Source organism: Psittacula echo, assembly GCF_963264785.1.
Source record: "Psittacula echo genome assembly, chromosome: 15".
In the NCBI taxonomy this organism is placed as follows: domain Eukaryota; kingdom Metazoa; phylum Chordata; class Aves; order Psittaciformes; family Psittacidae; genus Psittacula; species Psittacula echo.
This window is the reverse complement of record NC_137751.1, coordinates 2,371,329-2,478,930: the sequence shown is the minus strand read 5'-3', so window position 1 is coordinate 2,478,930 and position 107,602 is coordinate 2,371,329. Positions and strand designations below refer to the sequence as shown.

General features: G+C 44.3%; 7 protein-coding genes and 1 long non-coding RNA gene across 14 annotated transcripts in view; 4 read left to right on the top strand and 4 right to left on the bottom strand.

Annotated features, from left to right (window-relative positions):
• Positions 1-22,406: 22,406 nt before the first annotated feature.
• TPST1 (tyrosylprotein sulfotransferase 1) lies at positions 22,407-45,226 on the top strand (the record flags this gene model as incomplete). Its single annotated transcript, XM_080629913.1, has 6 exons — positions 22,407-23,251; positions 30,225-30,423; positions 40,911-40,961; positions 42,796-42,871; positions 43,902-43,949; positions 45,181-45,226. The coding sequence occupies 4 exons, from the start codon at positions 22,407-22,409 to the stop codon at positions 42,838-42,840; spliced, it is 1,140 nt and encodes a 379-aa protein (XP_080486039.1). The 3' UTR covers positions 42,841-42,871; positions 43,902-43,949; positions 45,181-45,226.
• Positions 45,227-47,272: 2,046 nt separating this feature from the next.
• On the bottom strand, positions 47,273-66,472 carry GGNBP2 (gametogenetin binding protein 2). Of its 6 annotated transcripts, none has more exons than XM_080630001.1 (14): positions 66,379-66,472; positions 65,400-65,533; positions 61,304-61,384; positions 59,012-59,265; positions 58,000-58,098; positions 54,767-54,880; positions 52,890-53,099; positions 51,715-51,889; positions 50,057-50,251; positions 49,317-49,467; positions 49,022-49,147; positions 48,788-48,939; positions 48,140-48,388; positions 47,273-47,508 (listed from the first exon to the last, which is right to left on the bottom strand). In XM_080630001.1, the coding sequence occupies exons 2-14, from the start codon at positions 65,490-65,492 to the stop codon at positions 47,305-47,307; spliced, it is 2,103 nt and encodes a 700-aa protein (XP_080486127.1). In that variant the 5' UTR covers positions 65,493-65,533; positions 66,379-66,472; the 3' UTR covers positions 47,273-47,304. The 6 variants fall into 6 exon arrangements, with proteins under 6 accessions (XP_080486127.1, XP_080486130.1, XP_080486129.1 ...); XM_080630004.1 differs by having other exon boundaries at positions 50,072-50,251; XM_080630003.1 differs by having other exon boundaries at positions 52,896-53,099.
• Positions 65,446-68,089, top strand: LOC308227431. The gene is made up of 2 exons (XR_013958067.1): positions 65,446-65,558; positions 66,916-68,089. It is a non-coding gene; the product is annotated as an uncharacterized lncRNA (long non-coding RNA).
• A 2,400-nt stretch (positions 68,090-70,489) lies between these two features.
• On the bottom strand, positions 70,490-72,846 carry PIGW (phosphatidylinositol glycan anchor biosynthesis class W; the record flags this gene model as incomplete). Of its 2 annotated transcripts, none has more annotated exons than XM_080630008.1 (2): positions 72,743-72,846; positions 70,490-72,018 (listed from the first exon to the last, which is right to left on the bottom strand). In XM_080630008.1, the coding sequence occupies exon 2, from the start codon at positions 72,002-72,004 to the stop codon at positions 70,490-70,492; it is 1,515 nt and encodes a 504-aa protein (XP_080486134.1). In that variant the 5' UTR covers positions 72,005-72,018; positions 72,743-72,846. The 2 variants fall into 2 exon arrangements, with proteins under 2 accessions (XP_080486134.1, XP_080486133.1); XM_080630007.1 differs by lacking the exon at positions 72,743-72,846 and adding an exon at positions 72,285-72,408.
• On the top strand, positions 72,843-93,656 carry MYO19 (myosin XIX). The gene is made up of 25 exons (XM_080630009.1): positions 72,843-72,929; positions 74,037-74,127; positions 75,935-76,079; positions 76,827-76,975; positions 77,213-77,326; positions 78,093-78,225; positions 78,412-78,481; positions 79,148-79,250; positions 79,443-79,539; positions 80,025-80,101; positions 80,460-80,550; positions 81,534-81,705; positions 82,037-82,110; positions 82,204-82,325; positions 84,005-84,118; positions 84,480-84,656; positions 85,530-85,676; positions 86,145-86,252; positions 87,066-87,136; positions 88,076-88,185; positions 90,067-90,227; positions 90,911-91,040; positions 91,221-91,306; positions 91,658-91,963; positions 92,904-93,656. Exons 2-25 carry the CDS (start codon positions 74,116-74,118, stop codon positions 93,030-93,032), a joined length of 2,898 nt encoding a protein of 965 aa, XP_080486135.1. The 5' UTR covers positions 72,843-72,929; positions 74,037-74,115; the 3' UTR covers positions 93,033-93,656.
• Positions 93,657-93,751: 95 nt separating this feature from the next.
• On the bottom strand, positions 93,752-94,948 carry ZNHIT3 (zinc finger HIT-type containing 3; the record flags this gene model as incomplete). Its single annotated transcript, XM_080629775.1, has 4 exons — positions 93,752-94,224; positions 94,486-94,632; positions 94,702-94,733; positions 94,869-94,948. 4 exons carry the CDS (start codon positions 94,946-94,948, stop codon positions 94,034-94,036), a joined length of 450 nt encoding a protein of 149 aa, XP_080485901.1. The 3' UTR covers positions 93,752-94,033.
• Positions 94,949-97,144: 2,196 nt separating this feature from the next.
• LOC308227566 (lysophosphatidic acid receptor 1-like) lies at positions 97,145-98,113 on the bottom strand (the record flags this gene model as incomplete). The annotated part of the gene is made up of 1 exon (XM_080630253.1): positions 97,145-98,113. One exon carries the CDS (start codon positions 98,111-98,113, stop codon positions 97,145-97,147), a length of 969 nt encoding a protein of 322 aa, XP_080486379.1.
• An 8,321-nt stretch (positions 98,114-106,434) lies between these two features.
• The window catches only part of CA4 (carbonic anhydrase 4), a gene marked incomplete at both ends in the record, with an annotated part of 17,176 nt that continues 16,008 nt past the window's right edge, over positions 106,435-107,602 (top strand). Inside the window, one exon of the mRNA XM_080630222.1 lies at positions 106,435-106,492. Within this exon, the coding sequence (XP_080486348.1) occupies positions 106,435-106,492 (58 nt within the window). The remainder of the gene's footprint in view (positions 106,493-107,602) is intronic.

Genomic DNA, 107,602 nt, shown 5'->3' with positions numbered 1-107,602 from the left:
CCTTTGAAACCATGATATTTTATAACCTTCCCAGAGAGAGGAAGGTCACGTTAGCCCCCTTTCCAAAGGGCTGCTCTATAGAGGTGCAGATTGGGATCCGGCCAGCATCCTGGAGGGAGGCGATGGCAGCGTTGTTTAGGTTGGAGCTGCTGAAGATGTTGACAGAGAAAATGTTTTGCGTTCCCACAGAAAGAATCCCACTGCAAAGCTTTTATTGAGCAAAAAGAAAGGCTTGTGCTGGAAAAGAGACAGAGCTGCAGCCAAAGCACAACTGAAATGCAGCGAGCAGTTAGGAAACAGTTCAAGGCCCAAGAACTTTTGCTTGCCACAGGCAGGAGTCTCCATGCACATATTGCTTGAATTCATTTCCCTCTGCATTAAGGATCTTTATTTTATTAACTTTAATGTTTATAGAAACAACCATCAAAGGTAGTGGAGAGGCTGTGCAACTTTAAAGATAATTAGGATAAAGCTGGCCTGAGAACCAGCCAAGTGGGGTGAGAGAATGTCTGAGAAGAGATGGGGAAGCCAGAAGTCATGGGGACGGATCTGATGCACGTAGTAAAGCTGGGGAGGGAGCTGCGGGGAGCGCTCAGGGATGCTGCAAACAGTCCTAACAGGACCAGGTGCTAGTGAGAGCTGTGACTGGTGTTAAGGAGCATCCTCTGGCCAGCTCTTCGCCAGCATCTCTGCCGCATCCAGCCTGTGGAGGCAGAGGGGTGATGCTTCACAGGAGCACGGGAGAGTGGCAGAGGTGGCACCGGTGCCCTTGGTCCGCTCAGATGAGCTTCAGCACCGAGCACAAAGTCTCGCTGTGGTTTAAAGCACTTGTTCGTGTATCCCACCCCTTGTCCTCCTCCTAAGGGGCAGCTTCACTGCCCGACTGCTGCTTGCAATTAGTGCTCGGCCCTGCAGGGCTTCTGCTCCGTGCCTGCAGGGCTGCGAGAGAGGAGCTGGCAGGAACCACCCAGCCTCTACTTTATGGGGCCAGGCAGAAACTACGTTGCTCATTTACAACAAAACAACCCCCAACAACTGCACTCAAATCCCCCTCAAACCCGAGCCCTCCACCTCTCGCCCCTAAATGGATGCCCCATGGCTTCCCAGCTGCAGGGTGGTGATGTTTAACATGAGCTGGGGCAGCCGTGGGGCCATGGAGCAGGGCTTTAACCTGCAATATCAGTGCAGGAGGAAGGGGATGAGCTCAAACCGTCAGTCCCAGCTGGAAACGAGTAACCAAGCATCTTCACTCTGCCCCCATCGAAGTCGCACCTTGCCCCGTGTTGGTCCCTGCAGGCTCCTGTGTCGCTGGATGTCAGTTCGAGGAAGCAAATCCCTTTTACTACAGACCAGATGCTGCCAAGTAAAAGGCATCCCAAAATAGAAGGGCTGAGCAGTTGAAATTACCCAGCTCAGTGGTGAGCATGGGGGGGTCTGGGGGTCTGCTTCCCTGCCTCTTCCCACGCTTTATACATGCATGTATTTTTATATCTAGTGGAAGTTAACCCCTGGGACTGTGCCAAAGGCTTTGCAAATGCGCTCTGTTGGACTAGAGGGATTTTTGCCTGGTCTAAAAGGACCTTCAAGGGCTTTGCCACAGCAAAAACTGTGCTGCCTGTCAAAAGGGAGAGCATCAGCTGAGGTGAACCCGGGGTCTTTTACCAGCAGCAGGGCTGAGAGGGTTCATCGCCTGATTCAAATTGGCGTTTCTTTGTTACTTAGATGTGTTCAGCTATCTGACGGGCTCAGGATGGACAGGGATACACAGCAGGACATGGTGAGCTCCGAAATGCCGCGGGTGGGCAGAAAGCAGGTGGGGTCTGGGGGACACCTGCAGCACAAACACCTTGGTGCCTCCCCAAGCAGCATCCCACTGCCCATCTTGATGTGCTGGGCACCTGGTGTCCCTTTTGTCCCATGGGGAAAGTGGTTGGGACCACCACGGTGGGGCTCCCATCCCCGGGCGCTTGGCTGACCCCCTGTTCCTCCATCCCAGGCCAGCTCCATCCCAGCCCCTTACCGGCCTCACTGGCTGCAGCATTGTATGTCCATCCGATACTTATCATCTCAAGAGGGGTTTTATACTCTTCAGCTTCATCTGCAAAGACTTTATTTTCCCCTTTTGTACTGTTGATAGGTTTCCTTAGAAAAGGCTGTGGCCAAAGGCTTCCAGGGATGCAGCAGCCGGAGGGCAGCTGTGAGGGAGGGAAAAGGAAGCACTGAAAACTCCCACTCGAAACCTATCTGGATCCAAGTGCTTCCTCCCAGCAGGTTTGCTCCTTCATTGCCCAGCAAAGCCCATAGAACCCCCCAGACGCTGCTGCTCTGAGCTGCCCACACCTCAGTATCCGTGAGTGGGAAATGGGCTGTTTCAGGCCAATTTAAACATTGAGGCCAATTTAAACATCTTCCTTTTCCTGTGCAATGTCCTGTCCCCAGGTGTGGGCTCAGCACAAAGTTGCCTCTTTCCCCAGCCCTGTGGGGCTGCTCTGAGTGGGGCAGGACACCCTGCCCATGTGTCACCACCTCACCAGAATGCTGCACTGTTGCACTGGAAATGGCCCTAAGATGTTCCTTGTGCATCCACATGGAGCTCATCCCCGCGTGGGGCAGTCCCATCCACGCTGGGTGCCCGCAGTGTGGTGGTTGCTGCCCATCTTGGAAGCCAGCATTGGTGGGATGAGATGGGGTGAGAAGCATATGAGTGGTCACTGTTACACTGGTAGAATACAGCTGATCCTGTTTGGGGTTGTTGCATGGGATTGATGTGCTTTGGGTTGCTCGGGAAAGGGGTCTTGGGTGATGAGGACCACTGGGATGGTGAGGACGAGCGATTGCTGCTGGTTTACACACTTTCCTTGTGCACAGATGCCGGGAGTGGCTCCAAAGGTGAATCCAGCCCTGGATTGTGCTGCTGCTGGACTGGGAAGGGGGAATGTGTGCGAAGAAATGCCCAGGGCAAGGAATACACTAACCCTGACTTCTGTCCCAGGTAACTTCACCACCTGCAGCATCTCGCTGGGATTCATCAGGGCAATGGAGAGCGAGGTCAGACCCATGGGTCCGCGCCCATCTCTAGCACTCAGTGTACCGAGAGCCTGCGATTCAGCCCTAAAACCTACAGTTTATTCTACAAATGCTGCTTCTTCATGATTTAACCTCCCAAAGCTGCTGCTGCTGCTCTGGGCGCTGGGTTTTGGGCTTTTCCCAGCCTTTTTCCCAGCCTTTTGCAGCTCCGGGAGCTGGAGACTCCCCTCCAGTGCCAGCTGAGCTGGTTGTATCAGGACAGGAGCGGAGGCTCTGAGGAAAGCCATAAATATTGTGGGGCTGGTGATGAAGCAGGGAGCTGGCAGGAGCGGAAGGACAGGCAGAGGGAGGCTGCGGATCCTGCACATTTGCTGGGGCCTCAGCAGAGCCCAATAGTTAATCATTAAAATATGCTTATATGTAACTAATCTCTGCAGGACAATGAACTGAGGAATTATTTAATGCAATTTAAATGGGTCATAGTAGTCACTATAATAAGTGTGCCTCGAGCCAATGGGAGCTATCAGGCTCCTATAAAAGCGGGTGGGGAAGAAATAGCAGCTGGTAGGAAGAGATCGCGGAAGATCCCATGCGTGTCCTGAGCTGCCTTTCGGAGCCCTCCCGACCTGCCTGAAACCAGACTCCAGGCTGAGCCCTTCTTCAAACACTGCTGATCCCACTGGGGTCAGTGGCTGCAGTGGGAAGGACTGGGTCTGCCCGGAGCCAGCACTTGCTGCCACTCAGCGTGGCCCATGGGGACCAGCATCGTCTATTTAAGGCTAAAAAGGTGAACTTCAGCAGTGCTGTGAGTTGGGGGTTGCATCGCTGGGGCAGGGGTGAGAGGGATGCTCTTCCATGGGGCTGGTTTTGGTGAAACCCCATTTGGGTTTGCACGTTTGGAGATGTGGTGGTGTTAGCAGCATTATCGAGGTGTTATCCTGTGAGGACAGAGACATGCAGGAGGCGGGGGGTGCTGCTGCCAGGGTTTTGCAGTAGCTTTGTAAAGGGAATAGGGTGGGGGGAATGAATGGAAATGGGTTTTAGTGGGCTTTGATCGGCTTGTGAGAAGGATTATATCAGCAGGGTGCTCTGTGAGCTGATCCCAATTGCTTCTCAAGTCCTGTTCTGCAAGCACAGCGCTTGACTCCCAGCATTCCCACTGGGATTTTTGGCTTTATTCCTGGTATCGTTCTCAGCCCCCCAGGACCAATGCATCAGGTGCTGTTGGTGAGTGCAGCTCAGACCTTCCAGCATAGCACTGACCATGGCTGGGTGAGGATGTGTCTGTGCAGGGAGAACTGACACTGAGCTTTCTGCAGCCCTGTTGCCTGCCTTGCAATACCCAGAGAGATGTGAGGTGCAGTGATTTGTAGCCCCACAGTACAGGCATTTACCCCTGTGGTGATGCACGCCGCTGCCCTGGCTGCCAGCCCTTGGATAAGCAGTAAATCCCAGCATCTCCAGACATCATTTTCATCAGTTTGAGGGCTGGATCAGGTGACCTTTGAAGGTCCCTTCCAACCCAAACTATTCTCTGGTTCTATGATACTTGGTTTTTCTCCCTTCTTTTAGTTTCATCATATTTCATCTGCCTCTTTCAGAGAATTTTCTGTCCTTTGTCCAATTTTAAGTCATGTACAGTTGATTTACACCAAACCCCACATTACACGAAACCAGCTTTCAGCTCCCTTTTTCCTGCTCGTAAGTAACCAAATGGGTGCAAAGAGTTTCAGAGGTAATCGTGGCTGCTCCAGCTGCTCTCCCATCCAGAAAATAAAGAGCACAGCCTGTTTCCTGTTAAATTTTGCTGGTCACATTGATTTACATTGTTTGTCTCGTGTTTTATGGCTTCCAAACTGATGTTGTGTTAAGCTGGCTGGAGTTCAGGCAAGAAATCAAATGCAGGCACTGGCAGGCTTCCCCACGTGCATTCATGAGGGTTGATCACATCATAGTCACATTTTCTTAGTCACTGAAGGACAAACAGCAGCGCTGCCTTGCTTGTGTCCCGGCTGGTTTGCATCGGGGCAGTGCTGGTAAAAGGAGCTTGGTATTCAAACTGTGAGGCAATGCAGGCTGCCAAGGGGCTGCATCCCCCTGTGCCATGGCTGGGTGCTCCTCCAGTGGTGGTTTGGTGCCATGGGGTATCCCCTGCCTTTATCTTAGCCCATGAGCTTTATCTTTTATCTTATATTCTTCCTGTTGAGGAGGGGAGTGAGAGCAGCTGATGGGCACCCAACAGCCAGCCAAGTCCATCACACCAAAACCATGGTTTGGGGCAGGAATTCATATATATATATATATATATACATATACATGTGTGTGTGTAGGATAATAGAATACCTCAAGTTGGAAGGGACCCATAGAATCATCAAGTCCAGCTCCTTGCTCCTCACAGGGCTACCTAAAACTAAACCATATGACTAAGAGCATCATCCAGATGCTCCTTGAACTCTGACAGGCTTGGTGCCACTAGTTCCAGCGTACGTATGTGCATTCTATGCATATATGCAAATGCGTTTTAAGCAAAGCAGGACGAGTTTCTCCTTGCACAGGGCATGCTGTTAGGACTCTGTGCACGTGAATGGGACTGCGTATTGCTGCTGCTGGTGGCGCAGGTCAGTGCCTGGATGGCTTTCACCCCAGGCTGGCATGTTCATACAGACACAGCTGATTAGAGGGGATCTGGATCCCCAGTGGGTTGCTAGCATCGCCCTTGCTGCCTCTCAGCAAGTCTGTGCAATGGGCTGTGGATGTGTACGCAAGGAACCCCAACAAAACCAACTGCTCCATCCGCCGTGGGTCAGTCAGAGGCTGTCTGCAGGGCAAGGCAGGGATTTCTGCCCAGAGGAGCCTGAAGTGTTTGAAATCCAAAGGACTGGATCTAAGGGAAAAAGCTTCTCACTGTTCACATGAGCGAGGAAAGGTTCTTGTTTCGATTCACAAGTGTCAGCAGCACGTTGGATTGGGAATTGTGCCCTTTCTGCACCATTTCTGGCAGAGAAAGTCTCACTCTTTTCCTTATGAAAACAAGAAATAGAATATTCCTGTAGGATCGAATGTGAGAGAATGTGCAGGAGTTAAGATTAGGGAATGCAGGTTCCTGTGGCAATAGGTCGAACAGCATTTAGCATTAACTTAGAAATCATCTATTGATGGGTGTGTATTTGGGAATAGCAGAGGAACCACATGGGGGGTGTTGGAGCTGGATGGGTTGAGCAAGTCCTGATTTTGCCATTTCTATTCCCTATCTCTCCATTGCAGTTGGAAAACTGGTGTATTGATGCCGCTCTCTGATTGATTTACAAGTGCTGCTGCAGGGACACAGGTACATTATTTCCCTTTGCTGGTGCAAATTTGGGTTTCATAAGGGAAACCAAAGGGATTGTTTCTTCCTGTGCCCTGGGTTTTTCACACCAAGGGGCAGAGGTTCAGGAGATCATTTCTTTGGTGCACTTCATTCTTCTCTGTGCTGCTTTTTGAATGTAACATCTGGTTTATGGTTGAGGGGGATGTTATCCGGTGGCTTGAGCTGGGAATAGGGAGAAAGGAGGTTTCGGTTTCGTAGCTTGTCTACAATGAATTTACAGTCCCATGCAGTGGGTGAAGGTTTCAGATGTCTTCAACCCTCAGGTTCTCCTGGCTCCCATCACCTCTCTGACGAAGGTGCCACCTCTGTTTTCTATGGGGGCTATTTCCCTCCGCGTAGCAAACTCAGCAGCATCTCAGCGAGCGCAGAGAGAGCATTAAATGCTGAGTTCCCCTTTTGAAAGGCCACCATAAAAATCAATGATTGATGGAAACCAAACAAGACGAGTGAGCTCCGCACAAGGTCCTCCCTCCCTATTGACTGCTCTCCCAGACTTTGGCCTGGGGGCTCCATTTCACAACGTGCCTCAGGATACAGCCTTGGGAATGAAAAATGGGGCTAAACCAGGATGTTTTCAAGCAACATCACGGTTCTGAGCTGTTCAGCCGCTGCAAACAGGGGAGTGCACGGCCAGGGTAGGGTGCTGGATCCAGCAGATGAGCCTGTCCCCAAGCACAAAGGGGTTTTATTTATCCTATTTTTAGGGTATTGCGTTTCCTTCCTCGTGTGCCCCCAGGAAAGGAGCCAAACTGGGGTCACTGGACTGATGCTGGCTGGTGATAAGCCTGAGAGCAGCCCTTGTGGAGGGAGAATTGGGGTTTAATTCAGTTTCTTTTAGCTGACAAATCCAGCTCACCCATAGAGGGGTGATGGAAACAACTGCACGTCCGGAACAACCAACCACGGTGGAGATGGAATTTACACTGTGCTTTATCTCATCTTTAATAGTCTCACCTTTAAAAGAAAAAGGCTACACCATGCCTGGTTTCATTGGCAGCATTAACAGTGTTCTTTATGCAGCTTTAAAGCTGCTTACACTTCCACATCCCATTGCAAGCTGTCCAGATAGCGAAGGGACGAGTGACAGACCCACTGCGCTCCCCTCAAGCACTGACTGCTCTCAAAAGGCCCGTGCCTTGTGTGGGATGGAGATGCCAATGTATTTAGGTTATGGGATGGTTTTGCTTCCAGAGCTAGTGGCTGCAAGAGCCAAGTCCTGCAAGAGCAGCCAAGCTGGCTGTGCTGCACCAGGGAAACTCATTGCAGACTGCAGCCAATGGCCCGGGCACAGTGTGTGCGGCCAGGGTGAATTCACTGATGTCTCACTGCCACCATCGCAACCAGAGGATGTGAAGAGCTTTGAGCGGATGCAAGCAGATCTCTGTGTCTGTGGCAGTGAGGTTTTAGGGGGTTTTAGGGCCTTTTTGGGTTGTTTTTGTTGAGATGTTGGGGTTTGTGAGCTGCTCTTTCACTTCCTTGTGCTGTTTTTGAGACACAGATGGGATAATTTCTTGTATCACTGGCATTATAAATAAGCTAATGGGTATTTAGCCTATTAAGTCATCACCACATTTGCTACTGCTTTACAAACTCAGGACTTAAGCCTGCAAACTGCTGAGCATCTCAGCCATTCAGACTTCATGGGACAAGAAATAGCTTATCCCTCTTCTGTTAAGGGCTGCTGTGCTGCTAGCAGTGCTTTCCCAGGCAGACACCAGTGGATGAGATGGATGAATGTGCTGTGCTGAGGATGGGCTGTGCAGGCACAATGGGGCTGTGAGGAGCATCACTCCTCTCTAGCAGATGAAAGCCCAGCACTTTGCTTCCTACCTCCATGTCCAGCCATGCAGAGCAGCTCGATGAAAGCCACCAAGAGCGTTGCTCATCACTCAAAGCAAACACCTTCAGCAGCGTGGTAGGGCTCATGTGAGACTCTAAGAGCTCCAGCTTACAGAGTCCCTGTGATGCTGGATTTTTCCCCCTTTTTTTTTAGGGAAACCTAAAGAAAGGGAAGGAATTGGGCAGTGGCTTGTCTCGGGTGTTCCCGTGCCGGAGACAAGCGCTCTGCCTGTGCACGTCCATCGTGCCACATAGGCAGCTGTCTGCAAGCCAAGGACTGGGGGAGATGCCTATAAATGTACGAGAGGAGAGCATTCACTGCTGCTCTGTGAGTGGAAAACCAGCTCCTTCTGTATTTACTGGATAGCAAGGACTGCCTGGAAAAACCCGGGAACTCTGCACCTCCAGAGGCTCCTGCAGCTGGGGAAAAACAGTCTCCCCATGAAATAATACATCTGATGCCTAAACCGCCTGTGAGAGCAGGGGTGAGGGCTGCGTGGAGGTGTTCCCAGCTCCGTAATTGTTTCTCCAGGCACACGGAAAGATCAGTTCTCAGCTGTCACATTTAGAAAGCAGCAGACATGAGATCAGACAAAGGTGGGGGAATATGGAGCTATTCATCACAAAGCGCTGCTTTACGAGGTCAGAGCAGAAACCACCTTTTTCTTCTCTGAGCCACAAGCGGGTTACAATTGGGTCGCAGCTACTTGATAGGAAGTCCCTGTTCTTCTGGCTTTGATAATCGCAGTTTAAATCCTCCTGAACTGGTGCTTGCAGCAGAAAAGCCAGCCCTGCTTGGCGATGAGTGTGGCCCTGCTGAGGTTATGCACAAGGATGATGCTGCGTGTGCAGGTTAATGGATCCCTGCGCTGATCCAGAGGCTTTTTGCGGGTGAACACTGAGAATGGCACCTTGCAGGTCCTGCAGTGATTCCCATGGCTTGGTTTTGCTGGGTTTGGCTGTGAAACAAAATTGTATGGCTATCAAAAGTGCCCCAGCCCATGAGTGCATACTCCATGTGTGCTCCTTCATCCCCCAGGGCAAACCTTGCACTGCCAACATGATCGATACGGGAGGCAGGCAGGCCAGGAAAAAAATATCAGTAGCAGAGAAAAGCAATAAAGATGAGTGTGCCTCTGGGAACCACAGACAGACAGCAGCATCCCTCCAAGTTAAACTGCATCCTCACTGGGCTCGCAGCTGACAGCTCTGCTCTGCTCCTAAGACAGACTGTGGTAGGGGCAAGGCATGATTCTAGGTGCAGAAACATCTATTCAGCAGAAACATCTTATTCTCCTGCTGTGAGAGGATGCAGAGGAATCTCATCAGCTTAACGGCTTGTGGGGCCTGTTTTCCCTGTGCTTGTAAACACAGTCCTTGGATGCTCTCCTCCTCCAGGGATCGTAAGTCTTCCCTGACTGGGTCATTTTGGCTCAATCTGCAGTTATAGACACTGCTGTGATCCATCTGCAGTGGTGGGTGCCAGCTGCCCCCATTGCTCCCCATCCTGCCATGGTGTGCTGTCAGGAGTGGGGTATTCCCATCCCTTGCCCCTGCTTCTGGGGTCTGGAGTGTAACCCTCAGCCCAAGATCAATTTAGGGCATCACAGAGGCTGGGATGTGAAGAGGGATGCAGCCCCATCGTCCTCTCCTGGCCAAGGAGCCCACTGAGGGCTTGAAGGCTGTGCTGATTTAAGAGCTGGCAGTTTACTTTGTCAGTGAGGTGTTACATCCATCCTTTCCCCCCTACCAGAGGGCAGTTTGTTCATATTCAGAAAGACAGAGATAACAGAATTGACTTAAGCATGTCTTTGACACAGAGCCAGCTAAGCACTTACGCAGGGAAGAATGGATGCTCAGTCATGCTCTGGGCTGTGAGACAGCACAGGCACATGTGGGGCTTGGGAGTTCTGAACTACCTCTACCTAAAGGCCAGATGAATTGCCCAGAGGCACAGGAGGAGCTGAAATCCAACCCAGTTGCTTTGTGCTGCATCATATCAGCATCCTCCTCCGTATTTCTCTTTCCCCTCAGTTCACTCTATAATGGATCTATCCATGTAAAACCTTCTTATAACAGAGGTAACAGAGATGTTTTGAGGCAGAAGCAACAGCTGAGCTTCTCTCCTGGTTTTCCAAACTGCCTTTAGTGAGTGTGGGGCTGAAAGCCATGATCCTGCTCAATCTGCCTCTCACCATAACAGCCAGCCAGCAAAGAGCCAGGTTGTGCAATCCCTGCTGAGGCATTCAAGGAAAAGGAATAATATTTAACAGTCCTGGCAGGAACATGCCCAAGGCAGCAAGTACAGCTGGGCAGGGCCAGGGGGAAATTCTTTGCCTTCTTAAGATTGGGAAGGTGGAATTAAGGTAAAATACTCTTGGATGTGGTCCAAGATACTGGAATGGGCAAACTTTCTCTTGCTTTTAAACATCACACCTGAGCTGAATTCAGGAATACTCTTGGGATGGAATTGGTGTGAGGAAAAGCATTGGAAGTCCAGGCAGGGAAAAGGGAAAGAGACCTGGTTTTGACTCTGAATGTGCCAGACCTCCAGCTAGCAGAGGTCAGGGCAGTGCTGCTGGGGACTGCGCTCACTCATGTACTGGCCCAGCAGTGGCTTGGATGCTGTGTTAGGAAAGATGCTGCTCATCAGGCAGCCCTTGGTACCAGTGTACCTTGGGACCAGCAGCACAGTCTGTCGCTGCTGCTGGAGCTGTGACAGTCTGCATTGCCCAAGGCTCTGCCACCAGGCACTGCACCCCTGTGTGTCCTGGACCCAGCAAGTGGAGGGAGCAGGGATGCAGCCACCAGGCCCGGTCCCTCCAGCGGTGATGTCCAGCTGGTCTCTGATTTGAAGTTGTGGCTCACGTTTGGAACTAACATGAAAAAAAGGCTTAATGGGAAGCTCCTAAACGGCTCCAGCTTTCAGGACTCGGGACTGCTCTTCATTCCTCCTCCTCCCACCAGCAGCCCCAGACCCGCTGGGTAGCACTGCTTTAAAGCATGGGAACAATGGGAAACCGTGCCACTGCTGCGGGAAAACTGGACACAAAGCAGGAGCAGCCACCAGGACCCATTCCTGTTCCTGTTTTAGAGCCCAGCAGAGCCTGAGCGTGGCCCTGCAGCACCAGCCAAGCTCCCCCTGAGCTGCAGCTTCAGTCCGGGGCTCATCCTTCATCCCGTGCATGCAGCTGAGCCCCAGCAAGGAGGAATTATTCCCGAGCTTCAAGGAACAAACCAGGAGCAAGGCAACAAGGAGCAGCCAATGGAAGTGTCAAACAAACCATGAGCCATTAAGTGCTATAGCTCCTTGTTTATCCACCTGCAACAGCAGCTTCATGGCTGAGACTTCAGCTCTGTCTCTAGTGAGACTCCACATGATGCAGTATTTGATGGCTTATTTGATCCATGGCTCCCGTGTGAGTGATGATTAAAGAAGGGCCCAACATGGGGCACCCTCTGCTTACAGTAGCTCTGTCTGCCTTGTGCAGCCTTTCCCTTGGAGAATGGCATTTTTTCCTCCCTGGAGACCCTGTTCAATTGCCACAGATTGGAAGCCTTTAAAAGGGACTGTCTGTGTGAGTCACAGTTAAAGCCACAAAAGAAAAACCAATAAAGCAATCTGAAAAGTGCTGTTTAATGGATTGAGGCAAACTGACTGGAAACAGGATACAGACTTTCATCTTTAAATGGTTAGTTCAAATCCAGCTGCATTCGGGAGCAAATGACATTTATTCCTCATCAACAGCTCAGAGAAAAGACATTTGAAAGGAATTTTACCACCTGAAAGGAGCTGTTGCTTTCTCTGTGCTCCCAGCAGCTCCCTGAGCACATCTGAAAGCCTTATGGGTGTTAGGTAAAACTCAGTCTTTACAGGGCAGAGCTTTTCCCACCATGAAAATACACTGTCCTGAATGTAGGTATCTGCTCATACGGCTGCCTTTGCTTCATTTTCTTAGCAAATAAAACATGCATGAGCCTCACTGCATTCACCCCTCTCAATAGTGATGCTTCTCCATCACCTCAGTGAAACAGGAGACACGGAATAAGTGCTCATCCATATCAGCTCTCCAGGCAGCACTGGCAGTGAGTGTTGGCTCATCAGTATCAGTGAAAACCATGTCTTGACAGGCTCATAAAAGCCTTATGACACTGCAAGGGCTGTGAGACACGGGGTAATGGGCTGTGATTAATTCTCTCATCCTGCTGGCACCGCTGTCAGCTCGGGCCCCGTCGCTCTGCATCTCGTGGGGCTGGGATGACAGCAAAGCCCAGCTGGTTATCTCCCCGGCTGCGCAGGATCTGTTCCGTCTCCCCAGGAGATGGGTCAATGAGTCAGACCTGATCCTAGAGCTTTCGGGATGAAAAGGGATATCTTCCTATACAGTGGTTTCCACCAAGGCCTCACTGCTGGTGCTGTCTCCCAGCCCTGGTGTCCCCAGCCAGCCAAGCCCTCACTGAGTCTAGAGGCTCCCATGCTGCACTGTCCTGCTGCAGTGACACAGAGATGGCTTTTCCCAGACTGAACTTTGGGCTGGCATCATGTTAAATCCCTTTGGCTGACTTTCTTCCCCCTATTTGGCAAGCAGCACGGATCTGGGGAATATCCCATGGGATTGTTCCCTCTGATTGACCCTGCAGCTGCCCTGACTTCTCTGCAGGGTGTTTGTCTGCATGCAGTGATGGCAGCTGGGCCGGGGCTCCTGCGTGTAGAGAAGAAATATGTTTCCTGTTTAATTCAGCCTTTACGTATCACTGTGTTAATGTTAACAAGTCAAATTCAACCTATTTTCCCACTTTTTAGGGGAAAAAAGGAATAAAAGGTATCTTTCTGCATAGAGCACTGAGAAGGAAGCAGTTAGGCTGACCTAAGGCCAGCGTTTGTTAGAGGTGAGTTAATCTGTAGATGTGAGTCACCTCATATGGCTGCACCTCCAGGGGCAAAGTGCTGGTGCGAATCATCCCCCCCTTGCCTGGCTGCTCACCCAGCTGTGGGGCAGGGGAGTTGTGAGATGTGCTGCAGCTGGCTCAAGCTTGTGCTCCAGCCTGATGCTTTTCCAGATGTGTGCGCAGCTGCACACGTGGTGGGGGCATGGCTGGCGCTTCCTCACTGCTGCAGAACAGGAGTGTGACAGCAGAGGAGACCTGATCTGTGGGCCAGGCGGTACTCCCTGCTGTCCTGCAGGGAGTCGTGCCTGTTAAAATGTGTAACTGTGGCTTTTCTCCACTTACTGGACATTTGTAGTGCTGCACTTAACACTCCGGACAAAGGGACCATAGCGTTTGGATGGTTTCCAGGCAGCCAAGAAAGCAGATGGCATCCTGCCCTGTATCAGCAGCAGTGTGACCAGCAGGGCCAGGGCAGTGATCATCCCCCTGTACTGAGCACCTGTGAGGGTGCACCTTGAATACTGTGTTCTGGGCCCCTCACTGCAAGAGTGCATTGAGGTGCTGGAGTGGGGCCAGAGAAGGGCACGGAGCTGGTGCAGGGCCTGGAGCACAGTGTGATGGGGAAGGGCTGAGGGACCTGGGGGGTTCAGTGTGGAGAAGGCTCAGGATCTGATCGCTCCCTACAACTGCCTGACAGGAGGAGGTAGTGAGGTGGGGTTGGTCTCTTTTCCCAAGTAACAAGTGATAGAATAGGAAGAAACAGCCTCAAGCTGCACCAGGGCAGGTTTAGATGGAGCTGAGGAACAATTCCTGCCCCAGAGGGTGCTCAGGCATTGGAACAGGCTGCCCAGGGCAGGGCTGCAGGCACCGTCCCTGCAAGGGTTCACACACTGTGGAGACGAGGCCTCAGTGCCACGGGTTCGTGGTGGCCTTGGCAGTGCTGGGAACGGTTGGACTGGATGAGCTTAAAGGGCTTTTCCAACCTGGTTGATTCCATGATTCCAGGCCGGCCTCTGCAGCCTGTGCCCGCGGGCAGCGCTGGGGGAGGCGTTCTCCTCTCTCAACGCTCTGACGTTCAAACCTTCGCCGTTCCCCTCCGGCAGCGGTGGCGCGAGCTGCGGCCCCCCCCCCCCCCCAGCTGTTCCCGGCTGTGCACATCTGTCCGGCCCCGCTCTGCGGCCGCCGCTGCGCGCGGGGCTCCTCCAGATGCTCACGTGGCGCCGCCGCCCAGATGTGCGCCCCGCCCGCCCCAGCTGTGCGGCACAGCTGTTTCCCGCCGCGCCCGCGGGGGGGGGGGGGACACGGCCCCGCCCCCTCAGCTGTCAATCTTCTGCTCGGGCCCAACCGCGTCCCGCGACATATCGAGGCCCTCGACCAATCAGGGCGTGGTTGTGATTTCCATGGCAGCCGCAGCCGCGCGGCTCAGGGCAGGCGGCGGCGCGGCCGGTCCCGATCCCGTGTTCCGGGTTCCCGTCCCCCGTCCCCTGCGATGGTGCCCGAGCGGAGCCGCGGCAGAGGACGGGCGGCAGCGCTGCTGCTGCTGCGCGGCTCTATCCCGGCCCTGGCAGCGCGGGGCCGGCGGCAGCGCAGGTGAGGAGCCGCTGCCCGCCGCGCACCTGAGGCGCGAGGCTCCGGCGGGGCGGGCACGGGCACGGGCACGGCAGTTCCCTCCTCGCAGCCCCAACGGCAGCCGCCGTGCTCCGCCCTGCCCCGCCCGGCGCTGGGGCGGCCCCGGTGCCGCCGGAGCCGTTGCCTTTGTCGGCCGGGGTTGTCGGGGGAGCGGCCGCGGCCTCAGGCGGCGGCTGGGAGCGGTCAGTGCTGTGGCCGCGTCCCTCCGCGCCGCTGCCGGCCGGGCTGGGGGGGACCGGACCGGGGCGCTCTGCTGTGCGAGCATCGCAGCCGGGAGCGCCCGAGGATGCGCGGCGGGGCCGGGGAGCTGCTTCCCGCCGGTGCCTTTGCGGGGTTCCGTGCGGATCCGAGCTGGGTGAAGGGGAAAGTTTCCGTGCGGGCGGGAGAACCGGCTGGGGGAGCTGCCAGCGCGGCTCACGGCTTTGTTCGGCAGCGGGGATGTGCCTGGGGACGCTGTAGACACCGCGGCGGAGCAGGGGGGCTCCTGCGCTCGGAAATAGACCCACAGCGCTGCGTTTGTGTCTGCAAACAACGTAGAGGAGTCGTGGTGTGTGAGCGGCTCGGCAGTAGTTTCATAGCAGTAGACCTAACGTCTCAGCTGGAAGGGGTTTTCCTGGTGCTGTCGCTGGAAGAAGCCATTTGCATGTGATGGTGTGAGCGTGGTTTTGTAGGTCTGTATCTTTACCATTAAGCAGTTTGATTCCGCGAAGTACCTTGTATAATAGTAGAGTGCTGGAATCCGTCTGAGGAAGCACAGTACAGGTGAAAGTGCACAGAAGAGGAGCTCATTTATTCTAATCAGGGTGTGCTACTGTCTGTTTTTCCCCAATTTTAGTTAAAAACCAAAACATCCATTTAAAGAGCTAGAAGCCTGTGTGTTGCCAATAAAATTCCTTTTGTTGAATTGTTCTCCAGTAGTAACTGTAGTGCTTAACGGATACTGTGTATTCTTGTATAACCGGGAGCATGTTGGTAACTCTCTTTTGACCATTCAGTGTGCAAATCCAGATCGTTTACTGGCTGTATTATGTATGTGGCTACAGCAGAATGTTCTTTGCTTTCATCGTTTTATTTAGCTGTACTTTTAAACTCATTTTAGATGACTTGAATGTTGAAACACCTGAAAGTGCTGAATTTTGCGTCAGCTTGGTATCAGTTTTGGACCTGGTATGGTTTGCTGCTCTGGAAAGCTTGTGAGTGTTAGTAGATACAGAGAAAGGACAAGTGCTTCTGACTTTCTTTACACACACACATACGTATATACAAGTGTATATCTATATATCTAGTGGATGATTATGCAGAAAGCTCTCTTTTGGGGGGTGTCACTGGTAAATGGAAGGGTTACAGCTTGCTGCATCTTTTACTATTGATTATATGAGAGAAATGCATAAATGTGAGCGCTTCTTTTTTTACTCCTTGTAATATGATTGCACTAGAAACTGTGGGATTATTACACAGTTGTATGGTCTCACCCATTATGGAAACTTGGGATTCATCGAGCTTTAGGTTAAAAAACAACCCCAAATAACCCCACAACGTAGGTTCAAGGGGAATGCAAATCTGTGAACAACATTCCTACAGGATGAACAATAAGGGAATGTTGTTCACACATCTGCATTCCCCTACACTAATTCTGACCGACTTTGTCCTATCTACTTGTCAAACTGCTCTGCGTGAAGACACGCTTCCCGAGGTTGAGTTGGCTCTTTCATCTCAGCTGCTTTCTGGCAGATGACTTACTGCTTAGTTCTTAGTGGAAATAAGTAAAAGCTGCTTGTTCTATTTTATCAGCCTTTTCTGCTGTATAATGGGAGAAGAAACCTAGAGAAAACAGATGCAGGGCTTGATAGCCATGATGGTTTAAAAGCTAAAGATGGACTTGGTACTCACGGCTGCTTGATTTTTACTTCTGGCTTTGCCATTCTGCTCGGGGTTTGCTTTCTTGTGCTGTAATCCGACATTCCTCTCTGACTCTGTTATGTGACTGGTAGTAACATATGATATCCGGTCTTTGGGGAAGTCATTAAGGTGATTGTGCAAACGCCACTTTAAAGGCATGAAAATGCTTTCTGGATACTTAAATTACTTTTGGAACAATGTTCTAAATAAGCCTTTAACGGCTTGGATAGGTTCTTGAAGTGGTATACAGTGGATATTTCAGTCGTGTTCCTTGGTGGTGTGCTATACCATTATCATGTAACTGTCAGCTTTCCTATGCAATCTTCTTTGTGGTGAACAAACACCAACGACCAGAAACAAACCAGTTCAGTGAAGGAAAGGCTTTATGGAATTCCTTGCTTTCAGTTTTATTTAGGAATGCTGGAAGAATGATGTTGTATGCAAGGGCTTCTTACTGGGACTATTTAATACGGAACTTTCTCTAAGAAATATATTGTCTCCACTTTTCTTTATGTATATTGTTTTGAAGATGATTCCTGAGAATTCTCAGTACCTGCTGCCTTTACAGTTATTCAGGTTTATAGAGGGAAAGTGAAGGTGCAAGGAGAGGCAAGGAAGGTACTGACGTGATTGACAGTTGCTTCTTTTAAGTCCTGGTAGCATTTTAATTTCCCTTTCAACTTTCAAGAGCAGAGAACAGAGTGACAATAGAGAACAACAGGCTGGGGTGTTTTTCCATTCACTTTAGCAATCTTGCCACTGTAAAATCAATATCCTCTGCAGATTTATACCATGAGCCTTGGGTGGAGTAGTCAGGCTGTGGCTGTGCATCTGAAAGCGTTTCTGACCTGTGAGAATCTTCTGTTTCTAAAGTCTGTATAAAGCCACTTGGGGGGAATCATAGCCCCAGAGACTAAGGGATTGAATAGACCTCCTAAGTAGGAAAAGAAAATCATACGAACTTGATAGGAAGACAAGGGTAAACTGTAGAGAGAATGTGAGGGGGAACGCAACTTTCCAGCAGTGTGAACTCCAGCATTCCTGCTCCTGCTTTCCAGCAGAGGTGGGAGGGCACAGCATTTTGAGAAGGATGCCTATGAGGCATGATAGCCCACTGACACATAGCTGAGTGTGATCTTTCCTCCAGCAAAGTTCTCCAGGTGTGTTGAGGTCAGACATGGTGGTGAATACTTGGGCAGATGCAGGAGCTAGATAGGCTCACAAAAATCTAAGCAGTACTTCTGTATTTGCTCTTCCTAGAAAGAGGTCTGGTTGTCAGAGTCTGAGCCAGAAGTTCAAGAGGTGGAAGAAGAGCACAAGGACAAGCTAATCACTGAGAAATGCTTTTGTTGGCGGGGTTGGCAGGGGTTTGGTTGGTTTTTTTGCTGTTGATATTGATAGTGCCAGTGTTGCTGTGCTGTTGATTTGGCCTTGAAAGAAGCTGCCTGCTTGGACATGAGAAGTGAGGTGGTCATCCCTCTTTCCAGCCTCGAAAGTGCAAGTCTGAGCTCTAGAGCTTATGAGGCTTGTTTATTACTGGGTGGTAGTGGATCATCTTTTTTCCTGCTGGCAGGGAATGCTTTAAACAACAACAGACCCCAAATTGTTCTAACAGCACACACCAATGAATGATTTGCCTCTTGACTATGCTAAAAATCTGCAACGGTTTTTGGATGAACTTGAGCAAAAAGGTCTTGACCTGCTGCATGCAGGGAGAGGGAAGGAGGCAGAGAGGATTAGTGTGTGCAGGAGGAAACAAAGCAGGCGTTTTTGCTTTGCTAACATCATCTTGTGGCTGACTCATAGGCCTGACTTTTCTGGGAGTAAAATTCAGCTACATACGCTTCTGCTCAGCTGCACTTCTCATAGTGAAACGTGGAGATGTTTTTTTCTTGGAGTTACACTTATTTACCTAGGAATTGGGTTTTGTCTCTCATTTGAAACTGTTGCTGCTAAAGGCCTTCCCTACCACTGTAGTCATCTTCAGCTTCCTCGATTTGTGACTGTGTTGGGTGTGTTGTTTTGGGTGGTTTGTTTCTCTCAGTTGTTTTGGGGTATCTTTATTAACATGTGCTTTTAGGTGGAGTTTCACTTGGCTTTCCTCAGCTCACAGTGGGTAGAAATGCTGCAGCTTTTCAAAGCTCTGCTTTAATGCTGACAAGGGATTGGTTTTGCCTCCTTGTGATTTTTTTAACTGCTCTCAGTTTAGTTTCTGTTAGCAGCAGGACATTGAAGACTTGTAATAATCCTTCAGGCTGGCAGATGTGATCCAGAGCACTTCCTCATGTAGAGGAGGGAGAAGGTGGGGTTTATTTGCAAGCTGCTAGCAGGGCAGTAACTTCCATACGTCACACTTGTCCCTGAGAGCCTTCTGTGTAACTTCAGGCCCAGAAGGGAGTTTGCTAACCTTGAAGGATAGCTTAGATTGCTGAGAGGTGCTGTTTCTGACTGCTCTTCTGTTGGTTTCCTGACATACAAAGTCCTGGTCTTGCCGCAGTTCACAGCAGTTGCATGCTGCAGGTATTGCTTCCAGGCAAAACAACCCGTTTGTACAGTAGCTCTTTATGGTCTTCCAGCCTTTGGCATCTTTGAACTTAGCAAGAAAAGTTCCTGCATCAAATGAAAGTATTTGTGGTTGACTGGTACGGGGGTTCTTTGTCATGTGGATGGGGTTTTGTTTTGCAGTTGAGTGGGCAATACTTGGAGCAGTTTAGGAAACCTACTGGCAGACTGTAAGGCTTATTTGCCTTCAGAGCTGGAATTATGCTGAGAGTCATCATTCTGCTTTCCCCAACCTGTGAGTTGAGGATTTCAGCCTTCAGTCAAAAGGCTTCTGCTTGTTGGTTCTGAAAGCTGGTGCTGGTTTTCTGTTGTTGTTTAAGTGATATATATCCTCTTATAAATGGGCAGAGGAAAACAGTTGATGCACTCAGTCTTGACACGTTTTTCTCTAGTAATCGGCTACCTAACTTCTGCATTTAGGGAATGTTTGTGTCATCTTCTTTTTTCTTTGAGGAAATGAGGTTTATGGGATTTATTCAAACTTGAATAATGCCGGGGATTGTGTGAAGTACAAACATTTGCAGGTCTGGTGTGCTCTGTGGCAAATAGTGTTTCTGTTGCGGTAACTCTTCTCTCAGATGAGTACTGACTTTGAACTAAATCTTTACTGTATCTAACGCAGTTAAAGATACTCTAGGTACTGCTCGCTAGTTTTAAGCAAAACAGTTTCCCCTTCCCTAATTGAAAGTTATGTGTGCCTACTGAACCTGTTCTGATTTGTCTTTCTTTCTTTCTGAGTACTGTTCAGCTGACCTCCACTTAAATTCCTGGGAATGTATTTCTTTTCATGACCACATTTTTAAGGTACAGTTGAAGCCAGCTCTTCAGCAAGGAGAGGTATGTAAAGGAGAATTAAACCTCTAATGGAGGATGAATTGATTATGAGAGTGATGTTCTGGCAAGAGAGTGTGGGAGAGCTCCATGGCCATTTCATACAGAAAGAAGTGAGTTAATCTGTAAGTTATGATTCCAGTTTAATTTTGGTAAGAAAGACTAAAAGCTGAACTTTGAGTGTAGTCATAATGGTTGATTGGAACAAGCTTTGTTAACAAGTGTGAAGAAGCAAGACATTCTCTCACAGTTTGGCAAATGGCTCTCTTGGATGCATTGCAAAAGAAAAATATACTGTGACAGATGCCTGCATGAGGAATTCCCTTCCTTCCTCCCTTCTGCCCCTGCACTGCTCTGGTGTGAAGTGGGAGTTCTGTCCTCTGCCTGTTACCATCTGGTTGCACAGCCTCATAGAGCAGGGGCTGCAGAGTGCAAGGCGCTTACCTGTTAACAGCTGCAGCAGGATCTGCAAGGCTGCTTGCCTGCTACCGCTGACCATAAGGGCAGTGGTGTGGTGAGGGGCAGCTCTCCAGAGTCTTGCTCAGATGGTGACTTCAGAATCTCTGAGTTAATGGATTGGTATGGATGAAAAGGTGTCGTGGGTGATGTTTTGGAGAGAGGGCAGAGTAGGCATACAGATGTTCTTCATTCAGGGCTGTGTCGTGCCTTGCTGACAGAGATGGAAAAGCCTTGAGGAAGCCAGTCATTTAAAATGTTGGCGGTACCTCAGTACTTGGAGGTTCTCACAATTAAGAGCATCTGTGATTCATACTGTGCAGCGAGTTATTTTGAGTACTGATTTCATTTGGGTTTTGAGAGGAAGAGTCAGTTTTCAGCCTACCTTATCTGAAAATCCAAAGCTGATGACCTACAGAATACAGGTAAAACAACTGTCTGTGTATTAGCTGCTATGAATAGAAAAAGCAGAGATGCAGTGTACAGATTGGCATGAACAGATCTAGTCATCCAGGCAGTAGAGTACCAGATTTGTCTAAGCTAGTTGGATATAATCCTCTGCTATTCATTGTAAGACATAGAATAATCTTAGTCCTTCTTGTGTCTACACTGGAATTCAGCAGACAGATCTTTTTTAGAGTCTTTTGTTTCTATCTAAAAGCTTTGTTCAGACTCGTATGCATGCCCAGACATCATCTCTCACAGCCTTTGTTTTCATCTCATCTGTAAAAATGAAAATTGTTTTAAATAATGCAGTATTAAAAATCCTACATGAAAAAAGGAAAACCTTGGGTTTATTTTGTGTCTCTTGGGATTTCAGACTTAATCTTGGAAAAATAACTTTTAGAATTTAAAAAGGGGGCTATGTAGTACATTTAGTAATAGATGTGCTGGCTGTGCAAACCCTGAATTCCAAAGCATGTCTGAGTTGTTTTCGAATACTGAGCTCTACTGTCACTGTAGAGAACAGTACCATTCCTATGTGAAGAAAACTTGCAGGAGAAAAGCAGTGGCTTTTGGTGTGGTAAAATTGACTTGATTCTAACAATAGTCATATTGAGAAATGGCTCTGTCCCAGACAGAGCTGTTCTTAATTGCCTAAAGGCCTCCATCAAAAATTGGACACTGTCAGTGTTGATACGTAGCTGTGAAATGGCTTTTACTATCTTCTTGTGTCCTGTGAAGGAAATAGAGTATTTCTAGCAAAACAGGAGATCACGTAGTTATGTGAAAATGTCATGATGAGCAGTATACTGCTACCATCCATGCAGCAAGCCAGAGGTATCCTAACACATTTGTCTGTCATTTCTAACGTGATTTGTGTGGGGTATCTTGTTCTTTTTGGTTATATCTTGGTGACTGGCTTCTTTAATGTGTAGAGTCCCATATAAATGATGTCTTTGCTTGACTGTTAAGTTGCTATCCAGTAGAAGAATCCTTTCAGGTATGTTAAGATGTGCCAGAGAGCTTACGTGTAAATGGTAACTGTAGTCATGAATGCTCTGTTTTGTGTTCTGTCTATGGGTAAACAAAAAGGTTTTTTATTAGGGGATGGTCGTGTTTAGACTTTGCATTTACCGGTCTTAATGCAGCACCAGGAAGTAATAGACTTATTGGACAGAGCCTTGGGTGGCATGGTTTAGTGTGAGGTGTCCCTGCCCATGGCAGGGGGGTTGGAACTGGATGATCTTAAGGCCCTTTCCAACCCGAACTATTCTGTGATTCTATAATTTCTGTTGTTGATTCGTCACAGTAGATCTTAACAAAGTTCTAAATAAATATTTTCTTTTTTCCCTCTACCAGACCTTAATTTATTTCGGATTAGGATTCCCATGGCATGTGAACTAGAAGATAATTTGAAATAGAAGGTTTCTTTCTTTTGAAGTGACAGTCTTTTATCAAAATGGTTGGAAAACTCAAACAGAACTTGCTGCTGGCATGTCTGGTGATCAGTTCAGTGACGGTGTTTTACTTGGGCCAACATGCTATGGAGTGTCACCATCGAATAGAAGAACGCAGCCAGCCTGTGAGGATGGAAAGTGTGAGAAGCACAGTAAGAACTGCTTCCAATGTGAATGCAAACAAAACCTTTGCTTACAACAAAGACATGCCTTTAATATTTATTGGAGGAGTACCTCGAAGTGGCACTACCTTAATGCGCGCTATGCTTGATGCCCATCCGGATATTCGATGCGGAGAAGAGACAAGGGTAATCCCAAGAATTCTGGCAGTTAAGCAGATGTGGGCTAGGTCAAGCAAAGAGAAGATCCGACTGGATGAAGCTGGAGTCACAGATGAGGTTCTGGACTCAGCCATGCAAGCGTTTTTGTTGGAAATCATTGTGAAACATGGGGAGCCTGCTCCGTATTTGTGTAACAAAGATCCCTTTGCTTTAAAATCCTTAACTTATCTTGCTAGAATTTTCCCCAATGCCAAATTTCTTCTGATGGTACGGGATGGTCGTGCATCTGTGCATTCCATGATATCTAGAAAAGTCACAATAGCTGGATTTGACCTTAACAGCTACAGGGACTGCTTGACCAAGTGGAATCGTGCTATAGAAACTATGTATAACCAGTGTATGGAGGTTGGTTTTGAAAGGTGTATGCTTGTACATTATGAACAGCTTGTATTGCATCCTGAAAGATGGATGAGAACTCTCTTAAAGTTTCTTCGCATCCCATGGAACCAAGCTGTGCTGCACCATGAAGAAATGATTGGAAAAGCAGGGGGTGTTTCTCTTTCAAAGTGAGTATGAACGTTCCTCCTTTACCTTGTGTTGTTCTAAGAGCTAAAATAGTACATTTTGCATATAAAAAACTAGTCATAACTTGGATTCAGTTTTTAAGTAGCTAATGATGTTTCGGGAAACTGATTTATGATGCATGTTAGCTGGGAAATAAGAATCATTGTTAACTAATGATTTGCAGTCTCTGATTGCTCCCATTAAACAACTGTCCCACTAACGTGTATGGAGCGTGCGAGTGAATTTTTAACTAATGATCAGTCTAACTTGAATTTAGATGTCTTGTGTCAGCCTTACCTCCAGTATAACTTTGCTGTTCTCCATGCCCCAAAATGAAGCTGGTTTGTTTTATCTAGACTGGTGTTACTTATCCTGGCGAGATCGCCCCTTTGATACCAGGAACTTAAGTACTGTCAGTGCAAGAATGGCTGTTGAGTTATATTTGCCAAGAACATACTCTTCCAGGAAACTTGAGAAAGTGTTCCAACAAAATAGAAAGCAGAATTGGCGTGCTGTTCTGTTGGCATGTGCTCCGAAAAGAACAAGCATTTTGAATAAAATTAACCTTGTTGTAAGGAGATCTCTCAGTATTCTGCCGTGCCATCTGTGCACCTGATTTAGCCTCTTTCAGAAACCAAACTCCAGCTCTGCTGAGAAAACCTAGATAGGTATTGTGAAAAGGAAAAAGTGTGGGTAATTCTCCAGTTAAACTACTCTGGTTTCTTTGCCACTATTTACAGCTGAACATCTGAAATGCTGGCTAGGCTTTACGTTGAAGGGGGAGGATGTGAATGTTTGAATCTCTCTTCCTATTTTTGCAATGGCAGATGCATCTACCAGGTTGTCTCAAGTTCTAAGTTTCTAAAATATTGATTAAGAAGCCCTATTCATCAGCAAGGCATGCCCAGTTTGATTCCTTGGCTTCTGGTAATTGAATATTCATCACTGGCCAAATGCTTCTGAGTAACAGAGGCCTTGCACGGCCAGGAATGTGGGCTGAGTAGGGACATGTCAAGCTGTTGGATACAGAGTGATTCCAATGTCTGTAAAAACTGCAGGCTTGAGAAATAAATATTGGGAGATTTGGTTTATTTAATGCCTGGGGAAGGGACTGCGTGGGTTTTCCAATACATTGTAGGGGAATAAGATTTAAAGCAAATCATAGGATTATTAGGCAGTGGGTACAAAGAGAGCTTAAAACTCGGATAATGGTCATATATTTACAGCCTCGAGGTTTTGCATGGCTGTTCCCACCGAAGAAACACAGCCACCACCACTGTTCACTGTTCATTCTGAGGGCATCTCAATCCCCTTTTTTTGCTGTATTGTTTGTTAACAGATTGAAGACATCTGATAATGTTAACCTGAAGCAGGGCACTGTTGTATGTCTCTGCAGGCTGGATCTGCGTGTGAACTCCTCTTCAGTTACCTGTGTCATGTTACTGCTTCGCAGTGGCAGCTGAGGGGGGAGTAAACTTAGTGATATAAATAGACGGTTGCCAAATTCTGTTAAGTGTCCTGTAAAAATAACTATGCAAAATGTCATTTCTTCTAAAATAGTACTACCTTATGGCTTCCAGATCAGCATTTTTGGAAGTTAATGGACCTCTATACTATAGAACTGTAGTAGTCGCACTGAATTCGTACAGATTCAAGTAATATTTCTGGCTAAATCTGGTGGAATGGGACGTGAGGAGCTGAGAACACTTGTTCATGTCTCTAAAAATTAAGGAATTGGATTGTTGAAAGTAGAATGCTTGCTTTCATGTTTATTTTTCACTCAAACTTTCAAATTCAAGATAGGCAATGTTGAGCATGTTCTTTTGACCTTCAGTTCAATCTGTTAGTGGACTTCTGTGTGGTTTTATTATCTCTCATCTGATATGTGAAAGTGATCTATTATTTCAGAAGGCTCTGGCAGTAGTGGAAAAAGAAAGGGTTTTATTAATGTTATGTCTGATGTTTTTCATCTAATCAATTGCCCCTGAAATAGGTGATGAAATTTGTTTTTCAGTTGCAAGAGACCTCTATAATCTGATAATGATTATATTACTATATATTATTAATTAGATAATATGATAATCTATTATTAATTAAGATATTCTTATATATCATTATATATGTGACTCAGGCTTTTGAAGGCTGCAAGAAAAACAGTGACTATGAAATTCTCTTTGATGTCTGTTTTGTGTATTTAAATGATACTAATTGAAATTATGGAGGGGGAGCGTGACATTCCCCAGTTTGATTTCTTTGTACCAGTTAAAACTGCCTGCTTTTAGCATCCCAGCTTCTCACTGCCAGCTTGTGTGCGGCCAAGTGCTGTGGACAGGGACTGCTGCCTGTGTAGGAGCTCCTTGCCCAGAGCAGGGGTTGAGTGTCCAGAAGAAATTACCCTTTGAAGAGCGGCTTGCCAGGTATTTCACTCCAAACTTTAGAGTCTGCCACAGCTGAACAAACTTTGACAGCTGAACAAAACACACCTTGCATTAGACTTAGTTTTCCTTCTATCAAGTTGCATTTAGCTTGTTCTCAGCTGCAGCAGAGTTCTTAATGGCCTTGGGTGTGCATGGTTCTGGGTCAAGTTTTAAGCAGCATTGTTCTCTTATGACTTTGACTTCCTCTCTGAGCTTACTTGGGGAGTGCTCTTTGCTTCAGTGTGAATACTGTAATCTTTCAGCTGAAAGAATCTGGACCAGCAGAGCTCTGTATTCTGATGGCTTTCTCCCACCTGATTTTTCCAAAGGGATGATGCTGAAGATCATTTCAGACTGATCTAAGGAAATTTGAAACACTACTGCCTATTGCAACTCTGTCTTCTACTGTGTTTTCTTACAGAGCTTTAATTTACCACAGGCCTGCTACCAAGTGCTTCAGGCTGGTTCATAATAGTATATTAAAATTGGAACACTCAAATTATATTACAGTTTTTACTGGCAGAAGGAGGATATCACAAGTACCAAATCATCTGTGTTTAAATGTTCATTTGAAAGATCCCACTGCATAAGCCTAGCCTGCCTAGTGTGGTAGGGACAGTATGAAGATAAAATCAGTTCCCTGGTTGTCAGCAAGGTAGAAAACCTCGAAAGAGAGAGAATGAACTACTATTATAATCTGCAAAGACTGTCATACTGTGTAAAGAAAATAAGGCAGGCTCCTTGCTCAATCACCTTCCACTCACTATAAAGGCTTTCAGACCTTTCACACAGGCTCAGCATCCTCACAGATGCCTGGGGGTGGTTTAACTGTTGGAGGGTTTTTGAAAAGGAATCTGACAAGAATTTGTTGTCTTGAAATGTTAAAAAAGAAAAAGATAGCAGTGGTTTTAAAAGCCCTTTATAATGGTGACAATCCCTGGTGACAGAACGTACATGTCTGAGAATATGGTTTTCACTCATCCAAAATCCAGTGCTGTCAAATGAAATCTGTATCAGATGGAATGAGGCTCTATGGGCAGTGTAAGATGTTTTATGTGCAGCTGTGTGTAGAATCAAATTGTGCATGCAGGTTGTTTCTGTGCCAGGGATGAGCCAGCCACCTGGCTTGTGGAATCCTTCAGGCACTCTGTTCTTCTCTTGTTGCAAACACAAACTCTTATGCAACAGTCTGTTAATAGCAATATTAGATACCAGACAGCCTGTGTTTAAGATTCTGACTTCATCTATTCCCCTGGCTGTTTGGTTTGAGAAAACTCTTGGCTGCCTTACTCTCTTTTCCTGCATTTGCTTAGTAATCCCTGTTACTGATGGAGCCCTAGTCTCACTGTTCTATTTTACTTAATGTTTTTGCTTCTTGTTTTGTTTTTATCCAGCTGCAATGAGAAACACTGCAAGGGTTTTAAGGATGTGCACTGCAGCATTTGTAGTAGTGGGAAGCCTTCTGTGGTTTGAAGTAATTGCCAACGTGGCTGTTGAAGGAATGTACTATGGCTGGACTACATGCTATAACTAGTATTGTTAATATAGCTCTGGCATTTGCCTCCTAACTGAAACCAGCTGTGGTGACCACGGACGCAGAGAAATGTCAACCCTTTTATAGCGATTTTTATTAGGCTTGTTATGAAAATGGCTGTCTAAGCAAAATTACTTCAGAATATACTATTTTTAATACATACCTTTCATTTGATTCTAGTACAGATGTAGAAGTGTTTGGGGTTAGTCCTGTCTTCCATGCTACCAGCTGCTTTCAAAGCTGAAACTGTGCCTGTGTTTTTGCAGTGGAGCCTGGCAGCGCTGACCAGGCAGCATTTGCCATATGCATGCATAATCAAATTTGTCAAGACCTGCTATGTTTCCTTGTTTTGATCTGTTTAATGTATTTTTTTGGGGGTGGGATGTTTCTTTCCTCCTGTCCCCAATCTGTCCTCTCCCATGCTCCTCAGATGTTCTTTGCTCTGAAGAATCTTTCCCACAAACTGTTTTACTTTTCTTCCCACCTTAACTAAAAGGACAGAAAAGGATTTATGCTGAAGACCAAATGTGGCATAGTGTATTTTTGAATCGATGCCTCGGAGCAGCTAAATGTAGTTCCCTGCTTATCTCTTGCCAGTGATTAATCATCAGGAAGTGTTTCATGCTGAGCTTATTTTTACCAAAGACTAAAATGAGCGTGGGGCAAAACATACACGTTTTAAATGTGCCTTTACTTCAGGATGAGTTAGCCACATGTGTACTAATTTAGGTCCTAACTGATGTATAACACCCATTGGTTTGGGGTTCCAGGAAGCTCTTAGCCAAGGTTATTGCCTGGTTCTCACAGTATCACCCTTGTTTTAAATGGCCCAATCGATCTGCAGCTTTGGTGAAGGGATTGGCTGGCTCTGAGAAGGAAAGGACTGTAAATCATGGCCTTTTCACAGACCTAGTGATATATTTTTCTTGACAGTCCCAACCAGCATGGTTCTGAGGACTCCTGACTTGTGGTGCTGTGTCCTCTGCCTTGCCACTTTGACCTTCAGAAACTCAACTCTTAACAGCTATTTTCTTGTGAATTTGATGTGAAGTTAGAAGCTCATCTTCTAATTAGAAGGATCAAAAAGGCAATGCCCAGGCTTTTTGCTTTGCTCTACAGGCTTGTGATCTCAGGGCAAGAGCCTTCAGGAGGGCTGAAATTAGGTTGTGACTCCCTGGTCCCAAAATCGCATTCTGACTTCCTGCCTTTGGTTTGAGCTACTGAAAATGGTTGAAGAGAGCAAGGCTGAATATTCTGGGAGCTGTCTTACACCGTTTTGGTCATCAGATGCTTACTCACCAGCTTTCATTAAACACCTTTTACAGCCATCTGTGAAGGCTTAGCTTGCCAAGATGATTTCCCCATGCATGACCATTTCCCTGTCTGGTTTATTCTTTGTTGATTGTGTTTAAAGTACATCAGGTGCTGACCTTCCAGCATTGTATGATTAACTTCCTTCCTCTGTCCTGGAAACATTCTAGCTATGATGACAAGTAAAAAAGAGCAACAAGATAAAGACTGATGACTGGAAGATGTGCATGCGTGGTTTATAATTTAAGGCTTTCGTTGCGCAGTCCAGGGTGCATCTAAGTGAGATGCTTCTTGCTATTGATTTAATGTTTGCTCTGCAACAATTCTTTAGCCTCTTCTTGGACTCATGAGGTTAATTAGGTAACTGTAATCAAACTTGTTCCTCTTGCAAGTTGAGTGATGTCAGTCTTGAGAGCAATCTGACTTTAGCTCAGGCTTCTGGATTCTGACACTATCGGGAGTATTTCTGGAAATTCCATTTGTTTTTTGTAGAAGATGCTTTCTCATCTCCTGCCTGCTGTAGAACTGGAGCATTTGCTGCTTGAGAAGTAGCTTGATCTCAGTTTTCTCATTCTTTATCATGAGCAGAAAAGCCATTGCTGTTATACTTCATACTGTTACTTTCACGTATATCACTTTCATTTCTGAGTGGTAGAGCTTTTTGAGGTGGAAAACTCCTTATGGTGTAAATAAGGCAGGGAAAGAATGATAGTTGCAAGTGGATGTGACAGATATATGCTTAGCATCGGGTTTGAGGCAGGTATAGCCATCCAGCAGGAATTACTGATACTGTGGCATACCTAGGGTATTACTTGCAATGCAGATGCAAATATTCCTTTAGGCAACTTATATATACAGACCTGATTTTTACTCTGCCTTAGGAAAAATAAACCTTGACCTCCAAAACGCTTGTGCACTGTTACTCCTCAGCCTGTTCTGAGCCCTGCTGGCCTGTTTCAGAAGTAACACGGTAAAGGCACGTTTTCTAACCTAAAAAAAGCAAGGATTGTGGGAAAACAAAGTGATGACAGATTTCTTCCCTTGGCAAAAAACCAACCCAACAAGCACACAGCAAAACTAGGGTGCAAGAACAAACATGGGGGTTTAGGACTGTTGATTAAATGAGCAACAAGTCAACTCTTTTCTAAACACAGTACATATGACACTGCTATGGTTATTCACTTGCCTTGAAGAACTGTGTAATGGCCAAACAATCAGTAAAAGGAATGGTTATGAATAATATTATTGAAGTCTATGGATTTCTGTCATTCCCATAGAGGCATCCTACTGGAAAAAGTCACAGTATGTAGGGGGAAGAAATGGCACCTGGACTTTTAAGTTTCAAATACAACTTTCAAGAGCATTTAAGACCATGAAAGAGCAAGTGTGGGAATATGCCAGTGGGAAAACAGCTTTATATGTAGGTGTGTGCATACTTTTCACTTAACAGCTCTTTGGCTTTAACTGCTGTCTTTAGGCAAGGAACTTGCCTCAGGGTGTTCTGTATGAAAGCCTAAACCATGAATGTTGTGCTTGTTATTCTCATTTTAGCCTCCTGTAGTAAAACTTCACTTCCCATCAGCTCTGTAGAAACATCAAATTTGGAAAGAGAAAGATGAAAACCCAAACAAAACAAGCTAAAGATCTTAATGCCGGTGAAGAAGCAGGTATTGGTTGGAATGCAAAATGTAATCTGTCTTTCTCCCTCCACAGGGTTGAAAGATCTACTGACCAAGTAATCAAGCCAGTCAATGTGGAAGCACTGTCAAAGTGGGTTGGGAAGATACCTGCTGATGTTCTTCAAGATATGCCTGTGATTGCACCCATGCTAGCAAAACTGGGCTATGATCCATATGCCAATCCACCAAATTATGGAAAGCCAGATCAAAAAGTTGTGGAAAACACAAGGAGGGTAAGGTGTTTTTGTGTGTTTAATGGCTGACTAAATGGATGTGAGCTACAGAGCAGAAGTCCTGTGTTTTGTTTGTTTGGGGATTTCAAAGTCTGTTTCTAATACCTTTTGAAAGTTAGCAGTACAGTTTCCTTGCCATGGGGATGAAAAGGAAGAATTCTGTGGGACCTTGAGCACTGAAAGTCTTTCTCCTGCTGTTTGTCTTCAATTCGGTTTGTCTTCCTTTACCCCAGCGCCAGGTTTGAGCGGTGTTCTTTGGTGTATGTAGCTAAACCTCTTGAGAGTTGTCCAGATAGTTGGGGAACTAGTTAGTAGTGGAAAAAGCAGCTTTCTCACCCGAGCATCAAACTTGCCTGATGAGCTCAGCTTTTTATACATGAGGGCTGGCAGAAGCTCTGTTGCAGAATTACACCCCAAATACCTGGTAGGATTTGAAAAGTGACCCATGGAAAATGGCTCAAGATCAAAATGACACATTTTTCCAATTCTTTGCTGTCTTTTGTAGAAACAGACAAAAGATGGAGGAAAGTCTGGTGCTGATTAACCTAAACTTAAGGATTTGAGTCTGAACTTAATGTTGGAATGTGAGTAGTTAGGCTATAGAGCTGTTTATCCCTGGAGGTATCCATTGGAAAGCTCATTACCATTGTTTGAAATAAGAGTAATTAATTCCTATGTTCTTTGGAGAATGTATACTTGATTAAAAGAAGGTGCCTTTTGCTGCTGCGGCAAAGTAATCAGTGGAAAAATTGAATTAAACCATTAAAAAGGACTGTCTTCCACTAGCCTTCAGTACTAAAACCCCCTGGTTTGTATGCTGCTGAGCTAAATACTGATGGAGGGGGGAAAACATGGCTTTTTGGGAAGTCTCCAAACACTTTTGCATTCTTTCTTTTTAGAAACTTGAACACCTGATTGTGTGTATTAAAGAAAGACAGATCGGCTGTTTTAATAGTTGTTAGCTCAGCATGGAAAAGGTAACCCACCTTTTCTGGTAGGGGTAGTGGTTAGCCTTGTATGGGTTTCCTGGTACTACTTCCTTTAAAGAAGCTCACCAACTAACTTTTCTGTACCCAATTCAACCCCCTTAAAACAAAAAAAGAAGTGTTCAATGCTACGTCGTAGAGCCTTGAAAATAAAATCCTTGTGCATCTACCCATATGTAGTATAGGACAGTGACAGGTTCCAGATTTGTACTCTATTGCAGTGGTTTAAGGTTGGTTATCTCCTCCTGGCACAATTAAAGTACATTTCTGCAGTAGGGTGACCTTTCTTATGCCTCTAATGCCATGCCTTCTATGCATGGCAAGCTCAGTCTGAGGTGTAAAAGTCTGGATCTCAGTTGCTTACTGTTGGGTGGCTTCTTGAAATCTATTTCAGTTCAAAAATGCAAGAGAGAAATTCAGGTAATAAGGCCACGAGCATACCTTTAAACAAGTTGAAACCTAATTTAGAAGGCTGAAGTGCATTGTTTGCTTTGAAGCATGATCAGTTTATTTACTGATGTTAAAACCAGCTGTGAAAGACTGGAGGTTACTGTTACAATAGCTGATCGAAATGGTGCGAGGGTATGGAATGCTTATTTGACTGATATTTTAATTCAATAGTTTTGCTTATGGCCCAAGATAGCATTTTAATTTTGTTATTTCTCTTTACCCGGTAGGTATTTTCCTAGTCACTTGTTTCTTTACAAAATTCCTTTTGCATATATGGCTTGTATAGCTAAAGTGAGGGTGATGTCCTGAATTAAGACTAAACCCCAACCCCCCCAAAGGATTAAGGACGGCTGACCTTCAAAACTAGCACTCTTCCTTTTGAAAATGGAGAAACATGAGGCTCTCAAAATGTCATGTGCCCCAAGGAGCCTGTGATGGCTTGAATTAGTGTTGGAGCTTTCATTTGGATGGCTTGAATTCCCCCCCCCAGTCACTTTGCTTTGTTTCCTCCCAGCTGGTTCCCAGCAAATCCCTGCTCAGGCCATCCTCTTTCGATGTGACTACAGAAACGGCCTCACTTCCTAGGGTTTCAAGATTTAAGGCTTCCCAACTCCCAGAGCAGTTTGTTGCTTAGGTTACTTAATTCTTAGGGCAGCAGGCTCATCACCCTCTCTACAAGTGCCAGGCTGCCTGGCCAGCAGGCAGCTCACATAGTCAATGGCCAAAATGATGGCTGCTGAGCTTGGTCTCAAACCAAGTGCATTTTGGCATAACTGATCCTCTGGTTGGTGATAAGCGGGGGCTGACTCGTGTCTCAAAAACGCTTTGGTTTGTTTTCCCCACAGCTTTATTTGGTTTTATCTGCCCCCATTCCCAAATATTTCAAAACACTTTAAGGTGTTTGGGGAAAAGGGGGGAGAGAGGGAGCTGTGACGTGTTGGTTTTGCCCATCAGGGATAGCATGTGCTGCCTCCTGTGGATTTGCCCTTTTCTTCCATGAATCTATACTGATTCATTTATTGCTGCTGCCTCTTGATGAAGAGGGCATTTACTTTAAGGTTTTTAAACATTTATTGGTCTGGATTTTTCCAGCCTTTATGAAGTGGCACTTGGCAAGCGTGTTACTGCATGCTCTGAGCTGGTGACTTTGTGCATTAAAGTAGCCCTACTTTTGTTCTTGCTTTCTTCTTACATTTCTTCGCCTTGGATAGTCTTGCACAGGGTTTTGTGCAGAGTTTGTGGGTATGTTGTTGGAGATAAAGCTATCCAAATAAAATCTTTCCAAAGTTACTCTTCAGTGCATACTAAGTACATAGAAATCTTGCTTGTAACCATTTCTTGCTTCGTTTTATGTTTGGAAGCTGTCCTGTTATATTTTTATTTGTGGTCTTGGAGAACTTTTAAATTTAACACAGAACTTGAATTTTATGCATTGAAAACAGAGAAAGTTTTGACTTCTGAAGCTGAACTGTATTGTGGTAGCACACTAACCCTTTCAGTGACTAACTGGGAATAATGTTATCTGACACTTGCTACACTGATACCATCGTAGTTTCTTAGTCCCTTTCAGATGGCATGAGCTAGCACTTCAGATGATCAGGGGACTGGAGCACCTCCCGTATGGAGAGAGGCTGAGAAAGTTGGGGCTGTTCAGCCTGGAGAAGAGAAGCTGCGTGGAGACCTCAGAGCAGCTTCCAGTGTCTGAAGGGGGCCTACAAGGATGCTGGGGATGGACTCTTCATCAGGGACTGCAGTGACAGGACAAGGGGTAACGGGTTCAAACTGAAACAGGGGAAGTTTAGATTGAATGTAAGGAGGAAGTTTTTTACTGTGAGGGTGGTGAGGCACTGGAATGGGTTGCCCAGGGAGGTTGTGAATGCTCCATCCCTGGCGGTGTTCAAGGCCAGGTTGGATGAGGCCTTGGGTGGCATGGTTTAGTGTGGGGTGTCCCTGCCCACGGCAGGGGGGTTGGAACTGGATGATCTTAAGGTCCTTTCCAACCCAAACTATTCTATGATTCTGTGAAGGGAATTACTTTTGTCTGGCACACAAAGCAGCATTAAGGGGGGAGAACTGATGGGGGTTGGTTTGGTGTGGTTTGGTGGGGGGGAGGGTGTTCAGTTTTGTGGGGGTTACGTAAATGCTGGCTTAAATTGATTGTGGAAGTTGCAACAACAGGGTGGAAGGCCAGCACCACTGAAATTACTGGCAAGGAAGATTCCGGCTCCACCTAAAGATGGAACAATGCTGTGTCATCTAGTGCATTGCATAAAGATAAGGAGAATGAAAATATGAAATCCATTTTCAGGCTGCAAAATAGCTTCTGTTGAGTGCAGAGGGGTCAGTATTTTATGGCCAGAAGCCTGTGCATTGCTCAGTTGTAGAAGATAACTTAAGAAAGTTATGAGCTGTAAACTGCCCCGTGTCTGTTCTGAAATGTGCTTAAATGCTGTGTCTAGAACTGCACTGAGCAAAATCTATGGCTTCTTGGTAAAGACTATAAATCAGACTTAACAGTGAAAATAGCGCTCAGCAATGACAAGATGCTGCTGTTAGTCCTGAAGTTAGGAACTGACAATGTAAAGGTGCCTAAACCAAGGGCTAATAATGGAGAAAACCAGAAAGGAATGGCTACTGTGGTGCAAAATACTAGCTTCCCCTAACCTTTCCAAGCAATTAAGTTGTGTTCTTATTTCTTCTTCTTTTCTCCTTTGCTGTCCTTCTGCTGGTGACTGTACAGGTTAATGTACAGGTTACGTACAGGCTAAACAATCCTTTTTGTTCGGTCTGGAAGCAAGATGATGATCCTCACCAGCTCCAGTACAGTGCTTGAGTTAGAATTCCTATGTGCTCCTATGTAATGCAATGAAAACAATGCTCTCTGCTAAGCTTGTTTTTTTCACTTGAATGCTACCTCCCTAGGACACCAGAATGATTAGGTTGAGTTTCCATGCCACTGTAGCACAGCACAGCAAAAGATGCAACCACTCTGTGTGTTTTTGTCACCTTAGTTCTGCTTTTGTTTCAGGAAATGCCAGTGTTTGAAGCTAACATCATCTCTTACACTGGTCTCCAAGTGCTATGTGGTGTTATGAAATAAGACTCTGGCAGTATCTGCACTGGTGGAGTACAAATCCAACATGAGTGTAGCAGAATTTCCTGATGTTTTCAATAACAAAGCCATTAACTTCTTGTTTATCTGCTTTATGTTAACCCTGACAATATCCTCTTTTATGACATGTAACTTTATCTTGTCTTGGTTTAAGAAACGCAGAGCAGAGAGAACAAGGTCCGAATAGTATTGCACTATTCAGCAGATCTCTGCATGCAACCTCCTCAAGAGGCAACTTTTAGTTATTCAGTGACTGCAGAATTGGGCCATCTTGTGTTTTCCTTCTAAGCCTGTTGCTGGTCTGTTCATTGTGTTACAGTGATTGCAAGAGTCCCTTCTTTACAGATACACTTTTCTTCCTCCCCTAGAGTTCTAACCTATTCTACATCCTGCACATAAAGGAAAACACTGTCCTGTAACTAAAAGGAGTTTTCGCCTGCAAGTGGTGCAGAAAATTATTAAGCTTTCTGCACTGGTCGCCCCATCACTGAATGATGAATTACAAAGTAGAATCACTCCATGTTAGAAGTGCCCGATATGTCCTTATCAATATTGTGAGTCTGTAAAAGCGTTTGTCAGCAGTTTAACAGCATGTACCAAAAGTGGAGAACAGAGCATAACTGGAAGACTCTGACTTATGCCCAGTAGAATCTGGCTTATTGTTATGTTATGATTGGCTAAGTGGTTTCCTCTCACATCTGTAACATATTACATCAGATTTTCTTTGGCACATACTTCCCCCACTAAATGAATTTGTATGCCTGGAATACGTATTCTAGTCATTTCTTTTAACTTCTTCATGAAGTTAATGTTCCTTGCCCTGGAGAGGTTGAGGGACGGAAGCGTACAGAACCGTGTAGAAAAAGCTATGGTTTTCATCATGACTGTTTAAATATGTGTGGCTGCTTCTAATCACATCCAAAAGCTGCTCTTTGTCTCTGGTTATAGTCTGTTGATGGTATTTTCTGCAGTAACATCCAGAGGAATAAACCAGCTCTACTGACTCCTGTTCCATGCCTGTTTTAAATTGTGAGGAAATGTCTCCTGCTGTTAAGACTAGAGACATCCATGACAATCATGATGTCAGGATTTTATATTTGAGGTTTTAGAGACAGAAACAATCTATGGTAAAGAGTGTGAAGTATATTTATACCAATGCATGAGAATCATTACTTGCACTGTCAAAGATGTGTAATTGAGGTATGCTATAATGACAGCCTGCTCGAGGCCGTGCATCTCTGCTTACACTGGATAACCTAAGCATAAAAGCATTGGGCTTCATGGGCTGTTTCTGATACTTAAAACAAAAATTGCAGGGTTTATTTCATCTGTGTCGTTTCCACCAACAGCACAGACTTCTTCAGTGTCCTTTAGATTTGTTTAACACCCTCTTCAGTGGGCTTTTCCAGCATGTAGATTCCCAATTGCACTGGTTTTCTCCAGAGGTGCTGATTCCTTTGGTTTTTAAACCAATTATGTGTGTATATATATATATATATATGTGATCAATGTGGCAAGTAGCATTATTAACAAACAAAATACAAAGTTAGGTATGGGTGCAAGCTGCCTTTTGGCGAGCATTCATAGCTCAGTTTAAAATCTTGCTGTCTGTGTTAGATTTACATCTCAGAAGTCCCCTTAGTTGGCAGTTACAACAAAGAGGTGAGGAGTTGTAAGCCTTGTGGGCTGCCTTAAAAGCTAAGGGAAGTCTGAAAGAGCAGGGTGTACCTGCATGTACTGTGCGGTAAAGGGCTGTTTCTAGAAAGGGCTCTGCTCTCTTTTTGCCAGTGTTCCCTTTTTTTCCTTTAACAATTAAACATTTCTGGCCTTGTACTCTGCAATTTGATGTTTTGAAAGTCTACCAAGCCCAAGTACCTGCAAGAAAACTTACAGACAAGAAGACCCATTATCTCTACGTACTGGAACTGATGCAGTATAATGTGACCCTACCTAAACCAGGCTTGAAAGTGGGTGAAAAGGAGTGCTTTAATCTTCTATGAAGAGGAATTCTAGGTTACACTTCTGAGTTACACTTTTGCTCCAAAGTTTTCCTTGAGAAACTCCTTTAGAAGGGTTTTCTCAGCCAGCTGGATGTGGAACTTGTTTTCTGATCTCTTTCTGCAAATATTATGCATTTAGTTTGGCTTATAAGAATGTGCTTTGTTTTTTGAATAGAACACTGCCAACCCTGAACAACAAACTGACACAGGCTTGAGATTCCTCCTCCCTCTAGAAATCCATTTGGACTCACAAAATAATTCCCTTAGCAATAGTAAACACCATTTCTGCTCTATTTTAATGAATTTTTGCTTAGGCTGGAAATCATTCCAATGTCCTGCTTCTGCCTCTGCTCCTGCTCTCTGGATAACAGGGTTTCGACTTAGAAATTGGTCAGGAAAGAATTCTGAATCTGAAACCTCTCAATTCCTTTGGCTGCAGATGGAGTCATTGTTTTTGGAATTTCTGGATTGCAGTTGATCCCTGGGTTTTGATTCCAAAGGACCACTTGCTGGGTTTGGAACCACTTTAAGCCAGTTTGCATGCAGGCTCGATCTTGACAAAACCAGTGTTCTAGGTAATGTCAGTTCTGAACCAAAATTAGGCGCTCTTGTGTGTTCAACCTGATCTTGGTGGGCCTGCCACTGGTTAGGTTTGCCTTTGTAAACTGTGGTGTGTAAATTGTGATATTTCATGTGAATATAATAGCAAATGCCTCTGAAACATTTTCTTTCCAGGCTATGACATTAGCATTGCTGATGGATGAATACCCTTGACCAACCACTCTTAGGTAGATGCCTATTAGGAGTAAATGCTGTTCCTACAGAGGGCATCACCATGGTAAAGCTTCTAGAGCAGACACACATATAGGTCTGAATGTATGTGTGTGAAAATTAGACCAAGTCGTAGTTGCAGGAGAAGGAAAGGAGTAGGCTTCCAGAGAGACAACCATAGGTTTTGTCACTCTGGTTCTGAATCAGTCACGATGCACCACCATCATAGAATCATAGAATGGTTTGGGTTGGAAAGGACCTTAAGATCATCCAGTTCCAACCCCCCTGCCATGGGCACGGACACCCCACACTAAACCATGGCACCCAAGGCCTCATCCAACCTGGCCTTGAACACCGCCAAGGATGGAGCATTCACAACCTCCCTGGGCAACCCATTCCAGTGCCTCAGCACCCTCTCAGTAAAGAATTTCTTCCTTAGATCCAATCTAAACTTCCCCTGTTTCAGTTTGAACCCGTTACCCCTTGTCCTGTCACTGCAGTCCCTGATGAAGAGTCCATCCCCAGCATCCTTGTAGGCCCCCTTCAGATACTGGAAGCTGCTCTGAGGTCTCCACGCAGCTTCTCTTCTCCAGGCTGAACAGCCCCAATTTTCTCAGCCTGTCTCCATACGGGAGGTGCTCCAGTCCCCTGATCATCCTCGTGGCCTCCTCTGGACTTGTTCCAACAGTTCCATGTCCTTTTTATGTTGAGGACACCAGAACTGCACACAATGCTCCAAGTGAGGTCTCATCATCATTCTCCTTTGGAGAATTCCCAGATACTGACTGTAGTGGTTTGCTAGGAATGGTGAAGAAGGCTGTCTCTTTCTTCCAATGTCAGCACCAGTCTCGTAAAGATAATAAAATAGTGGTGTTTTTTCTGGTGAGCCTTGCCTAAGTTGTTCTGCTGCATTTGTTTAGGTGCTAATATTGTTGATTTGTAAGCTCCATTTCTGCTCTCTACAACACAGCCTGCATTTGAATGGCTTGGTTAAGAGCTGAAAACATGAAATACTTGCCTTCATGTAAATATTTATGGTATATCCAGGCTCCAGTGAGCCACACACTGACTGGTGGGGCTTTCATTAAGGTTTCCATGGGAATGACAGTCCCCTCTGGCTAAATATAAATGAGAGCTGTGCCTATCAGTTTGAATCAGCCTTCCTCTTTTATCTAAACCACAGCATATGAGAAGGAGCAGGGGTCTGTGCTGTATGTGTGTAGTAATTCCCACTCTGATGTTGGGACTTAGTGAAGCTTTGTTGTTTGGATGTGTTTAGCCTAGTGATGAAGAGCGGTGAGACCTGCCAGCTCCGCAGCGCACTGCACATGAGTCACAGGTTTAATGCTGCAGCCTGTTGTGGGGTGAGACAGGAAATGTGGAGCTGACTCAGCTGCAGGCCAAGGCCATGGCTGTAGATGGACACAATGTCTTCATGTTCTGGGCATCTCTTCATGGGGAAGAGGAGAAAATGGGTATTGCTAATCAGCATCCCTTGGCTTCCTGAATCATCTTCTTTTGGTGCAGTTTGCAAGCCAGGGAGTGCAACTCTGAACGAGGCTTTCGAGTAGCCCCATTTCCATTGTATGTACTTGTTTTCCCCCTGTTTGGAATGTCTTCCAGTTTGATCTGGGAAGCAAACAGCTCTTAAGAAGTATCCTCTAGAGAGAAAACAACAGCTTGCCAATTTGTTGCCTAATTGGCCAGATAGTGGGAAGCTTGCTGTGCCTGGTGGGATGTTTGAGGGTTTTTATCACTTGCTCTGTCTCCAAACAGCGTTGGTTCAGGATTAATGTTATGCTGTAAAAGGCTGGAAGTTGTGGAGTGACAAACTCTGAGGTCAGGCAGTAAGGAGGATACAGTCATTGCAGAAATTCACAATCATCACGGTAACTTCGTGACAGCCCTGCTGATCAGTGGAGCTCTTCTGTACACATATATGAAGCCATTAAGTCATATACATATGTATATTAGTATAGAATAGTCCCTTCCACTTGGAAGGGACCTACACCAATCATCAAATCCAAATAGGAAAGGATTATCCCACTGATTTTATTTATTTATATATATTTTTTTCCCCATTGCAATAGATGAAAAGCGAATTAATGGCTAAATGGTATGAAAATAATAGAGAAACCTTGAGGCTTATCCATCCCTGTGTTCTTCCTCCAGGAGCTGGGGATTTTGGATGTGTGGGAAGCATTTGGGTGCCTGATCTCACATAGTGTCTGTGCTGAGTGACTCAAGGTCTGACCCAGAGTGCTTGGGGGAAAATTGCTAGTAATACATCTGTACTGTTACAATATATATATACATCTGATATAATATATAATACATCTGATACCGTTACAATGGCATGTATGTGTCTTTAAGATTAAAGCAAATGTCTGAAATTTCCTGTTACCTGAAAATTACACCAAATTATATGTAGAATAAAGGGACCGACATGTGTAAAACAGGGTAAGAAGGAGATGCTGATGCTCCTGAGTGGCCATTTTAGCAACACCAAAGGTAAGTTGTTAACATTTTCACACCGATTGTAGTCATATTGTCTTGATGAACTGTATCAAGTCTAACAGAGCTTTCCTTTGACAGCACAGTAACAGGGATCAGTTGTTCAAGTGGGATACTTCTGTTTGTGTGGTTGATACATGTCTTGTATATAATGAATACGGTAACGGGCCAGAAAAATTATATTATGGGACATTTGTTGAGTTGTAATTCAAGGGATTTTATATAATATATATGATATAAGTGAGGGTGCTAAAATGTGAAACAGATTTATTACGTGTAAGCCTCAAGTTTGATATGGTAGCAAGTGACTCCTAGTGTAGTTCATCATCCTGTTTTTCTAAAAGCATAGTGAATGGATTACACAGGACTTAATAATTCAAGCAAGCTTGAAATGTATGAGTTACATAGTTTTACCATTTTAATGCAAACAAGGTGGGAGTGTTGAGTACAGAGCAAGCCTGGTACTGATCATACAGCTTCAGCCAACCAAGCCTTGTGAATCAAATCAGCTTTTAGAACTAGATTGTGCTCAGTTCAGGTAGATCTGGTTTAGCATTACTAGATCCTAATGACCCAAAAGAATCTTCCCCCCTTTATCATTTCAAACAGCAGTGAATGCTGGCTTTAAGTTACCTATTGTTTCCTGTTTTCCAGGTCTTTAAAGGTGAATTTCAGCTCCCTGACTTTCTTAAAGAAGTGCCACAGGTACAGTATTGGGTTAATTTGCTTTTTGCAGGTGTAGTGGCAAGTTAGTGTGCGATCAGTCTGTATAAACCACTCCTTCATAAATGTGATTGTGTTTGATCATGGAATAGCCCACCCATGCGATTGAATCTGCAGTGCTCTTGCACTAGCGGTCCCAACCCTGTTGTGAGTGCAAGTGTAACTCCCATGTTAATAGTATGGTGCTTGTAAACCGAGCTGGATAAATTTTGCTGTGAAACTCAAGGACTCTGTTTTGTATAGACCAACCACAACTTTTATTCTTTCTAGAGAACCTTTATCTTTTGTTGCTTTGCATGGAAAGGCTTAAAGCAAATATAGAGCAGGGAGCAGTCTTTAAAGAAGGAAATGCTACTGTAGGAGACAAACCAAGCAAAACCAGTTCAGCCACGGCTAGTGATGGTATGTGGATGCAATAATCAAGTGAGCTATTTAACTTCGGATTCCAGGGATGCCCTTCTCGGGCAGTGTTCAAGGCCAGGCTGGATGGGGCTTGGAGCAACCTGCTCTAGTGGAAGGTGCCCCTGCCTATGGTAGGGGTTTGCAACCGGATGAGCTTTAACGTGCCTTCCAACCCAAACCATTCTGCGAATGTATTTACAATTCCTAATCTGGCACCTTTCAAATGCTCTGAATTGTCATCAGCTCCCTAACGGACCTTTGCAACAGTGGTTGAAAAAGCAGAATCCTTACCATGGAGCTCTCAACCTGCAGGATCCCTTGATGCCTTCCCCAGCTGTGTGAGTGCGGGAGGCGTGCTTCCAGCCTCATGCCCTTTCCTCATGTAGACGTCATGGAGGGGTTTTGGGGCTGTAATCACGAACCCATTTACAAGCAGAGGAATTCGGTTTGGAAGGTGGCATCACTTGCTGCTGGGCAGCTCTTCTGTGTCTCCTGAAGGTACTGGAGCACATGAGATGGACTTGTTCTGTGGAGCTGCCTGTTGGAGTGCTCCCCTTCAGTGTATTGAAGGGTTTCTCTGCGTGCGTGTTCCATTTTAGTCCATTCTTCAATGTGTAATGACATCAATTCTCCCTCCCTTGCAGATGTAAACTCCACTAATCCAGCCATGAAAAATCAGAGCAGATGATCCAGACAAGGAGCAAATCCTTTAACTTCCCTTGTCAGAGAAATAACAAGATATTTGTATTCTATTGCTTAAATGAACTATTTCATATGAATAAGAAACAATTCATTTTGTTTTCTTGGGTAAGAGCTGCTCAACGAGCCTCATAAAAATACCAGTTCTTGTAGGCTGTATAATTGATGGTAAATGTCTAAATGCCATCTAAAGTGCTCTCCACATTGCACTTGGATAGAAAAAGCAGGAAGTGGTTCATCTGTTACTGTCTCATATAAAGCTGAGTAGAAAAATACTTGGGGTTTTTTTGTTGTTTTGGGTTCTCCTTGTGCATATACAGGAGCACCACAGGTGCTGCGATTAGGAGAGAAAGCATTGTTAGGGGCACTCTGCCTCCAGCATTGTCTCTCTGCTTGCAGTACTTTGTATTTCCACTTGCTTTCCCATCCTTTCTGATAGCCCAGAAGTTTATTTCGATGTAGGTGTAAGCAGCCTATCAAAACTAAACAGATTTGCAATGCGTTTGCTTTTCAAAGGAACAAACCCACACAACAGTAAAGCCAACTGATGGGCTTCAAATCCCCAATGTTAAGAAAGGGTTCTTTGACTGGTGTGAGCTGTAGGGATTGAAGAACACACAGGAGAACCTACCACGTGCAAAGAGTTTTTACTTACTCAGTTCATTAAAACAAAACTGAATTGATTAAAAAGGAAAATTGGTTTCTTCTGTTCCAGCCAAAGAAGACAGTAGAAGGGAAGTCTCGTGGCAAGATAAAATGAACATGGATCAGTGAAGTCGAATAGCTGTAGTGTCTGTCTCATGTTTTCAGAATGTAACTTTATGCTGTGGACACCAATTCTTTCTGATAAAGCTTTGTGTGATCTCTAATGTGGGCTTTGCTCTTTATGTTGGATGTTTGCCTGCTCTCACCCTTTGAACAGTCAGTGCTCATGCTTTGCAAGTCGTGCTCAGCTAATAGAAAACCATTAAGAACCTGGCACCATGCAGCTAAATGTGCTGTTGCTCACAGCCTTGTTCACTCTCAACTCGATGCAGCTTAAGGGCAAGACAGCTGTTTAAATGTGTGCTGCTTGGAAGTGATTGTCAGCAAATTGTACTGGGAAAGCGGGCTGCAGTGATTTCTAATGCTTCCAAATGCAATCATTGTGGTTGTTTGAAGGTTATCTATCTACAACATTGCAGCTGAAGTTGCAGCAGCCGTGGCTGCAAGGACAGGTTCTGCCAGAACAGGAGATGAAATATTGCTGGGAAGGAGTTGTGGGCACCCAGGGAGATGAGCTGTCTTTAAAATTGAGCACACTGTTCAGATAGTGTGTGAGCAAAATAAAGGGGTCTGTGATCTGCCTACAGGATCCATTAGTTAAACTACGCTGTTTGTATTTGCCAGTTATCTTGTGATACAGCACAAGAACTTGGACCGCTATTACTAGTGAATGTCCTCTTCCAATCCATATGCTAGGGAGGCTTCAAAATGGGACTCAGCTAAATTTCCGGAGGTGGATTTTTACGGTTGGCTGGGTGTGCTTGCAGCATTGACCAAGCTCTGAGCAGATTTATCTGAAGTAAAGAAAGGTCGTCTGAAAAGCAAAAATAAGCTTTGTAAAATAGTAAAAGAATAGTGCTTAAGCCATAAAAACCTGACACTGGAACTGATGCTGACAGTGACGTTCTTTACTGTTATACTAAAGATCAAATTAACTAAAGCTCAAATGTAACTAAAGAGCCAGATGGTTTTTTGAGTACAAACATTGGTGCTGGTGATAGTATTTTTTTCCTCTAATATAAAATAGCTAATTTCATGTTATTCTTTACCTGACAGACTGAACCTATGGAATAGAAGCTACTATGGATGTTCCTTGCACAGAAGGTAATAAGAGCTTGCAGTCCTGCTCATTTGCTGCTCTTGATGCAGTTCAGGTGATTTTTCTTTTAAAGTTGTGTAGCTCCATGTAAGATGCTGGGTAACAGAAACCAGAGATACAGATCTTGGTTCAGAACTAGTGAGAGTAACATTGAGGTAAGTTCTGGCGGTGAGAGCTACAGAAGCATAGCTCATGTGCTTTCTGCTTCACCATGCAGTTCTACAGGGCTCATCACAACACAGTGGTGAAACCTTAAAGGTGCCTCTTAATCAGCTTTGGCTTTCGTTTTTAAATTGTCCTTTCCAGAGAGAGGAAACTGCTAAAGAGGAGCTAATTTGTGTAAGGTGCTTTCAGTATGTCCCAGAGCCAATATTGGCAATAAACTGCATTTTCTTTGCTGAAATCGGTGGCCAGATTGTGCAGAGAACGTGGGAAATTCCAGGCTAGTTAATGACTGAATGGTGCAAGATTTACTGTATTAATCCAGGGTTTTTACTTGTCCACTGTGCTACCCAATGTTTGAGCTTGACAACAAAAGGTGTTAAAATGGGCACAATGCATCCCGTTTAAATGTAGCCCAAAGCAACATGCCATGCAGATATATCCAGCATCGATATTTAATATGTGGCCATAAATGTAGCAGTCTATATAAATATAGTCCAAAGCATCATACCAATTAGAAATCATGGATATAAAAGTTTTCTAAAGACTAACTGCAGGCATTCATTCTGAAATCAATAGAGAACCCATAGCCTTGTCATGGAATCAATGTTAAAATGACTAAACCATCTACTTCACTTTGCCACTTTCCTCTGACAAATATATCTAAAACTACAATATTCCCATTTAAAGCTGCTGTCCAGTTTCCAAGAAACCACTTTAACTCCCCAGCAGTAACTACCAATGGTACATTCTCATAAGAGACACACTTGCAGTGTGTAGATGCAGCCCACTTCCACGTGTTTTGTATGTAAGTGGAAATTTATGAGATATATTCATATGTATCTATATAATATCTAAATATGCTTGAAAAGCAGCCACATTCCTTACAGGAAAGTTTTAGTGGCTGTGGTCAGTCTTGACAGTGACTTCAGCTAATGAAAGAGCAGTGATTACTCCTAAGGCTGCAGTATTTGTAATTAGGGAAGGGTGTCAGGGATAAAAGCCAGGCTATCAATCAATCAATCAATCAATCAACCACATTGAAAGCTCAAACATAACTTTCTTTCTCTTTAGAAAAGACGCAGCCTTTGCACTGGAGGTGACGCCACCAGGACCGTCCCGCTGCCATCAGGGACATGTGCTGCTCGGGGCCTGCTTTTCTCTCAGTGTTCTCCCCCGTTTCTTTCATACTGTTTTTGTTCAAGATGTTGCTGTTGTGGCGCATGTAAACCTGCTCCATAGAACTCACCAATGGTAATGTAGAACCGTGTTACAGTCACACCACTCTGGGTTTTTAAGTTTGAAAGATTCCAAGCAATGCCTGTCTCTCAAATTGCTATTGTCTTCATGACAAACCTCCAGCTTCAACTGTGTTTGCTTTCCTCCATCAATTTGGTTTATAATGTGTGAAGCTTTCAAAAGGAGTGGTCTGTGCTTGTCCTAACAGGTTTCTGGTGGAAGTGTTGTTTTATTCACGTGTGGAAATTGTTAAATATCTTTTATTTAAAACAAAAAAGTTGATAATTCCTGTACAATTATAATTCAATGATCTTTTGTATTTTATTTTTCAAAATAAATGCTTTAAATGTGATTTTGTTTGCCTCAAAGTTAAGATTTAAATAATTCAGAATATTGATGCATTACTCAGATGCAAGATACGCTCGAATGGCCTGGGTTTGGATTTCTTTTTAAGGTTTGCAATTGAATGTGGTTTGTTTCCTTTTAATAGCTAGGAGATGAAGAAAAAGTAGATTAGAGTATCTAATGGAGAGGTAGAAAAGTGTAATGTGAGATCTGGTTATGGCAGGAAAAAATAGGTCAGTTTTAGCTTCCTGAATTTGTTCCTCAAAGGCAAATCAGTTCAGACAGGTGCTGCTGGTGTGAAACAGCTGCTGCAACCCTGCTGTGGCACATGTATCCTAAAGGGATGACTGACAGATGCTCAGTGTGGAACAGGATTAAGCGAAGTAAGGTTTTGGGAAGGGTTTTTGAGTCCCAGTTTCTGCTCACCTCAGTGGTTCTTGTCCTTCTGCATGCATTGTTAAGGGTTCTCTCCAACGTGCTCGTGTTTCCAACACATTTTGCCTGTTCAGAATTCAAGCAGGTTTGGGTTTTCTCTCGTTTGTTGCTACAGCTGCAGGTTGAGCTCGTAACCCTCTGTTTTTAACACCAGCACTGCCTGAGCGACGTTTAAGTGCGCGCCTACAGGGGGTAAATTTGTTTTACGCTCGGTGCGGATTCACCACATCTCCACCACCCACTGACATCCGCAAAAGCAAACCCGGAGCCTCCCCTGGTGCCGGCAGCGGGAAGCGCTGCCCCGCGCTCTCCTGCTGGAAAACGCTCCGCCGCTGCCACCCGGCGGCCCTGCTGGGATCTGCCAAAGCATCTTAACCCCGGGCCAGGCTCACGCAGAAGCTTCAAGCCTGCGTTGTAGGGGGGGGAGATGAGAAGTAAGTGCATTTATAAGTGCGAAATAACTCACTGGTAGCAGCGATTCTCTTAATTCAGTTTGTCATCAAGCCACCAGCACGGTGCAGGCTGCACAGTCCTCCTGCTTGCTGCGTAGTGACTCAAATCAGATACTAACTACAGCAAACCGTAGGGAGAGGTCTGTACGGTCCCCAGGTCACATTTACTCACCATCCACTTACCTCCATGGCATCACACAGCCTGAAGCGACAGCATCGGACCAGAAAGAGCTTGAACTGCAGCAGGAGTGTGGAAAGTAGAAACATGAACACCAGCTTTTACTATGCATATTAATAAATATTCTTTATTTAAATTTTGCACATTGCGCTTTAACATATTACATCCAAAACATCTTGCAAATGGATGTCTACTTTGTAAAATCTTATATTCAGCTCATTGTCATTCTGTACAGAATTATAGGTACAACATTACTTTGCCACTAGTTTGCTTCTTGTAAGTCTCACAGTAAGAGAAACATTGACTGAAAAGAGATGGCTTTAAATTATAAGAGAGGCTTGCACAGCTACTCAACTAAAGAGACAAGCCTGAAGAAAGAACAGAATTAATGAAATCACCTCCACCAGCCTCCCCCAAAAAAAACAGGAAAAAAAAAAATCACATTAATTTAAGATAAAATTTGCCATAAGTCACTAAATTAAGTTTTTGAAAGAGAAGACGCAGTAGTCATCAAGAGTTTCAGTGAAAGACAGAGCTACTTTATTGGCTTTAGTTCGCTCCAGCCGTTGTCAACCAACTGTTACAAATGGGCCCCTTGTGATCATTTAAGCGGCAGTACTTATTAAATTTCTCCTTCAGATGCTGTCGGTATTGTTCTCTATTGCTGTAAAAAGACTTGTTGTTTGCCATAAAGGACTGGATCTCATCTTGTGAGATGAAGATTTCCTCATCAGAAGTGCATTCAGACTCATCCTGCAAAGGAAAGCAGACATTTAAGAACTCGAGCATCACCCTTCCCTTGCAGCTCACCTCTTGCAATTGTACTCAAGGTCTACAGTTCCCTGATGAAGGAAGGTTCAGCCTTCCTGCCATGACACCACAAGCCATAGCTGGCTACTCCAGCCACCTGATTGACACGCCATGATTGTGGTAAGAGTCATGAAGAACCAGAACACGTTCCAGAGTCTTAGCACATTCCCATTGAAAGAGCATTAAATTCAAACCAAGCAATGGAAAAAAGGAAGAAGAAAGGAGCAAGAAGAAGCTGTCCAAGGAGCATGGAGTGGGAAAGTAATATTTGAGGCATGAAGGCAGCAATAAAGCACATTTCATTTTATGGAGTAACGCAATCCTTGCTAATGAGTAGTTATAATACAAGTTCTGCATTCCAGTGACAGGCAATTTCTCCTCCTCTCCAAAGCGCCTGAGTTACATACTTTACAGAGAACATGCAAAAGCAAACAAAGCACCAGAATCTTCAGTTCATATACGTTCTCTCTTGTAGCAGTTCTTCAGTGAGGTTTCCCTTCTAAACCCCATCCTCAATCCCGAGGGTTTAAAGCAGTATGCTACAACCTAGAATTCAAAGGAAGTGGTTACTTACAAGGAGTTCCACTAAGCTTTTGGCACCTTTTCCAGTATCAGGAACAAGTGACATGTCTGTAGGTTCTGCAAACTGTGACACGTTTTTCATATGCTCAAACCAAGGCAACTGCTGCCCACTTTTTTCTGAGCTACAGCAGCTTTCAGCATGTGTGTCTTTGGTCTTGTCGCGATGAAACTCTGTGTGCATGAGATTTCCTGAGGTCTCTCTGTTACCTGGATCTGCCATACAGCTTCCAAGCTTCTGAATCTAGAATTGAAAAGAGCCTGTAATGAAGAACCAGCAGCGTTCAACCTGAATCATTCAAGTTTCAGATGGAAGCAGAGAGAAAGAGGAAAGGAGGAAGTTCAGAAAGAGAACATGGATATATATTTTTACATGTGTGTGCCTAGCGAGGAGGAGGGAATGGCACGTCAATTCTTGAGTGCACACAGAAGTGGACATGCTTAGCAACACGAGAGGAGAGACTCCTTCTAACCCAACCTATTGTAGGAAGGATCTTGATTTCAAAACACAGATGGAGAGGTAGCGGCAGATCCTTGTTACCCCACTTACAGCATTAGTCACAACTGAAATCTGAAATACTTTTGTAACTACTTTAAAACACATGCATTTAAATGAGCACTCTGGAATAGTTGTGCTCCTTACATGTTCATTCTCACACTTCAAGGTTTTACTTTTCTTTTTCTTCTTTTTGTTTTTGCCTTTTGTGTTACTCTCTTCTGAATTAGCCCAACATTCCACGCAGCTATCTCCATCCTCCTCTTTGTCTTCACAGCGATGGACACATGAATCATCTCCTGCAAAAGACAAGGCCATTTTCACTTCAGATACTTAAGTTTAGTGGATACCAAACTGATGTTATATTCATACCAAACCTACCGTTTTCATCATGGTTGCAAATGCCTTCAGTGCAGGCCACATCTGACCCCTCTCGAGATCCTGTTTCACTGCCCTCCATGCTAGATGAATAGCCACAATCACTGCCATTACAATGTGGAGATAAACCTGAGATGAAAAGTCACAGTGATGTAGAGGAGCTGTTGCATATTCTTTAGTTATACCTCTAACATGAAAAGAATTCTTTAAAAGAAGTGATTTATAAAAATAGCTGAGTGCTGCTCAGCCCAGAAATAGTCACTGTTTGTACAATGCAAAGCAATGATATTTAACATACCTTTCTTAATTTTAGGTGAACTTAATAGGGTTCCACTACTAGGACAGGTGCAAGAAGTGCTTTCATTAGTAACAATTACTTCTACACAATTGTTAGCTTCTTCAGTGCTACCACAGGCTTTGCAACTGCTTTCTGTGAAGTTCGAATTCTCCTTGAAACAAAAGCAAAAGTTACTTGCAAGTACTGAAAGGAGCTCAGCCAACATCTTCACAGAGGATACTCTTACACAAGAGAAAACAACTGACACTGACTGGTAACAGCCACAGCATTGCTTGTAGTTCTTCACAAGTACTAAACAACTAAAACCACCCCAACAACCAACTACTTTCCCCACAATAACATGAATAAGTTCAGTCAGGAGATCCAGAATAATAACTGCATTTATGCAGTGTAAGTTACTCAAAGCTTCCCCCTCTCCAACAATTCAATGCAGATTGTCTGCAACCAGCATTTGAATTCCCATGCTCCAAGTGATCTTTAAGAAATGAGAGCTGAAAAAATAGTCTAGGATAACCTGAATCCTTGGAGATTCAGGATTTAAAAACAACCCGAAGCTAAGGAGTTCCAGGCAACTGCTTTACAAAAAGGCTGTACTAATCCGGAAAAGTATTCAATTCCTCTAGTGAGCAAATGCTAGTTCCCAGATACAGTAAAACCCCTCAAGAATTCTAACTGAAAACAGTGAGCTGATGAATGATGCTCCAAATTAGAAGTGCAGTTATTTAGCTATCAGTGTTTACCTTTGCTTGATTTACCTCCTTCTCCTCTGGTGCCTGCGAAGGAGCAGGGATCTCACACACACACTTGTTTTTCCGTCGGTTCTTCCGTTTTTGGCGCTTCTTCTCTTGTTTCAGCTCTCGCACCCTTTCTTCTTCTGAAAACTCTTCACAGAGCTGTTCCAGTCGACTAATACCTTGCACTTTTTCCACAGCCATCTGTTTGTAAGAGGTTAGATCTAGTTATAGATGTTAACACAATTCAGGCTTTTACATTATAAACCAGGAAAATAGCTGGGAAGTACTTATAAAGTCACCACTATTGACCCTCACAGAAAAATGCCTATCCGGATTTAGGCACTACCTTTAGAGTGCTGGAGGAGATCCATATATTTGGGGAGCGCTGTGTCTAACTTATGGCCCAGATTTGCAATTTTCAGTGAGAAGTTGTGGGTTTGAATGCATTTTTGGATCTGTTTCCCATGTTTACTGTTCACTCTGATTATTTAACACAAAAAGGCACATTAGAACTACTGCTACAGAATTCCTGCGGCTCTTTGTCTAGGATAATCAGTGAAAAATGTAGCAGATTTTTCTAGGCAGTCTAAATGTATCTCAAGATGTACCAAGTATCTAAATATGTTTTTTAACATTAAGTTCAGAGCAAGTATCATAATGGCCTATCCACATACAAAGTTACAAGGACACAGTTAAACCAGTCAGCTATTCTGGACCAATGCTCCTACAGAGGTAAAAACACATTCCCTTTTCTTTCCCAGATCACTCTGAGAACTCCTTAAGCCAAAAGGAGACATCGCCAATCCCACTCACCTCAGAAAAGGACCCTATACATAGAGATGGAACAGTTTTGCATTTCAAGTCCATTACCAACGTCACACACCAGTGTATCTACCTGAATGTTACAATGCCAATGAATTTTCAACACCACACTTTTCTCAATTAAAAAGAACACCAAGACAAAACCTGGCAGGAATGCCACAGTGCACCCACTCCTACCCAGGCAATGCCACTGCCACAGCACTGGAAGTCTTAGAAAAATTACTCGTAAAAACCGCCAAGAGCGAGACGAGACGAGGGTTCCACTATGACCTTTCCCAAACTGATCTTTTTCCTCCTCCTCTGATGTTTTAGCCATTTTTAGAGAGAACAATCATTAAGAATGGAAGACAAACATATGCCATACCAAAGGGGATGTGTACTACTGGCACATGCTGAAGGAACTGCATGGAATTCAAGATCCCCAGAGGATTACAGACTGCATTTGGAACACACTGAACACAAGAGTTAGCAGTTGTGTCTGCAATCCAAAAGCACATCCTCCATGTTTACTAATAAGCCAAACCTGTTGTGGCCAGAGCTACTTTTAAATGCTATCAGGTAGAAAAACCTTCACTGTGAAGATTCCAAGCTGCACATTACAGTGCGCTGTTAAGTACAAGCAAGCCTCAGTCTTTTGTGTTTCAGTAGACTTCACGTTGCAATGCAACTCAGTTGTGCTATGCATTGATGTTACACAACTGTTGCCTGCTGTGAGCCAGGGATTGAATGCAACACCCTTGAAGCTCCTTCCAGCCCAATGTTAGCAGAAAGCAGAAAAATCATTTTAGTGAGATGCACACAGTTCCTACAGCAATTGAGGTTAGATAAAACTTGGGGTTTACCTCAAAGCTTTTGCGTAAAGCATCGACACCCAGGTAAAAAAGCATCTGCCACGTTTGCTCCTCAGCCCGCAACTTCTGCCAGATTCGGTGTAATCTTTCATAAAGATGAATACCCAGGCAAGTCAACACTTCTTCTTGGGCTATGTCTATTGTCTTAGCATGCCTTTCTCTTCGTCTACAGGAAGAGTTGAACCAAAGTACAGTATTGTTAAAGGAGCTGGAAGTCTACCAAGAGATCAAAGCAGCTCAATGACGTATTTTCTTGATGTTCAACTAAAGATAATGTTTGCATGAACAGCTTTTTAAACCGAGTTCTGCTGTGCTGCATGCAGATGCAAAATAGAAAGGACCAGGTCAAAACCATCACAGCATTCCTCACAGGTTAATCTGTGCACAGGGCTGTTAAGCTGCACTATGCCTTCCCACCTGTGACTTCAGAAGGCAGTGCCCTAGCAGTCTTTGCTCACTTTTAATAACAGGGATCAGCAGAGTTTTAATGCCAGAGATGCAGCCACTCTCTCGTTTAATGCAATCTGTATTTAGTTTATAGCAAATATTTCACCTTCCTACACATTTATGTGTCAGTTAACTGAAGCTGAATAAACACACAGAGAAGTTTATATGCTACTTACCGCCAAGTAAAAACATTTCAGCATTAATCTGTACTCTATTAAGGAAAAACCATTATGGAAGGATTTACCATCCTCATTAAACAGCTATGACTGAGCTTTAATTGAGCTCAGAATTAATCTTTTTCATTGTAAGAGTTTAAGATGCTAAAACAGGTTCAGAAATTGCTACAAGTGGTGACAAAACTAAATAGAACATTTGGCATTTGGTAAAACTGCCAACCAAGGATCTCTTTCTATTTCGCGTATTTTGAACACCTCAATGGAAAAGCAGGCAGTCCTGTGAGTGAACGCATCAACTAGAACACATCTGGCAATTTCTTTCAGGCTTGCCTTCAGAGTTAAATGCACTGTAAAGTCAAAAGCACGTATGAAATCTTTGCTACACTGAAGCGCTACCTTGAAAATCTGCTTTACCATGAATATTCAACACAAACATTTACATTATTCTGCAGCAAGGAGGCAATAAACCACTTTTGCAAAATACAGTCAGTAATAAAATAAAGAAGCAAAGCGCTAGATAGCCCACTCTAGCAAATTACATACTCATACCCTCCTGCGAACTCGGGTTCGGCCCGGCCCAAGAGGTGTGCAATGAAATCTGTCTCACAGCACACGTGGATGTGGCGCTCGTGGGGACAGCAGCGCAGGCCCTCGTACAGTGCAGCACAGTAGCCCTTCTCCTTGCTGCAGTCCAGCTCGCCAATGAGAATGTTGTATGCCCGAAGGACTTTGTTTTTGCAGTCAGTGCAAAACCTGTGTTGGAACAGAACAGACCGGGACTGAGTTCTTATTCAAGCAGAGTAAGTTACAATATACTTAGCGAAGTGCAGATAAGCCTAAGTTATAACATACAGAGCTATTTAATAGTGCATGCTATATTTAAACTAGGTCACGTAAGGTTTATGTTACTTCAAAAGGTAAAATAGTAAGACTTTTGCTGTAAGCCACTGTAAGTTTACTGTACGTATTATACTACCTATCATATATTACAAGTCTGGATATCAACTTTCATGCTGCAAGGTATAAATCAGGCTAACTGTTAATATGAAGAAATTCCTAGATGGATATGCAAATCTACTTGTTTAAAGATCAGAAAACTAATAACGAACAAACTGGATCATTAGTATAAGCCAGGACAAAATTCCTCTCAAGTAACACACTCTATGTTACTTTATGGCAATTATTTAAAGTATACTCGAGTGATAAGCAATAAGAAAGAAAGAAAATTCCTCTGTTGCCTGCCCTTTGTGAGTGATGTTCCCACTACAAGCACTTTTAAACATATTTTGAATTACTAGATAACTGCACAGATAGCCAAACAAGGTTTCAATTTAAACATAGCTCAGATAACTAATGTGCCAAGAGCATAGTTATGAAGCCTGTTACAATTAAATTACAACCAAATTCAGCTCCTTCTATTTTATAGCAGGAGTCATCTTCAAGAAGCTACAAAACCTCTGGCTGTATTAATTTAACAATGCAAGTCAGACAAGCTGCTCACATTTCAGCTTTCAGCTTGAAAAGCTGGCTCTTCATGCCATCTCTGGATGGTGTTTTTCCCTTTCCTAGTTTGTCCACTCACTTGACAACACTAAGTCAAAACATACTTTGATGTTTGATAGAACTAGGATAACTGGCTAGTTTCTGTGGTGAAAGAAAAGAAAACAGTAATGTTATTGCAGGTTAGCATCAGGAATGCTGCCAGCACCATGTTTAATGTCACAGGAGATTAAAGCTATTTTGTTTCCAAAGTGTTATTTCCACACCACCACCACCCCCGCGCCCATCTGTGGTCCCACTGGTGGTATCAGAACCTTGAGACTACTGGAAAATAAAGCATGGTAGCTCCCATAACATGTGCAACAATGATTTAGTGGCCTATTTTTACCTTGCAAGAGAGACCTAATAGTACTAACAGTACTAAGTCATAAATAACTGTTTTAAAACAGTGATTTAAGAGCAACACCAAGCCTAAAATCTGCTTCTATTAGTTTAGCTCATATTAGTTTGAATTTGCACATACTCCCCGAAAGCCTAAATGAGATGTCCCAGACACAGTAGGCTACTTGTGAAAGAGTGAAAGAATATAGACAGCTTTAATACATCAAATGGTACATCAACTTAATCCTAACAAAACAGGTATTAAGACAAGCAGCTATGACTTCACCTGAGCTCTCTGCATTACCATAACCCGGAACAATTGGTAAAACACAAAGAATATTTCACAATCTTAGTCTGTTACAATCCAATCTGCCAAAGTTCCCCATCACCATGAAGCTTAGATCTTAAGTTTTAGGAAGATATCAGAAGAATCCTTTATTCTTTTAACCACTGAGTGAACTCCGCATACATTTTGACTCACAAAACAACACAGCATGTATTCCTCAAAATGAAGGGGTGTCTTTGTTCTTTTAACATACCTGTGTTTTCGTAGATAGGTTTCTAATGTTTCTAAAAGACAACTAGAGTCAATTAAAACTACTTCATCCCTGCATTCTTGGGACATGAGCTCCCACACATCCATCCAACAACCCCTGCAAAAGATCATAAGAAACAAAAGACTGTTCATCACCCTGGGAGGGGTTTAGAAAAGAAGCAAAATAAAGCATGGTTAGTTTACCTGACTGCTCCCTGGAAAGATTCACAGTGGCAAATGATGCTACACTTGCTCTCCTCCTTCCTCCTGTCTTCTCTATTTTCCTTATCTGCACTGAATTTCTGTGTATCGAGTGTGCTACAGCTCCCTTCAGTGTCACACAGCATTAAAAAACCATTTTAAAACCTATACTATATATATATTGTGCACTACTTGTTTTTCCTAAACAAATGCTACGAAAATGCATGGTCCTTAATTTACTTTGAATCCTTTACAGGTTGAGCCTTAGCCTCCAGTGAAGTCAGGGTCAGACGTGAGATACAAATTGTGCTGTTTGTGTTTAGAAACCAAGATTCATGAGGACTTTAGAAAGTCACGGCTGAAAGCCAGCAGCATTTCTTCAGGATATTGTCTACATTACCTTAAGTACAAGCATGTACCTTAAGTACCAACATCAACAACTTTTAACACTTCCAGAGGATTAAATTTCATATGAGAACTTACTAAACCAAATCAAAACCATGAAATAAAAAGCAAAAGAAACCCCCTAGATTTCCACACATCTACCACCGTCAGAACCCATAGAACACACTACATTTCATTTCCAAAATTCATTAAAAACCCCCCAAACCCTAAGTCTGGATATGCTAAAAGTACACGTATAGAGCAAAGAACAAACTGTAAATAGCAGTCATGCTTACCTACACTTGACATTTTATCAGAACAGTTAGTTCTGTTTAAGCTCATGTATGGGTACAACAGAGCAGGAAAACAGGGGAAGAAGCACTCCCATTTAATAATTAGCTCCTCAAGAGTATTTGTGTGTGCTATTATCTAGGCTGCCACATCATATGGCTTGCATTTTATGAGAGGTTAAAATGCTCCTTAGCCTCAAATGGACCCCAGTAGCCATAAACCAGGCACACAAAGCGAGGACATCAAGTAACTCAAGTGGTATTAGACAGTTATGTAACTTGCCCAATTAAGCAACACAATTACAACTCAAAGCCTCTTCTGTGTGTACAAAATGCCCAAGAGATGCAACTCAGCTGAAGAGGTTTCTTGCAATAAGCAGCTCTAAATTGATAAATAGCATTTGCTCTGTAGAACAGTTCTATTTGATGCCTCTGTATCTAGGCTGCTAGCATACCTGCTTCCACTCAAGGCAGCACATTTATCTGGAGAAACAGCAGTACTGATTCACCCTGATCACTTCTGTAGCATAATAAATGGCTATGGACTGAGCAAGCAGAGTGCAAGCTGTGCTTCTTTAACAAACTACACTGATTGTGCACAAGCTATGTTATCAGATAAAGCAGAAGGCTTTACTTGCAGTGTACTAAATACTGCTCTTCCATATATTCCCTATTAACCTGCCAGCATTCAGAATACTAAGGGGATTTATTCCAGCCTGAATTGAGGAAACAAAGGCAGCATTTTCCTCTCTATTCATTCAATTTCAGAATTGTTCTCCTCTGCCAGAATGGTCACTGCAGGTTCCACAATACATGTTCTTACACAGAAAAGATTAATCTTATTAAAAACAAAAGTAAAGAAAAAAATAACACTTTCATAATGCTTTGGATTTGCTTTATGTTAACATAACCCTATAACTCTTATGACCTTTTGCTCGTGTAACATAAGCTTTAAACTAATTGTATGAAAAGCCTGTAACCCAAATAAAAAATGGAGATAATGATTAGCTACCACTGTCCTCAAGCAGCCCAAGTGAAAAGCAAGTGTCAAATTCCACATGCCTACCAGCTCAGGGGATTTACCTAAACCCAAAGTGACTCAAGTCTGCATAGAAAAACATACATCCTGTAACTGAAAACCATGATCAAACTTTCACAGGCTGTGTGCTTAACCAGAACGAGAACACAACCAACTAAACCAGATTGTGGACACTTCAGCTAAGCACAGCAGTCCAATTTATTGGTCATGACAAAAATAATAATAAACACCCCCAAACAAGAAAATGCCCCAAAATCCACAACAGATTTGCAGGGAGTGTTTTTCTGGTTAGCCAGCTGGAATAAACTATTTCAGCTTCAAGACACAGAGGTATATATACATCTTTTTCACTGGTGCATTCAAAACATGCTGTCGTATTTTCAGAAAATAGAGTTTAGTTTCAACCCTGCAGCCCCACCACAATAAAGGCCTTTATTAACAGTTGTGCAAGGCATTTTAAATAACCCCCCAGCAAGATGTTTATTCATTTAGCATGTACCCTTTCACTGCAGTGTGAGAAAAAATGCTGATCAACCACTGAGGTGTAGAGCAATAAAAACCAGTTTGCCTTTCAAGAGCATTGGTTACACATTGGTTACACTGTGCAGAAGCCATCCATGCCCTGAGCAGGCTATAGTCCAAGTTATGTCAGACAGATATGAAAAACACATCAGAAAGCACTGGTTCGTAATGGCCAACCTGCATTTTGACACCTGGTTTTGAAAAGAAACATGGATATTTTTATACCAAAACCCCAAAAATCCCAAACAAAACAGGCCCAAAAGCAAAGAGGCAAAAATGAAACAACCGGAACCAACAAGCAAGTCTTGGGAAACAGCTCATTTCTTATTGCAGCCTCAAATTTGATACGAAAGCATCACCAGTTGCCTTCAGTAGGTCTGACAAAGGGCAGAGGGACAACTCTCACACTGAGGAACAACCACAGAGCTTATTTTGGGAGGACAGAAGAGCTCATAGCACTGGTTTTGTCCAGTCAAAGCATGAGCGAGGAAAGAATTAAACATCTCACTGACAATACTGTCACTCTTACTGCACAGGAAAGGGTTAACTACCCTTTTACAAAGCCTATGGAGAAAGGCTCATGCCCTGCAACACAGACTGCCCAGAACTTCAGGGTGCTTCTGTTTCTCTCCCCCACAACTATCTGAGTCAGCTATAAACACCAAATAGTCTAGAGATTACTACTCTGGGAAACAGATAACAGCATAAGAATTTTATCACAATGCTTACACATAAGGTACTAACAACAGTCTGGTTTCTTAACATATTTTCATTGGAACTGTGGGCGTTAAAGGAACTTACCCCAAAGGTTTTGGTTTGTGTGTGTCCAGGGAGTGCAACTGACATCTCTTGTTCTTCTTACTTTTGGGAATTGCATCAATCATATCATTCAGTTTGGACCTATGGAAAAAAATGTAAATTAATATTCTGAAAACGTGGTTATCCAGAGAAATTTTAAAGGGATTAATTCAGCTCATGTACCAGAAACAAGCATACTAATGAATTGCATCTAAAGCTTCCTCCTGTCCCCCATTTTAACTTGTTCTGACACACAATCCTGCAGCACACAACGATTTTCCAGACAAATTCTAGCAAGCAAGATAAAGAGAACCCACATCTAAAAGCTATTGCATAACTTTAAGTAACAGACTTCGAGCAATGATGCCTATTTCAGAAGTGTGGGGAACCACTATGACCACTTTATTAAGTTACACTACCTCACCCTCCAAATCTTGACAGCCCCAGCTCTGCATTAACTTTTCCTACTTCTCACTGGCCTGCTAACTGCAGAAAGAAGAATGACCTGAAGCCAGCTGGAAGGCCAAGGCACACTGTGGTGAGCAGTCACTGTTCGGTCTGCTGACAGCTGAGAAACAAATGACATCAAGGCTATTTATTGTGGTAGCCAAACCCAGAAGGTTTCACTTTCTCAGTGTTACCTTTATACTCAAGAAGTTTTTTAAGGCCAGGTGTTAGTTAATAGTTTTAAAGTAGCAGGGTGAAGAAACCCTCTTCTTCCAGAGATCATGAAAAACCCACAGCACCTTTTTCAGATTGATAACTGAACTTTTTAATATCAGTATCTTTCAACTGCAATCATGGCATCTCAACTGATATGACAGATTAGTTGGGTTTGGTTTTTCCCAGTTTAGGTGATAACTAGTTTAAAATGGCTCTAAAAGGCAAGTATGTACTAGAAGATCTAAACTTGTGACATTTTAGTATCACCAAGGCAGCTATAAAGTCAAATGCACAGAAGCTAGCTTTGCTCTTCCCCAAGTACAAATAATCTGGGCATTTCTAAGACACCTACCCATGTACATAGAACAGTGTATACAGCTTCTTTGCATCAGTCATACAGCTTCGAGTTACAGACAGAACCCCTTTTGGCCCTACTGTCAGGGGCTCAAGTGCTGGATTTCCAGACTCAACAAGCTGAGAAAACAGACGTTCCACACTGCGACGGCAGCCAACACATGGGACCAGCTGAGAGAGTGCGCTCAGCACTTCACGCGATGTCACCATCATGGCAATGTTCAGATCCTGCTGTTTAAGCATGCTATGCCTCTAAAAGAGAACAAGAAATCAAATCATTAAAACCAAAAGGAACAGTTCAGGAAGTTTAAGATTTCTTCCTTTTCAACAACCTTTCCGTACCAAAATACACTTGTGGAAGCTGTCTGCAGTGCTCAATTTCAGGTCACTGTCTTACTGTAGACATTTAAGATACTTACGGTATGAATAAAACCACGCTTCCTAATAGCATAGAAGCAATTCAGCTTCAAGTCTTACCATCTACCCTCTGCAAGGAAGCTAATATTTTTCTGCTCTTATTTCCTCCTTCTATGTCTCATATCAGCAAATGCTGCTTCCAAACAAATTGAACATTCCCAGTCCCTCTCAGGAAGCTCTTTTTTTCCCCACCTCAGCACAGATGTGTTAGTAAAGGGTCTCACAAACAACTCTGCATAGAAAGTAAACTCCTGGATGCTCATTGGCATATATGGAAACCTCATTTACAACAAGCTTATTCTGTTCAGACAAGACAACTTTGCAATATTTTTCCTTCAAGGCTAAATGCCATTTCCTGGTATAATTCCGACATCCGAAATTAAAAGCCAGCACATATCACTTACTATTCAGGGTGAAACAGTTTACTTTGCTAGTGAACATTCAATGTGTGCTTGTAACAGAACATTAAAGAGAACACCTTCAATGTTTCTTACATCAATAAACAATTTCAGGAGGTTCTCCTTGTTCCTCTGTCAAACACATTCAGGCACACACACACACACACATACACAAAGCACATACCCTTCTACTCCTTCTTCTGCTAAATTACTGGCTTGGACTTCATCAACACTGAACTGCCACTAGCACAGCTGTGCAGAAGAGAGTCCCTTCCTCACACACATCTACACTTAGAATATCAGCACTGCCGGCACTTTCCAACATCATCTGTAAAAGCAGAGTCCTGTCAGTGTATTAATTGTGAGCATCATTTTCCCCAGTTCTACAAAGCACAGCTTTGTAAGCACAGTTGTATCCGCACAGGGAATGTTGCCACAATAGTATTTTCGGTATCACTGTCATATCACACCACTTAAACCCTCCTAATGGAGAAATGACTTGTCACAACTTCTAAGAAAGGACATTCTACATAGTGAAACTAATCAATCCCATGGAGCGTGCAAATACATCAGTTGAAAACAGAAAATATTTTCAGTTCACTTTATGCAACACATGTTACGAAAAGTAAAGCCATTATCAGATAACATTTAAGGTTTATGCTCCCAAAGGCAGGCACATTAAGTCACCTGACAAGTGGTATCACTCTGGAATAACCCTCTTTCCTGTAATTAATAGGACTAGTCACGGCAACAGGAGGGATGCGCTATTTTCACAACACAGCTATGCTTTACATACAGCATATATCTGAACTGCTGCTATCAAACCACTAGTGAAGAAGTACAAGCTGCACATCAGCAAACTGGCCTGTTCCTCTGCATATCAAGTGGCACAATTTTTTAGTTGCTACAGGTGTTACAGTGCCAGTTACTTGCCAGAGTGTTGCCAGATAAGTTTCTATTTAGTAAGGCTTCAGGGGTAAGTAAGGCTTCTTCAGTAAGGAGAGACAGACAGTCTCTCCCTATTCAACTATATATAATCTATAAACTGGCACATTAATTCTATCTTGGTATGGTACTAATCATAAGAACTCAGTCCTAAGCAATTCACACTTCCACTTGAAAAAGCAGCTCAAAAGCATTTAGGAAAAAAGAAAATAATCAAAATGTATTTAGAAACTGTAGTTTCCGTTATGTATAAACTGGCAGCGACCAGAAGATGCATTGCTTTTACAGGCATCTTATTCTAACAGATAGGCAGCAATTGCTTCCTGACACAGCCAACAGTCTATAAATGCTGTAAAACATAGAAAACGAACACATTCAGTGTAATTTGGTACCAATATGTAACTGCATATAGGTGCTGATGTGTCTTTTAAGTCATTCCAGGAGTGACAGCCTTCTAGAGAAGCAAAAGCATGAGTCTAAGGGAAGCAAGACCTGATGCGTGGCCTTAAAACCCAGCAGGGTATATTTACCTGGATGAACTGTTTCAACTGTGCACTGTTATTCTGATGTCCATCAAGGTTTAGCACATTATCAGGAAATTCCATCACCATCTATATAAAAGAGAGAGGGGAAAAAAATGCTTTTAGAAAAAAGTTCAAAAGAGCATTAATTTATTTTAGTTTCTTGGAGGAAATAAGACAGAAATCATGCTGAATGCCCACTCTGCCCACCTAACTATTGGAAGCTTGGGAAAGGAGAAAAGTATCAGTTTAAGACAGCGAATGTTTCAAAGTAACTTTTGCTAACAGAATGCTCTAGAGGCAGTTTATAAATGGCAACTCCTCAATAGCTGTTACAGAGAAAGCAAAAGCTGCTAAAGGAGGCATCAGCATTTATATTACATTACTACATGACTTGAGACTCCATTTCAGTTTAGAAACATGCTGTACTTTAACACAGTGAGATTCCAACTGATCCAACAGCCCAACTCTGTTTATAAAGCTATGAAGAAACAGTCACAACAGCTTAATGACTGAGTCCACTCCTTCAAGGGCTAATTTAAAACCATATTAACCTGAGAAGGTACTCCAAGGGATACTTTGTTTTGCATGACTGCAGCTGCAACTCCCAAGAGGCTCCAAGTAAAATATTAAGCCTTCAGAACAATGTGATTACTTGTAAGTAATTCATCATATTTCTTTTCAAATTACTATGCAACAAAGAGGGCAATTTCTAATACTCTTCAGTCACAAATCCAACTGAAGAAGCATGATTTAAAATGAAGCCAACTAGATAAACGTGTAAAGATTGGTTTAGTTGATCTTCTCTGTCCAACCCAAGAAATACAGAATTTATCAATACCAATGAAGAAAGTTCACTTTAAAATCTGAAAGATAAAGTAACAACTTTGGTTAATAACTCTAATACCAATCAACACCAAATTAAGTTGGAGGGAGGAAAAAGGATGAACAGGACACCTTCCCTCAATTGTCTAGTAAAGATACAATTCCCTGCTGTCTCCATAACTGCTGACACTGCCCCCAGAGAACTCATACATCTACTTTTACAGGCACTAGACATTGCTCCAAAATAAACACCTATTCTCTGAGGCCTGAAAGCAAGGCAATATTTCACTCTCACATGTGCTAAACTGGAGCATTAGCACAGCTGCCTCATTTTTACACAGAACACTGCCAAAGCCAGTGTTAATGCTAACCTCTCATGCCTCTTTTCTCCAGTCTCCCTTGCTCCTGACTGATACACACCAAGGACCTGCCTAAGTATTTGCTGCAGAATTACAGGTTTCCTACATTGATAATTTGATGTTTCTGTGGGGAACAAGCTAATGCAAAAGTAAAAACCCTATCTGCTAATAACAAAGAGAAGACACAACCTGCATATTCCCCCCTCCCAATCTCCCATTATCAGACAATACCCTTAGGCATTTATACAACAGAGTGAAATTCCCAAAGGCTAAATGAATTCATGTGTCTGACGATATTTTATTAAGTGGTTAAAAATCTGCCACCATCACATCCTGAACTGGAAGAAAAAATTCCTATACCACCACACAGAATCCCAACCTGGTTTGTGTTGGAAGGGACCTTAAAGCTCATCGAGTTCGGGATACCTTCCATTAGAACAGGCTGCTCCAACCACCTCCAACCTGGCCTTGAACACTGCCAGCGATGGTACATTCACAACTTCCTTACATCAAATGGAATGCCTTCTAGAAATCATAAAAGCTGCTTAAGAAATTAAAAGAGTTAAATATTTAAACCTCCTTGAAGTTCTAGCTGAGCCATAAGAAACAGAAACGTGTGGTAGTGAGCAATTCATACAAGAGAGCAGCACCACAACGAACCTAAACAGCTTTCTATGCTACTACAAAGCAATGTCACAAACTTCAGAGCATGACAGGTCGTTCATTCAGTAATTTATAATCACCAATACATGTTTCCAGACTTAAAGCACAGATTAAGTCTTCCAGATTCCCACTGTCTTCCAGCAATCCCATTATTTTTAAAACCTGAGTTTTAAAAGTGGTGTACAGAAACCAGTTCCTAAACATCGCTTTAGTAAAGGTAATGCTGCAGATGTAGAATTATGTGTCAAAGACAACTACATGTCTCACAAGAGCTCTCAAAGAACTTATACACAACTGAGATGTGGAAGGTGAGAGTTCATTCACTTGCTTTTGCAAATTCATTTAATAAAAGCCTGCAGAAGCCACCTACAAAACCCAGTACTTTGTAATAAGAGTAACAGAATGAACAAGGGGAAAAAAAAAAAAGGACCTGAGATAAGTCATGCTGAGGATGACTTGCACTTCACCCAGAAGGAAACAAATCTGATTTGGAGCTATAGGAACCTCTCCAATCATGAGGATGGTTTGCCTCTGGCATAAAAAGTAGAAGGACAGCAACAACACGGTGCAATTGCACAAAGTTTGGGCCTGGTGTTAAATGCTGGAGCTAAACCAGAAATGGAATTTTAGGTCAGCTGAAGTCATCTACCTGACGCCTGGTATAGCTGAATTTTTACTCTCTCAACCTATTAAACACAGCAAAGGTAACAAGAGCATGGTAAGGTGCCTACTTGACACAATCTAATGAGTGATTTTTACTAGAGAGTCTGAGGGAAGAGGGCAGAGAGTGAGAAATCCAAGATCTTAAAACTACCTGGGAATGGAGGGGCCAAACAAATTTCAAGGCGTGACCGACGACTGACATCCTCCCCACTCCCCCCCCCAAAAAAAAATAATTACACACAATCATTGAATCAACCAGGTTGGAAAAGACATTTAAGATCATCAAGTCCAACCTTTTCCCCAGCACTGCCATGTCCAGCACTAAACCATGACACTATTCTTACACAGCGCTGGGTTTCCCAGGTAACCAACCACTCTAGGAGAGCTAGGTATTGCTTTGGACCACTTAAGAGGAAACTATGCCTAATGTATAAGCACAATTAACCAGAGCTGACAGACCATGTAAAGTCAAAACCACTGATGATATTTGGTATGTTAATAATACGTCATCATTTAAAACGATCAAAACTAAAATACTGCAAAGATCTTTCCTTCAAACGTAGCAAAACCAGATGGGATTGAGACAGATAATCCTTAACAGTGGGATGGAGGGTTAAGAGACTCTCTGAAGATACTCAATTGTTTTGTTCTAGAAGGTGGAAGAAATTACACTAGGAGGTTGACAGAGTTAGCTGATGCAAGTCAGGCATTCTCCTGTGCTAAACCACGAGATCAGGAATTTAAAGCACGTAAATTTTACACTATTTAAAGTAACAGCATTTACTGTCACGCCACTGACAGCAACAGAAATCAAATGCACAAATCAAGATACCCAATTACACTAAGTACAATTTTATTTTCCACCCAGCCTCTTCACACCCTAAGAATCAAAGCAAATAACAACAGGCTAGCCACATATTTTTCCCCCCCATTTGCTGTGTTCACCTAGGATGCAATTTCTGAGCCTACCTCTAAACACATGAGGAAGAGACACTAGAGAGCCTCCAAGCTCCATTTCACTAATTTTTTCCACTGAATCTTCTGGAAATGGCAACCCCCCATGTTTTTAAATTCACAGCACCACACTGAGACAGAAACTCTCTCAGATTTGTTACTGTAGATACATTATTACAGACCCAATAACCCTTACTTGAAGCCAAAGCTTTCAAGAACACCTTTAGCCTTTTCTTGCCTATTTGACGACATATTCATTACCTCGTTGTAAACCTGGGGTTTAACCTTACTATGGCTCCCTTCCTGATTAACTGAAAAATGGCTTTGCTCCATGTTTGGGCTTGGACACTGAGACACGCTTGTCACTTGAAAACAAGTTCTGCACAGGCGCCAGTACACCAATAACTTTCTCATTACGCGGTTTGCATGTTTTTGGAGCTGGGAATCAGATAAAAAAGTTGCCACATTAAACGCTGTTAACCCGAAGTGTTGCAAAGTCCCAAAGATTAACGCTGCAGGAGCAAAGGAGGAGCCTGGGAGGCCTGTCTAGAGGAAAGGCCTCGCCTGGGCATTGCAACACGCCGCCTGCACACGTTGGGAGCGGGAGGTGCGGGGACACCCCGCGCTCCGCAGGCACTCACCGTGAGGGTGTCATCGATGTAGAGGGGGATCTGCCTCTTCTCGAAAGGGAATTCCTCCTCCCCGTCCCTGCACACCGCCACCAGCCGCGCCATCGCTGCTGCTGCCGCCGCCGCCGCTTCCTCCCCGCTCCAGCCTGCGAGCAGCCAAACCCCGCGGAGGTAAATACCCGCCGCGCTTCCCCGGCACACTTTCACCACCCCGGGAACAAGCCTGCATTACCCCATCGCCTGATTCACCACGCCGGGCGCCGGCCCCGCCGCCCAACCCACGCCCGGGCGCGCAGCCTGCCCGCCGCTTCGGCCTTGGAAGGGACTCAAAAAGGCTACGGACCGGGAACGGGAGAGGTGGAGAGGCTGGGAAATGCGACATAACATGGAAGAAAGGGAGGGGACGGCGGGGAGGAGCGTACCCGGCCCTCGGCTGGGCACAGCCGGGGGAGGAAGGCCGGAGGGATGGAGCCCACCGCGCTGCCGGCCGTTTCCCCTCTCCCCGCCCGCCACCGGCCCAAGACAGGCCGGCGGGGACCCACCCAGCCCCGAGCACGGCTCGCGGCTCTCCGCCACCCCCGTCCCGGCCCGCGGCGGCTGCGGAGGGCGAGGAGCAGCAGCGGGGCGAGGGGGCGCCTCCACCTGCGAGGCGGAGCCACCCCTGCCCCCGGGCCACCCGCTGCCGGGCCGCGCCCGCACCCACGGGGAGGGGACCCGGGGCCCTCCCGCTCCCCAGCACCGCCCGCGGACACCTCTCTCGTGCAGGCTGAGGACAGGAGCGAGCCGAAGGGATGCAGCCCTGGCGACGCGGCGGCCAGACCCAGCCCTTCCCTCCCTGTCCTCTCCCAGCCTCCAGCCGGGGCGGCGATGGCGTGGAGGCAGCCGGCGGGCCGCTCCTGGCCTCTCTCTCCTCCCGCCTTCCCCTCAGCCCCGCCGGTGCCGTTACCCTGCCCTGCGGCTCACCGCCGCCTCGCCCCCCTCGGGCCTTTACCGGCTCCTCCGCGAGTCGGCGGCCCAGGCGCTCTGACAGGCGGGCGGACACCCCGGGCTCCCTCACAGAGCCGCCTCCTTCCTCTCCCCCTCCTCGAGCCCTCCCCACAGGCGGTGGCCCCGGGCCGCCCCGCCCTCCTCTCGCGAGAGACCGCAGTCCGGGGGCGCCGCAGGACCTCGGGCGCCGGGCGGGAGGCTGAGGTAGGGGTGGGGGTGCACGTTAGAGGCCTGGCCCGGGGCGGGCGCTCCTCGGGGCTCTCCCTGCTGTGGGGCGGCCGCTGCCGTCGCGTTCCCGGCCCGGGGCGCGGCGCTGAGGGGCTGGCGGGACGCGGGGCGCTGTGCCTGGGCTCTCGCCGTGCCCGTGGTGCGGTGGAAGGAGCTGGGCCCCGTGAGCTTCGGGCGGCAGGAGCGAAGGGGAGCGGGTGGGGTTGAACCCCAAAGTGTTGGTGGTGGGAGCCCGTCGCTATCTCTGGTGGGACAGGGCCGGAGGGTGCCCAGGCCCGCGTGTGCAAGCGCCTCCCTGCTGGTTTTGCCGTAGGTGCAGACCGACTGGGAGCGTAAACTGACCAAAATGCATCCGGACACAGCCCAGGCATAACAGTGCAGCCCCAGACCTCCCTGCCCTGATTACATGCCAGGTAAAGCAGGCTTTAGTTGCGCTTACGGTCTCTTAAGGCTGTTGGCTTCTGCAGCACCCTAATGCAACCAGCTGCTTAACTTAGGCAGCCAAAAAAACCCCATAGCCTTTGTAGAGCTATTAAATACTACACTTGATCTGTTCGTTCTTGTTATTTATGTATATAGATACTAAAGTCCTCACAAGAAAATGCAGGGGAGGCAATTAGGGAGCAGTATTTCTTTTTCCCCTTGTTTCTGCATTAAAAACATCTTTAGTGGAGGAGTTAATTTACTTGAACTCATCATGCAGCACCTCTAACAGAAACACTGTGCAGAGCCACATCGCTGCACAGTTTGCTGCTTATGGGTTTCTTCAGCAAAATGGAAAGCTGCGGTTTATAGCAAGGGGTGGTTCCTCCCATCAGGGCATGGCGAGGGCACCAAGCCGTGATGAGCACCCAGGGTGCATTCAGTGTGCAGGCTCCTGTGTCGCTTCTGCCCTTCCGCTCCCAGAGTGTGTTTGGATCACATTAACACATGCCACAGATGTTGTATTCTCAGGGTACACACTGGTGAACTACACCTGAGAAGTACCATTACATTTCAGGTAGGTTTTACCCACGGTTGCTGGAAGATGTAGCTTGCTTGTTACCTACAAAACCACTGCACAGCAGCCAGCCCCTTCCTGCCGTTCATTTGCATGCCCTTCTCTCCTGGAAGAAATACCTGTTCTTTAGGACACAGAGGCTTTGAAATAGGATACAGCCTGAGGTCTTTGTTGTAACATTGGACTTTAAAAGAGATGGGTTGGAAAGGAAGGCTGCTACCGAGCTGACCCTTAAAAACAGTGAAATTTGGTAAGAATGCGTAACAAATAACAAGGTTAAGGATAAATGGCATCAGACACAAAATCACATGGTGGAATTATGGCAGCAAAGACAAACCAATTTGTTTTCCCAGTCCTCTGCTTTCCTATTATTCCTGAAGTCAGTGCCATGCTATAGTTGAACCCTTTTATTTGTACTAGTTGAAATACCTTAAACTTGTACTAATTATGTACCAGCTAAATAAAAGTTTCTGATTTTTTTAACATACCTTTGATCTGTACAATGCATCTTTGATCTTACTCCTCTAAACACACCCCAAAGCCAAATGAAATGCAGTGTTCTTGTTCCTACCAACCACTGAGCTAACAGCTATCAAGGCACATGTGGAGAAAGTGTCTACAGCAGTATCATAGCATTAACTTCTCTCACATCTCTCCCAACCCATTACTGTGCCGTTGCTCGTACAGACTTGGTGATCAAAGAATGTGTGCTTGTGTTTCTTGGTTCTTTCAGAGGCATGGTTAATCATCTGTATCTATTCATAGTTTAAACAGCATTAATAACTATGCTTGCTTCAGGGCAGAGCTTGCCACATTTGTTATCGACAATAAGCAATGAGAATTAATTGCCTCTCATTAAATGAGTGGTGAACAACTTACTTCATACGGCTTTAAAAGCAGTAGACAGCCTCACGATGAGGTATTGTGGCACTGCATGGGTTGTCCCCACTCTTCTGGTCACTTGTGCACCACAGTCCCCTTAGTTTGGTGTTGCAAACCACAGCTCCAGTCCTGTAGCGGGTGCCCAGCACCCTGCTGTGTGTGTGGAGCTAACAAGGCTCGGTGCAGACACCGCAGACCTCCCACGTCATCTCTGCTTCACGAACTGGAGTTTGTATCTAGTTTGCTGCTTGTCCAGACACAACTCTGCTTTGTCACACCCAATTAATGCCTTCATTCTGAATCACATTGATAGACGTGTGCTCACAGGCAGAACTCACTGCAGGTCTTGGGCTTCAAATACTTCAAAAATTAATATCCATGAGTAATTCTGCATGAGTGCATCGTGCCATTCAGTTCACACTGGAGACCCTTCCTCCCTAGCAGGGCTAGGAAATGTGTTAAATCAATATGCACACAAGTTACCAGAAAACTGCTATAAACCGTGACAGCTGTTTGTAAGACATTGTTGGCAATTGATTGCATTTGGCCCCAGGATAATATAGGCTGGTTTTCTTTCATTCTGAAGACTATATGGCTGTAATTTGGGAGTAAACAAGCATGAAATCAGCATGGCCACAGCCTGTAATCCTCAGACTTAACCTTTCCATTGGCCAGCAGCTAAGAGAACCTCATAAATTTCAGATTATTCCAGAGCACGTCTGCCTCAAGGAATCTGATTTAGAAGCTTAATCTCTATGGGTTTTATGATTCATCACATTCAATCGACAAGGAGAAATACAAAATGCAGCCCCATGTGCACTGCTTGGAACTCCACTGACATTACACATCACCAATTACCACTTGTATTCTTCTTCTTAAGTATTTGTATCTCCCATTAAATTCCTCACAATGTTTAAATGTATTTCTCTTACCAACAACTTAACAAGGTCAGGAGGAACTGTCACACTTTGGAAAGTGAACACAGAAACTGAGCACATGTGCTGGTACCCTGCCCCTCTGCATCACGCTGCTTTCCATTTGCATGCTGTGTTTGCTAATAAAAATTAATACAGAATGTTCCCACTTGAAGACATCTCAGCTGTCAAGACATAGTACTAAATGAGCTGCTGCTTAAAATGATTTCATAGACAAGTAGGTAGGCCTTTGAGTACTTTCAAAGTAGGGCTGAAGACCATAGTTTACAATGTTCCTAAAGACGAGCTGTCACAACATGCTGGTATGCAGGCTGGGGGTGAATTAGCTTTGGATCTTTGTACTTTCTTACAAAAGGCTGTGCTACTCTTATTATCAAATTCCAACAACTGCTTTATGAATTCATCTGCAGTTGAGTTTATCCTTTGGAGCATCACACTTTATCTGAGGTCGTTGTTTATAGTCATCAGTGAGTATGAAAAGGCTCACTTAGATTTCAGTATAGGATTAACATTCCGCATACAATCACTGCTATCAAAGTCAAGCGTATGCATAAATCTTTGCAGGACTGGGGCCAAAACATTTTTAAGTATCCACTTACTGAATACATTTCATATAAAGAATTATTCTTAGCTGTTATTTATGCAAGGGCCTCAACTAGGGAAATCCTGACACAGGTAAGTCTCTGTAATTACTCATTTTTCTACTTTTCACCTGATTTCTACACTATGCATTGCTGCCTCATTCCACCAGCACTTCACCGTTCACTACCTGTAAATGCAACGTTACTCTTCTGCATGAGTTCTTATAGGAGCAGCAGGAGTATTTGGCAAACAATCTCAAAGCCTAGGTGTTCAGGAAAATGTGTACCAGCTCCAGCAGGTAACAGCATTGACGGTATGTGTTTGGTAAAACAAACCATCAAAAACTAATCAATGCTAAATCATAAAAAGCTGTACTAAATTATAACTTACTGCAATAAGTACAGGAAAGGTACCAATTTTCCCCTTTAAATACCATCCTCCAACTACAGCAAACAAAGTTCAACTAGTCCACTGAAGACAGAGTGGCATCACCAAAACTTGAACACTATATTTTTGGCATGCATTACATACATAACTAAACAGTTAAAAAACATATACAGGTGTAGTATACATAATGTAAACACAGTCTTGCTGTGGATTGTATCTATAAGAATATTCACAGCACCAGTCATAACATTTGCTAGCAAGAAGAACAGTAACTGATTTTTATTGATAGCACTGATCAGGCACATGTGCTTGCCTTCCCTTCCGACAGGCACAGCCTCCAGTTCATGCTTTTTACTGGTACTGGGGGGCCATACAACATCCCAGCAACAGGGCACGCTGGACCCCCTCACAAGCAGCTTCGTGAACACCAATGCAAGATCAGTCACCACTAAGCAGATAAAGAACATCAGGCAGTGAGCAACCACCCATATGCAGTAGGACAGATTGGCCATCCGGCGGGACACGGGCTCCACGTACGCTTGTGAGACGTGAAGAAAGAGGAAGAGCACAAGAACTGTGAGCAGTAAGAGACACACTGCCTCAGCCCAGCCTCTCACCGAGCTCCTGCGCTTCAGCAGCCATAGTCCCACCTGGACACTCGCCATGTATATAGCTAAATACCCAAAAAGAGAGAGCAGCCCTTCCCTGTTGGCATTTAAAAAGCCGACCCTCGTGTCTCTGCCATTGCTGCCGTGCAAGATGAACATCTTCAGAGAGGTAGTATTCAGAATAAGCTGATAAAGCACAGCGAGATTTACAGCAACAATCCAAGAGTTATATTTTGGGAATACAGACAAAAGTAGAGATGCTGCAAGCCTCACAAACGCTAAGGTAAAGAAAAAATTCCAGTGCACTCCATACTCTGAAGTATGTTCATGGTAGTCTATAGATTTAACGCTGAGCAGTCGCCCAACACCAAGGAAAATCAGCGGCCAAATGGTTGAGAACTGCCTGGCCACATTGGAAAACTTTGGTTGTGTGACGGAAGACTTCTGTCTAACTTCAGGACAAACAAGAGCGTTCCCAAAAACAAAAGCTCCAACCCCGAAATCCATAATTCCTGTTCCATAGGTCTCGGTTTTGGCGTATCGCCGCGGATACTGCGGGAAATCCACTGCTAAAATGCTGATTGATGTCAACACATTGATATAAACGCGGAAGACGGTTATTGCTGGAATGTATTCCGGATCCAAGGGCGTCTTCGGGAAGTCTTGCACCATTTGCCTAAAAGCCACCCTGGGCTCCTGCTTTCTTTGGCTGTATATTTTGGAAAATATTCCGGCACAGAAGGCTGCAGTGATAACTGGTATGAAACAGATGATTGGAGACAAGACTGTGCAGGAGAACAGGAGAGGAGACACCAGCACAAGGAAGTCCAGCAGCAGGCTGTATGTCCTGGAACTTAGAGGTTTCCCATAGTGCAGGCAATACAAAATCAAGAGGAGTCCTCTGCTGAGCAGGCAGAGTGGGGCTAGAGACAAACCTATAGAAATTTCCAGCAAGCTGGTTCCATTTAAGTCCCTGACAAAGGCTTCTTTCAGATGCTTTTGGGACATTCTGCTTTCTTTTCCTGAAAACACAAGCATAAACCTGAGTTCGTTTTGTCAAACAGGGAGCTTAGAACTTCACCGAAATGCACTTTGAGTTCCAGTTCATTAAAACAAGCACCGATTTCACAAGTCATCTGGTTTTCAGCTGCTCTTCAGTTTGAAGAGCAAGGGAAAGCAAAATGCTGAGGCTTAGCTGTGGCTGGTGACACCGAGCAGCCACACAGGCATCTGCAAGGCCCAGCAACACAAGATCCTTAACACGGCTCTGCTGAAGATCTCTACATACCACATGCCCTGTTGAACTGTGAATACTCTTCCTGTATGTCCTGCTCTGTAGAACACAGGCATGTTCTCCATAGTGTAAATGAAACAGGGATGTAAAAACGCGACCCCAGTGAAGCTCCTGCTCCTGGCCTGCACAGTGGGTGACAAAGGCAGCAGCTAAAAACCCCGCTTGTGACAGAAGTGCCAGCCCCACTGGGACCCCCAGCCAGGCTCCTCCGTGTCTAGAGAGCGGATGTTAAATGTAGAAGCATTCATTAGGAAGCCAGCTCTGCCGGGTTCTCCGGCGGTTTCTGCCGCGCTACCTGGACCCGGGCTGTCGGGACACAGCGTGCGGGAACACCGGGCGTCGGGAGGCAGCAAACCCGAGCGTCCCCCGGCACAGGCCGAGGAGACAAAGCAGCCCCTGGTTACCGTGGTGTACCTGACCTCCGGCCCGGGCCCCTTCCCCGCCGCGCTTACCCCGCTGCCGGCCGCAGGTAAACGCGGGCCGCGCCGCCCGGCCGCACTTTCGCCAGGGGAAGCTGCAGCCTGCTCTTCCGCAGCGCCCGATTCACCGCCGCCCGCCCCGGCCTCGGCCCCGCCTCCTCCGGCCGCCGCGCAGCGCAGCACCGCGCCGCTCTGCCCGCTGCCGTCCGCCGCGCCCGCGGTAAGTGCGCCCTGCCTTGGACAGCATGGGCACCGCCACAGCCCTCAGCAGAGCCCCGGAGCACGGCCGCCTTTAACCCCGGGGACGGGGGGGGGGAAGGTCCTGCCCTGCCCATGGCGGGGCCCTGAGGGGCCCGGCAGAACCCGCGGGCAGTGGCCCAGGGGGAGCCCTGGGAGGGACACACACACACACACACACACACACACGGCAGGGACTTTGGGGCCCGGCGGATGTCGGATCCGTCCCCGGCAAAGCCTGTGGGAGCTGGGGTAGGCAGCCTGTGCCCCGGGAGCGGGCCCGGCCGGCACCGGGAACCCCGCCGCCAGCCATGAGCGACTCTTGTCCCAGGGAACAGCCGCGCAGCGAGATGAGGAACCCTTTAAAGGCAGGGAGGGGGGTGGTGGTGGTGGTTCTGTGCACCCTGAGCTCTGTGCACCTCAGGGCGAGGGTCAAAGTAGTCTCTAAATGGTGTTTTCATGCCAGGTGAGAATGGAACAGGAATGGAATAGAATGAGAGTAAATAAGAAAACTCATTAGAATAGGATGTTGGTAATGGCAGTTTCAGCTGCTGGAAGAAGGCGGAGTTCTCCCTGGCTGTGTGAGAGGAATCTCAGTGTGTATCACAGAAACCAGAGGGGAGCCTGACCCACCTTGCGTTGGCTCCCGCTGAGTTGCAGAGGAAACAGGGAGAGGACAGCAAGCGTATCCCGCTTCTGCTGCGGCACAAAGCTGCTCTGGGTCACTCCCTTTCCCAAACGCACTGGCTTCTCTAGCGCCGTCAGACCCACGAATCTCTTCCATTTGTCCTAACAGGAGGAATTTAACAAAGAAAAAGTTGCAATTTCATGCTAAGAAAGCTTACTTTATTCACTCAAGAGAAACAAGGCACTCCGGATGCAAGGGAAGATGTATTATTCTCTCCAAATAAGCTTTATTTGCAGGCTGTACGACTGTTACTCGGATAGCATGGGTAGGCTTTCTAGCTCCAGCATTACTTGAGCCCCACTGGGATCAGTACTTCTGTCTGAAGCCTTTGGGCTCTGCTTGTGGAAGCCTGCAGAGAATGACATGTCCATGTTCTAAATGCCTTTGTATTTATTTGTTTAGGCATTCTTCAGTCTGGTTTGAATGAGAGGCTCTACAGTAAAGGCTCTCTCCAGCATTCCCATCCGTAGGGCTGGACAAGATGCCGAAGCAGGTAAAAGGAAAAACAGGAATTGCATGTGCTAATTAAATTCTAGTGTCAGGAAAGAAATCTTGGCTTGTTTCCATGCAATCAAGATTAGGTAACTCCTAACATATATTCACTCCTGCTTCATGAATTGACTGTGTGGTTTTGACCTGTATTACACCAAGTGAGTGATTTTTGTTACGCCATTGGCTTTAACGGGGCAGGTGTTAATACATGTTGCAAGCCCATCCTTTAGGCTGTCTTTTCAGTGAAGTTAATGGACACCTGAGCTCTGCAGCATAGGTATCGGACGTGGTTGTACTTTCAGTTTTCATTGTGTTTTACTTTTGGCTCAGCAATCACCATCTCTTCTCAAATGAAATGGTGTTGAGCAGGGGGTGCCCTTTCTCCGGTCTTGCAATGTCAGCTGCACCGTGGATTTAACTTGACTGGTGCCAGTGTAATACAGTGGATAGGTGGAAAGGGCAACTGGCAGAAGAAAAGGGCAGTTGGCAGAAGCTCATCTTGTCCATGGAATATTTCATAATTGCACATGTCTGCTCTCTGTGAAAGCAGCAGGCAGAGTAGAGTAACAGAAATCACTTTGATGGCAATGCTTAACTGTTGCTAAGCTTTTGTTTTTCCTTTCCTGTGTACAATTGTGGAAATGAACTGGAAATGAACTACTAATGCTGTCTGCAAGAGATAATAATGCTCTTAAATAAGTATACTATTGTAACTGTGATTTTTTGTAATGTGTTAAAGGGGTTTTACAGTATATGTCCCCCTTTATTAGCTTAGCTCATGTCGTAGGAATGCTGCTAACTAAATTTAGCGCTTTTCCTGTATAAACAAGGTGATTCTGTTCATTGACTTTGTTAACCTGTAAAGAATTGCAGATTTGTGCTACTAAATACACATGAGTAGGGCTACATTGGAGAGCTTTCTGTCTAGGAGAAGGGAACAGAAAAGGAATATCTAAAATGCAAAAAGCAGGACTGTCATCTTTTTCCTTCTTCATTTTCCCTTCTAGCCTCTCTCTTCTTCTCCCCCAGAAATGACAAACAGGACCTGAAGTGTCTCTTCTGGATAAGTTTTCCATTACCTTTGTACAACAAAGGTGTCCTTCCAACTAATATTGTCAAGGACATGGGAGCCTGGAGGCTAAGATTTAAATACTTGAAGTGATTCAAAGGGGACAAATCTTCACCTAATGCAGGCCAGCTCTTAACACCACCACTGTTTCTGTCCCCTGGCTTCGATGTGTGCACTCTGATTTCATTCTTTGGGCCCTCAATCTCTGCTCTAACAATGAAAGTCTCTGCTAGGAAAACTGCATTTCTGTTGTACCACAGCAGCTTTCAGCTCTACTTTAGCCTCTGTAGCCAGTTCTTCCTGCTTCCCTTTGCCTAAGGCAGTGTTTGCATTGAATGCATGACATTCACAGGCCTAGAAATATTCCAGTTAAGAACATTGTGTCTGCTGAACAACCTGCAGAATTGCAAGCACCAGGTAGTGTGAGTCTAAGGACACATTCTTTCCAAGTGCCTTTGCTTACAGCCAGAATTGCCAGCAATGAATTCAGTTTACAGTGTTGTCAGCCTGCCATTTCTTATATGCTAGATAATACCTTTCTAAAAACAGAGCACCCCATGGGAACCATTGATGCAGGGGGAGGGCAACCAGGAGGAAGAATATCTCCAACATGCTAAGTTATGAGTCCTGCTGAGACTGAATTTCAGTTACATGGAAGCAGTAGAACAGCTGTAGTGGATGAGTTGAAAATGCAGCTATATTCAGCCTTTGACTGGTGCTGATCTGACATCCTCTCCAGAAAAATGGCCCAAAAGAAGATTCTACTATCCAGAATGACCTCAATGAATCGTTTGAGGAAGAAGTTAGAGCATTCCTCAGTGATGAAGAGAAACTGCATCTTTTTGACGACCTCACAAAGGTTAATCCGGTGACAACTGCAACAGGTAGGCAGCCAGCCAGGCTAAAGAGTCATGTTCGCTGGGGAGCCACTTTCCCTGGTGGCCACTAATATGGGGTAGTTACTGTCCTCATTGCATTAATACTATCATGACCACAGTACATAAAGACTCAATGCCTAGTAAAGCTTATTCAAAGCCTTAGAAAGTCACATTTGGCTTGGTTGAATTTCTTTTTTCCCAAATTCTTTATTGTAGCTTTGCCCGTGCTCTTATCAAGCTCTGCAGGCAGAGCTTACATTTGTATTGTTGGTTCAGGTAGCCAGGGTGTGGCTGAGATTTAATGCTATTTGAAGGGCTTCTGCATGACCTTGTGGGATAAGAACGTATCAGAAAACAAGGCTCTAACTTTGATTCAAAATATAGCCATGAAATTGGTTTTGAAAAGTAAATTGCTTGCAAGACTTTTAAGGATCATCCTGTTAAGAGAAGCTAAAGTCTGTTCCCAGTGCAGATGGGGAATTCTTGCCTCTGGTTGTCTGCAAGTGAGCAGATTTGCTTTTTAGAGCTATATGAAACCTTATAAAAGCACAGGATTTATTGAATGGAATAGTTAGCAGATCTCTTAAGGGCAGCTCTTAGAGATTGTTATATATGTTAGTCCTATATCACTCTTGATCACCTCATTCTCTATTAAACCTGATAGGTAACAAATCTGAAGATTTTTGTTACAAACAGACACAGGAAGAGTTGAATACGCTTTGCAAAGATGCTAACAGAAGGTGTGTCTTTCAGTTCTGAAATGTCTTCAAGCAAGATATACAGTAAACTTGTTTTATACAAATGCTGGCTGCAGCCTGGTGGCTTTAAATCCGTTTCAGCCTGTCTCCTACCTCTATTCACCAGAGCTTATGAGAGAGTACCATGTTGCACTTCATCCTCAGGTAATCCTTCTATTTGAAATAACTGTCCTTCTGCAGAACCCAGTTGTCAAGTTCTTCAAAATCTCTAGGAGCAAAATAATCCTAAAGGATGACCCCCATGTCTAGTGGAATCTGAGTTCCATTAAAAGAGCTCTGTTACCTGTTTTCAGATAAATTTGATAAGGCCTTTGCTATCCAGTGCTGTTGAACTGTGTAATTACAGTTCTCTTAAATGTGAATATTCTCTTTTACTGCCAGGATTTGAAACCTCACATCTTTGCAGTGGCTGAGCAAACCTACCGAAACGTCCAAAGCCAGATAGCCCCTGTAAACCAGTCTATAATTGTAAGTGGAGAAAGTGGTGCTGGGAAGGTAAGCAGATATTTTTCTGACATGCTCTTCAGTTTTGAGCTTCGCCAATGATTTGTAGTGCACAGTATTTCAGTAAACAAGCAAAGAGGAAGAAAAAACCCCTCTGACAGGACACATAGCCAGTGTGCTCTAGCACAGCTCGTTTGAAATATGCCTAAAGCATTAAGTGATTGCAGCAGTTAAATCGGCTCTACTTACTAGAGCTGCTCTTTAGGTGACATTTGTGATTTCTTGGAGGGCTGGATTGGACTCATTCAACAGGGATCACACCTGAGATAATTGCTCAGCCTAGTCCATTAGGGAGCTAGTGTGAGTCTCAGCAAATCCTGTGTAGACACTTACAAGCAGCAGAGAGTTCAGATCTGATCTTAGGCACTTCTGTAACAGTTCATCCCTGTTCAGGAAGATATTGAGGATATTTTTAAGCCTGTGAACAAAAGGATTTTGTGAGTGTTAATGACTCAAAGTCCCCTTATATTCAGTTCATCTTAAGATACTAGCTGTTAATTCTAGCTGAGCTTCTAGGTGGGTACGCCTTGATAAAACTGCCATTCTCAAAGCACTCCAGCCAATAGTGTTTAAGTGTGTCTGTTGCACATAAGTATATACACAAAAAGTTTCCACTGAACTAGAGCAGAACTGACACACTCTTCAGCATCATTGCCAGCTGCATACTGTGTTTATAGAAGCTAGCACTGCTTCACTAAGTGACGTAACTAATAACATGGTACAAACAAAGACCTATTATCAAGCCTCTCTCTTGCAGACCTGGACATCTCGTTGCCTTATGAAATTCTATGCTTCTGTTGCTGCTCCAGTTATCTCCCCTAAAGGCAATGAAACTGTGGAAAGGATAGAGAAGAGAGTGTTGGATTCCAACCCTGTCATGGAAGCATTTGGTAAATAAGGCTCTTTTTAACAGCAGAAAGAAGTAGTTGCTAAGTCTAAACTAGCTCTTGGTCCTCTCCTTTAAAGTCAAACTCTTCCAATACTGGAGCTGTGACCAGATCACCCTTAATACCTGTATGTCCTACATGGAAGAGTGGAACCACTCTGATTATTCCCTGTCACTGGCAATTTCACAGGAAACGCATGTACCCTGCGGAATAACAACAGCAGCCGTTTTGGAAAGTATATCCAGCTTCAGTTAGACAGGTAATAACAATCACTGTGTAAAAACCGTATCTGTTGTCTTGAAATCCTGTCCAAGCCTATTACTTCTGGAGTCTGCCTCCTTGCAGCCTTCCAGTATCTGAAGGGGGACTACAAGATGCTGGGGAGGGACTCTGTCAGGGACTGTAGTGACAGGACAAGGGGTAATGGGTTTAAACTGAAACAGGGGAAGTTTAGATTAAGTATAAGGAAGAAATGCTTTACTGTGAGGGTGATGAACCGCTGGCACAGGGTGCCCAGAGAAGCGATAAATGCTCCATCCCTGGCAGTGTTCAAGGCCAGGTTGGACAGAGCCTTGGGTGCCATGGTTTAGTGTGAGGTGTCCCTGCCCATGGCAGGGAGGTTGGAACTGGATGATCTTCAGGTCCTTTCCAACTGCAGCAACTACAAACTACAACTACAGTTTACTAGCAGCTTACATTATCTTTTCTTTTTTTCCTTGCAAGCTCTCACCCTGATCTCAAAAAGGGCACAACAGAAAAAGAGAGATGCAATTAAGAACTCTGAATAAAATATAGTATCAGGCTTGCACCAAACGGAAGGTGAAGTGCAAAGCATTCATAGTCAGTCAGTATTATAATAACACATCACCTATGGGATTCTGTGAGGAAGTTTTGTTGAAATCTCTGCTATTTCCCCCCATTCTAGGTGTCACCATCTGACTAGTGCTTCCATTCAGACTTTCCTTTTGGAGAAGACCAGAGTTGCCTATCAGGCCCCCCATGAAAGAAACTTCCATATTTTTTATCAGGTTTGCCTTCAGTTAGTTTTGCTAGATGTTTCTGACAAACAGTGGGGATGAAATCAGCTTTTAATATTTAACAGTCTCCCTGTCTGCCATGTATCCAAATTAAATCCTGCTCCCAGCATGTTATTCTTCATTGTCTGTGAGCTGTAAATACCGAAGGCAGATTTCAGTCATTACCTTGTTTTCTGTCTCCAGATCACAAAAGGTGCTACTGCAGAGGAGAGGTTGGAATGGAACCTTCCAGAAGGGGCTGAGTATTGTTGGCTGCCAAATTCTGAAAGGAACTTAGATGGTAAAGATTAATTTCAGAGACTGTCCATTAATAACGGCTGTGACTTTAAAGGCAGGAAGGCAAAAATGTGTTCGTCCTATTAAATCTCATGATGCAGGTTGGGCAGCCATCAGCAGACATGTTGCAAAGCCACTTGCATTAAAGGGATTCTTTTTAAGTTTCAGTTGCACTTATTAAGAGTTTTCATCTGGCTTAAAAGAGCAGTTTCTGGCCTTGTGAATTTGCATCTCTCCGTGGCTCTGTTTAGAAACTGTCTTGTCTTTGGATGTGCTTCTAACTGCTGCCTAACTTCAGAGCCCCACAGAGTCAGTATTAAGTCAATGACTTGGTTCTCCAGTTTATGCTCTGGGGTTTACCAAAAGCACATATGGCTTCCTTGATCTCCTTCGACAATTCCAGGTAACCTGGATGTGGTGTGCAGTGTTGTGCTTGCCTGTGGTTTTGTGCCTGGCTTTCTCTTAAACAGCACTTGTTTGGCTTTTCAGAGGACTGCTTCGAGGTGACCAGAGATGCAATGTTTCACTTGGGCATTGACCACTCCACACAGAACAATATTTTCAAGGTCAGGTACAAAGCATGGTCACCATGAGGCTGCTGATGGTGTCTGGAATGTCTCTGTAGTGTGGGATTTCTGCAGAGGTAAATCTGTATCAATGTGCAGAGGACGGCTTGTTTGGTGCTGCTGGCTGGAGGGTCTACACCTACACATTAGGTTGCATAGCTAAATATTAGATCCTGACTAAAAGCCTGCACCTGTGAACTTTAGTTTTCCTTCAGTAATTGTAGCTTTAGGAATTAACATAGAAGCTTGGAATCTACTTGCTTTTTTTGTGTGTGGAAGTGTTTTGATTTGTCCTGTTCATGTGACTAAAGGAAGGTTAAGAGCTCTGTTTTAGAAAGCTTGATTAATTGTATTTCAGGTACTTTCAGGCCTTCTTCATCTTGGCAACGTTCAATTCGCTAATCCAGTGGATGAATGTCAGCCTTGTGAACTAGAAGACAAAACCAAAGGTGAGGCAACAAGCATATCATGCTCCAGAGAGTCTTCTTATCTTAGTGCAGATGCCTGGTGGAAAGGATTTACTGTGCTTCTCTGCTTGATAGGAAACTCAAGGTCACGGGCAACCCGAAATCATGGTTTCAAAGTACTGAACAAACAAAAACCAAATGCTCCCCTGCTCTGAGAGACAATATCCTTCCGTTAGAGGGCAGGGCAGCTGCAACATTGGACAGTCATTTCAGAAGGATTATTGGCAGAACTGTTACTCCTGATTGTAATCTTACACTGACATCACAAGACGTCCAGAAATCTGACCCAGAGTGGAGAGCAGGGCTTGTAAAATGGAAGCTTTGGAGTTTTCATGATTAAAACTTAGTAACAGCAAATCTGTTAAATTGCAGTGGAGGATACAGGTTGTTCTACTAGTGTGGATCTAGTTTTCCTTCAGAAATAAAACACTGTCCTGAATAGTGAAGTTTCCTGCTATTAATTCACATGCTCTGAATTCACACTACCTAATACTCGAATAGTTTTGCCTACAGCTCAGGTTAGCAGGATCTTAAAAGCTTTGTTTGCAAATACTCATTCTTCTTATTTCCCTACTATCCCCCAAATTCCTGTTTTTTTCTGGTCATGACTGATTTGTCTATATGGATTTAGAGGTGTCTGCTCAAAAAACGTGAAAACAAAGGCCTACCTAGAGAGTAAAATGCCTGAAATGCCTGCTTCAGTGTAGCAAACATCAGAGTTTTTTGATACTATTGTTCCATTTCAGAGTACCTGAAACTCCACAGGTCCTGTACATCCAAATTAAGAGTCAGGTCTCACAAAACTTTCCTCCAAGTTCGGGTAAAAAGATCCAAAATCCACATTTCAGTTGGCGAGCTCATGGAAGTGTCATTTTTCTGTACTATCTCTAGACCTTCCATAACCTTAAAGGGACTGCATGCATTTGACACCAGATAACCCTGCCATGGTTTTTTCCCCAAACAAGACTCTCTGAAGACTGCTGGAGCTTTGCTGCACATCCCTGTTGAGGAGCTCCTGGAGTCGCTAAGAATTCGAACAATAACTGCTGGAAAACAACAACAGGTCTTCAAGAAGCCATGCTCCAGAGCTGAGTGTGAGACCAGGAGGGACTGCCTCGCCAAAGTGCTATACGCCAAGTAAGGACACGTAGGTCAGGCTGCTGTGCTAATCCGTGCAACTTCGTGAGGGCGTACGGAGGCCAGAAAGATTTACTTTTCCTGCCTTTCTGCTTGGATTCAATAATGGTGTAACCCTTCCCCTCTCAACACACCCTTGATTCATTCGTAGATAGGACATAGCTGCAGACCTCCTGGAGAGATCTTCAGAGAACTGCTGTTCCATGTCAGCAAGCAGCATGTCAGTGTTTTGTTTCTTCCATGTGATACTGGTATAAACAGCAGTAAAAGAAACTACTCTGATTGTTGTAAGCAAGGGCTTTCCAACTAATCCAGTTGTCAATGTCTGCAGATTGTTTGAGTGGCTCGTTTTGGTCATAAATGAAAGCATCTATGCAGATCCATCAGCGTGGACCAACTTCATAGGTATGGTTATTCAACCCTAGTTTAACTGAGTAACCGTAAGTCCTTCAAGCTACTCCTAGAACAAAATGCACTGTCTCCCCATATTCCTTCTAGGTTTGTTGGATGTTTACGGTTTTGAAGCCTTCCCTGAAAACAACTTGGAACAGCTTTGTATTAACTATGCCAACGAGAAACTGCAGCAGCACTTTGTAGCGCACTATCTGAAAGCACAACAGGTAATACCCCACTAAGATCAAATGTTAAATATCTAATTTAAAGCAGCATCTTTTGTCTCTTTAATTATATTCCTGTGCCTCTGGTCAGATTGCAGCCTTCAGTTGAGTAAGTAATGCCACAGACATCAGTAGGTTTTATGAGTAACAATTGCTTTGTTAAAGAGAGTGTGGGGCAGTTGATGGAATGAGACAGCTTTCTCCCCTGGGCACTGGAAATCTGTTCCCTTTTACATAGCTTCATTGTCTTTGTGGCTTCTTAAACCATTTGCTTTCCTTCAAAGAGCTGAACACTTTAAATTCTTGAGGTAAGTGTACCTAAGCTGAGAGTCTTTTGAAAGCTACTGCTTATAAACATGTTAATTCTCTTCATCAAGTATAAAGCACCTAAATGGGTGGGGAGTTTCTAGACCTGACCTTAAGTGGAAGGCAAAGAGCCCAACAGAACCTTGTAATCTAATCATCAACAGGATGTGGTACCTGATGGAGGCCTTTTGCCATAGGAGAGCAGCTTCATAAACCCAGTTGTCATGCCAGTAGCTTGAAAGACAAAAACACACTGTGCATCAGCTTTTATTTTTGAATGAGAAGGTACACAGATTGTGTTGTTTCACAGTGGAGAAGGTGTTTGCACCATCCTAAATACACTGCAGTCACTTGCCTAACTGGTCACACACTGTTCGTTCCATTTCTCATCTGAGTGCTCTGAAAGCTGCAGAGTTCCTGCTTGGACTGCTACTGTAATAGATGTACTTCAGTCCTCATTGAATTTCTCCGCATTACAGATACATTACCACAATGCTCTTAGCCATTAACTGGAATTGGGGAAATTGCTTTCTTTATGGCACCAACATGTTGGCACCTTCTGCCTCGTGGCATAGTTTTGTCAATTTATTCAGGAGATAAGTAGCTCTTTGAGCTTAATTAATGCTTTCATATAACCAGCCTTTTTTTCCTGCCTATCTTCCCCAGTATGCCAGGGGTTAATGGTCAGTGAAGATGGAAAGCAAGTTCAAGCACACAATTACTTTCCTCATAACTGATTGATGACCTCTGTTTATAGTATCATTCCCTGTCTGCCCTCTTACCTCTCTTGACCTGACTGTATCCCAAACCACTTAAACGCCATTACTGGCTGTGCTGAGCAAGCTTTTGGCAAGAGACTTTTAAAATAACTGGCTAGAGCCTGTGCTTGTTAAACACTCCTGCCAGTTTGTTCTGTAGTTCAGCATAAATATTGCATGAATTATGTCAACCAGTATCTTTCTGCACTACCTTTTGGATCGGGCTTTGTGTTAAATGAAGCCCAGCTCTATAGTAAAGTCTGGCACACAACGGTTGGTTTAGGGCTATGTCCTAATGTAAGGAAGGAGTTCCACACATTCTTTGCCCGTCAGGGAAAAATCCAGTATAGCCAGGAGAGGCTTAGTGTGACTGTAGCCTCTGTTTACTCTGGAAAGCAGCCATGCTGTGCTCTGTGATAAAGCTACCTGGGGTAGAATGGCCTCCTTTGTTTTCTTCCCCTCAAGACTGCTGTTGAACACAGGCTGAGTTTTGGATGAGCTGGCTGAGCCTGGGATTAACTCGTTAAACTGTAACTGCATCAGACTGCAAAAAAGCATCCACTTCCTTGGGCTCTAGTGCCCTCTGCTGCAGAATAACCGGGCTTTCTCTTACTGCAGGAAGAATATGCAGCTGAAGGCTTGCAGTGGTCTTTCATCAACTACCAGGATAACCAGAAGTGCCTCGATCTGATAGAGGGCAATCCCCTCAGCATTTTTTCCTTGCTGAATGAGGTAAGTGTGGATCTAAACCCCTAATGCCTTTGTCCTAGTTGCCTGCCTTACATCCCATGCCACCAAAGAAAACACAAACACTTTATAGTAGGAAGCTTGTCAGCTATGGAATTTCTGCAGAGCTTATTTTTTAGAAGCATCGTGGTGCTGCTTCTTCCTATTCCAAGTTGTCTTTTTCCCTTTCTTCTGGATATTCTAATTCAAATATGAAGCCTCAATTACATTTTTGGGGGGTTTTCTCCCCAGTATTTCAGGGCTTGCATACTCAAAGCAACTCGAAAAGTAAAATGCCTGATGTTAAAGTGGTTTAGCTTTTAAAGACAGTTCTTTATGTTGCAATTTTGTGTCATTTGCCATGCAGGAGTGCCGTCTGAATAGATCCTCTAACACTGACCTCTTTCAAACTCGGATTGAGAAGGCCTTGTCTAATAATCAGTGTTTAAGTCGAAACAAGTTTAGTAAGAAGCCTAACTTTATTATTGCACATTATGCTGGCAAAGTCTGCTATCAGTTGGCAGCAATGGTGGAGAAAAATAAGGTAGGTATTTTCAGGAAGAGCTGTTAAAAACCTAAATAAAACAATATTACAGACCTAAGGCAATTTAAACCAAAGCATCTCTAACAAGTATATTCAGTGATGCTTATTGGCTAGACATACCTCCTTGATTCGGAAATAAATCCTTCAGGCCATGTAAAACTGGGTGACTTTCTGGGTCTGGTTTTCAGTGAACTACCACTGGCACCAGCAAATGCTTTGCCAGCAGAACTTTCAGCTGAGCATTAAGTGGACCATGTATCACCAAAGCAGGGCTTCTTCCATGCCTGGGAGCGCAGAAAAGTTGATGACATCAGGGCATTTCTATAACCATGAATTAGCACTTCCATAAAGGTAGCGCTTCCCCCAGAATTCAGGTAAGTTTATGAGCAACAAGAGCATGGACTCAACTAATGAAAGTTCTGCTATACCAGGAAACTCAACTTGTGGCCTCATTGTGCCATCAGGGAGTAAGTGAAACAGTCTGCAGACATGAGGGTCCCTTGTCAGTTCTGACACTACCAGCAATTACAGCAAGTGGTATTAGGTCATGCAGTCAAATATCATCTCTTAATTAAAAGGAAGACTTTCTAATACCTGCTACAGACTGTCCTGCAGGGATTAAACTAGTCCTGAGACTTCCAGCTCACTTCAGTTGTATGAGAACAACGTTAGGAGCAGTCATACACTGGACTAGATTTGCTGAATGTTCCTGAACCTGTGAATGAATGTATGTAGTCAGGTGTGAAACCACAGCCATCACAATTGGCATCAGAAATACTATTCCACTTAGATACGCAGATTTTTTAGTCATTTTCAAAGGTGGCAGGTTTCTGCCTAAGTCCCCATCCTAATGAGTGATGTTTGTGTCTGCAGGACCCCGTTGCACCAGAACTGGTCCAGGTTCTGCAGAATTCGAAGGACCCTCTGCTTCAGAAATTATTTCCTGTGACAGAAAGGAACCAAAATAACATCAAACCCCAGAACAGAGCAGCTGTGGTGACAGTGGTGGCCAAGTTCAAGGTACACCCTATTGAAGATTCTGCTTTCTACTGCTATCTTCATAACTAGATGAGGAAACAGTATAGTTGGACCAAGATCAGTAAATATTATTGAAACAGGTGTAAACCAGAACTAGCTTCCGATTTCTGATATTCTCTGGGTTTTAACTCACTCCAATTTTACCTTTTCCTTTAACAGTTGGGCATCTGCCTTTGTGAGGCTGCTTCCTGCCTCTTCCTTGAGGAGTTTCAGCTGATGCCTTGCTAGAATTTTGGAAACTTTAGGAATTTACCATCAACAATGTTACAGAGGAACCCACAGAGTGATTTTGTTTGCTCAAGCTGCCCGTACGGCAGAGCTCTGCTAATGCTGTGTCTGTAGAGCCAGCCTTGCAAACTACTGCTTCATGGTTTTTACAGCAGAGCACTGATCAGCTCAACCACCTGTGGAGGGGGACTCCCTGGTTAAACCTGTATTTGTTTTCTCCAGGGTTCACTTGAACATCTCATGGAGATTCTGAATAGCACCACACCACATTACATCCGATGCATCAAGCCTAACGCCGACTGCAAGGCAATGACTTTTAAAAGAGAAGAGGTAACTTTTCAAAAGCCTTTCCTCACGGGTTCAATGAGAAGCTTCCCAGAGACATTGTGTAGGGCTTTGCATTGCATCTTTCATGATCTTGAGTTACTTGCAAAGCTCTTCTTCTCACAGCACATCTTTAAATAGCTTTTTCTCCTTTGGAGCTTCCAAGATAAATGTCCTTTCAGAATCACTGATGATACTTGTCTAAAATGGAACTAGTAAGCACAACAGCTCTTCCAGATGCAACTTAACTCATTGCTGTATGAGTTCTCCTCATACATGGGTTGTTTAGGGTGCTGCCATCTCAGCCCTCAAAACACGTAAAGGTGATCTGACTGCTCAGCAGTCCTGGTCACGCAGATGCCTTCATGGTGAATGCCCACAACAAAACTTTGCTTGCTCCTGGAGTCTGGTCTAGGACAAGTTAAATGAGATCAGCCAACAAGCATGCCTTTGGGAGCAGAGCAGCAGATGCTGAAGCTATAACTAGAGAACCTCATCTGACGCAAAGACAAGCAGCTAGAGTAGTGCTGCCTTAATTTTAAACACTTGAAGAATCTGCTGATGGCATGCGAGTAGTATCAAAATACCAACACTGGCTTTTCATATTGCGCTGCATTCAGGCAGTGCAGGGTGTGTGGGTACTGCAAGAGAGAGCACACGAGGACTGTCCCGCTGTGTTAGCACTGCCTTGACCCTGCTCTGGGTGTTACTGGCAGGCTCTGAGCTGAGCTGCATATGGCTTGGGTTGAGCACACTCTGGACAGACCTTAGCAGCAGCTTCCACAGTGGTTACCTAACCCATCTCAATTTATGCCTCAGGTTCTCAGCCAGCTTCAGGCGTGTGGAATTGTTGAAGCCATCACCATCAGTGCAGCGGGCTTCCCTGTTAGGTAGGTCCAAACTTCTTGAGCAATGTGTTCCATAACACATTTCTATAGCAATTAGTGACATGTTAATTTTTCAGAGGATCTTATAAGCAGGAAATCCAAATAGTTTGCATTCTGTCTCTTTCTGAAGCTGATTCTTTCAAAGGTGTCTGAAATGTTCTGCTCACTGCTTGCATTTAAGCTTATTTGAGCACCTCTTTCACATTTTGGAGATAAAAATACCTGTTGCAAATCTGGACTGTTGTTCTGCACTTTGGATTATGAAACTGCTCATTGAGCAAGTCCAGAAGTGCAGTAACAGTCTAAAAAGCAGTGCTAGCAAAACTTGCACTCAAAGCAATGGGATTCTTAAAAATACACTAAATACTAACAAAGTCCAGATGTGTCTATAACACACCCCTGGTCCAAGAGCTCACTGTGCCCTTCCAGTCTGAGAAGCTGGGGAAGAGATGTTTTGATGTGGACTATTATGTAGTAAAACTTTCTAGTGGAATGTGGCTTCTCAGTAACATTTTCAGCAACTAAAGCAAAATGATAAATGGCATTCATCTAAAGGTAGTCATCTCCAAGTTGAGCAGCTCATTGCAGCCAGTGCCCTTGCTGGGCTTTTGTGACCACATTCAGAGGACGGAGAGAATGAGGCCTGAGCTACTCACATTTTTGACAGCTCAGGGTCGATGGGGTGAAGCTCACCGTTACCATAAACAAGCACAATTCCCACCCAGTCTTTGTTACAGTCAAAAGTCACCATTACTGGGCAATAGGCAATCCCTGAATTCCTTCAGAAAGTCCATGCTTTCTTGCGTGTTGGTGACTACAAAAGCATTGGTGCATTTGCATTCTATCTTTGAAGCCATTCTGCAACATCTCCCCCTCAACAGATTGGCTATTTACTCTCTAGTGTGATACTTGCCTAGGATTAACTGCATGTTTGTCTGTCAGAATCCCTCTCCAGAGTTTCACTGAGCGCTATGAAATACTGAGAACATCACATGGATCCAATAAAAACAGAGGCTGTGATAAAAGCAACTATCATACTGCTGAGCAAAATGGTATGTTTCTTTAGATAATCCCTCTGCCATCAAGTAAAATGATCACTGCACCAATTCAATATCGCATAGATCAGACACAATCACTGTAATCACCACTAAGGACACCACTGTTCTCAAGATATTTTCCTAGTCTATCACCAACTTGAGTTTCTAATTTGCCTGATGCTTACAACAAGCTCTTAAAAAGTGTAAATCTTTTTTTAAAAAGTGTAAATCTTTTCTTTTTCTTTCTTTTCTTTACTGCTGTTTCTTTGTGTTCCTCTTGGGAAGAACAGCTACAGTTACGATGGTGTTTCGGGTCCCCCCCAATATAATTTGATTTAGAGTTGGTTCTTGAGTAGACGTGAAAACCACTTACCTTTTTGCTTATATTCCTTCTCTTTCCTTCTCCTTTCCCTCACCTTGTTTTCTTGCCGAACACACTGACCTTCTACTTTACCTGGATTCTGCTGCTTCTTCTACCTTTTGCAAACTTCTGTATGCGATCCTTTTTAGTAAGCAAGAGTGAGGATGGACTTTAAAAAACACAATCCAGTCTACAAGGTAACATCTTTGGTATGAATCCTGAAAGCAGCTCATCAGGTGGATACAGTCAATATTGAAAGTTACTGCAACCCCCTTCTCCCAGATTAATCCTATCTTCGCCTAATGGGTTTAGTAACCAGCAGATGTGGGAAGCAGGACCAGTGAGTACCAGCCTGTGTCAGATAGGTAAAATGGCTGGAAATCCATGCACCTTGTGGAAATGGAATGAAGTAATGAAGTACAGGCTGGAAAATGACTTACACACCATATTGTTGTCCCTCAATTACAAACCCATTAGCTGAAATGCCTCACTGTGATAGGTTACTAGTGCTTTTTATCTTTAGCAGGTAATAAGCTACAAACAAAGCAAAACCATTTCCTAAACATGGGGATAAGCTTTTGATTCCCTTATCAGCCCAGCCCCATGAGCACCACCATAGTCACCAGATGTCTTCCTGTAAGCTAGAATTGCTTATATGTGTTTTCAGTACCTTAAAATGCTCTCATCTCCTTAGAAATATTTATAGCAGAAAAGCAAACAGTATCCAGGATGGAAAAATACAAAGACCATCAAGTTCCGGCATTGGGCATGGAGAAACTCATGCAGCATTGCCTTGAACAACACAATCTCTTTCAAGGACAGGTCTGAATTAAGTCTACCTCTATTTCCAAATAGATTAATCTGGCTAACCTGTTTGTCCCATAACATAAAGAATTGTGTGCTGTATCCCCAAGATGGTTTTAATAACCTCTTCCTGCTGCAATAAACTCCTGCTTAGTACATGTCCCTAAAGCTGCTTCTGATGCCCTGTGAAAGCTGTAGAGTTGTGTAGAATTTGTTTTTCATTACACATCTTTCAGTACATTAAGGCTAGGAGTCTAATTCCTTGCTTTTTGTTCTGTTCCCAATAGCTTTGAGATTTGGCTATTCCATCAGATTTTCTTAGGACTGAGCTGCTCAAATCTATTCTTAATTGCATTGCTGTTGCTTTCTAATGTTTCCATGTAGGAGGCCTTAAACAATGTGAGAACAGCTGAGCCCTCCATTTGTTACATTTGAGATTTGATTTGACATTTATTACCTATGGATAGGTTGTAACTTAGGCAGTAAGACAGCACCTAAACTACATCCTAATTAAAACACACCATGCTGGTTTTCTCGTTGCCAGCACATGGTGAAATCTACCCTGTCACATTCTTCCCATAAGCCCAGCTAGATCTAGTGATGTGGCAGCCATCACCTCCTCCCCTCTTGTAGGTGTATCCCCCCTTGATGGTCAAGAAGTCTCAGTGTAAAGACAATTAGCCCCGATTCCCAAGTTTGGTGATACCTTCTCTTCAATGCTCCATTTGCAGGCAAGACTCCAGTGGTGGATGATGATGGAGCATCACGCGCTCTGGTTTTTGAGATCCTTCAGAATGTGACTGGACAAAGTGCTGCTGAGCAGTCAGGGAACAGAGCAGAAAACACGTCAGTGTACTGTGGCAAAACCAAAGTATTTATGGCGAATTCTGTGGTAAGAGTGCTGTTGCCTTGGCTAACAGTTCCAGAGTGTACTTCTGTAATGGGGATTCTGGCACAGAGCATCATGGGTTAGGCGATTCTCCTAATGCCAGCGTGACCACAGCTTGGCATTTTCCTTCCAATTATTAAACTAAATCAAATACCCATCAGAATCCAACTATCAAAAGCACTTTGTTGAAAGGCGTCCTTATTGCTAACAGACAAGGAGCTGCGTTCATGTTTAGTGTTGTCAGCATCCTCTCAGCTCCAGTAGAGACTGCAGCTTTCCTTAGCTTCAACCGACAGACTTGGCTACTCTGACAGGCTTAAGCAGCTTCTTTGTAAAAGAGGTGGAAGAGAGAAAGTCTTTGCAAAGCTTATATACTGGAGGATGCAGCCATAAAAGAACCCCTTTCAGTGGAGCTAATCTTAAGCCAGCTGCTACTATGAAATGGGGAGTCTCCACTTTTTCCTACCACACTCTGCCCCCCCCAGATACTTACATTTCTATTTGACATGTTATCCAGTAAGCACCAATGAAGTGCTCTCACTTCTAAACCCTAATCCAGCAGCCTTAAGATACTGACACATGCACGTGGTTTTCTGACAAACACCAAGAGGCTGTAGAAGAGGGAGGAGTTGTGAGCACAACTCCATCCCCAAGTATTAACTGCAGGCTTGTATCCCCTGATGCAGCTGGAGCAACTGGAAGCTAGAAGAGCAGAGGTGCTAAATGAGAAAGCGTTTTGCATTCAGTGTTGCTGGAGAAGATTTAAGCAGAGGAAACTAGCAAAGGAGAGATGGTCTGCAACTGTCATCCAAGCAGGTAATTTGGTAAGGGTGAGGCTGAACATAACGAGTAACATTCACAGTTACAGTGGGTGTTGGAAGTGGCAGGAGTGGTTCTGGTAACTGAGTATGGAAAACCTGAAGTGCCATCTCTTATATTGTGTGTAGGAGCTTCTGAGATTCTTTGTACTCAGGTTTCTTTTAATTCAATCTTCAGCTGTTCGTTCCTGGTTAGCCAAGAATCGCTTCCAAAGGATGCGCAGGGCTGCTCGTGTTATTAAGTGTGGCTGGAGGAAATGGAAAGTAAGTACATTGGTACAGGAAAACATTGAAATTGAGTGACTGAGGCTTTTTAGTGTCTGAGAAAGACTCTGCCTCTGTCAAGGAACTGCACAAAACCAGTACTGTCACTGCTTCAGAACACTGTTCTCAAGCTGAAGAGCAAAAGATGGGTGCCAGGTCTTGCACAGCTGCTTCTACTGGGTAGCAGCATAGACTGCAGCATAAAATTCATTCCTTCCTTCATGAAATGGGAAGACCCCAGGGGGTGTCCTGCCCTTTAAGATGCCCTCTCTTTTAGACTTTTTGCAGTTTAAAATGTTTAAGTTGTTTGAGAATCTTGGTCAAGAATATTTTTCTACATCTCTTCATCAGGCAAAAATGGCTGCGTTAGCAGCAGCAGAATTGGATGAGGGTGAAGAAAAGGGGTTCTCCGTCCCTGGAGCTACGCTGATCTCAGCCAAACCACCTTGCTCTTTGGAAACAACTTGGCCTCTGCAGGCAATAATTCAATTCTGGCCTCTTGGCCTTGTCCTGGCTGCTGCACCCATTACTGTAACAGGGCCTCGGAGGGACCTGTCCTTGCTGGCATGTCTCAAAGTGCTTCAGGAGAATGACTGCTACAAGGTGGAAGGCTGTTTCTTTGGCTGTGGCATCACCTCCATTAGAGCTCTCCCACAGGTAACAAACCTCGTGCACTCGAGTCAGCAGCACGATGAAGCTGCCATGAGTGCAGGAACCTGAACTCTGCTGTGGAGCAGAGCAACTCTGAAATCTGCTCTTGAGCTGCACCTTTCTTCTCCCGCTGGCCTTGATACACAAGGATGACTCTAACCTCAGTGGGTCACGCTGGACATGGGGCTGAGTTCAGACTTTCAGCTAAGCATGAAAACTCTTATCTCTGCCTCAGGAACAAACCGATCAAAGCTGTGCTTTAGACATGGAGAGCACAGGATCCTAATACAGGCTCTGCTGTTATGTACTGGGTTTTCTGCTTAGGGGATTCAAGTTGCTCAACAGGTGAACACATGAAAAAGAATCTGCCTGGGGAAAAGCCACTGGGTGCATTAATTATATCCCAGTACTTCTGTATTAACAAATAACTGCACAGACATGATTCGCACAGAGGGTTTTCATGGCAGAAAGTGAGGAGCAAACCTCAAGTATTTAAACTCCTATGCACATGCACAGTAGTCTTAGACACCACTTACTACAAACGAGCCACAGCCCACACTGGCTTCTCTTGGACATTGCACTCTGGGTACAAATCACCTTGTGCGTGGCTTTTGTTGATAGATTGTTGAAGTTGCATAAAATTATGTGTGCAAGAATGCAGCCTGTGCTTGGTCACAGTTACAAGCAGGAAGAAGCAGTACTAAGTTCAGTACTAACTCCTCAAATCCTCAGAGTTTAAGCTAATTTAGGTTCAAATTACAGTATTGGTACTCTTTGTAATACTCATTTATCTTAAATCCATTTGTACTAGGACTCCTGTGGAGGTCTTCCTCTATCCTTATTCATTAGTTGTCTATATATTGAAGCACTCCTTAGTCTGAATAGCAAAATTAGCTCAAAATGGGGCAGAAACATCAGGTGACCTCTCCTCCTCTTGTTCTTGCAGGGCTCTGTCAAGTTCCACTGTAAGAAGTCTCCCCTGCATTACGCAGATGTCAGTCCCCACACGGATGCCTACTCCATCACTGGATTTAACCAGATTTTATTGGACAGAAAAAAACTCCTTCCAACATAGCTTTTGACCATCTTATTGGACTTTTTCCTTCAGGGAAGGGCTGTCTGCAAGCTGCTGCTTTCAAATTACTCAACGTCCATATCTGCTGCTACCTCAGAGCTTTCTGTATCAATGCATTGTATGTATAATATGCTTCAAATTTAAAAAATGGGGGGGGCATTCCTCCTCTCACACACACGCACATATTAGAGGAAATATCAGTACTATGAGAATATTCAACTAATTAAATCAAATGCTTTAAGCAGTAAATACTTGAACTGAACACTTCTGGTACCACCTGGGAGAAGTAAGAGGCTGATAATGAGCAAGCAAATACGGCAAACATTTCTGATACATGCTGGATTCCTGTTGGGGGTCAGTAACATAACGCTTCTGACTGTGAGTGAAGAATGAGTAGCAGCCAACTGTAACACTAAAGGCAGATGTCTCAGGGAAAAGCAAGACTGAACATTTGGTTTTTATCTATACAACCAAAATACATGTACCCTCCTCCCAGCTGCCATGCATTTCTAGGACTCCCTTGTCAACAGCATGGCCTCTGCCACGGAGCCAAGGTTTTCCCTAGAGATGCTCTACACCGCCTCTTTGCTGCTTATATCAGTCCTGAAAGTGTTCAGCTCTCCTGTGTACATGCCACTTTTAAATAAACCATTGAATACCTTGTAAAGGTGTCTGACCATCTGCAACAAGGTTTAGTTAAAAAAAACACTTCACGTTAGTTTGTGGATTAAAATAAATGCAAATATATTTAACGTTGCCATTGGAAAGCAGTGTTTCCCAGGGTTGACAGTGTTTCTGTACCATCAGAAAGCACATCCATCAACAGTAATTACTAGCATCTAAAAATCTGTCCAATACGACCATGTCCCTGTTTAAATTGGAGCACTGACACCCATGAGAAAAGCACGAGCAAGCCTTGAGGAAGTGACCTTCACGGGTGCTGTTAGTTTCTCTGTCACAGGGCAAAAATCGCAAGGAAAGGAAAGTGTTCCCAAAGTAGCTCACTCAGGAAGAATGTTCTCCTTCTCTGGAGGCTCAACAATTCCCAAGCAGCAGTCTGCAAACTCAACGAATAACGGCTCCTGCATGTACTTTTTCATGAGGGAGCTTTTGTCTTCCGCTTGATCGAGGGTCAGCAGGAGCTGCCGGAGATGTGGATTCAGAAGCAAGGTTCTCAGTTCTTCCGATTCCCCTTTGAAAGAGATGAACAGTGCTCATCTATCATCTCAAACAGTTACAAATTCGGTTGAGATCACCCTTATTTTGAAAGTGAGCTTTCAAAGAGCCACAGGACCAGGGACCTGACATTTACATCTTTAACATCCTGCAACAAGGTGCCCGACCGGGATAAACTGCAGCGCTCCACAGAGTTCCTGGGAACCAGGAGCACCGCAGCTCGCCGTGCTGAAGGTCCCCCACCCCACCCGTTTCGTATCTGACCGCTCGAGGTTACCGAGCAGCTTCAGCTTCTGCAGCGGGACGCGGTCCCGTTCGTCGTCTTCGCTCAGGATGTCGTCCACCGACCAGGGGCTGTCTGCGGGCGAGGCGGGCAGCGCTGCAGAGGGCTCTTGCTCCCGCTTCGGCTCCGGCGTGCAGCGCTCTGCGGGAAAGAACGGCGTTAGCAGCGCTACGGCCCGCCCGGCCCCTCCCCGGCCCCACGGTCACTCACCCCTGTGTCCCCTGCAGCACGGCACGGAGCAGCTGCGGGGCGAGACACAACGTTAGAAGCGGCGCTAAGCGCGGGAGGCGGCCCGATCCCCTGACCCCGCGCCGCCGCTCCCCCCACCGGGCGGGCCAGGCCGCGCCGCCCCCGGTCCGCCCCGTCCCGGTGCTCACTAGGCCCCGGCGCAGCGCGGGCAGCGGTACTTGGCCGCCCCGGCCGCCCCGCACACAGCGCACCCCCCCGGCACCCGCATGGCGCCCGCCGCTGAGGCACTTCCGGCCAGCGGAGCGCCGAGCGCCTCCACCCAGGCTCGCTAGTCCAGCGCCGAGCGGGGAGGGATGTGTGGTGGGGGTGTCGGGTGTGCGGGACGCGGACCGAGCGCAGCCCTGCCTGCCCCAGGGCGCAGGGTTATTTGTTTATACATTTATTTATTTAAATATATAATCTATATTATTTATATATAATTATATATATTTTATAATATATAAAAATATGTATATATTTATCCATATTTATATAATATATATTATTATAGTCTGTATATATTATTATAGTCTGTATCTATTATTACATATATTTATTTAAACATATGTTTATTTAAATATATATACTTATTTAAACATATATTTATTGAAATATATAGGCAAATATATATGCCCTCTTGAGGAGGGGTTCTGGCGGGATTGCAGCTGTCACCTTGCTTTTGACATGACAATCACAGCGACAGTGAATATGCGTTACATATTCTGGTCACTTTGCCAATGTCAATACAGAGATGAATCAAAACCATATCATATCATAAATATCACACAACAAATCCTCCCCAGGCTGGTTATCTGCCTCGTGGTAACCTGTGGTTGGCTCTCCCGTTCCTAAGTTCGGTTGAAACACCCTCAGCAGGAGGCAGATGCTCAGGTTCCAGACAAACTCTTCCCGGGTTAGCGGTGCGGAGCCCACAGCAGCTGTGTGCAGAGGGGAAGCAGAGCCAGTTTGATCTGCCTGAGTTATGTTATCCATTTAAATCATTCATTTTAAGTACATACGCTTTAGTGCCATCCATTTCCTTAAGTGTCGGAAGTTTAATTCAGATGGAAGAAATTCTCCCCGAGTTCTCCAATGTAAAGCAGCTCAGAGGAGGGGGTTTACAACCACCACTACCACTGAGCAGTGGCTTCATTACTGTGCTGGCACCTGCCCGGTTCTGACACAGAGGGGTGAACCATCTCATACACAGAACATGCCCATTTCTCACACCCGCTCAGAAGCAGGCTGATGGGATTTTGTTCTTAGTATAACTAAGAATATGCATTCATCTGTACTAGGATCTGACAGATGACTAATCAGTAGCCAATTTCTGTTTTTCGGAGACAAAGGGGGTAAAACCTTCTCCCTTTACAAAACACTTAGTTTTCACACTTTTATTTTTGTACAGGCAACTCGACTGCAGTTCTGATACTGAAGAATTCAAGTGAGGTTTTCTCCTAGAACTGTGCAGATTTTAAAAGCCATGAACTTGAGTGTGCCTCTGTTTATAACCAGAAATATCATAGAATCGTGAAGGGACCTTAAAGCTCATCCAGCTCCAACCCCTGCCACAGGCAGGGGCACCTTCCATTAGAGAGGGTTGCTCCAAGCCCCAGTGTCCAACCTGGCCTTGAACACTGCCAGGGATGGGGCAGCCACAGGTTCTCTGGGCACCCTGGGCCAGCGCCTCAGCACCCTCACAGGAAGGAACTTCTTCCCAATATCTCATCTCAATCTCCCCTCTGTCAGGTTAAAGCCATTCCCCTTTGTCCTGTCACTACATGCTCTTATAAAAGAAAAGCATAGTCACAAATGTCCCATAAAACCATGTAATCCAGCTACATACTGCAGTTAAAATTACAACAGTGAAACAATGCTGAGTGCCCCCATTAAGAAAGAGCTCCATCAAATATCCAAAGACACAATTGGACTGACTGTGAGAAAGTAAAATTACATTTTCCTCCAGATTACTGCAGATCTTTTAGCTGTCTTCAAAACCACACAAACACCACGAAGGATGTGAATGTCAGCAGCAAAGCAAGCCCAGCAGAAGCCTATTTCCAAACAGAAAGTAAACGTGTCTAATGGAGTTATTTTTATCTCTGAGTGAAGGAGTTCTCCTGCTCCACTCCGCAGCAAGGCAAGCAGGCATGCTCCATGCAGCACTTCACACGGGGCTGCTGCAAGTCACTGTGGTGCCCAGTGCCAGGCTGCAGCTCATCCTCTCCCTCCCAAAGGTGGTGGATGCTGCTGTGAGAAGCCATGGAGCTCCAATGGCCCTTCCACAGGGACCATGTGGCACCCAGAGCTGCTGCAGCTCCTGGGCATGGGCAGGGATCGCCGTGATTTCAGGTCCCTGACTACACCAGCCAGGCACATCAGCAGTCCCGGACCAAAGGCAGTGCTGGAGCAAGGGTAGTCCCAGCTAGATGTTCTCAAGGGTGCAGGCTTGGACACGGGCAGTGAAGAGGCATTTCAGAGCCTTGAGCTTAGGCCCCAGAGTTTTGGCTTTCAGGGTATATATGATGGGGTTTCCCAAACAGTTCATGGTCATCAACATAGCTGTGCAATTTCGGAAGATATAGACTCCTGGGTAGAGATCAGTGTGGCACTGCTTGTTAATTGCATCAAATATGATTCCTGCGAAGACAGGAGCATAGGAGATCAATGCCAGGAGCCAAATAAAAATACTGGTTCTGGCAACCTGGGTTTCAGCAGATTTGTAGGTGCCAGTGGCTTGTCCACATGCTTTCATTCTCAGCTTCCTTTTCCTCAAGATGATAATGATTCTAAGGTAAGTGAACAGAGGTATAAGAAAAGCCACCACAACATTGGGAATGGCAATGAAGATGAGGTAGTCGATGCAAAAAGGACTGTAGAGGACAGAGAGATTTTTTCCCGTACTCAAGCAGTTCCACCCCATCAATGGCAAGCAGCCCAAAAAGAAAGCCAGGACCCAGTTAATTAAAACTGCAGCTATGGAATGGTTTCTAGCAACCCTGAACCTTGTCCTCATGCTTTCAGCCACAGCCAGGTAGCGTTCAATTCCAATGCTTACCAAGTTATAGATGGTGGATAAAATAGACATGGTGTAAAAGGCATAAGGTGCAAGCATGTCCTTGGATCCAAAGATTGTAATGTCAGGATTGGTGATGAACAGCATCGAAATCCAAAAGCCAGAAAAGCTGGTAAAGAGATCAGAAAAGGCCAAATTGCAGAAGAGTATAGAGATAGGCTTGTGCAGATCCTTTGATGCAATCCTAGTGAAGATGACTATGCAGTTGAAGATCACAGATGCTATATTAATGGTCACTTGAGGGATGCCCAGTGCAAGTACTAAATAATGACTCCAAATTTGAGTGTGATTAGTAGAGCAGTTTGGGTACCTGTTCATGGTGGAAAATCCTACTTTTAAGCATTAAAGAGGTCTGTTGTACCCATCCCGTATTCCCTCAGAGACCGTACTATGTTCTCCAGGTGAAGAATGAATCCTGACACACGGTTTCTATCACCACATTATCATAGTGGATTAAACTTTAACCATTCCTGGTTTTAAATGCTTGGGTTACCAACTCTGAGCATCATCAATTACCTGTAAGTTGCTAGGATAGCCACAGCTGGAAAACATATTTACTACTATACAGATGACTTGCTTAAAGCAACCTTTATCAAGAGCAAACATGTCCAGATTTTGTGAAGATGAATGACCACATCAGTAGTTTCAAATTCTTTAAGGATATCCTAAAATGGAATGAATGTGAATTGAGCTTTAATTCACCAATAAATCAGAAGGATAAAGGACTAGAGAGTCAGAAAATGAAGAGCAGTATTCCTTTTTCTTTTGGAGGAAAAGTGACTCAAAAGTGATGGAACTCCAAGCAGAACAGCACTGCTGTGTCACCAGCCTCCCCCAGTTCAGCGAGGATGCAAGTCCTAATTTCAGATGAACTCCAGTGACATCACACATTTCATCTTGCTCGAGACAGAACAAGAAACAACAGAATCTACTTGTGCACTGTGTCTTGCTTACAATGGCAAATGGATGTAGCCGAAGGTGTCTGGGTTTTTAAGCTCTGTTAGATCATTTCTACAGGGCAAACCCCAAACTTGTAAACAAAACCATACAATGAACTGTAGCACTTGAAGGGGATTCACAAAGGTGAGAGTCTTTGTCTCACAGATGCTCTTGTGCTTGGGTCCACAGAAATGTGCTGTACTGAGTACTGGAGTACTCAGAAGTTGTCAGAATGCACCTGAAATTGTATGGCCTTTCTCTCTCATGTAAATTAGAGGTACTGATGTCTCACAAGGAAACACAAGGAAACACAAGAGATTGGCTTAGACCTTTAGCAGACTGTATTGGAGTAAATATTGGAGACTTAAAATGCCTAAGGAGTTCTGATAATGTCATTTTTTTGACCTTAATTCTTGGATGAGAATGTAGCTAGAAAATGACAGACATCTATTCATACCTTTGTTACAGGTTATTTTGTATTTGCTTATTTAATGTGTAACTTGTATATAATAAACCAACATAATATCATTATATCTTTTCTTCCTCTTTTTAAAAGCAAATGATTTTTGAGAACTCGATTTAAAATACTTGAGACTTGGGGACAATAGCTCTTTGGACACAATTAATGCTATCAGACAGTAGAGGGCACTGTGGAACAAACAATACAGGGTGCAGCGCGGAGGCTGGGGATCTTGGGCAGTTCAGGAGCAGTTTAGGTGAGCAGTACATCAGTACATCTCTATATCATCACGAACAGCACCATGGACGGTTTTTTCTATGCAGAACTGGCTGGGTTTTTTTGCTACTGCTGAGTGTGGGTCACATCTGTGTCACCCCATGCTTTATTCACAATGCCCACAGACAAGGAGAAGTCTCCATTGTTCTCTGGCTGCTACTTGGCATCTATCTGCAGCTGAGCAGCTTTCCTTTAGCAAAATTACCCAGGTAAAGCCATGGCACTTACAAATTCATTCTGATTTAATGTATTTTTACTGTTATCTTGACAAAGGATTAATTTGCACCAGTAACAATTTTATATCATGCTATTGCAAAGCAGCTCAGCTAAGTTTGTGGGCTTTCCATATTCAGTGCTGACTTCTGAGCATTGTAGCAGCAATTCCAGCTCTAGAACCGTAAATCTGCCAGGATTTACAACATGAGAAAATTGTGCTAAAATGTTGAGCTTAAAAGGAAAATTCTATAGTTTCTTTCTGAAGTTGAAGTGTATGAAAGTATATTCAGGTTAGTGTGCAATTACCAGTGCATAATTATATATATATTGGAAATACTTTATACAAACAAGTAAAAGGTATTTTCGATGGTCACAAGAAGTGCAAAGAACTATTACATAGAAATAAGGGCTGAGAATTGATTAATGAAGTCTGCTGATGTATTAATGTTCTATAAAACACAGATAAACCATTCTTTGTGCGTGCTATAACCCACCTCACACAGGCTTGTCAGCCACACCTTTGGTGTGAGGTTGCTGCTGATCAAGGGCTCAACTATTCGTTTGTGCCAGCACCAGGAGTCAGCAAGTCCTTTAAGTGAGTGTGTCAGCAGGTCGCATCCAGCACAGGTGAGCGTCGGGCAGGAAGAGCAGAGGACACCAGCCTGAGCCACACATGCTCCTCATCTCTTCTGCTGGTGCTTCCCGTGGCTCTGTGAGCTGAGGGCTGGGATGAACAGCAAGTACCCACAAAGTCAAACATCTTCAAGAATATCCTAGTTATAAAGAAGAAGGGTGTATGTGTGAACTTGGACTCCAAAGTGGCCTAGATATTCCTGAAAATGCTACTTGAAATTTCCCTAATTTGAAACTCCAGTGTTCAAACATGAAACACTAAATAATATGAGATCAAAATGTAATTAAAAATAGTATCAAGTAGCATAAATAGCTCTTCACGAAAGCTTTGAAATCTTACTTCACTGATATAGTTGCATAAAAATTAGCATAATGGTGCTAGTTTAAAGAAAAAAAATCTTTGTGGAAACTGCTTTTTCAGTGGGCTTCCATATACAGAGCCCCCAGATTTGTATATTCCAACCCTCTGTAATAACGTTTGAATTCTCAAAACCAGATGAAAAGTAGTTTGAATTGAAAACATGGTGTGAGACAGAGGGCTGTTACATAGCCAGATGTCGACATAGAACAATCTCAATTCAAGGGAATTGTTATACTCACATATTCTGGGAACTTTGCAGTCATTATTGCACTTACAACACACCCATGAGGGAAAAGTGTTATTTACATTTCATGGGAAGAGTGGGAAGAGAACAATCATGTTATTTGCTTAAGATCACTCGAAGTCCTGCACGGGGAGAACTGAATCTAATCTCCTCTATCTCAGGCTAATGCTTCAGACACTGGCTGGACCTTGCAGTTGGTAAGCATTTGATTGAGATTTCAATTTGTACAACATTCTATAGTTCTATAATTGTTTTATATTTCTTTATCTGAATGTACAGATTGCTACTGTTTTGTTATTTATCATGCAGAAGAAATGGCATTATTTTGCATTGAATCTCCAAGTTCAATAATACTTACCTGATGATTGTGCCTCTGGAGAAAACAATAATCACTGAACATGCTGAAAAGACTGAGAAAGAGACAGGAGAGGCCTCAGGTTGAATTTTTAATGACCATTCATTCAAGTGGCTGTTGTGGACAATCTAACCTCACACAACTGAGCTTGCCGTTTCAGAAATATCCATAACCTGCAGCTCTCAGCCTTCAAGAGGAATCACAAGTGCTCAGCAGCAATCAGAACAACAGGCCCCAGCCAAAGTTGATTTCCAAACAGGAAATGAAGTTCAGGAGCTGCGAGTCTTAGCCCTGTGCAGTAACCCTTGGACAACATACACTTTTACCTTAGCACGATGTAGCTGCAATTCTCTCTTTTATGTTGATAATACAACAAGAAGCAGGAGTTTTGCCTGAAACTGCAGGAGAAAAGGCTGCATCCATGTAATTAAAATAACAACTCCATAGCACAGTTAAGCTACAGATGATATGGTATTACTTTCAAAGTCACGAACATACACTGTATATTCAAGAAAAACAAGGTACTGAAAAGATCAGAGATTTTACTGTTCTGGTTTCTTTCCTGTCACACTCTCCCTTGAACTCATGTCCAGCTCCGACTGCCATTCTTGGAACACCAGACAGTTTGTTGTGAAATGCAGTGGTTCAGCTTACCCCTTAGCTGTCCCTGCACTCCAGGTATACACTTTACCAAGCCGCAGATCACACACAGCCTGAGCCAAAAAGTGGCAAGGGACATGTAGCCTGGCTAAGTACTGAGGAACAATAATTCCTGCTTGCCATGACCTTCATCAAAGCCTCGAGACAAGAATATCCATTTGCTCCATCTTTCAATGGACATTATGAGGCCTGCAAATAAGGAACATTCAGGAAAGGGAGTAATACAAATAAGGAGCCTATTTATGCAATTTATGTTTTAATTTATGCAGATTAAAGTCTTCCTCTTCAGAGAGGAAGACACAAATGGGTTGTATGATCTCCTTCCAAGATTTTTCTGATATGTATTCAAAACAGAGAGTTCTGACTCCTCCTCCACCCACTCTCTTTGAGGAATTTTTACCTCACAGGTTTTGAGTTATCTGACATCCCAGCTATGCTTTCACAGCCCTCACCAGGTACATAAAGCAAAGACAGTCCTCAGGCTTGAAAGATTATGTTAGCTACAAAACACAAAGTAATGCAAGCAGCAGTTCGTTGCAAGAACACCCCAAAAAAACAGGGCCTCTGTGCAGAGCCAGAATGTTTCTCTGAGATGCCAGGACTGTTATTTTCACCTTTGAGGAACTTGTATTAAGCTGTCTAAAGGGAGACAAACATTGATAACTAACTGAAAGGAAGTTTGTATGGTAAAGAAAGCCTTCCAAAGACAGTTGTTGGATATAAAGAAGTGCTTCACTCTGGGGGTGCTGAGGCGCTGGCACAGGGTGCCCAGAGAAGCTGTGGCTGCCCCATCCCTGGCAGTGCTCAAGGCCAGGTTGGACACAGGGGCTTGGAGCAAGCTGCTCTAGTGGAAGGTGTCCCTGCCCGTGGCAGGGGGTTGGAGCTGGGTGAGCTTAAGGTTCTTATCAACCCAAACCATTCTATGATTCTATGTATATGTGAAGAAGCCAGAACATCTTATCCCTTTAGACATGTAATGGTCAACATAAAGGGAATCTTCCTTCTGAACTAAACAACTACAGACACTTGACAAGGACTACTGCTACAAGAAACCAATAGTCAGAAACGTGTGTGCTTCAAAACAAGGCAAAGCAACCAGGCAGGCTGTAAACATACAGAGCTGAATACACAACTTAGAAGCACACATCCTTCAGAATCCACCTTCAGAATTCAGGGAAACGGTTGAGTTGCACACTGCTAGTGTTTCATCACTCACCAAAGGAAGGCTATTCATCCACATAAAGGGTGCTGCTTCACATAGAAAGTGAGAAAAGAAGAGAAATTCAGCTTTACTAATGATGACATCATGTATCACAGGGTTTAATCCTCAGGTACAGCCTAAATTAGATAGTAAGCAGCTAATGCACCAGAGCTGAGCAGAAGGCCAAATAAAGAGCCATTGGAAATGCTACTAACTATTCCATGGAAGTGACCTTGTATTAGAACAAGGTTCTCCCAATTCAAGGAGAATCATAACCAGCCCGCATTTTCAAGTGAAAGATGAAGACTTCATATTTCAGATTCACAAATAGCTATGAAATTCCAGATTTCTGGTTGAGTGGTGAGGGAACTCTAATGAAGAATATTACAGCGCATAACTAAATGAAGAGCACTTAGTGTGTTCTCCCACTCTGAAAGTCAGGTTTCCCAATCACCCAATCACTAATCATGAAATTAATCTGCATTTTAAGTCTCTTGGAAGTGCAGAGACAATTACTCCAGGTCAGCTCACCTACAAACAGCAGTTGGACTCAAGTCAGACTTTCCCTCACAGGCCTCAGATCTTCCTTCTAAGAGCAACAACTTGGCCTTCCAGCACAAAGAGCTGTGCCACTGCCTTGGCTTTGACTGGGACTCTCATGCATTTGTGCCACAGAGTCAGACCCAGGCTGCTCTCATCCCCTCCTGCCTGCACTGCTGGGGCAGGGGGGACTGCAGCAGTCCAGCTGGAAGGTTAGGAACAGCTCTGGACTTCCTCCCTTCAGCACATGGTAGGATCATTTAGCTCAAACACATGCAAGCTTTATCAGCCATCAAGTTAGTCCCTTCAAACTTCCCGCGAAGCTCTTTCGGTAGCAGCAGGCTAATGTCAGATCTCACGCACTTCAGAAACCAGGCTGGAGGGAACAGCTTCAAAATCATTGCTGCTTTGGCTCTCAAGGCCCCAAAGTAAGTGCAGTTTTCACTGGTTTTGATATTCTTTCCTGTTCTTACCTATCCTGTAGCTATGAACACAACTGCAATCATTATGCCAGACAAAAAATAGCTTTGGGTTCAATAATCTGCAATAGACTCCCCGTCTAACTTTGTCTCTTATCTTCTCTGACCAAGATCTTCATATATATTTAAGTTCAGTGTCAAAAGTCCTTTATGTAAATCCACTCAGAGTGCATTGCCTTACAAAAGTATCCCTAGGTGCAAAGACGTCATTGAGAACTGATGATAACCAGTCACCTGTCAGGTAAGTTTCTTTAGAAGAAATAATGGAGATCATATGATGTCTGCACCCTGCTTATTTAGATAACAGACTTTATAAGGGAAGGGAATGTCTTTCCCTGAGTCTGTCTTCACTTCCTAACACAAATAAACACTTAGTTAATATGACTGCCCTGCAATTGATTACTACTTAATAATGACAAGCTGGAAGGTTTACAGAAGTTAAAAAAGCCCCAAAACAAACCCAAAAAAGCAAACAAGAACTCCCTACCCCAAGCCAAGAATCCTGAATTTCAAGATCAGGCTTGTAACTCTCAATTTTTCAGTCCTAAACTGAGGGTTTCTAGCAAGCTTTTATCTTGCAGAGAACTAAACAGTTTGGTGTTCAGCTTTGGTTCAGCTCCCTTACTGAAAAGCCCAAGAACAAAATGTCTGGCCGATGTCCCTGAAGGCTGACACCACCTGATATGGCCCCGTTCATGCCCCCGTTCCTCTGTACGTGCTCAGCATGCACCTTGCTTAGATAACTCCACTGAGGCTGCCAGACTAGGAAGTTAAAAAATGCAACAAATTCCCTTATTGTTCTTGTCACTGCAGTAGCTGTTTATCTTAGCACCATGTGCTAGGCAAATCATCTTCTGTTCATGCTTTAATCTACCTAATCCAGGATGGAAAAACACTACCCAGCAAATCTTCATTGTTGGAATGTTATTTATAGCCATCCTTTTTATGAATAAAAGACCTGCTCATAAGTCAGCTGTCAGATTTCCCATTGTTATTACAGGTCCCGGTCCTGTGCGACCCTACTACTAGTAGCAGAATGGCCATACTCCTCACCTGGGAGCCCGCAGCTCTTGCTAAAGGCAAGAAACACTTTCTTGGCTCTTTTTCCTAACTCAGCCCTCGCTGGATGGCTTGGCAGGCTCAATGCAGCCAGCATAATGCTACTTCACTCTGTTCAGCCCATCATGCAGGAGCACTGGGTCAAGCATCCTGCTCTTTTTGCACCCAACCAAGCATGTGGGTTGCACCCCCATGGACAGAGAGGCACATAGGGAAAGGGAAGAAGAAGCTGCACTCCCTCCTTTGCTTTCCTCAGCTGTATCAAAATCCAGCCCCAAATGGAAAGATGAAAATGCGTCTATGACTATAAGCAAGAAGCAGTAGTGTCATTTTCCTGTACGCACCTTTGTTTGTGGAACATAAAGCCTGAATTGCCACTGAATCATACACATGGAATTAAAATATTCAGATAGGAAAGCAAAGGTGACAGGAAAAAAGATCTGTATACCAAATATTATATATATATCTATGAAAATTCATATATTTTTTATCTGATATACATCTGTATATCAGATATAATATATCTGTATATTATACTATAATATCAGAAGCAAGAAAGTTAAGAAAAGGTATCATTAAAAAATAAAGCCAAACCAACCAAGCAAACAACAGAAAAAGGTGTCCTTTCTGTTAATTCACAAAGTGCAAAAGCATATATAAGGAAGGTGCTGGTATGTGTCCTAATAGACTTCCCTGTTACTGTACACAGCAGTCCCCTTTCCCAGTCTCAAATCTCCTCCATCCCTGAGCAGCTGTTTGGAGGGTGCTGGGGTAGAGAGTGGGGGTGAGGGAGCTGGGGTTTTGTTTGTTTCATTGGAGTTTTTTGGAACCAAACACTAACCTTAAAGCGTGCATTAATCAAATGTCCTGTGGGCTGGCAGGAAAAAAGCTGGCAGTAAATAAAAATGTAGCATTTTAACTTACTGAAGGTGCATAGGTTGCAGAGTATCAGATACTCACTCCAGGCTACTTGCTTAGTGCTAGAAAACCTTATTCCTTTTGCCATTAATTTTGTAGAAATAAATAAATTTAGGCAAATCAGGAGCAGGGTAAATCTGAAGAAATTACAAAGGGGAGGAGTTCACCTTCCTGGCTATGGCTTTCAGGTCTGTCCAGGACTTCTTACTCCAGTATAAAACTGAGAGCAGAAATATGATCACATACTAAGAAGTCTAATCAATTCTGGTTTCAACACTGAGCCTATTTAAAATAGATAATGGAATTGCTGTTCCTTGTTCTGTTCTCTCTGCACCTTCTCAAGACAGAGGCAGTAGGTAAGTCCTTGTCTGCTCTTTCTAACCCCATGTACCAAGGTTACTCTTATTTATGATTTGTTTCTGAGTACCAGTACACACCAGACAGGCTCTCTAATTCTTCTATATGTCGAAGGAACATTGTTTCATTTATTTCTCTGCCTTTTGTTATTTGTGCTAAAATATCAAGTATAGATTTCTCGTGAATGAAGGAGTGGGTTTGGGTTTTTTCACCTTTAGAGAGTCTAGTTGCCTTCCTCCTCTAAGAAAAATCAATGAGGTTTGACTTGATCTCTATAGTTAATTACATCTGTACATTTAAAAGTCAAACTTTTATGAACTCCTTAAACCTTCAAGTAGCTTGGTTTAGTTTTCTATTCACATTGCTTTGCTGTTTATGATAGAAGATGAAAATCTTATGGTTGCTCACTGAGAAAAAAAAGGAACAATATGTCTTCGCTGCTGCATTAGCTCAGCACATCCATCTATTTTTGCAGCCTGTGCACTATGTACATAAGTACACTATGCACTTACGATGCCTGGATTAAATAGCGGTCTATAATTAGTATTGAAAAATGCAGAGGGTATTTTTATGCTTCTATTTGATCAGCAATGCTATAACATAGAATAAATCCGCTTTCCTATGTAAATATCAGCACACAGCCTCAAAATTGAAGATAAACACTGCAGTTCCTAAAGGTAATGAAGGATCTATTGTTTGCACTTAAATAGACTAGACTGCATTTAGGAAAGAAAAGAGATACAATATTATCAGTGGTATCAGAGGGAAGCACTGCACCAAGAGCCTATTAAAGAGACACAGTTTTAAAGCAGATCAAGATTCAGTTGTCAGACTTAAAGTAACAGCGGTCTGAGGTGCTCAGAAAGTGCCTTAAGGAGCACAGCCTCAGTCCTGGGGAAACATGGGTGGGGGGTCCCTTCCATATTCTATTTCTCTAGTTTTAATTAACTTGGCATATCCATGACACTGTAGCTTGCCTTTTCCAGGTTTTTGCCTGACGGTTCAAATACCTCCCCTCTTCTTTAGTTTGTATTTTGTAGGTATTCTCTCTCCAGAGGCTTCCCACATGTGGAACAGGTAAACAGAAACACAATGAACCTTTGCTTTTC

Bases quoted from the DNA above. Each gene is read 5' to 3' on its own strand.
- GGNBP2 (XM_080630001.1), bottom strand. From the start codon at position 65,492: ATGGCGCGGCTGGTGGCGGTGTGCAGGGACGGGGAGGAGGAATTCCCT. The intron at 54,881-57,999 runs GTAAGTTCCTTT...GATCTTTTGCAG, and splicing joins CACAAACCAAAACCTTTGGG to GGGTTGTTGGATGGATGTGT. The intron at 49,148-49,316 runs GTATGTTAAATA...TTTTCATCTCAG, and splicing joins TTCACCTAAAATTAAGAAAG to GTTTATCTCCACATTGTAAT.
- MYO19 (XM_080630009.1), top strand. The intron at 86,253-87,065 runs GTAACTTTTCAA...TTTATGCCTCAG, and splicing joins TGACTTTTAAAAGAGAAGAG to GTTCTCAGCCAGCTTCAGGC. The intron at 90,228-90,910 runs GTAAGAGTGCTG...CCCCTGATGCAG, and splicing joins TATTTATGGCGAATTCTGTG to CTGGAGCAACTGGAAGCTAG.